Below are 144,179 nucleotides of genomic sequence, written 5' to 3'. Positions count from 1 at the left end.
GCTGGGACCTGTGGGGATTACCCTGGTTCTGTCCTGTTCAACTTTCAGTAACCCCCTTTAGAGAAGTGGGAATGGTGGGGATGTGTACAGCAGGGGTGCTTCCCACTTTATGCTGAATGCATCCCCTAAGGAGTGGCAGACTGTGCCTGCTCTGGAGCAATACTGTGGGCAGCGAGTGTTCGTCTGGGTTGCAAATAAGTCCATCATGGGAAACCCCCACTTCCTGAAAAGAGGAGTCAGCACTGAAGGACTGATTCCCATTCTGCTAAGGTTGTCTGCCAAGGAGATAGGTTGCCACCAACTTTATGTTTCATGGGATGCACCATTCCCACTGGAGAACTGCTTCCTGGCAGAGCTGATAGGACCAAGCTTCTCCCTGCCAGTTTATATAGTGCATCGTTGTGACATTGTCCAGGAGTATTTGTACTGTTTTGTTTTGGATCAGAGAGAGGAAGTGTACACAAGCATTGCAGACTGCTCTAAGCTTGAGCAGGCTGATATGTCATTTGGCTTCCTCCGGGGCCCAAATAGTGAAGTGAGTGTTGTGATTGTTAGTGATTCTGGTGGTTATTGAAAGGGGACACCCTTGTACACATGGTTGTACACAGTCTACCATGTGAGAGAGGCCTTTATCTAGGCGGGCATTGCAAGACGTTTGTTTATATGATGGACGTACAGCCTGTATACCGTATATAACCATGCCTGGAGTGGCCTCACAAGGAGGCAGGCATATGGTACCACAAACATGGCTGCAGCCATGTGTCCTAGAAGTTGGAGACAGTGGTGAGCTGTTATGCGTGGGCTGGCACGTGCTAGAGATATGAGGTCTACAATTGCTGAGATCCTCTGTTCTGGTAGGGAGGCTATTGCAGTCCTGCAGTCTTGGTGCACTCCTATGAATTCTAAACTCTGGGTAGGAGTTAGAGTGCATTTTGGTAGATTTCTCTGGAGCCCCACACTGTCGAATAGGGCTCTAGTGGTTTTGACTGCCTGTCCTGTGTCACGCCCTATGGGACCTTTTAACAGCAGTCATACAAGTTTGGGAATATGGTGATCCCCCTTCAGCGCAGATGGGTTGCCACCACTGCAAGGACCTTTGAGAAGACTCATGGGGCTGTTGAGAGTCCAAAGGGTAGCACTTTGTACTTGAAGTGTAGGTCCCCTATTCATGAATTGCAGAAAGCATCTGCATTGAGATATGAAAATAGGTGTCCTGGGGGTCGAGGGTAGACAGCCAAGCTCCCTTTTCCAAGGCAGGAATGTTAGTGGCGAGGATTGCCATCTTGAATCACTGGGACTGAACAAAGCAGTTGAGTTTGCAGAGGTCTAAGATAGGCCTCCATCCTTCTGTCTTCTTGGTGGTGAGAAAGTAGTGGGAGTAGAACCTCTTGCCCCTGTGCTCAGGTAATACTTTTTCTATGGTCCCCAGTTGAAGAAGGTGTTCTGTCTCTTGTATGAGCACATGTTCGTGAGAGGCGTCCCTGAAGAGGGACAGGCAAGGGAGGGGGTGAGAAGGTGGGATAACTAAAAATGGGATGCAGTAACCAGTTTTGATGATCTCCAGCAGCCACCTGTTGGTGGTGATGGTACACCATGTTGGATAGAACACAGCTAGTCTACTGCCAAATATTGTGAAGGAACACATGCTGCTGTGGAAAAATTGTGGCTATCAGACCCTTGATCAGCATTTCAAAACACCTGTCAGGATGTGGATGGCTGCTGAGCTGTGTCTGCTCAGAGGTCTGTCTGTGCCTACTTTGTTGTGGTTGGCACCTGTTGTCGTATTACCTGGGTTGCTGATTGAAAGGTGTAGGTCTGTACCTTCGCGTGAATTACCTTCCCTGTTTTCTTTTTCTAACAGACATGTGTATGCCGAGTGTCTTCAGTGTGGCACGTGAGTCCTTTAGTGTATGGAGCGAGGCATTGGTGGATTCAGCAAAGAACTTGGTTCCCTCGAAAGGCAAGTCTTCATTTGTGGCCTGGACTTCTCTGGGAAATCCAAAAAGTTGGAGCCACGATGCCCATCTCATGACAACTGCACATACGATGGCATTTGCTGAGGTATCTGCAAAGTCCAGTTTGCAGTTGGGAGATATTGTGGCTGGCATCTGCCAGATGATATTTGCAGGGTCCATGAGAGCTTCATTCATCGGGAGAGCAAGTTTGGCATGTGGAGAGGCATGCAATATATTCGGCAGCTTATGCTGACTTACAAAAACCTCCTGCTGACTGTATTGCTGGGGGAAGGAAGGCAATTGTCTTCTAAGTCACTTCATTGCTGATGGTCTGTCTGCATTGCCTTTTAAACTCTGCAACTCATCGCAATCTTTGTTAAACCTTGCAACTCGCTGTCATCTTTGTAAAACTTTGCAACTTTGTAACTCTCAGCAACTTTGCTTTATAAGTTCAGAAACTTACTGTAAGCTGCAACTCTCAGCCATTTTGCATGTAACTTGCTCTAAACTGCATTCTCCCGAGTGAATGAAGAGAGGTGTGTGTGTGTGTGTGTGTGTGTGTGTGTGTGTTTGAAGTTGCAAGACTGAACACATGGTGATGAGTCATCAGACTGCTGCTCTGCTGGACCAAGGGAAGTCTGGGTATGCTCTCTGGTGACAAAGGAGGATGAGTCACAGGAGCTACATAGACACAATAAAAGGAGAGAGCACAATGCAGATACCCCCTCTTTCTTTCTTTCTTTCTTTTTGAGAAGTAGCCACCAGTTCCCCAGCCATGATGAGCAGGCAGACCCTCCAGAATCTACATGCCTTGTCTCCTTCTGCAATCCATATTTGCCTGTGCAAGTGTGCGAGTGCCTGAGAGAAGGAATGAATGTGTGTGAATGAGCAAATGAATGGAGGTGTGTGTGTGTGGTATGTGTTTGTTTGTGTGTGTGAGAAATAGCTGGTTCCCTCTTTAGTTTAAACCTTTGGTGGCAGCTCTATCTTCTTTAATTTATGAATAAACTCAGGCTAGTGTAACCCTGGGTGGTCTCCAGTGGGAATTTTTTGGGGTAACACATATGATGGTTTCTAGGGGTGTGTCTAGACTATATGGCTCCATCGACGGAGCCATATAAAGTAGTTTACTCAACATAGTCAATGAAGCGGGGATTTAAATAATCCCCACTTCATTAAAATAAAAATGGCCGCCGTGTTGTGCCGACAATCAGCTGATCCAGCACAGCGAGGCAGTCTAGACGCAGATCGGTTGACAAGGAAAGCCTTTGTCAACTGCTCCTGTAAACCTCGTTTCATGAGGCTCAAAGGAGTGGTAGACCGATCCGCGTCTAGACTGCTGTGCTGTGCCGGATCAGCTGATTGTCAGCACAGTGCGGCAGCCATTTTTATTTTAATGACTATGTCCAGTAAACTGTATTTGACACACCCTAATAATAAATGTGATACATAAATTATACATAATGATACATAAAGTTAACACAATAAGATCTCCCAAAGATATTGCAGGAAACTGCCATATCTGTCATACAACATAACACAATGGTGTGCACAGACTGGTGTATATTGCTCAGACAATGAGATAGCAAACATTGCAATCTGCATGTTCAAATATGAAACCTGCAGACACAAATGCAGAGGTCATACTGAGCTCCCTTTGAGTATCTGACTCATAATTACACAGATCTGGGCAGAATTACCAAACCATTATGAAAATATAACTGGTGTTTTCTAGACTGCTCATTAGCCTACACTCTGACTGAACTAGTATGGAGATTGAATTACTTCTCACCAATGGAGAGAATATTCCTCTCTGGTCAAAGTGTCAAGATTCCTGGCAAGGCCCGAGGGGAGATCTCTATGAAGCCTATACAGCACTATATCTAACTGGAGAGTAAACAACAGACTCCTACTGTGCCAACTCTTCACCCTTTGTAAACATAAGCACAGAATGAAAAATAGGAAGAGACTAGAGTATCTTTTGACAATGATACATGCAGCTTTTATTGTTCATGTGCATATACTTTAATAAAATGATCTTTGTCAGGAGCTCAACTGCCACTCTCATTCAAAATTAGGCATTTCTAAATGTATTAGTGCACTGAGAATATTTTGTAAGTAAAAATGCATACAATGGAGAAAATGATTGATGAATATAGTATTCCACACTGCTTTTTTATTTTCTCACTATGCTGTAATATGGTTAATAAATACAATAATAAATAATAAATGAAAATAATAATAATAATAATAATAAAGAAAAGTGACTCAGGGTACGTCTACACTACAGAGTTAGTTCGAACTAACTTAGTTCGAATTAGTTAATTCGAACTAAGCTAATTCGAACTAACGCGTCTAGAACTAAAAACTAGTTCGAATTAGCGTTTTGCTAATTCGAACTAGCAAGTCCACATTGAGTGGACTCTGAACAGGGCTTAAGGATGGCCGGAAGCAGTGCCGGCAGGGCATAAGAGGAGGACTTAGAGCATGGAGATGCTGTCTCAGGCTAGCCGAGGGCTGCGCTTAAAGGGTCCCGACCCCCACCCCGGACACACAGTTCTAAGGGGTGCCCCGCTTGCAAAGAAGTTCTGGCTTGGAGTGCCCGGAGTACCCACACTGGGCACATCACACCACTCGGCCATCAGCCCAGCTGCACTTGCCGCAGGCTGCCATCTGGGGAGAAGGAGTAATTGGGGGGCTGCAGGAGAGCTTCCACCCCCAGAAGCCCGCAGAGCCAGCCCAGTCCTCCCCATCGGGGGCTTGTACCCCATTCCTCCCTCACCTCCTTCCACTTACCCTTCCCTAGCCCCCCTTCTTATTGATGTACAAAATAAAGATAACGTTTCTTCCAACATTGACTCTGTATTTATTGAACAAAACTGGGGGAAGACTGGGAAAAGGAGGTGGGAGAGGGGAAGAGAAAGGCTGGGAGAGGGGAGGGCAACCAACATGATCAGGGGTTGGGAACAGGTCCCAGATGAAGAAAGGCTACAGAGACTGGGACTGTTCAGCTTAGAAAAGAGGAGACGGAGGGGGGACAGGATAGAGGTCTCTAAAAGCAGGGGTTGGGTGGAGACGGTGCATTCAGAAAAGTTCTTCCTGAGTTCCCAAAAAGAAGGACTAGAGGACACCAAAGGAAAGGAATGGGTAGCAGGCTTCAAACTAGTAAGAGAAAGTTGTTCTTCTTCCCAAAGCAAATAGTTAACCTGCGGAACTCCTTGCTGCAGGAGGCTGTGAAGGCTACAACTAGAACAGAGTTTAAAGGGAAGTGAGATCAAGTCATGGAGGTTGGGTCCATGGAGTGGTCTTAGCCAGGGGGTAGGAGTGGTGTCCCTGCCCAAAGTTTGTGGAAGGCTGGAGAGGGATGGCACGAGACAAATGCCTTGGTCACTGTCTTCGGTCCATCCCCTCCAGGGTCCCTAGGGTTGGCCGCTGTCAGCAGACAGGCTACTGGGCTAGATGGACCTTTGGTCTGACCCAGGACGGCCATTGTAAGCTCAGGGCTCAGGGTCGGGGGTCTCAGTGGACCCCCTTGATTTTCATGCACACCTGCTCCTGGGTGGCCAGGCTGGCAGCTATCCTGCCCTAGCCGGCCGCTTTCCTGTGCCTAGTGCGGAGATTGTGGACGAGGTCCACGATGTCCGCACTAGCCCAGGAAGGTGCCCGCCTCTTGCGGTCCAGGGCAAGCTCCCGGGAGCCGCCAGCCTGGTCCCGGCAAGAGGGGGTGGGCTGGGGGGCATCGGGTGGGTGGCTCTGTGCCGTGCCAGGTGCAGGGTCTGCTAGCTGGGTGCTGGCAGGCTTGCACCTGGCATGGGCACCGTAGCCAGCCCGTGCCCCTTTAAGGGGTCCGGGGCCGGGAGGGGGGGCATAGAGTTTCCCTGGTGTTGGCCAGAGTGGCCACCAGGGAAACCTGGGGAGGGCTAGCCTCCCACTAGTTCGACCTAAAGGGCTACACAGCCCTTAGTTCGAACTAGCTAGTTCGAACTAGGCGTTAGTCCTCGTAAAATGAGGTTTACCTAGTTCGAACTAAGCGCTCCGCTAGTTCGATTCAAATTCGAACTAGCGGAGCGCTAGTGTAGCACCTATTAAAGTTAGTTCGAACTAACGTCCGTTAGTTCGAACTAACTTTGTAGTGTAGACATACCCTCACCCCAGAACAAGTCCTCTATATCAAAATGGAGCCATCCTCTTATGGGCTTTGGAATCAGCTCTTTGGAGCTCTCTCTTCAGGCTTAACACTACTTGCTTCTACAATTACCAACTTCCTGCCATGAAGAAGGTTACAAAATATTCAAATTCATGCTCATTCTGGAAAGTTTGTAGCTTGGGGATAGAATTTCAAATGATAATACTGCTCTAATGATAACGGTATCTGAATTAATTCAACTGTGTTTCTTTCCACTGCTGCAATTATTTAAAACAGTTTGGGAAATACAAAACTGATTCAGTAATCTAAAACATTTCATAAACCCTTTTGCATTTTTAGAAGGGACATGAAAAAACTAGGTTACTACAAATATTGGACTTTGTCAATGTGCTCCACTTTCATGTTTGGATTAACTTAAATCTAAGTTCATATGCACCTCCTCTCTTCCCACTTGTATAGCGTGGGCATGATGGCTATGGAAGAATACTCCCATGTATCCAAACCCTACACACTACTGAAATAATCTATCCCTGCTTCATTCCCCACTGCGCCAGATCCCAACTGCTGTGCCTCTGCCTTTGAAATGTAGCAAGAACCCTGCAAAGCAGTCCCCACTTGCCTAGGCTTCCCCATTGCACCTCTGTCCTTTAAATGTAGCAAATTGTCATGATTTAGTCTACAGAATTCAGTACATGTTTTCTCTCTCTAATTGTGTTGGCAGCCTTTACTTTGCTCCTTTCCCTGTGTCCAAAATTGAAACTAGAGGCTGATGATCTATGATCTAAGTAAATGGTTTTTCATATGATATTTGTGATGAATTCGATAACAGGGGTCACCTAAAACTGTTACCCAGTGAATTAGGTATGACAGGGCCCACCTACCTGCCCTGCAGGACACCCCACCATACTATCCTGCTGGGCCTGAAGCCCTGGTTTCCCCCAGACAAGGCACAGACTCGGGGTAACAGCCCCCCACCAAAGCAACGTACACAGGGGCGGCCCGTGGACCTAGGCAAACTAGGCAGTAGCCTAAGGCGCCCAATGATGATGCCATGGCTATTGATGGCCGTGCAGGTGGGGGCGCAGATCGTGCCTTCCACCTAGGGCGCCAGCTGCCGCAGTTGGCCTCAGGCCGCTTGTAACGTCCCGCCCCGTGGGACCGGGGCAATTAGTCACGTTCAGCTGTCACACTTAGGGTATGTCTACATTACCCCGCTAGTTCGAACTAGCGGGGTAATGTAGGCATACCGCAATTGCAAATGAAGCCCGGGATTTGAATTTCCTGGGCTTCATTTGCATAAGCGGGGCACCGCCATTTTTAAATCCCCGCTGGTTCGAACCCCATGCCGCGCGGCTACACGCGGCACGAACTAGGTAGTTCCACGAGGAGTAACGGTAGTTCAAACTAGGAAGCCTAGTTCGAACTACCTAATTCGTGCTGCGTGTAGCCACGCGGCACGGGGTTCGAACCAGCGGGGATTTAAAAATGGCGGGGCCCCGCTTATGCAAATGAAACCCGGGAAATTCAAATCCCGGGCTTCATTTGCAATTGCGGTATGCCTACATTACCCTCCTATTTCAAAATAGGAAGGTAGTGTAGACATACCCTCTGTCTCTAGGGGTATGTCTACACTACCCCACTAGTTCGAACTAGCAGGGGTAATGTAGTCATCCGCAGTTGCAAATGAAGCCCGGGATTTGAATTTCCCGGGCTTCATTTGCATGAAGCCGGCCGGCGCCATTTTTAAATGCCATCTAGTTCGAACCCCGTGCCGCGGGATTAGGAAGCTACTAGTTCGGATTAGGAAGCTACTCCATGCCGCGTGTAGCCACGCGGCACAGGGTTAGAACTAGCCGGCATTTAAAAATGGCGCCAGCCGGCTTCATGCAAATGAAGCCTGGGAAATTCAAATCCCGGGCTTCATTTGCAACTGCGGATGACTACATTACCCCCGCTAGTTCGAACTAGCGGGGTAGTGTAGACATACCCTAGGTTACCGATCGGGGTGGAGGGGGACCTGGGCCCACCCTCTCTCCAGGTCCCAGCCCAGGACCCTAAGGGTGGGCGTCTTAAACGCACCGCCTGACCGGGAGGCTACGGCCGCAACTCACCGGTCCCCGGGGATTTCCGACCCCATCCTGGGCTACTTCCTCCGACCCCTGCGGTCCTGTCCTGCCACGCTTGGTCCGGCGGGGCACCAGGTGGGACTCACCCTCGCCGGCTGCGTCGTTCTCCTGCTGTCAGTCCTGGAGCACCATCCGGTACCACCGCGTCCTCCGCTCTCCGCACCGGCCGCCTCGCCAACTGGGCGGGCTGCCGTCTCTCCCTCTGGGCTCCTGGCTGCCCGGCTTTTGAATTCGGCACCCCTGGCTTGGGACGCAGGCGCATGCACCTCGGGCCGCTTGCAGCTCCTGGGGCTCGGGCGCCGGGGAAGCGCCTGTGCCCACGGCCGCCGCCGAGCAGGCGCGGCATAGCCGCTCCTGCTCTTCGACAGCAGTTCCCCACAGCGCCCAAGTGCGGGGCACGGGGTTGGGGCTTGCGATCCCCGCCACCCCGTCACACCACTCCTGAACATACAGCACAGGACTAGCTCAGTTCGGTGGGCATGCTCAGCTATGAGGCCATTGACAGCACCCAGGAACACAGCCCCAAAGAGGACCAAAACCAAAAATAAATCCATCTTACTCTGTATAAAAGTTTTACACAGAGAAAGCTCATAAGGTCAGCCCCCTTTATCAATGAACCAGAGATATGCACAGTGGTTGCTCTCCCTCCCCCCAGCTAACAATTATTTACACTGGGCTTAATAATAAACATGTGTTTTATTAAGTATAAAAAATAGGATTTAAGTGATTACAAATGAAAAGGCAGATCAAATTAAATTACTAAAGCAAAATAAATAAAACATGCCAGCTAATCCTAATACACTAAGAAAAGTTGTTACAAAACATATTCCTCATATTCTTATCTGAGATGAAATTCTTCACAGGCCAGAGTTGATTTTTCCCCTAGCCTGGGTCTATCAGTTTCTTCTGTATCCTCTTCAGGTGGGAAGGCAGTTTCAAAGGCTAGCTGAAGGCAAAAGCATGATTGCTTTCCATTCATTAAATAGACTTTCCCTGGGGTGGAAATCTTTTGTTCAGTCTTCCTATCCCCATGGAAAAATACATATTCAAGATGGATTCCAATTCCAGGTAGCTTGGTCACATGTCTGTCTAGGACCTACTACAGTTTGGGCTTACAGGAAAAACAGAACCATGTACAGATCGTTACAAGAGTACTGAACCATTATGTTTCTGAAATATCTGTAGGGGCCCACATTAGCACATATGGTATGGTCCTGGTTTATACTAGTACGACCAGCTCAATGCCATCCTGGAGGCTCTCACACAAGAACCCCTCAATCCTTCTCACAAAGTTCCTGGAGAGGCCTGCCTTACTCCGGCCTTCGTAGTGGGACACCTTCCCACAACAAGCCACCACTAACGAGGTCATGGAAACAAACAACAGCACTGCACATATCACAGGGTCATGCCCACACTCAGGCAGCATCCATTCTCTGGCAAGCAGCATTTGCCATTCCCACACACACACACCTCTCCCAACACCAGCAGGCAGGGATTCAAGTCCTCTCTCTGTGGGATGCTGCCAGTGCTGGATTTGGAGTGTGCCGGAGTCATGCTGTCCCCCTTCCCACCCGCAAGCTTCTGGCCTGGCTGGCAGCATCCCATGCCTGCTTGTCCCCGGTCTGTGGATGTAGTGCTGCTCCCCTGGGACTTTTGTGCCCCTGCAACTAAGAGTCCACTGCCTAGGTATCATATGGCCTTGCTTGAAGCATGTTGCCATCATCTGAACTGAGACCTTTGGTGTCGGCTCAGAGATTAGGGCTAGGCTTCATACACAGTGTCTTCTGGGATGACTGTCCTGGTAACTTTTATTCACAGCTGGTCCAGCTGTGAGTGTGGTGCATCCACCACCTCCCATGGCATTTTCCTGACTCTGTGATATCCACCAGAGGAAGAGAACGCAGGAAGACCCGCTGTGTGAGCAGATGGCCTGCCTCCAGTCCCTTGTCCAAGGCTCAGTGAGGAGCTCCGTGGGCAGGCCACTGATCAGGAGGAGTGCCAGGCTGACTGGGAGCAGCAGAAAGCTCCTGGACCCATCCCTGAGATCCACTCCTCCCACCTCTCCCATTCCAGGTTCTTTCCCCAGTCCTTCCTGTATTTGATATCCACCAAATAAACACACTTGTTTTTAAAAGCTTTTTTATTTGCTCTGCAGGGGTGGGGAGAAGGTGGAAAGGGATGGCAGTTGGGTGTCCTGTCACCTGAGAGCAGGGACAAGCCATTTACAGACCTCAAGGAAGTTGACCTTCTGTATGCAGAAGATCTGGAACCACTGCTGGTCATCCCACTGCTCCATGATGATCTGGTCCCACCAGTCCAAACTGGTCTCCCTCCGCCAGAAGTGGAGTTCAACAGTGTCCAGAGGATTGAGGATTATTTACAGCAGCAGGAGTGCCAGGAACTGGGTGAAAAGGTCCTCCAGTTCAGGCTGGTCATCATCATGTTGGAACAGCATGTGGACAGTTTGGATGAACTGCACCATGAGGTGCAGCACAAGGCCCATGAGCCTGGCACCACTTTGCAGCAGCTCTGGTTCCATGTGGTCAGTGCTTTCGTGTTCGCAGAGACAACCAGAGCACACTGCATCCATTTGGTGTCTCACGATGGGGGAGGCAGTAGAGAAATGGCGTATGAGACGCAGCCATAGGGAGAAGCCCCTGAAAGCACGAGCTGCAGCTTGCCTGACCAAGCAACCACAGGAAGTATCCGCCCTTCTGGTGCCCTCCCCAGAGTGCTTCAGGGGGCTTTAAATCTGAGGCAGGCACCAATCAGTGTGAATGCGCTATTTCAAAATAATTCTGAGCAATTTTGATGCTCTCCCAAAGTGTGGGCACTCTATTTCGATTTTGTTATTTTGGGAGTTATTATTTTGAGATTTTACTTATTTTGAAATTAGTTCCTAGTGTAGATATGCCCTTAGAATTATACACAGATCCACACTTCATATTTCTAATCTCACTTTGCCTAAAGCATAATCAAGTTATTTATAAGAAGGTCATGTGAGACTGTATAAAATGCTTTACTAAAGGCTTGGGCTACGTCTACATTGGCATGATTTTGTGCAAATATTTTTAACGCAAGAGTTTTTGCGTTAGAGTATTTGCACAAGAGAGTGTCTATATTAGTCTGGGACTCATCGTAAGAACAATGCGCTTTTGCGCAAAAGAGCATCTACATTGGCGGAACGTTTTTGTGCAAAAGCAGAAGCCCAGAACCATTCTGAAGAAGGCAAAAGGGCAACAGCCCTTTCCGGGGGCGGGGGCTGGAGCTCCTTTGAGACACTTGCTTAAAGGGATCTCTCCGGACAGCTGTTTCTCTCCTACTGCGTACTTTAGGACCTCTTGCAGGGACTGACACAGCCATAGCAGTTCTATTTGTGGTTTCCCTCTGCCTTATTGGACACCACTGCCTTGTGCCTTTAGTGCCTTTGGCTGATTTTTCTATCTCAGCTTGTTTCTTGTGCCATGGAGCCAGCGGTGGCCTCGTGCCTGCTCTGGCCCCTTCCGGCCCTTTTGGAGTGCCTGCGGCTGCTGCTCCAGGCTGCTGCACTCCTCCTCCAGGACCTCGAGGTGCAGGTCACTCTGGACTCCCTCACCAGAGAGGCCATCCCCACCCCACAGTGGAGAGGTCCTTGTGGAGACTGGACACCAGTACCGACTGGTGGGACCGGCTGGTCCTGGGGCAATGGGACGACCAGCAATGGTTCCGGAACTTGCGCATGCGAAAGCAGACATTCCTGGAGCTATGTGCCTGACTCGCACCTGTGCTCCAAAGAACCACCACCCAGCTGCGGGCACCCATCCCAGTCGAGAAGAGGGTCGCCACTATGGAAGCTGGCCACCCTGGACAGCCACCGATCGGTGGGCAGATCGACTGTCAGTGCCATCGTCATGCAGGTAAGTCCCAGGGGGGCGGGGGGGTGCTGCACTCCATGCCCAGGGGCAGGCAAGACTCCAAGCTGGGTCATCCAGGGGTTTGGGCCATCCCTCCCTTGCACAGGTCTGCTGGTGGTGGTGGGGGGACGTGGGGCGAGGGGGCCCTGGTGCATGTGTGTGTGTCTGTGTGAGGACAGAGGGCATCACGGGGGGAGCCCCCCCAAGGGAGCACGCACTCACCCTGCCTTATGTTATGTGTTCCCCTGTGTTTCTCTGCACCTGTCTGCAGGTCATCCGTGTCATCAACAACATCCTGCTCCAGAGAGTCATCCGCCTGCACGACGTGGAGGCTACGGTGGCCGGCTTCGCTACCCTCGGGTTCCCCAACTGCAGGGGAGCCCTGGATGCAACCCATATCCCCGTCTGTGCCCCGGAGCATCGAGCGGCCCATTTCATAAACAGAAAAGGGTATTTCTCCATCGTACTCCAGGCCCTCATGGATCACTGTGGCTGCTTCCTGGACATTTATGCCCTTTTCATATTCTGGAATCTCTCCCATCTTCCATGATTTTTCAAAGATAATAGCCAATGACTCACATATTTCCTCTATTAGCTTCTTCAATATTCTAGGATGCAGTTGACTAGGTCCTGGTGACTTAAAGAGATTTAACTTTTCTCATTTTTAACTTTCATTTTCTCCAGTATGTTTGGCATTCAATCATCACCAACCTTCTTGGTGAAAATCAAAACAAACCATTATGAGTTTGACTCCTGGCATGTTCTACAGAATTTAGAAGTAAAGACAATATAGGTCTTTCAATATAATCTTCCATCACATATGAAATTACTGTTCCTATTCCACAAGGGGACGTGTCACAAGCTAATTTTACAGGCAAAGGTGTGCTATGGTGTAGAAGGACCTTTTCAGATGTTATCACCTTGGCATCATCAAAATGATGGTCCACATACTATACTAACATTCCCATTCATTGTGCAATGCTTTATTTAGAGGTTATGACACTGTTGCCGTTTTAGTCAGGTACCTATGGAAATAACTGTCCATCCACAGAAAGGAAATTAAGTATCATACATTTTGTGGCTGTGATGAGATCACTTCTGTTTTGTCTTATGATTTATACAGATTATCTTTACCAGTGGCAGGTCTCTTCTGGAGGTTTTCAGGATGCTTTTCATCTCTCGCTGCTATGACCAGTACATGTTCAAGCAACAACTGAGTTAAACAAATGCCTGTTTCATGGCTTGCTGCCAGATAATGGGTGAAGATACTACTCCACACACTTAACTTCTTACATTGCAATAACCCCTGATGTGTGTTAATGGTGAGGGTGCATGCCACCAACTGAGAGCCTTAAAATATACTTTGATGCTTTTTCATTCCAGTGATATCTGTAAATTTTACCTTGCAGTAGAAAAAGAGAAGCATATAACCAAAACAACTTTACCTGAATATGCTATTTCCTACCATCCTAATAATCCTAACAACATATTCCTCCTCCCTAAACTCTACTAATGGTGCTCCGTCTTCTATATTGAGAAACCTGCCAGAGCAGCCGTGTACAGAGTACCTGCAGATGAGGGGAGCAGAGTAAGAACAGCTGGCTTCTGCAGTGTTACTGAGCATACTCTGTTCATAAGAACATGGTCAGTAACAAGTTAAGCCACAAATCTGCTGGGGCGCAGAACCCCACATGGACCTCCCGCAGATTACCTCTGGCAGTACATATAAATATAGTTAAGCTTTGCATGTTATATGTAGTTAGTAAACAGTTATTTGAACACCTCTGTGCCTATCTAGGTCTTCCATATTACATTTATCATGTAAAGAGCAAAACAATATGTATGAAATGCTCACATTCAATACCTGCAACAAGTGAAGACATCTTCGAACTTCTTGAGCCTATCATTCCATTCAGAAAAATTCCTCTCATTTTCCTTCTCAACAATTAATGAAAAATTCACCATTTTTACTCTACTCATGCAAATAACTCAACTGATTTCATCCATAAAATAAATAAGATTAAAAGGGAAATATTCAAGGAAAAGAGACATTGAACAATTCTTCATAAATGAGGATGACATGGAATCCAGAATATCAACAAGAAAAAAATGGTATGAGGATGTTGCATTCTTATTCAGGTTGCAATTAAATTCATGTAAACACTTTCTGAGCTCTGAAAGCAATCTGATACACATTTTCCTTTATAGAATATGCTTGAAAAATGTAATTAACTCTTTCTATAGATAGTTTGACTCAGGAAAACTTGCTCAGTAATGTGAATGTTACATAATGTCCTGTTAAAAAAAACAGGCATCCTGGTCTCCAAACTGCAACATCAGATTTTATATAAAATATTATTATGTACTATAACTGTCCAATAGTAGAAATTACTTATGTGAAAAGATATAAGAATAAAAGGAATCAAAACTTATGAAATTAATAGTTTTAATTGATCAGTTTTCTAGACTGAATATAGTAATACATAATAACGTTTACAGAGAATATGGTCTGGATCATCAACTGGGATGAATATATTCAATAGATATATTGTAGTCAATAGCTGGTCTCATGTGTACACACAATGCATCAGTTTTCACACACATATGTGTTTATGTACAGGGAGCATGTGTATATCAAGAGAATCAAACAAACATAAAATGTCTTGAAAACATTTTTATTTACACAGCTGTCCTGTTGAATTTGGACAAACACATGCATTAAAAAAAGAAGATTATAATAGAAAATCTCTTGCTTTTTGAATACTGCTGTGCATCCTGAGCTCTGGGCTCTCAATGGGAAGTAATACAGGGAGATTTTGAAAGTCCCCTTTATTATACTGTGTTAAAGATGCCTGTATGAAGTGAATAGCTCTGAGATTTTGGAACTGTGGGAGAGGTTATTATAATGTTCTCATACCCCACTGCGGGAAGTGAATATGTTCCTGTCTCCAGAGCTCTTATCTGGAGCACTCAGATAGAAACTGAATAGAACAGTGAATTGTTCTAACACTGCTTGCAAGACCAGCATAGAAGACCTACTCTGAGAAAACAGTTTAGTAATTAAAAAGAAATCAAGGGGAAGCTGAAAAGGTCTTCAAACAGCAAGGATTTATTATTGTAAGCTTTGTAGCCACACTAAAAGGGAAAATTTGAAGGTTGGAACCAACTCCATACATCTGAAAAGTGCAATGGGAAAAACTGTCACTTACATCAAGTGTCAGTTCAGAGGGAAATGGTTCGGTAAATTTCACCATTGCAGAGAAAATAAAATGATCTTTCTGGTTCTACTAGAGAATGTTTTATATTCATGTTGGGTTCAGGACTGGGGACATAGAAGCCCAGAGTCTTTCAGGTAATATGAAAACCTTTCAATCTATGCAGCTTAATGTCTGTCTGCTCAGCAAACAGAGTGGTCCCATCTTCTTTGAGATCTTGAATTTATTGCTGAGTTTCCATGGAAAGGAGCAACTGAGATGCCCTACACACGGAGACTGCCATTGTCATGGAATGAGTCTCAGGGTCCGCTGCATCAGACGCTGTCTGGAGCATTGCTCTGGCACCCTCATCAGCGAGAGCTTGGAACTCCTTTTCGGAAGCCTCAGGCAGGGCGGATTCGAATTTGGACATTGCCTGCCATATATTAATCTTGGAGTGGGCTATCAAGGCCTGGTGGTTCGCTATGCAAAATTGGAGGCTGTAAGACGAATAAAGCCTGTAACTGAACAAATCGAGCCTCTTGGAGTTTTTATTCCCTGGGGCAGCACCCAGTTGCTCCTGATGGTTCACTGCCTCCACAACCAGGGAATTAGGAGTGGATAGCACACGGAGTTCAGCACTCCCCTACTTGGAGTATGTGATGAGGAGAAGGGTGGATCACACCTCTCCGTTTGAGGTGCGGCCTTGAAGTTCAATAGGGATGCTTGAGTGCAGTCCAGATTGCCTCCCTGCTAGCCCTTGTTTTTATGTGGACTTGGAAGCCTGCTTCTGCCTGCTTTCTTAGGCCTCATAGCTGGAGCCAAGGATAAAGATTGGTGGCCTCCAGATGGTACTGGGGGTGTGCTGCACATTGAAGCACTGGTGCTTGTCTTGGAGGGAATAGATTATATATATAGTTGGTTATGGGTGCCATTTTTATTGTAACTGCCACCTTGGATTGGCAAAAGGACAACCTGTCTTCCATCTTGGTACCTCTTCTCCTTCTGGCTTTTAGTGTCCTTTTTTCAGTTTGGTACCAAAACAAAGGAAAAGGCAGGAACATAGATTGTCATGTGACAGTAAATCTGGAATGTATACAGGAGAGTGTCTGTCACTGTGACATGGCTCTGTGGTCTCTGGATGCTATGCAAGCAGGTCATCCCAGGAAGGCACAGAGACCCTCCCACAAAGAACCAGCCTTGCTTACATAAGAACATAACATAAGAACATAAGAACGGCCGGATTGGGTCAGACCAAAGGTCCATCTAGCCCAGTAGCCTGTCTGCCAACAGTGGCCAACACCAGGTGCCCCGGAGAGGATGGCCTGAAGACAATGATCATGCGATTTGTCTCATGCCATCCATATTCAGCCTCTGATAAACAGAGGCCAGGGACACCATTCCTACTCCGTGGCTAACAGCCTTTATGGACCTAACCTCCATGAATTTATCTAGCTTATAGATAGAGCCTGAGGAGATAACACCTAGTAAGGCCTCTTTAAACTTACCTTCACTCACAACAGCAGTTAGGTAGTGTCCACATTCCACATGTAGAACAGCAAGTCAAGGATAGAAGACTAAAGACATCAAACCAAAGGAAGTCCACTTATCTGTCTATAGGTTCCTAGAATCAACGTCCTTGCATTCCTATGTCCTCACCTGTGTCCTCCCAGTGGCTATGTCTACACTGCAAGCTTCTTTCAGAAGAAGCTTTTTCGGACGAGATCTTCCAGAAAAAGCACATCAGAAAAGCATTCTGCTTTTTCTATAAATAGCATCCAATCAATGTGGACACTATCTTGCATATAAGGGCACCCGGAACCAGTTAAGGCAGACCATTAAGTCAGCAGTTGCTTCCGAGTGCTGTTGCCTAAGCCTAGATAAGAGATTGCTTAAAGTGACCCCCCCTCTCTGCTTCTCTGCTTCTGCTGCTTGCTTGCCTACCTCTTTGAGGGACAACAAAGCTTTAGTTGCATTTGCTCTGGCTGCCCAACTTTTGGACACCACAGCAGTCTTCTTGCAATGGAGCTGGAGCTGCCCATGGACATGCAATGGCCCCCACTGCCATACTGCAGTTTGTGCAGGCTGCCTTCATGGCCCTGCACAAGCTCGACACAGAACTCATCATTGAGACCCTCTCCCTCTGTGTGGGAGCAAGACCCTTGGAACAGCATCACACAATGGAGAGATGCTTTTGGAAGCTGGACACCAGTTCCGACTGGAGGGACCAACTGATCATGGAGCGGTGGGACGACCAGCGGTAGCTCCAAAACTTCCACATGCAGAAGGCCACCGTTTTGGAGCTGTGTGCTTGGCTTGCCCCGCCTTCCGATGACGCAACACCCACCTATGGCCTGCCATCCCTCTGGAGAAGCGGGTCACCATCGCTGTCTGGAAGCTCGCCACCCCAGACAGTTAGCAGTTGATGGCCACCAGTTCAGCATGGGGAAGTCCACCATCAGGGCCCTCCTCATGGAGGTAAGCCTGCAATGTGTTGAGTGGTCTCAACTTGTACTGGAGTTACTGGGAGCCGAGAGCATTCAACACTCCTCAGGAAGTATGCAGACATCTTGTGGGATTATACCTTAATCACATTACATACCAGATGGTGGCTACGTCTAGATTGGCATGATTTTCCACAAATGCTTTTAATGGAAAAGTTTTTCCATTAAAAGCATTTGTGGAAAAGAGCATCTAGATTGGCATGGATGGTTTTGCACAAAAGCACCTTTTGTGGAAAAGTGTCCGTGCCAATCTAGACACGGTTTTGCACAAGAAAGCCCCGATCGCCATTTTCGCCATCGGGGCTTTTTTTGCGCAAAACAGATTTTAGCTGTCTACACTGGCTCGCTTGGGCTTTTTCCTGAGCGGGAGCAGCATAGTATTTGTGCAAGAACACTGACAATCTTACATGAGATCGTCAGTGTTCTTGCGCAAATTCAAGCGGCCAGTGTAGACAGCTGTCAAGTTTTTCCGCAAAAGCAGGTGGTTTTGCCGAAAAACTTGCCTGTCTAGACGCAGCTGGAGTGTTTAAGATTATAGAATGAATTTAAAAAGTGCAAGTTAGTGGCAAAAAAGGTTTCTATAGTGATTTTAGAGGCTACATGAATCATCATTAGGAAATGGAAATCAAGACATAGATGACTCAGGCCCCTGTTCAGCACTTCTGATTTACTCTTCATGCAAGTAACGCTCCCAGTGAAGACAATCGCATTTGTGCTTAAGTAAAGAGTGGGTCAAGAGTGTTCAACTCCCATTGTCTTCAGTGGGAGCTCTGCCTGCATGTGGAATGAGTCAGGAGCAATGCTGAATGGGGCCCATTCAGAGAGCAGCTGAGTAAGACACCCAATACATCACTATTTTGAAGTTAGCAGTAGGTGGTAGACATAACTGGAAGAAATACAGGCATATTGTGGAGTTAGGTGAAAGACTTGTATAAAGCGGCATTTTAAATGAATTCACTTGTTTGGCTTTATATCAGTCTTTAAATTTTTGTTTTGCAAGGTATCTGGCTATTCATTCTTGAGGTCATTTGAGTTTAACAAATTAATTAAAATGATTACTTGTTCACACTCTGTTTGTAGGCTGACAGAATGTCTCTGTGTTATCTCCTGCTAGTTTACTGAAAATGGGAATTGTTTCAGTTTCAATATGTTCCAAGCATCTTTGATCAACCCAGGGGATTTCCAACTAGCTCCACCATGCCCATTATTTTGCTGTATGAGATGATCTGTGGGGCAAATGGAGTCAGTTACACCCATTGCTAGCTGTGGCTAAGTGATATAAGCAGCAGCAAAACGAGTGTGGCATGCTCATAGCTCAGCATGAGTGGAACATTCAACCTTCTAGCCGGATCATGTTGAGAATAGGTGAAGTGGGTGGTTTGTCATTTAGCTAGAAGGTCTAGTGATCTGGGACTCTGACTCCAGTCTCTGTCAGTTTGTCACAGGGTGGTTAAGTTGGCCAACAGGCTGACTGTCTGGGCCTGTCTCCCCTACTATCAATCTCTAGTGGGGTAGTTCGGGTGCTCAGCAGACCTATTTGCCCTGGGCTTCCAATTGCAGCCTGTTAGTTCAAGCTGTTCTTGCACTCTGGATGAGACCTTAGCTACACTGGCCTTTTTAACCTTTCCTTGGGGCTAAGGCATAGCTCCAGTATGGTAGAAGGACCTGGGTTCTCCACTGCACCAGGTCCCAGTCCTGCACCAAGTCCCAGCCCTGAAATTTGACCAGCCCATTTGCACACCTTAGCCCTGGGCCATTTTCTACCACCACTGCATCTCATCTTACAGCGTGGTCACAGCAAACTTAAGCCATGAGCAACATAAGTTTTGCCAGCATAATTGTTTCTGTGCATGGCACTATGTCAAGACAGACCCTCTCCTGCCGACATAGCTCCTGCCACTCATTTCTTATGTTGATGAGCGAGCGAGCCCCAGCTAGCATTCTACAGCCACATGACCGCTGTGACAGAGGTACAGCTGTGCTGTTGTACGTTTGTGAATGTAGACATGGCTGAGAGTCTACTTCCAAAGCCCACAGTTTAGGGTCAACACTTGAAGCTTTATCAAGCCCTTCTTCATAGTTCTCCCTCCCTCTTAGAGGGTATCTGATTTGGGGATCATGGGGAGACTCACAATCAGATCTCCACAGTAGAAACATCCTTTTCTCTTGCTGCAGAGAAATGCTCCTCCTGGAAATGGCCTCTTATTCTCTCTGGGCCTGGTGGAGCTCCCTTTTACCTGGTCTACTTTCAGGAGGATGCTCAGTACTGCCTTAGGAGCAGAGCCTCTCTGGCCCAGCACTGCTCCAGTTACTGAAAGATGCAAGTTTCTGATAGATTTAACTGGTAGTCCTATTTAAAGAATACATAGGAAATGAGAACAAAAGGTCAGACAAACATCCAGGCCTCGATCCTGTAAATTTTACTCATGCAAACTTGTGTACAACTTCAGAGCAACTATGACAAGGGTTATATGTCAGCAAAAAAGCAAATGGAAGCCACTTATGGATCATATGGCAGAAACAATATCTAATCAGTACATAAAGCAATTTTGAGATTAATACATATAAGTTTGTAGGAGGAACAGCAAACAGTTAAATTTGGGAGGTTTGGTAGATTCTTGTCTGATTTGGAGTAATATTATTGTCTTTTGCTTTTATTCTTGTTTCTACAATTGTGTTTATAACATATTAGTAGTGCTTTATTTTGTAGTGAATGGCTTTAAAATAATGTACAATATGTATAGGTAAAAATGGATGCATAAACAAGATTGTGTACACAATATGAATGTCATACATCATGTTCACTGTTATAGATCATGCTGATATAGTTGCCCACTAAACAAAAGTTTAAATATACAGAACTTTAAAAATGGGTGATTTTTCTAAAATATATCTTGTCTGTTCCATGAAAACTCATGTCACCTCTGACCCATGACATCAATATTGGCAGAAAGAACCCCCTACTACCCAATTGAGCAAACTGAAACCACCTTTCCGGTAAGTGACACATCAGTTCTCCACTAAAAAGAGTTGGGGCTGTGCTATGTAGAACTTCTACCAGCCTAATTTTCCTAGAGGGTCTGAAGACAATTCTCTGACCAACTTTTGACATGCAGAAAAGGTAGTGGGCAGTAAAGGCCTGGCCCAATGCCCTTTTAAATCAATGAAAAGACTCCCACTGTCTTGCATGGGCATTGGATCAGGCCCCAGCAGAGGACAGCTCTCAGAATGAAAAGCTGGGGGAGTGAAAGGGGCAGAGAAAGGGTTAAAAAAAGGATACCTACCACATAGCATGAATGGCAGATGCCAAGGACACTCTGAAGTAGAATAGCATTTTGAGTTCTCTCTCCTGTTTCATATAAAACAGATCAACCAACAAAACATAGTGACTTGAAATCATCTCTGTCGTTATGGATTGATTATATGCACAGACATTAACACAAAAGACTTTCTGCCATTCAGTTTTCTAAACTTGAAATTGCATTTTCCCCTGGATAAAAATTAGCATATTTTCTCAGTGCCCATTTCTTTCTCACAATAAACAATGCATAGTCCTCCTGCCAAAAAGGTCCAAATGCTAAACAGTTTCTATAATTGTCATTATTATAACAGCACTGTGAGCTGTGTTAAATTATAATTATTTTTACAAAAGATTTCTATGCGGTCTTGATTGCTATAATTATGATTCTATAACAGTGAACATGATGTATTAAAAATTTCATATAAACATAATGCTCCACATAAATGAATTTCCTTAACTGAGCTTGATTTAAATGAGGTGTTCTTTGTGTTTGTATTTTATTTGCTACTGTAAAAGCTACCCAAAATTAATTTAGTTTAGACACAATATTTCATTAGAAGTAAAAAACAGATGCATAAACGAGAGTGTGTACACAATATGGCTTCCATGCAGAGATACTGTTGGAATTGAATCCATTTTAGAAATAGTAATTTCTTTAATCATGCTTCTTATTTATCTCTCCTGCTTTTTCTAAGGCAGATGTCTAGAAAACAGGAGTGCAAGAGACAGGAGACTGAGTGACCATGATCATTGTATGGGCCAGATCATAACCTAGTGATATTTCTATTTGTGGAAGAGGAGTCACCTACTACGTCTACTATACCCACCATAAGAACAGAGAAACTAGATCAGACTAAAGGTCCATCTAGCCCAGTATCCTGTCTTCCGACAGTGGCCAATGCCAGATGCCCCAGAGGGAGTGAACAGAACAGGGAATCATCAAGTAATCCCCCCTGTTACCCATTTCCTGGCTTTGATGAACAGAATCTAGGGACACCATTCCTACTCATCCTCACTAATAAGTACTGATGGACCTAACCTCTATGAATTTATCTAGTTCTTTCTTGAACCCTGTTAAAAATCTTAGTCTTCACAACTTTCTCTGGCAAGGAGTTCCACAGGTTTACTGCATGCTGTGTGAAGAAAAACTTCCTTTTGTTTGTTTTAAACTTGCTACTTATTAATTTTATTTGGTGATCCCCTAGTTCTTATGTTATGGGAACAAGTAAATAACTTTTCCTTATTCATTTTCTCCATACTTGTCATGATTTTATAGACCTCTATCATATCCCCCCTTAGTCTCCTCTTTTCTAAGATGAAAAATCTGTCTTTTCACCTCTCTTTGTATGGCAGGCATTCCAAATGCCTAATCATTTTTGTTGCCCTTTTCTGAATCTTTTCCAAAGCCAATATATATTTTTTGAGTGAAACTATACCATGGATTCATATGGTTTTCAGTGAACTATCCACAATGACTCCAAAATCTCTCTCATGAGTGGTTATAGATAAATTAGTCTCCATGATTTTGTATGTATAGGTGGGATTATTTCTTTCCAGTGTGCAATGCTTTGCATTTATCAACATTAAATTCATTTGCCATGTTGTTGGCCAGTCACCTAGTTTTGTGAGATCCTTTTGAGCCTCTTTGCAGTCTGCTTTTTTCTTAACTATCTTGAGCAGTTTGGTATCATCTGCAAATTTTTCCACCTTACTGTATACCCTTTTCTCCAGATCATTTATAAAAATGTTGAATAGGATTGGTCCCAGTACAGACCCTTGGGAGGACACCACTGGTTACATCTCTCCATTCTGAAAAGTGACTACATCATAGGTCTCCTGTCTCTGTATCCCAACGGTAGGGGGATACCCAAAATAGGACCGTGAGCAGCAAGATCCAGGAAATTCACATTATCTGCTACTAATCCTATGAGAAATCTGCAAACAAATGATTAAACAGGTGTTCTCAGGTTGAGAAGTCTAGTCCCTCATGTTTTTGATGAGGCCTGCTATGGTGTACCAAAAGGATTCATGCACTGGATCATGCTGCAGTATCTGAAAGGATCCTTGCTCCCTTATATTAACAAGCGGAACACAATCTAGCCCTGTATGACGACATGAGTGGGAGGAGGAATGCAGGATTTCAAACACATTCATACATTTGGTTAAAGGAGATGCTGTTTGATAACATCATTTTGCACTACTGTTGATAAGCACCCATCAAAAATACCACAAATAGGAATTTGTTATCTTTACTTATACAATAGAGGGAAATATTGAATTTCCTTTACCACATACAACTAAATAATAAGGACAGGAGAGGGTTTGAAACAACTCCTTCAGGAATGGTAATGGTTACACATTCTTTTCCTGGTGTGACAGCAAACTTGTAAAAGCATGGACCTGGCAAAAGCCACAGACAGATGCAGGCATGTCTATTACATGTCAGAATTGGAGCTCTAAAAATCACGTAACATACAACTGACATTAAAGAGTCAGCATTTGCCAACAGTTACCACACAGTGTCATCTGAGCTATAGCTGATAGCTGCAATAACTGTCTGGTAAAAAACTGGCAAATGTCAGTACAGTATTTTTATGACATCCTCTTTATTTAGTAAGTTAAAGCAATCCTTATGTGAAACAAGACTAGCACGTATCCATAACTTAATTCTCTCTGCAATGATGTGTTTTCAATAATAAGACATAGGATAGTTTAGGTAAATTTCATATACTTTTCTCTGTATGTAATTACACCTTGTTAGGGGACACGTCATGTTTTCAAATATGATCATACAGTACCTCCTATCCAGGAAAGAAAACTCAGAATGGTTCTATTGTAAGATTAGTCTTGGGGTTTTTTTCCTGTATGAATTGTATTGCTTGGTTCATTCTTTCCTGGGCAATCTGTAGAAGTAGCACCACTAAAGCATTTGTTTAGAAACAGAATAAATCATTAGAAAGAATTAGGTTGGCTTTGCAAACAGTCTTAAAGGTGTGTGGAGTACATATGAGTAAAGGGCCATCTTCAGGTCTCACGGCTTTTAGTAAGAATTTTGCCATTGGCTATAACTAGATGAGAATTTGGCCCTTAATCACAAGTATGATACATTTTTCACATATGTTCAGCCAAAAATCAGATACATTAGAATCCCTTGTGATAAGCCAAGATGGATGAACTGGTTTGGATGAAAAAAAAATCCCTAATTTTTCCAACCAGATTAAACCTTGAAAAAAATCCTACCCCCTATATTATCTCACCTAGGGTACATCTGCACTATGGGAAACATTGACCCTCTGGAGGGCAATCTTCTAGCATTTGATTTAGCGGGTCTAGTGTAGACCCCCCCAAATCAAATGCTGAGGGAAGCCCCTGCCAGCAGCTGGTACTCCTCATTCTGCGAGCAGTAAGGGAAGCTGACGGAAGCATGTGCTCCCATCAGCATCCCGCAGTGTAGACACTGCAGTGGCTTAGCTTAAGGTAAACTGAATCCAGCTTCACATTTTGCGTAGCTGGATGGCGTACTGTAAGCCGATGTACCTAGTGTAGTGTAGACCTAAGCTTAGAGTGGATATAAAACTGCCAAAATATATAAGGAGAGATTGTTGTCACAACATGGAAGGGAGTGTGATTTAGGGAATGGGGATGAGATCAGAAGCCTGTAGATGAGTGCTAAGCGCGTTGTATCCTACTTTGATGAAAGGAAGGATATATCATATATATGAGAACAAGTTATTGTGATATTTCCATACCAGATTTTTTGAATTTTCTTTACCACATACAACTAAATAATAAGGACAGGAGAGGGTTTGAAACAACTCCTTCAGGAATGGTAATGGTTACACATTCTTTTCCTGGTGTGACAGCAAACTTGTAAAAGCATGGACCTGGCACAAGCCACAGACAGATGCTGGCATGTCTATTACATGTCAGAATTAAGTAACATGTTGATAGGCTATTCATGAGTGTGTCTAAACCACCAGAACTTTTGTGCATTAGCATACAATGTTCATTTGCTTACAGGTAAGAATATGTTCACAGTATATGCTTAAACACATATTTCAGCTGGGATTAATGCACTCATCTGTGTTACATGTATCATCATCCAAACAATGAAACTGGACATATTGAAGTTATTGTTTATTACTTAATTTATACCTGTTACATTTTCTACAGCTGGATTGGCTTGGTTATTGTGTAATAGTTGGATATACAGGCAGTCCCCGACTTACGCGGATCCGACTTATGTCGGATCCGCACTTACGAACGGGGCTTTTCTCACCCCGGAGCTCACGGGCAGCGGGTCGCCACCCGTGTCCTCCGGGGCGAGAAAAGCTTCTCCCGGTCTCCCTGGTCTGCTGAGGGGGTCCAGCAAAGCTGGGCGGCTTTCCTCCTGTCCCCCTGGTCTGCTGGGGGGGGGGTCCAGCAAAGCCACTGGATCCCCCCAGCAGACCAGGGACACCCGAGCAAAGCCGCTGCCTGGGCGGCTTTGCTCCCGGGCAAACGAGCAAAGCCACCCAGGCAGCGGCTTTGCTCTGGTGTCCCTGGTCTGCTGGGGGGGTCCAGCGGCTTTGCTGGAACCCCCCAGCAGACCAGGGGGACAGGAGCAAAGCCGCGGAGCACGCCCGCAGCGGGACAGCCCGAGCGCGCCTGGGCTGTCCCGCTGCGGGCGTGCTCAGCGGCTTTGCTCTCCGTCTCCCTGGTCTGCAGGGAGACGGGGAGCAAAGCCTTGGAGCACACCCCCAGCAGGACAGCCCAGGCGCGCTCGGGCTGTCCCGCTGCGGACGTGCTCCGCGGCTTTGCTCCTGTCCCCCTGGTCTGCTGGGGGGTGGGGGGGTGCAGCTAGTGCCTCCTCCCCAGCAGACCAGGCTTTTCTTGCCTAACTCTGGGGTAGAGCAGCTGGGGGCTGCCGGGTTGGTCCCGCAGCACCGCTCCGGACCAACCCGGCAGCAACCCAGCTGCTCTGCCCGAGGTGTCCTGATTCAGCCGCTGCTGGTCAGTTTCAGCAGTGGCTGAATCAGGACGCCTGGGGCAGAGCAGCTGGGGTGCTGCTGGGTTGCTCCAGTAGCGCCGAGGAGCCGCGCTACTGGAGCAACCCAGCAGCACCCCAGCTGCTCTGCCCCAGGCGTCCCCAAGTCAGCCGCTGCTGAAACTGACCAGCGTCTGACTACAGGAAGCCCGAGGCAGAATTGCTCTGCCCCAGGCTTCCTGGAATCAGCCGCTGATCAGTTTCAGCAGCAGCTGACTTGGGGACGCCTGGGTTTCTTAAGTTGAATATGTATGTAAGTCAGAACTGGCATCCAGATTCAGCCGCGGTTGAAACTGATCAGTTTCAGCAGCAGCTGACGCCAGTTCCGACTTACATACAGAGTCAACTTAAGAACAAACCTACAGTCCCTATTTTGTACGTAACCCGGGGACTGCCTGTATCTATAGAGATATAATAACAAAACACATAGAACCTTCTGTCCAAGCACTTCAAAGTGATTCACAAACTCACTCAGGGTATGTCTACACTACCCCCCTAGTTCGAACTAGGGGGGTAATGTATGCATACCGAACTTCCTAATGAAGCCCGGGATTTGAATTTCCCGGGCTTCATTAGCATAAAGCCGGCGCCGCCATTTTTAAAAGCCGGCTAGTGCGAACCCCGTGCCGCGCGGCTACACGCGGCACGGACTAGATAGTTCGGATTAGGCTTCCTAATCCGAACTATCTGTACACCTGTTCCACGAGGCGTACAGATAGTTCGGATTAGAAGCCTAATCCGAACTATCTAGTCCGTGCCGCGTGTAGTCCGGCTTTTAAAAATGGCGGCGCCGGCTTTATGCTAATGAAGCCCGGGAAATTCAAATCCCGGGCTTCATTAGCAAGTTCAGTATGCATACATTACCCCCCTAGTTCGAACTAGGGGGGTAGTGTAGACATACCCATAGATACTTCAGTGATGGGCACCAGTAAAATCCTACATAGACAAAGAAATAACTATTACTTCTGTTTTAGAGCTAGAGAAATTGAGGCATAAAGAAGTTAATGTAAATTGGTAAAGCTCATGCAGTTAGTTAGCAGCACAGCTAGGTATAGAGATTACAGGTCTTTTAAAATTCACATACCCTACTCTAACCCCAAGATACACTGCCCTCTCTTTCTTATACTCTTTCTTGATTATCTTCAGTTCTAACGTCGTGTTTTAAGTATCTTTCCCAAGAAAGAAGAAAAATTCCAACGCTAATGGAACCATAGGTTGAATTTAAAATGCTAATCTTTGAGACAGCTCGATGTCCATTTTCTCATTAGGTTTCAATACTAAATTCATTTCCTTCCACAAGAAAATACTACATTGTCATAATATCTGTAGGAAACTAAATAAAGAAATACATGAAAATCACTTGATTTAATAACTAATCCTCTCTCACTCAACTCAATGGGAGCTTTACCATTGATTTCAATGAGGGCAGGATCAAGCCCTTATTTGGGAAAATCCACAGAAAGTTTGCTAGCCTTCAAGGGAAAAATCAAACAAGCAGATCACTAAGGCTCACAGGTCATCTAAAAGGTCATATCCCAGTTTCAGGCTACATGTCAAAAGCATTTAAAAACTGCATCATGAAAAATACCATTCTGTTAACTGATGGGATAAATAGGACCCCTTAGGCAGGAATGTAAAGTACAGCAGGTACTGTTAAAGAGAAGAAATTGCTATTAAATATGCAACAATATAAGCTGTCAAAAAGAGCAAGTGATTGTAATTAACATAGTAGGTAAGACAATTTTAATTGAATAAACGATATATGCATTCATCCAATTCATTGGCAGTTCAAAATGAATTCAATTTTTATATTTGTTTTCTTACTCATCAGATTCTTGAGTCTTTACTCAGAATTTGGACCTAAATTGACTGCAGATGTTCTTTAATCCAATATTCTGTGTGTCTAAAAGCAACATTGTTAAGCAGGGTAGACAGCAACTGTACATAGACTCTATCTGGTTTTGATAGAGATCTTTTTAGATAATTTTTTTTAAAGAAAACAGCTGAAATCAGGCAGAGTATACATAGTGAACACAGATTTATTCCCTGGATAAGAAAGCAAAATCATTGTGTGTTTTTTGGCAAATAATTTTAATCCAACCAAATTCAATTTGTTCTCTAAGTTTATCCTAATTATGTCTAGTTTTTATAATGATTGTGATGTGGTAAATTTTTTCTTTTTTACAGAAAGCTTATTAACTCAAAGTCCTGTTCTCTGAAATAGAGCTAGTAATATTAGCACCTAGTACAAAACATATTTCACACTTTTCATCTTATAAATCTCAATAGGGTGTCAAAGCTCAGGAATCTCATAAAAAGATATGCTAAAATGTTAGCCTACAATATTTAAATAACATGATTTATCACCTGTCATATATCTGTGATTCAACCAGCATTTAAACTCAAAATTCATATTCTGAAGAGGTACAAGATGCTTTTCCTTCCTTCCCCCGCCTCCAAATTCTACCAATGGTGCAAACCGTTAAATAAAAAAAAAGACAACTTCTTTTTAGGAAAAAGCTGAATGTTTGGAGCTTTTCCTTTGTTATTCACACACTGTGCTGTTGAGACAATCTTTGCTGAACTGGGCTTACTCTGAAAGAGTTTAAATTACTGAACTACAGACAAGCCTCATCTTGCTTTTTGAGTAACTACAAGAAAACTATCAAGAACTGTATCTCATCATATTTTGATCTATTCTGGATAGTGTTCCAGTTACTCCTGAGAGATGTAAAGCTGTTTCTCTATCCTAGATGCTTCCTTAAATAACTGGCATTAAGGATTAGAAAATACCTTGCAACTGCAAACTAAAACACTTCTTATAGTAGACTAACATCCTCAGATAGCTCATCTTTTCTTTTAAAGGTAATGGAATAATGTTATTTAATTATGTTTCATTTTTACAGACTCCTGGTTTTTGGAATATCTAATCACAAAAACTTCCAGCCTTCTCTGTTGTGTGTCATTCTTCAATGCTTCCTGAATCCTGATTTTGCATTTCTAATGAAGCTGAACTGACAAAGCGTGAAAGTGGTCTAAAGGGGAAAAACAAAGAAAGCAACCCTGTTTTTACTGGCCAAGACTAATCAATATTCCAGAAGCTCAGCTCTCCCCCCTTCAGTTGTGTTTTTTATTTTTTCCCCTGAGTTGGATTAATAGTCTCCTCCCCTTTTCTTAAGTTACAGTGATAGTAAGTTGCTGTATCTAGAGCACATGAATATTGTCAGTCTTCTCCTTCTCTCGCTCACTGAATTTTTCACCTCTATTGTACCTACTGGGAAATTTACCTTATTGGTTGCCTTTTGTGCTTGGATCATTGCAGAATTTGAGAAGGTAAGCTTGTTTATTTTGCTGGCATTTCTCACTTTTCATTCTTTTCCTCTAAAATACTTTTCTAGGTAATTTGATATAATGATTCTTTGGGGGTACACTGAATTGTTTTTTTAACTTAAACTTACTTAATAAAGGGTAGGCTGGGATAATATTTTGGTGGTCCTGGATGGACAAAGAGGTGGAGTGAATCTATAAGCTTGTTATAAAATGTTTCAGACTAAATTTCCAAAGAAAAATTCATTCATATACACAGCAGTCATACTTCCAAAATCAAAAATACTGTACATAATAGTTTAAATATTTAGTTCAGCCTAAGAACTTTTTCCCCACTCTACAGCCAATTAAGAAAAGACTTATTAACTATTATAGCTTTTCCAATTGAAAATACAATTTTTTTAAAAAATAAAGGAAAGAGGTGAGATAGGGGAGGGAGAATAGAAAATGTGTGTGTACATGCAATCTTGTTAAAAACAATATTACAGCATGTTAAAATCCAAGGCGAATGGTATATTAACATACTAGTTTTTAAACCATATATTTAACTCCAAAAGAAGACCAAATCTCATTAAAAATATTCTCTTACCTTTAAATAACATGATAGCCCCTTCAATCATCTGACTTCTAAAACTTGAACTTTCTAAATGCTTTCTGCAAAACTAATTAGATAATAGATGTAGCAAGGCAGATGTAAACGATCTATATAATTGAGAATAGATTTCAGTGCTGCAGCCAGCTATACCCATTCATGAATTTGTGACTCCTCCCCCCAAGAAATGAAAGCTTTTTTTAATCTTAAAGCCAAATCTGTAATGTGATTTTTATCAGAACATATCAATTCTTTGCCAGTCAATACAAATTCACACTACAAGATAATGTTTTGCAACAAACTTAAAATGACAAGCTTAAAATGAATTGCATCTTTTGATGTTTTAGAGATGTGTTCAGAGTAGCATAGTAACATTCATCTTTGAAGTGAGTTTCAAAGATGAAACTCCTTTTGAGTAGTAAGTAAAGAGATAAACTTTTGAGTAGTAAGTAAAGAGATAAACTATTCCTGCTGTCTTTTTCCATGGAACAGGAGAGAAATTAGTGTAGAACAAAGCATTAAAATTTGAAAACATCTGAAATACATAAAATTCTGAATGGTATGACTTTAAAAGATATTATTTATCAGACATTTAATTTGAAAGGTGGGATAAACAGATTCCATTTGAATAAATAAATGCCTGCTAGATAGGTAAAAATGAAGCTTGATCAATAGTTAAAGATATAGAGTATCCGATTCTCCCATGACATCTGTTTTACATGATTGTAACTCCATTGACAGCTGTGAAGTTACACCTCATTTGTAACAGTGTGAAAGAAGAATTAAGACCATTCCCTGCAAATACTGAAAGACAAGTTTGAACAAAATCTGTACTTTCAAATCAAGTTTCTACCAAACATTGCAGCTATTTACCATATATTGCAATCAACTAATTGGATAATCTACATAACCTAAGCCTGATTTTTATATGACTAATATTTGTCTACATGTGCAGATTTGACTGATCATGTCTCTGAAAGTTTAACTCGTAGTAATTATTTGTTATATTTTGTCTTCTAGCTTCCTCCTGCACTTCCCAAGGAAGAGGGTAGGCTGTCTTTCTGGGGAGATTTTAAGAGCCGTAAATTGTAATAGAAGAAATCACTTTTCAAAATATAGATGACTAAAAGTAACGGAGAAGATCCAAGATCTGGAAATAGGATGGAACGCTTTCAGCAGGGAGTCCGGAAACGTACACTCAAGGCAAAAAAGAAAGTGCAGAGCATAACTAAGGATGATGTTAAAAGTTACCTATTGAGGAATGCTTTTGTGCTCTTCACCGTCATTGCTGTCATTGTTGGTGAGTAATTTGATCTCTAGGGATATTGCATTTGACAGCCTTAGAAAATATCACTTGGCCTCAGCAATTAGCAATTTGAAAGAACTCTCAAATTCTTCTCCACTGATAATAACTTGCTGGCTTGGAACATTTTTTTGCTCTGAAAATTGTACATTTAAGTTTTGGAGAAAGTATAATTTTAGTTATACTAGTATTCAAAAAGGTGAATCAGTTTGGTGAAAGACTCCTCTATTTCAGAATCAATCCTACTATATCAGAATCATAAGGACTGAAAAATCAAACAAAATCTGTTTCTGCCAAAAAGCAGTTCCAATATAATGCCCAGGAATGTCACTTTCCACTAACCCATACAATTAATATGTTGAAATGAGAGACAGAAGTCCCAATATTAATTATAAGGTCATTTGCTTCTCCAAGACAAATATCAGAGAATAGAACCCAGATTAGAACTTTTGGGGTTGCCCTTGATGAATATAAAAGAAAATACAAACCTAAAGCCAAGATCACACTTTCTCAGTAACTCTGATTTTTACACTTTCATCTTTAATATGCAACCTGGGAAACACGGAGAGTTCTACCATCTTGAGGACTGCAAGATGGTGCCTGACTGATACTATTTTTATACAGGGTGGAATTCAATAGATCAAACAGCATGCCCAAACTTTTCAGCTTCCACTGATTTCAATGGGAGTGGGTCTGACTTGCAAAATGAGCGATAGACTTAGAATGTGCCAAAATTTTAAAATATTCATTTATATATATATTAGCTATATAAAAGAGATTGTTTTGATGGAAATCATTTTTATATGAAGAAAATTAACTTTTACCACAATATGTTCTATGCAGAAATATTTAATTTTTATTCATAATTATTTCTCTTATCTGGAATTTTGCTATCTAAACAATATCATTTTGCACTGAATGAAACAACTACTATTGTGGAGCAAGTAGATTTTGGTTCTGTAATAATTTGTGTGATCATATTAATTTCAAGCCTAAACATATTAACTTGCTCATCCATTTGCCAAATTTTAAGGTTTAAAAATGAGGCCAAACCTTGCTTGGGTGAGCAGTGACATTAATACTTTGCAGAAGCTGCTGTGACAATGTTTTCTTACATTCATTTGATTGCTTCATCTCCTAAGCTTCCTTAGGAATCAAACATTATTGTTGCTTTTAAAGTTCCTCATATCTGTAGGATTATTTGTAATAATTCCCATTTTATTGGTGGCCTTTTGTTGACAGTCCGTGGGCCAAATAGGGTATGTCTACACAGCAACATTATTTCAAAATAACTTAGGGTATGTCTACACTACTAATGGACGTTAGTTTGAACTAACTTTCCTAGGCGCTACACTAGCGCTCCGTTAGTTCGAACTTAATTCGAACTAACGGAGCGCTTAGTTTGAACTAGGTAAACCTCATTTTACGAGGACTAACGCCTAGTTCGAACTAGCTAGTTCGAACTAAGGGCTGTGTAGCCCTTTAGTTCGAACTAGTGGGAGGCTAGCCCTCCCCAGGTTTCCCTGGTGGCCACTCTGGCCAACACCAGGGAAACTCTATGCCCCCCTCCCGGCCCCGGACCCCTTAAAGGGGCACGGGCTGGCTACGGTGCCCGTGCCAGGTGCAAGCCTGCCAGCACCCAGCCAGCAGACCCTGTACCTGGAACGGCACAGAGCCACCCACCCGATGCCCCCCAGCCCACCCCCTCTTCCCGGGACCAGGCTGGCGGCTCCCGGGAGCTTGCCCTGGACCGCAAGAGGCGGGCACCTTCCTGGGCTAGTGCGGAGATCGTGGACCTTGTCCACGATCTCCGCACTAGGCACAGGAAAGTGGCCGGCTAGGGCAGGAGAGCTGCCAGCCTGGCCACCCAGGAGCAGGTGTGCATGAAAATCAAGGGGGTCCACTGAGACCCCCGACCCTGAGCCCTGAGCTTAGAATGTTCATACTGAGTCAGACCAAAGGTCCATCTAGCCCAGTAGCCTGTCTGCCGACAGCGGCCAACCCTAGGGACCCTGGAGGGGATGGACCGAAGACAGTGACCAAGCCATTTGTCTCGTGCCATCCCTCTCCAGCCTTCCACAAACTTTGGGCAGGGACACCACTCCTACCCCCTGGCTAATAGCACTCCATGGACCCAACCTCCATGACTTGATCTCACGTCCCTTTAAACTCTGTTCCAGTTCTAGCCTTCACAGCCTCCTGCAGCAAGGAGTTCCGCAGGTTAACTATTTGCTTTGTGAAGAACAACTTTCTCTTACTAGTTTGAAGCCTGCTACCCATTCCTTTCCTTTGGTGTCCTCTAGTCCTTCTTTATGGGAACTCAGGAAGAACTTTTCTGAATGCACCCTCTCCACCCAACCCCTGCTTTTAGAGACCTCTATCCTGTCCCCCCTCCGTCTCCTCTTTTCTAAGCTGAACAGTCCCAGTCTCTGTAGCCTTTCTTCATCTGGGACCTGTTCCCAACCCCTGATCATGTTAGTTGCCCTCCCTTCTCCCAGCCTTTCTCTTCCCCTCTCCCACCTCCTTTTCCCAGTCTCCCCCAGTTTTTTTCAATAAAGACAGAGTCAATGTTGGAAGAAACGTTATCTTTATTTTGTACATCAATAAGAAGGGGGGCTAGGGAAGGGTAAGTGGAAGGAGGTGAGGGAGGAATGGGGTACGAGCCCCCGATGGGGAGGACTGGGCTGGCTCTGCGGGCTTCTGGGGGTGGAAGCTCTCCTGCAGCCCCCCAATTACTCCCTCTCCCCAGATGGCAGCCTGCGGCAAGTGCAGCCGGGCTGATGGCCGAGTGGTGTGATGTGCCCAGTGTGGGTACTCCGGGCACTCCAAGCCAGAACTTCTTTGCAAGCAGGGCACCCCTTAGAACTGTGTGTCCGGGGTGGGGGTCGGGACCCTTTAAGCGCAGCCCTCGGCTAGCCTGAGACAGCATCTCCATGCTCTAAGTCCTCCTTTTATGCCCTGCCGGCACTGCTTCCGGCCATCCTTAAGCCCTGTTCAGAGTCCACTCAATGTGGACTTGCTCGTTCGAATTAGCAAAACGCTAATTCAAACTAGTTTTTAGTTCTAGACGCGTTAGTTCGAATTAGCTTAGTTCGAATTAACTAATTCGAACTAAGTTAGTTCGAACTAGTGCTGTAGTGTAGACGTACCCTGTGTCCGCATCTACACAGCAGGCAGTTATTTCGAAATAATCGAAATACTGTCACGCTGGAGGACTTCTTACTCCAACTCCCGTAACCCTCATTGTATGAGGAATAAGGGAAGTCAGAGGAAGAGTGCTCTATTTCGAAATAAGTGCTGTGTAGAAGCACCCGTTCTCTCCCTACTTTATATCCATAACAGAAATAACACCTTTTCACATTTTATCAACAATAATTGGTTAATAGTGTTTTAAGTCCCAAGAATTTGCCACAGTCAACAAAAAATTAATATCAGTAATATACAACACTAACATGTTTTTAATTGATTGTCCACTGAAAAATGTGCATTATGGAATCTGAAATTAAAATACGTTCACTAACACATCCATCATTGCTAGCACTGCTGAAAATTCCCAGTATAGAAAAGTCCATTATAGCATATTCTGCCTACTCATACACTGATCTCTCTAGAACAGGGGTGGAGAACCTAAGGCCCAGGGACAAGATATGATCCCTGGCTTGTCTGGATCCAGCCCCTGGGGCTCAGGGCTCCTCCCCCCACAGCACTGGGGAGCCCAATCTGGCATTCCAGCCCCCATTATCCCCTGCCCATCTGATTTTCTGTGGGTCAGAGGCTCCTCACCCGAAGAAGTCCCTCACCCCTGCTCTAGAATACCTCCAAAGGCTTTAGAAGAGTTACTTTGGATATACTGGTGCAATGGAGAGCAGAATTTGCCTGTGTTTATAAAATGATGTGTAAACTTACACTATATATATGCAAATAAAGGAGAAACATATGTACGGCTCTCAATAAAAGATCAACTTCACTCTTTTGGGGTTTTAAATAAGTAGCACTCCTGTTACTGATATGCTGATGTAGAAATAAAGAGGACTGGAAGACTTAAGAGTATGGGCACCTCTAAATTGTCACTGAATCTAGCTCAGGTTGGTAATTTGGCAATCCACATAAAATCAGAGTGTGGGCTAGTTCTAGTTCCTAGTGGACAGTAGTCCACATCACAAAACTAAATCACAGTTAGCACAAATTGACACCCTTGTTGGCTGTCTCAGTGACAAGACCAGGTTTTAAATGAACATGAAAACTGAACTGTGTTGGCAGGGTTGAAACAACACCAATGGGGAGCATGCAGGGCACATTTAAAGAAGCTTTCATTGCAGACAGCCCAGACTGTATCGGTTAGATAAATAAACCAAGACCTTTAGTTCCCAGGACTGTCAATGTAGCAGCTTTCACATGGACTGAATTCACTAACAGTAAAATCAAAGATTAAAAAAGTAAGAATGTTGGTACACCAATATTTTTCTAGAGGCTTTTTTGTCAAGGGACTAAGGTAAGAAAGCACATTTAATATAGCGCTTCCCATTTCATTTGTTAAGCAGAGCCACTTCTGGTAGAGGTTAAATTGGTAGAATCACAGGCCTTGGCTCCCTACTTCAGGACCATGATTTCAAATAGGCATCACTACAGTAGCATCTCTAACTTCTGGTGCTACTGCAAAGAATGTTGAAGAGAATGAAGAGAAGTGAAGAAAAAAGGAGGGATGTACACATGCTATTACAAAGCATGAAACAAAAGAGAAGACATTGCAAAGGCCAAGTATCTTTGAGGGGAAACAGAATCAATTGCTAGAATACAATTAAAGGCTTTCCTAGCTGTGGCAATAAAAGCAAGTAAAAAATAAAAATACTGGCATGGAGATGTCAGAAGTTTCTCCAGAGTGAAAGCTGAAACTAAATTCTATACCTGCTCTTGGCCCCTTTTCTGAAATTCTCAGGGAAGTTCCTTTGGGCATGAAATTTTTCATGTGTGGTCTGTAGCAAGGAGATAATTTTTATAAAATTGGAGCTGATTTCCAACAAGCTATCATTGAGATATATGACGTGGAAAAAATAGGTCATTCTAAATGCTTTGAAAACTCCTGTAATTTCTTTTTTGTCTGCAAAATGAGTTGTCTAGAAACTTTAAATGAGCTTTTCTGTGAATCTTGGCAAGATCTAAGGTATAGACCTATTTTGAGATAGCATATTTGGCAAGTTGTTTGCTAGTGAATTGAGTATGTCAAAATGACCAGCTGCTTCTCTAAGGTGTGCTGGGAGTCCTTATAGCTTTCAGAAAGTCTGCAGGAGGTCTTACTGACTTTGTATTGTTCACCAAAAACTCTGGCATAATCTCAGTGGCTGTTCCATTCCCCCATGCTTCTCCCCTTGTACAGTCTCTCTCCTGATTCCTGTTGCCTCCTATCCACTTTCCAACACTTCACAGGAGACCAGGTTTTTTCCAGAAGAACTCTGAAACCCCACACAAACTCCAGTGGAGCTTGGCAGCTAGAGAAGGAAAAAGTTCAAGTCACACAGAGTTTATGAGCAGAACTCTTGTGAAGCTGGTCACATAGTGCCTGAGGTATGGAGCTTAAAATTCATTTGACCAAGACACCAGGCTCCAATAGTAAGGTACCACACCAAGATGTGCTCTTAGATGAGCAAGCATGAATGCATTATACATGGCACAAACAGCTTACCGGGAAGCAACCCAAGGAGACAGAGATACATTAGAAGATGGCAGTGATCTATGAAGGATTGAGTTCTACTCCTGCAGAATTCCAAAGCTAGAAAGCAATCTCTGTACAGCTCCAGTGCTCTGCTGAAGAACCTGCACCATTTACAAGCTCCTCACTGACTCCCCTCACTGAGTAATTCCCTACTTTTCAAAAATGTTTCTAGCATATTCCCAGGCAAACACTTAAACTGCACCTTGAATATCACCTTGGGGGAAATGTAAAAGATTGCTTTAATTTTTTTTTTACAACAGAACAAAACCTGTTCCAATGTAAAATGTTGACTTTATCAATTACTTCTTCCTACAATACTACTATTCCTTTAATTTTTCAGTTATTGCATACTCATTTATTGAAACTAAGCAGCATCCAATAATTCAAATGCTTCTATTTTATTAAAGCCACATACAATATAAAGAAATCACATAACTGGACAATTTGGGTATCAAAAATGTACGTATTGGAGAGAGATCAGTCAAGGTACAAGTGCTGTTAGATATATAAATTATATGCACAAACTTCCTATGCTCCAAACTCTGGAACTATCATAGAATAGAATATTGCTGAAAAATATTTTATATTAGTCATAAAATCACTGTGCAGAAATACACATTTATTATACTCTACATATAAATTGTCTAATACCAGAACTTTCTTGAAATAGAAGATGTCTGAGAGCTTCTACAAACGTATTCGAAGTTGTTTAAAGCCGATTTATATAAGACTACTTCTTACAGACTAAAATTGAAGGTTACATTGCATAGAAAGTGAGAGGTTGGCATGAGCATTAAGGATGTTTTTGTGTCTTTATGATTTCAATAAGAAATTCTCTATGTGAAAAGACAGCAGGACAGAGCAAAGATTCTATAAAAAAATATATTACAATAGATATAATGGTTGACCTGATCTTTGCCTGATGGTCATTTTATGGGTTGTATATTTGATTAAAGCCAGGAAATTAAACACACTATTTTAGCAGGAACTATTATAAAAACTATTAAGTTAAGGTTGCCTGACTCTTTCTAATCTATGAGTTAGTTGCATGAATTGTGAGAAAGAATTTTGAAAAGTAAATAAAAGGTTCCTGATGTTAAGGATTATAATGTGAATCGTGAAAAATGAACATGAAAATTGTTAGATTTCTGGGACTATCTGGTACATCTTTAGCCAAATAAGTAGGCTGAGTGACAGCCAGGAATAGCTGTCTAATAATAAAAAGACATCCAAAATAATTGCATTTTGAAGAAAAATTTGTTTTGGGGCAAAAAGAGGTAGTAGTTCTAGGTGAAAAGTACACCTGGAAAGAGGAGCAGAGTTGTGAACAGGAGAGGAGACTGAAGGGAATTAGAGGTAATTCAAACAGTTAACATTAAACCTTCATGTATAGATGGAGGTGCGTTTTCTATATATTTTCTTGGGTTATTTTTATAAATCTGATTGATTTGAACAGAAATCAAATTAGATGGTCTTAGCCTCTTTCTTAATAGATATAGTCATGGTTTCCACATTTCTTTGCAAATTGGCAAAACTGACACAATGTTTGTTCAAGAAAGATGTAAGATTGAATATGAGATGTGTTGTATATCCTGACTGATATGCTTTAAGTGAAATACTGCACACATACCTATTTACATAACTAACTGCCTCTAAGTCACTATACCCATCCCTCAATTTCAAAGGGTATGTCTACACTACAAAGTTAATTCGAACTAACGGATGTTAGTTCGAACTAACTTTCATAGGCGCTACACTAGCACTCCGTTAGTTCGAACTTAATTCAAACTAGCGGAGCGCTTAGTTCGAACTAGGTAATCCTCATTTTACGAGGATTAAGCCTAGTTCGAACTTACTAGTTCGAATTAAGGGCTGTGTAGCCCCTTAATTCGAACTAATGGGAGGCTAGCCCTCCCCAGGTTTCCCTGGTGGCCACTCTGGCCAACACCAGGGAAACTCGTCTGCCCCCCTCCCGGCCCCAGCCCCCTTAAAGGGCACGGGCTGGCTACGGTGCCCGTGCCAGGTGCAAGCCTGCCAGCACCCAGCCAGCAGACCCTGCACCTGGCACGGCTCGAGCCAGCCACCCGATGCCTCCCAGCCCTCCCCCTCTTCCCGGGACCACGCTGGCGGCTCCCGGGAGCATGCCTGGGACCGCAAGAGGCGGGCACCCGCCTGGGCTAGTGCGGACATCGTGGACCTCGTCCACAATCTCCGCACTAGGCACAGGAAAGAGGCTGGCTAGGGCAGGAGAGCTGCCAGCCTGGCCACCAGGGAGCAGGTGTGCATGAAAATCAAGGGGGTCCACTGAGACCCCCGACCCTGAGCCCTGAGCTTAGAATGTTCATACTGGGTCAGACCAAAGGTCCATCTAGCCCAGTAGCCTGTCTGCCGACAGCGGCCAACCCTAGGGACCCTGGAGGGGATGGACCGAAGACAGTGACCAAGCCATTTCTCTCATGCCATCCCTCTCCAGCCTTCCACAAACTTTGGGCAGGGACACCACTCCTACCCCCTGGCTAATAGCACTCCATGGACCCAACCTCCATGACTTGATCTCACTTCCCATTAAACTCTGTTCTAGTTGTAGCCTTCACAGCCTCCTGCAGCAAGGAGTTCCACAGGTTGACTCTTTGCTTTGTGAAGAACAATTTTCTGTTACTAGTTTGAAGCCTGCTACCCATTCCTTTTCTTTGGTGTCCTCTAGTCCTTCTTTATGGGAACTAATGAAGAACTTTTCTGTATGCACCCTCTCCACCCAACTCCTGCTTTTAGAGACCTCTATCCTGTCCCCCCTCCATCTCCTCTTTTCTAAACTGAAAAGTCCCAGTCTCTTTAGCCTCTCTTCATATGGGACCTGTTCCCAACCCCTGATCATTTTAGTTGCCCTCCCCTCTCCCAGCCTCTCTCTTCCCCTCTCCCACCTCCTTTTCCCAGTCTCCCCCAGTTTTGTTCAATAAAGACAGATTCCATTTTTGAACACAATTTCCTTTATTTTGTACATCAAGAAAAGGGGCTAAGGAAGGGTACGTGGAAGAAGGTCTCCCCCAGTTTTTTTCAATAAAGACAGAGTCAATGTTGGAAGAAACGTTATCTTTATTTTGTACATCAATAAGAAGGGGGGCTAGGGAAGGGTAAGTGGAAGGAGGTGAGGGAGGAATGGGGTACGAGCCCCCGATGGGGACAACTGGGCTGGCTCTGCGGGCTTCTGGGGGTGGAAGCTCTCCTGCAGCCCCCCAATTACACCCTCTCCCCAGATGGCAGCCTGCGGCAAGTGCAGCCGGGCTGATGGCCGAGTGGTGTGATGTGCCCAGTGTGGGTACTCCGGGCACTCCAAGCCAGAACTTCTTTGCAAGCGGGGCACCCCTTAGAACTGTGTGTCCAGGGTGGGGGTCAGGACCCTTTAAGCGCAGTCCTTGGCTAGCCTGAGACAGCATCTCCACACTCTAAGTCCTCCTCTGATGCCCTGCCGGCACTGCTTCCGGCCATCCTTAAGCCCGGTTCAGGGTCCACTTAATGTGGACATGCTAGTTCGAATTAGCAAAACGCTAATTTGAACTAGTTTTTAGTTCTAGGCGCGTTAGTTCGAATTAGCTTAGTTTGAATTAACTAATTCAAACTAAGTTAGTTCGAATTAGCGCTGTAGTGTAGACGTACCCATAAGGACCAACTTTACAAACAAACAAACCAAAAAAATGCCAAAAATTATTGGATATCTATGTATGAAGACTCTGCTTAATCAGAGATTATTGGAAATACTGAAGAGGCAGATGACACTATCTAGTGCACAGATTTTGGTGTTTATTACGGTTATTTTCACCTCACCTTTTTGCCATTAGTGTGACCTGTAGGGTGAGTTAAACCTTTTTCAGAAAGGGCTACAACAGATCAGGAGATTTCTCTGTAGATGTCATATCTGTAGGTAATGTAAATATACATTAATTAATCCTGTATGCAACAGGATTTCAGGATCATGATTCATGAACCATCCTTCCTAGAGGTGTGATATTTCAAGGGGTTGAGCAGCAAAGAGAACATTGAGAGACTCTGAGGCTGAAGTGTGAGAGGTGCTGTAACAAATCAATACAATAAATAGACTATACTGTCAGTAGGACTAGACAGTAGTCACCCAAGAATTCTTAAGAAATTTAAGAATGAAGCGACTTAGCAAAATATGCATCTTATTAAAATCAGCTACTATACCAGAGGGCTAGAAGGTTGCAAATGTCTTACAGGAACCTATCTCTCTTTTAATAAGTTGATACAGGTGATCTTCTGAAATATAGGTCTGAAAGCCTTACTTCAATACCAGGAGATATGATTGCAAAGATCATTAAAAATTATATTTAAAATCCCTAAATAACAAGCTATAATAGGAACAAATCATCCTGACTTCTTTGAAGTGAAATCCGGGCTCTAACCTACTCAGATTATTTTTGTGTATCAAGAAATGTTGAATATAAGAAAACTAAAAAATATTTTAACTGGATTTTCAAAAAAATCCTTTGACCATGTCCCTCACAAAAATCTGTATCGCATGAAATGAAACATTTTTACTCTATAGTGTTTACAGGCATAAAATTCTTTTGGCACACACAGAGTTTGATTCCATATTTGTTTAGCACTGTGACAGACACCTCAAAAACACAATTAGACTACCTATGTACTAGATTTCATACATTAATGGATGGTTATTGCAGGAATCAGGAGTCTCTGCAGAGCTAATTCCATGAATTCTGGATGTTCACATTTTATGCAAATGGCAAGAGCAAAGCATCAGGAAGGATTGTGACATGGTGCCTCTGACACTCTCCCAATAGCGTTAGAGGGCCTGAGCAATAGGAGTTAGAGCAGTGGTCACCAACCAGTAGATCGGGATCTATCAGTTGATCTTGGAGCCTCTGACAGGGGATCCTGACTGGTTTGGACAGGAAGCTATCAAATGCTGGCACTTTAATTGCCCCCCTATTCTCCCCTCCCCCCCCACACACACACTGTCATGCTGCCCCTGCCCTCTGCCTTGGAGCTGCCCCCTGGGAGCCTCTTGCTTGCTGTGTAGGGTATGGGAGGGGGGTGCTGATGTCAGGGTGTCCGTCCTCACTCTACTTCAGTACCCTATCTCCACATAGAGAGAAGGGGATGGGTGGAGCTTGGCAATGCAAATCTCGGTCACTCTCACACACTGTGCGTGTCTTTGTCATTCTCAGAAACACGCACTGTCCTTCCCTCTCACCTCTTGACACAACACATACATTGGGTGGTGTTGTTACTTCTTTTCCTGCTTGCAAAGTGTATTATTTTTGGTTTTTGACTGGTCTGTGCATTTCATAATTTTCATTTCTCTCTTATGTTTAAATTAATTCTTTGAGTAGTGAGTTCTAAAATGCCTCACCTGTCATTGCTGGAGTCATTATCCCTGTGATAATTGCTGCTCCTGTCAGTGGCTGGCATGTCCCTGCAGCCCCTGAGAAGGCAGAACAAAGGGTCTCCACACGCTGTCCATGCCTGCAGACTTCACTCCTGCAGCTCCCATTGATCAATAACAGGGAACAGTGGCCAGTAGAAGCTGTGGGCTCAGTGCCTGTATGTGAGGGGCAGCACGTGGAGCCACTGCTGTACATGCCAGCTGTTTTCAGGAGTGGTGCAAGGCCAGGGCAGGAGTAAGCCTGCTTTAACCCCACGGTCCACCACCCCGGAAGCCATCTCAGTTAAACAGTGCCCAGCCAGAGCCTGCTTCCTGGATCCCTGTCCCAGTCTTGAACCCTCTGTTGCATTCAACCTCCTGCCCCAGATGTGCGTCCCCCTGGACCAAAACTCCTTCCCAGAGCTTGCACCCTGAAACTCCTGCTGGACCCCAATCTCCCTCCCTGGGCTAAGCCCGGAGCCCCTCCCATACTCTGAGCCCTTTGGCCCAAGACGAGAGCCTCCACTCCAACCCCTAAAAAATGGTAATATTACTGAAAAGGATCTAGTTATAGTAGGTCACAAATTGAATAGGAGTCAACAATGTCAGCAAAAAAAGGCTAATATGTTTCAGGGATTTGTTGAGAAGTGTCATATGAAAGGGATGGTAGCTAAGTGTCCCACTCTCTTTGGCAGTAGTGAGGCCCTCAGCTGGAGCACTGAGTTCAGTTCTGTGTACCACACTTTCAGAAAACGTAGACAAATTGGAGAGAATCCAGATGAGAACAATCACAATTATAAGAGGTTTAGAAAACATGACCTATGAGTAAAGGTTGAAAAAGATGGGCATGTTTTGTCTTGAGAAAAAATGACTTGAAGAGGGGACTTGATGATAATCTTCAAATATAAGGGGCATTATAAAAAGGACAGAAATTGTTCTCCTTGTCCATTGAAGGCAAGACAAGAAAAAATGGTATTCATCTGTAGTCAGGGAGATTTAAGTTAGGTGTTAGGAAAAGCTTTCTAACTATACGTGCAGTTAGTTAAACTCCAGAATAGGGTTCCACGAGATGTTATAGCATACAGTCACTGGAGGTTTTAAAGAACAGGTTGAACAAATACCTGTGGGGAATGGTGTAGGTTTACTTGGTCCTGCCTCCATGCAAGGTGCTGTGTGGCAAAGCTTCAGCTATTTCCTGTGGGTCTTGTGCTACTGGCAGATAGTGTTAGCCTCAGAGACTAGCTGTGGCCCTCCACATGGCCTTTGTCTCATAACTAGAGGCAGGAGCCACAGCCTACTGAGCCATACTCATCACAGGCTAGTTCATACGTTTGTAGGGTTGCCAGGTGTCCGGTTTTGAACCAGACAGTCCAGTATTTGAGCTTTCTGTTCGGGAAACAAATTGAGAAAATATAAATGAGAAAATATAAATGTTCGGTATTTTCTAAATAAGATGTAATGTAGATTGTGAGGTAATGTCAAGTGTGTCCAGTATTTTTGTTGAAACCATCTGGCAACCCTATACATTTGGGATAAATTCCCCCTCTGGAGTCCTGATCTCCCTTCTCGAGGCAGAGGTTGTGAGGACGTGAGGGGGAACCCAGGCCCACCCACTACTCCGGGTCCCAGCCCAGGGACCCTAAGGCAGCGGCAACAGGCAGGGTTACTACCACTCACAATCTGGGAGCTTCCCCCTGGACCACTTCCCCCAAACAGTCCCTCCCAGTACCTTTCCTTTGGTACCTGCCCATCAGCTCATCACCCACACAGCTCCTGCACACAGCATTTCCTCCTTCCTGTCCTTCACTCTTTTCCTTCCCCCTACCTAGCCCAAGGGAACACTTTTAAAATGGCACCACAGGCCTTAATTGGCTGCAGGTGTTTAATTTGCCTCTGGCCTCTACCAAGTTCTAAATGATCCCAGGTGCCGGCCTAAGTATGCTGAATTTAGGCTTTGGCCTTTTTTTTACTCAGGGAAGAGAAAGCTGTTTAACCAAGCTCCAGCATGTATTCCAGGGGTAGCCAACACATGGCTCGCGAGCCGCATGTGGCTTTTCACCGCAGAAAGTGTGGCTCGCGATGTGTACCTCGCAGCTCACAAAGTCACCCCTGTGCCCCTACAAAGGGCACCCGGCCCCCCGGTTCCCTGTGCTCACTGGGTGCAGAGGAGCCGTCCTGTGCAGCAAAGCAAAATGGCATCGGCAAGATGGCGCCGGCCAACGGGAGCCAAAAAGCCAAACTGGAGTTTTCATTTAAAGGGGCAGCGTCTTTTTTTTGTTTGTTTTGGTTTTGTTTTTGCTCGACAACTTTTTTCCCTCGCTCTTTGTGCTATATCCACCACTATTTTGGCTCTTTGCCTGTAACGGGTTGGCCACCCCGATGTATTCCTTCAACCAGTGAATGGCCGCTAAAGCCAAGATGGCAGTTTACAAGACCAGGGAGCAGAGGCTGGCTGAGGGGTGGGGCCTATTTCTGCTCCTGTATTCGTTCACACATCCGGGCAGAGTTTCACTAGGTGGTGTCCACTGGCTCTCTTGAGGCCTTCAAGGGACAGTGGGCACTGTCTAGGGTTCTCTGCTTGGTGTCCCTGTCTGGCTCACTTATATTAGCCCTTTGACCTCCACACCTGTCCCTGTTTTCTCTTCATTTGTTCCTCATAATCACTTGGCATTCTAGGCTCTGTGGACCCTCCCCATAGGCTGGGGGAGTTCCTTTAGTTGTGAGAGGGCTTACTTATGCTTGCCCACCTTCTGGACTCCAATAGGACCAGTGAATGACAGATGGCTATTACAGCTGGATTTGGTGACTTCTCAAGGTGTCTTCTAGTCCTACATTTCTATGATTCTATGGAAGTGGACATTTTCCACAAAGCATGGTGCACAACTGTACATCTAAGAAGTAAAAGTGAAGGTGCAATATTAAGTAAACAGGTATAAGACAGAAACAAACAATGTGTATCTGTGACTCCCCGCCGCCATCTCGCGGCGGTACCCCCAAGTTTCTCCCGTGAGGTGTCCCTGCACCAGTGTTCCGAGTCCTCCTGTCCACCCTTTTTGTCCACCTTTGTCTTCGGTTTCCTTCTCCCGAGTAAGGCGGGAGGGGAAGGGGGGCCCAGGCCCACCCACTCTCACGGGCCCCGGCCCAGGGCCCTAAGGGTGCGGGTTCGGCTCGACCCGCCCCGGCTGACGGGGTGTGCACCCTTAACGCGCCAGCCCACCAGTCACTCCTGACTCTGCCCTGGGCCACTTCCTTCCCCCTGCGCCGGCGGCAGACTCACCGTCCCCGCTCGGGGTTTGCTCCGGGGAACTGCCGGGGGTGGGTCCGCTGACTCCTTGGCGGGCCGTCCGCTCGCCTCCGTCCCGGTGCGCTTCTCCCCCCCCCCCCCCCCCGCTCCCAGGGTTGGCATTTTAAACCTGGCACCGGCGTCAGTGCGTCTCGGCGGCCCCCCCCCGCTCCGCCCGGATGTCAGCACGTTGCCCCGGCAACGCGACTGATGCCGCGGCGCGCCTCGCATGACGTCACCTTCCCCCTCCGCGCTGAAGCTGGGGGCGGCGCGCGCAGCTGCCGAGCAGCTCGGGCAAAGCCAGTGGCTGCCTGGCCTCCCGCTCCACAACGCCTCCCGAGGGGCTGCCCCCGCCTGGTGTGGGCTTGCCCCGTCACAGTATCATTTAGACAAAATATCATGGGATATTTTAATACCAATATAAGGAATTATAAAATCTTACAAAAGACTCTTAAATTAGATCATAAACGTTTTAGGGAAAGTACAAGGTGTGCTCTTGGGAGTTTGGACAATGCCTAGCTCTACAAGACTTAGGGTACGTCTATACTAGCCCCCTAGTTCAAACTAGGGAGGCTAATGAGGGTGACCAAAATTGCTAATGAAGCATAGGATTTAAATATCCCGCACTTGATTAGCATAATCCCATCCGGTTGCCATTTTGGAAACTGACTAGCCTGAAGTAACTGCCCGTGTCTACATGTGACAGAGAAGTGGGATTCCGAGATAAACCCCTTAATTCGAATTAACTGTTATTCCTCGTGGTAACAGGAGATTTAACAGTTAATTCGAACTAAGGTGTTCATCTCGGAATCCCTCTTCTCTGCCGCATGTAGACGCGGGCAGTTACTTCGGGCTAGTCAGTTTCCAAAATGGCGACCGGCTGGGATTATGCTAATCAAGCGTGGGATATTTAAATCCCACGCTTCATTGGTAATTTTGGTCGCCCTTATTAGCCTCCTGAGTTCGAACTAGGGGGCTAAGGTAGACATACCCCCAGATTCTAACTGTAGCCTTTTGGATGCCTCACCAATATAAAGGAAAGACTATAACAGATGTTGATATTTTGAAACTTTTCCATAATAAATGAGAAAGAATCATAAGCTATTAGAAAGTATGTCAACTTCCAATCCAGGGAGAACTGGAAAAGAAAGAAATGGGTGAGAAAAATTAATAAAGAAACTGTGTAAACTGGCCAGTATGTTAAAGTCTATATACCACTCTGCTTAAGAGAGATGTTGTTTTTTAAGTTTATCCTGTACAGACTAACTCAGCTACCCCCTGAAGCTTTTACTTATCAATTGAGAGCTGTTATTTTAGGGACAAAAAATCTGAGCATTTGTCAAGAAGGTGCAGCAGGCGTAAATCTCCAGACAGAAAGGTATTATTATAATTTTTATAACGTGACTAACAGCACCTTAATTGTACATAAAACTTTGTAATTATAATGGGATATAATTTATGAGCCAGATTATGATCTTGCTTACACTAATACTGATCTGGGATAATTCTAGTGACTTCAGTAGTGGAGAAATTGGAAAGGGTGCAGAGAAGAGCGACAAGAATGATTAAAGGTTTAGAGAACATGACCTATGAAGCCAGGCTTCATGAACTGGGCTTGTTTAGTTTGGAAAAAAGAAGATTAAGGGGGGACATGATAGCAGTTTTCAAATATCTAAAAGGGTGTCACAAGGAGGAAGGATAAAATTTGTTCCTCTTGGTTTCTGAGGACAGGACAAGGAGTAATGGGCTTAAAGTGCAGCAGGGGAGGTTTAGATTGGACATTAGGAAAAAATTCCTAACTGTCAGGGTGGTCAAATATTGGAATAAATTGCCAAGGGAGGTGGTGGAATCTCCCTCTCTGGAGATATTTAAGAACAGGTTGGATAGACATCTGTCAGGGATGGTGTAGACAGAGCTTGGTCCTGCCTTGAGGGCGGGGGGCTGGACTCGATGACCTTTCGAGGTCCCTTCCAGTCCTATTATTCTATGATTCTATGATTTAGGATTTATATCAGCAGAACTAATATTAAAAACTATCCCTATACTTCTAAACAGAGTTTAAAAATAGGACAGTACTATTCTTCACTTCTAAATATCTCCCATCTGAGGATCTCAATGCATGTTAATGAACTATGTTTCATAGAAGTCCTGTGAGTACAGCTGGTCAGAAAAATTCAGACAAATAGTTCTGTCAGAATTATTCAATTCATCAAAATCAAAACATCCTGTATAGATTATTCAATTTCAACAAAGTTCCAGTGGAACTCTATCTGCCAGGCAACTTTTAAAACATGTCTGGTTTCTTGCCAGCTTGCTTCACAGTTCCAGGACTTCCAGAGTGCACAGCTTAGGGGCACCCAGACAGAAATCACATCCCAGGATCTGTGGCACAGGAAGCCAGACAAGTGAACTGAGCCTGAGTCAAGGATCCCAGGTTTTCTAGGGACTGAAGTTCTGAGGAAGGAATCTGGGTGGACAGTTCTGGAGATACAGGTTCCAGGGCTTTCTTTTAAACAGAGATTTTAAAAAAAAATTCATTCCTAATCAGAACAAATTCAAATTTCAAATAATTGAAAACCTCTGTGAAATGGAATTATCTTTCTCCACACAAATCTTCTGGCAAGGTACAGTAGTTACAACATTATTGTCCCTATTTTGCAGATGAGGAAATTGAGATGCAAAGAAGTCACGTGACTCACAATATCATAAAAGAATTACTGAAGCCTAAAAGTAAAGAGAGCAAGGTGGAGGAGAGATCTGAGGACAAAGCAAATGTACCACACAACTTAGCAGATAAGGAACATCTGAAGACAGCAAATAGTTTACTACAGTGATTATTTTTTAAAAGTTTACAATTATGGTTTGCAAGTAAGGGTGCACCTTAAAGTTGAAATAAATATAGCACCTTAAACTTGAAATAAGATATGCAATTTGCGCTATGCAAATTGCATATCTTATTTCAAATGTATTTTGAAATAGCTTATTTTTAAATTTTGCGTGTCTACACAGTGCCAAATTTCAAAATAACGTGCTATTTTGAGCCATCTCTTAACCCTTGTGCAACGAGGTTTACCAGGATGGCAAAATAGCGCGCTCGTTATTTTGAAAAATATTTCAAAATAACAAGCGGCTTGTATAGACATGGGGTCGCTATTTTGGGATACCTCCGATGTAGTGTAGATGTAGCCGTATAATGGCACTTGCAATACTTCCCAATTTAGTATACAAATAGAATTGTCAAAACATGAGAGTTCAGGTTCATAGGGATTTTTTCTATTTTAACATCTCCCATAAACCAAAATTCCAAAAATATTTTGCTTCTGAAACAGCAAGACATGGTATTTCTGAAATCTAATTTGCTCCCAAGGACCCTTACAGCTGTTCAGTGAAATTGATATCCTTGACAGTTTCATTCAGCAGCTGCCTGGAATTCCCAGGGTCTGTCTGTGGTTCTGAGACAACCTTGACATCTGGGTTGCTCCAGACCAAAGACACTAGGGCTTCCATACTCCGAGGACAGTTGGCAGCTTGAATCACCAGCAAGCCTGAGGGTCTGACAGTCCACATAGCACGACTGCCTCAGAGCCAGATACTCTGGCAGTTGGTAGCACATTTCTGGACTCCCAGCTCTGTGCAGGGAGGTCCACACAGCGAGGCTGCCCCAGAGCTACAGATGAAAAAAATACAATTTTGATAATTTGAGATCACTCGTTTGATATTAGGGAAGATTTCAAACATGTGTATGTTATAAGGAAGCATCCAGGTAATTCTGAGGGTATATAAGTTTTAAAAAAGTACACAAAAGTACACAGAAATACAGGATATCAAACAGTATTTAGAGGAGAAGTGGGTTTTTTGGGGGAGAAGGGGGAGGTTGTTTGTGTTTATTTACTGTGGGGAAATTCTTCAATTAAATCAGGAATTAAAGGTCATATAGCTGATGTCCCACCAGACTGTTTCATTTTTTAGCACGTGAAATGCTAATGATTTTTACACCCTCATTATGGAGGAATTTGCAAACAATGAGGTTGATCTCAGATGAGACATGCTCATATGTAGGGTTAGTAAAGGGGAATGAACAGATAAAGGAAGTAAGGATGTCACACAATGAGTAACCAACCAATCCCACACCAATAAATATTAAATGCCCACAAACTAAGTAAAAATAACAAAAATGCCCCCATAGTCTCCTCGCAGGTCATTGTTGGAATTGAAGATCAAGAAGAACTAAAAGGCTTGGTCATCCCTGCTTTCTTGTGCAGGGGGGAAACCTACCAGGCTTGGGTGGCATAGACACAGTGGAGTGAGATGGTTCAGTCTCCTTCCTGGAACTGTGGTCTTTGGGTCACTCAGGTTCTCTGTCTGAGAGACAAAACGGAATCTTACTTTCTGCTGCCCTGAGCAGCCCTTGGGTTGCTTCTTGTCTGGCCACTGTAATCTGTTGTTTTGCAGACAGGTCTGTCTCCATAAACTGTCCCTGCTTGTGCTCAGTTCACAGGGAGGGCAGTCTTTGCCATATGCAGACTATCTGGGGCCTGCAACTGGGTGCCTTATTTACCCATAGGGCAGCTGGTCTGGCCCATAAGCTATTGCTGTCTCTCAAGCAGAGGAGAGAGGCAAGCAGTCCCTGTTTCAATTCCTCCAGTTTCTGTTCTATGCTGCTAACTGTAAGAGGTTCCAGGACTGCTTCTATCACACCCCCAACAGGTAAGAGCCTGTACCCAAATACATTAATTAGGGATTGTACTATCAAGAAAAATATATTGGATGATATTGTGCGCTGCATCTTTAAAATAATCAAAACCACAGCTCTCAGCCTAAGAGAAGAGAGATTAAAGTGTCCTTAAGCTATCTTGGCACCTTACAAATTTGGAGCTACTTCAGGGACTGACATAGCCCCTAATACAACTTAGCCTTGAGGCCATGTGTGAATTACTGCAGCAGATCCCTGGCTGTCAAGAATCACTATGTGCTGCAGCCCCACCCTAACAATTACTCCTACTCCTAGCCCATCCCTGGCATGCCTCATACTCCAGAGCTTCCAGAAGACAGCTTGTAGGAAGAAGCCAGCATTTTCCTGCACCAAGGGAATTGTCTTTTGTGTGGAAGGAGGACTTTTGGAGCCTGTTTCAGCTGCTCCATCCCTTTTATCTGACATGAAGGCTACGTCTACACTACATGCTTCTTTCGAAGGAGAGCGTCCACACCTCAAAACCGGATTGAAAAAGTAATCTGCTTTTTCGAAAGAGAGAGTCCAGACTGCATGGACTCTCTCTCAAAAGAAAGCCCTGATTGCTAGTCACAGAATGGCCAACAGGTCAACTGCCTCTTCTTTCAAAAAATGTCCCTGTTCTGCATCCACACATGCCTTTTTTCAAAAGAGCGCTTCAAAAAAGGTGTTCTGCCTCATAATTTGAGGTTTACCAATGTAAAAAAAAAAACCCTGCATTCTTTCGATTTAGTTTTGAAAGAAAGTGATTGCAATGTGGACTCAGGAGAAGTTTTTTCGGAAAAAGGGCAGTTTCTCAAAAAAAAATGTAGTCTAGACATACGCCTGAGGATGGGGTTAGAATCTCCCCCACTGAGCACACAATATTACGGGAGACTGAAGAAGCATAATAAAGCAGTTATAATGAATGACTTCATACACACATATAAAGTGGTCATGTGATACAGTGTAACAAGGCTTAGAGAAGCCACTTCTCAATAATTTAAATGGAACAATTAGTTCTCATGCACACAAGAGGGAAGACTACTCTCAACTGAGTCCTAAGTATAACTAGAGTTGGTGTAAGAAGTAACTACAGTTGAACCATTGAGAAATGTTGACAATAATATGATCAGGTTCATCTGCATGAAAGAATCATAGAATCATAGAACCGGAAGAGACCTCAGAAGGGCATCAAGTCCAGCCCCCTGCTCTAGGCAGGACCAATCCCAACTAAATCAACCCAGCCAGGGCTTTGTCAAGCCGAGACTTAAAAATCTCTAGGGATGGAGACTCCACTACTTCCCTAGGTAACCCATTCCAGTGCTTCACCACCCTCCTAGTGAAATAGTTTTTCCTAATATCCAGCCTGGACCTCTCCCACTGCAACTTGAGACCATTGCTCCTTGTTCTGCCATCTGTCACTACTGAGAACAGCCTTTCTCCAGCCCCTTTGGAACCTCCCTTCAGGAACTTGAAGGCTGCTATGAAACCCTCCCTCATTCTTCACTTCTGCAGACTAAACAGACCCAACTCCCTCAGCCTCTCCTCGTAGGTCATATGCTCCAGCCCTCTAATCATTTTCGTTGCCCTCTGCTGGACCCTCTCCAATGCGTCCACATCCTTTTTGTAGTGGGGGGCCCAGAACTGGACACAATACTCCAGATGTGGCCTCACAAGAGCTGGATAAAGTAAAAGAGACCCTAAAGTAAAGGGTATATTATGAATCTCAGTGCATACCTTTAAAAGCTGTTAAAGATGTGGCTCTATCAAAGGTGGAAGAAAGAACTGATGTCAACATCAATATGAAGACTGTTTGCAGATGCTAAATTTTTGTGGAAAAGCTCTTTTGTCCTGCAATGTGAGAGAGATTCAGGGATCAAAAGCAAATGCAAAATCTGAAAAATAATATCATATGACAAGTGCTACTTCTTTAAGTGGTGAGTTGCTGGTTGCAGTGACTTCAACACCTGTGAGTATGAAAGTAAGCAAGTAGAGAACAAGACTGCCATTTTGTCAGAAAGCCTTATATACAAGTGCTTGAATGAAAGGCAGGCTTCCAACACATACATAACTTTGCAGCTTATGTGTAGTTTCCCCTTACAAATAAATGTTAGTTTAACAGTTGGTTGCAAAACCCATGGCAAATTCCTCATGCAGCTTCTGCACAGCATTGGCTTCTCCAAAAAATGAGGAAGAACGGCTCTTGCTCAAGAGGGGGTTTTGCGCAAAAAGGAGCCATCTACACTGCTCTTTTTTGCGCAAAAGCCGCTTGTGCAAAAATGGCTACTCATTAATTATCCAAATGAAGCATAGCGATATTCCATGCCGAGCTTCATTTGCATAAGCTTTTCACAAGAAGGCTACAGTGCAGATGTAGCCTGTAAGGGAGGTTCAAGTCAATAACTCACCTGGCTGAATCCTCACCAGATAAATTGCTCAACTTTGCCTGGGGATGCAACTATGTCCACTAATCATGCCTGGATTTGCATTCTGGGACTGAGGGTATAAAAGAAACCACAGGGGGCTCATGCTTGGCCATTTTCCTGCTCCCACCTATGCTGCAAGCAACAAGGACACTGAGGAGAAGACTAAAGACTCCAGCAGAGGGGACTGGTCCAGGTTTCAAAGATGAAATCTGTATACTATGAACTGCAATATCAACAGGCATGAGAAAAACGGCTTAATCTAGATGTTGCTTAGTCTAATAGGGCTGAGAGTTTTGACTATGTTTATATTTTATTTTTGGTAACTAATTCTGACTTTTTACCTGTATCTATAGTCACTTTAAATCTATCATTTGTAATCAATAAACTTGTTTAACTGTTTATCTTTACCAGTGAGTTTGTCTGGTAGTGTTTGGTAAGAGTACTTGCTTAGGTTTGCAAAAGGCTGGTGTGTGTCTACTTTCTATTGATAAAGAGATGAACTAATTAAAAAAATGGACATTATTTTCTTGAGGTACAGTACTGGAAGCTGGTGGGATTTGGCTGGTGCCTCTCTCTCTGTGATTCACAAGTGGTGCTGGCAGTATTCATGCAGTCTAGCTTAGTATGGGGTTCCACATGCTATTTGGCTGAGTGGTCACAGCTTCTGGAGGAGTTTGATGCTTTTCACTAACAAAGCATTGTGAGGGAGAGACCAGGCTGGGCAGTTTAGGGGACCCAGCAGTCCTATAGTCCCTTACTGCATTCAGGGGATCCCATCACAGAAATGACCTAGAGTTGATTGTGGCTAGCTAATGTGAAAGCTTTGCTCAGATCACAGAAATTGTAAAATAAATCAATAAGAGGGAATATCCTAGAAGTATATAAAATAATGAATGGTATAGGGAAATTAATCAAATGCTTCTAATGGCATTGAGATGGTAAATCAAGTGCTCCTATTTGCCTTCTTGTAACACAAGAACAAGGCAGTCTTCAACAAAATGAAAAGTATATTACAGGCAGTCCCCGGGTTATGTACAAGATAGGGACTGTAGGTTTGTTCTTAAGTTGAATTTGTATGAAAGTCAGAACTGGTACATATAGTAGGGGAAACTCTAGCCAAACATTTCTCCAAAGCTCAGTTTTATTCTCCCACACCTCACTTCCCTCAGTCCTTCTCAAGCTGAGGTGTCTGCTGAGAAAAGCCGCTCCGCATCTCCCTGGTCTGCTGTGGGGGGGCGCTAGCTTCGCGTCTCCCTGGTATGCTGTGGGGGGGCGCTAGCTTTGCGCCTCCCTGGTTTGCTGGGGGGAAGCAGCTAGTGCGGGGTTGCCTCACCCCGTTTGTAAGTAGGGATCTGATGTAAGTTGGATCCATGTAACCCGGGGACTGCCTGTATTAATCAATACACTTTTTTTTAATAAAATAACAATCAGTTTTCAGAGCTCACCATCACAAGATATCATTAGATCCATGAGGTAAGTGGGATTTTTAAAAGGATTACATGTTTATATGGATTATGGAAACATTCTCAGTAATAAACAAGATATAAACTACAAACTTATGAGAGTGAGAAATAAGCTTATTACATTCCATATATGTCTCTAATTGAGAACTTGTTACCATCCTCAGAAGCAATTGTTTTGTCATTGCGAAAAACTAAGTATGGGACAAGTGCAGAAATCTGATCTGGCACATTCTATTACTATGTAAATAAATCAGTGAAATGCAGTTACTGATTATATCTTATTTATTTAAAACAGAATATTAGTACCAGGACTGGTGCTGAATTAGCATTAACAGTGACTTTAGCTGGTGCGTTATTTTACCTAGTGGAAGAGTAAGAACTTCTCTCTCAATTAAGTGACAGGTTTTGATGTCTTCTGTTTGGATTGGAATGCATCAGTAAGGAAAATTCAGATATTGTACCATGAGTTGGAAGCACTACCTAATATTTTTCTTGTAGAACACGTCAAAAATAAATATAATTTATTTTTATATATTTTGTACTTAAATATTCTGCAAAGAAAGTTTATATACACTATAAATAATTCTATAGATCTTTATGTCCATAACTGCATGCTTCTGAAATAGAGAAATAGGATAGGGATTCAAAACACCCTACTATTTATGTTAAAAACTGGAAACAATGATTTTACAAAACAGAGTTCCTATTACTACTCCCTTCAAGATTGTATGTCTTTTTATCTTTGAGAATTTCTGTGCTAATTCACTATTTCAAGGGAAGAAATCTGCTGAAGTTATGAGACTTAGTGAAAGATCCTGCTACAAAGGTCACATAGTAAGGTGATGAGTTCGGGGGGGAATCAGCATTAGAGAGCAGATTAGATTTAAATTTCCCTAGAGGTCAGAGCTACTTGATTCTGAGTTAGGGTCCACTTCTAATTTTCTAACTATGACCAGATGGTTCTATTGATGTAGAAACTAAATCCTCTTTGAAGGTGTGTGGCCTGCCATCCATCACATATACATAACAAATGGGCCAGGGCCTGAAATGTTTCAAAACCAAGCCCTCATTGTAGCACAGACAGGAGTATAAGAAGTTTATTTATCAGCTCGATAAGGGGATTTTTATGTTCATATTAATTTCAAGAAAATTATACATAATATTTGATCTATCAAAATAAATTGCTAGTGCTTAAATTCTTCTGGTAGATTCTCCGAAGATTCCTTTTGTTATGCCCACATATAACAGAAAAATACTTTATTTTTATTCAGTTTTACTCAAAAGAAAAAAATCTTCATAAATAAAAGTATTTCTCAAAAATGCTTTCATAAAAATGTATTAATTTTGGTCTTCCGAAGTTTAATTGTAGGTCACTAAATTACTCTCTACCTTAAGTGTTTATACCTTTTGGATAATTATAGATAATTATCATGTTTCCTAGTTAGTAGAAGAAAAGGAGTAGTTTCTAATATATGAATGGGGGGAAAGGACACATTACATTTGTTACATCTTAGTGTGAAAGTACCTGGAATTGATGCAACATTCCAGATTTAACTTCACCATAGTCATGCTTTTCCCTGTCCTAGGATATCATTGTCCCCCCTCCACACCTTATAGAGTCCTTATACAACTAGATTGTATTTCCCCAGTTTATTTATAAGATGGTAATGTGAGACCACATCATATGCTTTAACTAAAGCCTGGGTATATCAAATCTGCTGTTTCTTCCTTACCCACAAGGCTTATTATCCTATCAAAGAAAGCTGTCAAGTTGGTTTGACATGATTTGTTCTTTACAAAACAAAGCTAACTGTTACTTATCACTTTATTATCTTCCAGAGGTTTGCAAATAGATTTCTTAATTATTTGCTCCAGTATCTTTCCTGGCACAGAAGTTAAACTGACTGATCTGTAATTTCCTGGGATGTCCTTATTTATATTTGCCCTTTTCCAGTCTTCTGGAATCTTCCCATCTTCCATTACTTTTCAAAGGTGGTAACTAATGGCTCTTCAATCAGCTCCTTGAGTATTCTAGGATGCAGTTCATCAGGCCCTGGTAACTTGAAGACATCTAACTTTTCTTAGTAATTTTTAACTTGTTCTTTTCCTATTTTAGCTTATGAACTTATTTCATTTTTTCTAGCATTCGCCACCATCTTCTTGGTGAAAATGGAAACAATGAAGTCATTAAGCACCTCTGCCATTTCCACATTTTCTGTTATTGTTTTTCCCTCTTCATTCAGTAACAGTCCTACTCTGTCCTTGGTCTTCCTCTTGCTTTTAATATATTTGCAGAATGCTTTCTTATCACCCTTCATGTCTCTAGCTAGTTTGAGCTCATTTTGGCCAGATCTACACTAAAGGGGAAAGTCAACTTAAGATACACAACTTCAGCTACATTAGTTACATACCTTAAATCTCATTTTCACATCATCCACATAGTGGGAGGTCGACAGGAGCAAGCACTCCCATTGGCTTCCCTTACTCATGAGGAGCAGGGCTACCTGCACGAACGGGGGTGCCCTCTCATTTGAATTAGCACGTCTTCACTAGAACCACGGAAGATTAACTGTGGCAGTGCTGATCTTCCACATAGTGTATACGTAGTATATACGTTACCTTTGTGCCTTCACCTATCTAATTTTTCTTCTACGTGCTAGTGCTATTTTTTTATATTCTTCCTTTGTAATTTGACTTCCACTTTTTGTAGGACTCCTTTTTGATGTTTAGATAATTCAAGTCCTCCTGGTTAAGCCATGGTGGTCTCTTGCTATACTTCCAATATTTTCTATTCAGCGGAATAGTTTGCTCTTGCATCCTTCATAATGTCTCTTTGAAAACTGTCAACTGTCTTCAGTTGTTTTTCCTATTCGTCTTGTTCCCATGGGACCCTATCTACCAATTCCTTGAGTCTGCTTAATTCTCTTTATTTTGCTGTTCTTCAGACTATCATTCTTTAGAGGTATCCATGGTGAGGTGGTCTATCTGGCTACAGGTGCAGGTGGAGGAGACAGGAGAAGTATTGTCACAGGTCATGCATCCCTTCCTAACTATCCTGGTTGTACTAGGATGGACTCCCTCTTACAAACTCTCTCTCAAGCTCCCCTGTTTGTGGTCCTCTGTTTGCTTGCTCCCCCCGTCACTTGGCCTCTGGCCTTTTACAGCTTTCTTTCCTAGTTCAGCTCTTCATTCAAACATTCCAGCCACTAATCAAATCAAGGAAGAAGTTCTAGCAGCTGGGTGTTTTTTCATGGTTGGCCAATAGATCTCATACCATCCTCCACACTTTTAGCACTCTATTTTTTTGTATTTGCCCACATCTAAAGAATGCTCCCCCAGCCTACAGAGAGGATACAAAAGGCCCTAGCTCCAACTATTCCAATAGACAAATAAAGAGAAAACACAGATGGATGTGGAGGTCAAAGGGCTAAAACGAGGGAACTGGATGGGGACAACAAGCAAAGGGTCCCAGACAGTACCCACTGCCCCTCAAAGGCCTAGAAAGAGCCAGTGGACACCACCCAGTGCAACTCTACCAGGGTGCATGAACAGCTACAGGAGCAAAAATAGGCCCCACAGTCACAGGCCCCTCATTTAGGCATCCTCTGCTCCCTGGTCTTGTAGATTGCCATCTTAGCCATAGCCAGGAGGAGGTTGACGAGGAGGTCCCATGACTTTGTGGAGCCACAGATGGAGTGTGCACAAATTAAAAAGTGAGAGGAAAAGTGCAGCCAGAACCTCAGCAAGAGGTCCTGGAGGAGCCCAAAGAGGGGCTGTAATCTGGCACACTCAAGATAAACATACACCAGAGTGTCCCTCACACCACAGAAGGGGCAGGTGTCGGGAACAGGGGTGAACCGTGACAAATACACGCTTGTGCTCACAAAACCCAGAATGAAATGATTTTTGACCCTCTTCCCGGACAAAGGTAAACATGGTGTCCTCATCCAGGTGGTGGTCGCACCAGACATCCACCAAGGAGTGTTAATCTGTTATCTCCCTGAGGATATCCATGGCAGCCTGGCACTGCTTGGTCCCTGTGTGGTCCTGTTTCTCGAGGGTGCAATTGAAATCCTTGCCCAGGACCAGGCAGGCACTTATGAGGATCCATGGAGCTGAGAAGGCAGACACCTGCTGGAAGAAGCAGAGCCTCTCTGGGCCAGACGTCAGGACATAGATGTTAAGGAGGTGTAATGTCAGCCCCTCCATCCAAACCTGGAGGTACAGCAGATGACCCTGCATGACCTTGGTGGTTCCCAGCACCTCGGGTTGAACATTCGGGGAGAACAGGTTTGCCACCCTGGCTTAATAGCTAAACAAGTGGCTAAAAAAGACCCTGATCCCCCACTGCAGCCACCAACTAGCCTCGGCAGCCAGAACGGTGTGTGTCTCCTGCAGGAATACAATGGAGTACCCCCCTTCCTGAAGGACAGAGAGCATCCGACAGCTGTGGAGATGTAGCCTACAGCCCCGGGTGTTCAGAGTGGCAAAGATTAGCAGTGACCTTGGGAGGGCTGGGGAAGATCCTTGCAGGCAGGAGTGCTGGCAGCCTGCATCGGACCCCGCAGCAAACTGTGACCAAACCCAAATGTGAGCAAGGTATCGTGGAAGCAGCACATCCGCTGGTAAGCCACAGCCTCCCTCCATCCCTTTGCCCTCCCCTAAAATGGCCCTGACAGTCCGGAGAACAATATGGAAGTCTCCCCAGCACTGAAGGGCAAGAGCCACCTTGTTCTTGGAGCCCAAATATCCTCCAAGAAACTGCGTGCCTCAGCCTTCAGTGCATTGCGTGTCAGGGCCTCAGGCTCCTGAACATCCTCAAGCCAAACCCTCCTATGGGTCCTGTGGGGCAAGATTGACACCAGGAGGCAACAGACCCCGGCCTCATGATCAGGGTGGGAAAGGGGCCACAGCTGCTGAGGATGGAATTCCGAGAGGCAGCCGGAGAAGATTGGGAGGCAGCAAGAAGGGGTGGTGGCTACCTGAACGAACCCCCTGGGGGCCAGGATACCATCGCTCCCAGAGCTGGTGAAGGGAACAGGGGAGCAGGAGAAAGTGGAAGCTGCAGCTGACATCAGTGCTGCAGCAGGGGAGTGAGTCACTGCCACGGGAGGTTTTACCTTCCTGGTGGGGCTCTTGCACTTCTTTGTTCCCTAGCCCTTTCTGTTCTCCAGGGGGCCTTCTTAATGGTGACAGTGGCAGAAGGTGCTGCTGCAGCAGTGGGGGGGGTCCCAGAGTTCTCACCCGTGTCTACTGCCACGGTTTGTGTGGCAGGCAACCTGGCAGCCTCAGAGGGGCCAACATTGGTAAGGGTGGACATGAGGGGAAAGGGCAGCAGGGACATCACACAACAGCTCCTCCATTGAGATAGTTGTCATGGGCAGAGAGAGAAGGACAAGAACAACAATTGAGAAAGGAAGAAAGTGTCAGGGAAAGATCAAGGGGAGGAAGGAAGAAGGTTCATCTCTTCTCCTCCTCCTCCCCACCCCTCTCCGCTAGACTAGAAGTGGGGTGGAAGGGCAGCCATACAGAAGGGAAAGCAGTTAGTAAAATGTCAATCAATGTACAAAAGACTGCAAAGATTTCACCGCTGGGACTGTCACACAAGCTGGGAGTCTTCCAGGAATTCAGTTGCATCTGTGACTGGTACATCCTAACACCAATCTCTGAAAACACCTAACTTCAGTTCTTTTTGCTTACAAGAAGGTCTGGTTTTTTTGCAGTACTATATTTACCCCGTAAAATTCTACTCCATGACTTTAACAAAGAGTATTGTTTTTTGTCCTGAAGCAGCCTGAAAGATTCTGTTACAAAATGGTTCTCCACTACAATGCTGATGGGATACACCATTTTACCATTCAGAAAGTTGAGCTTCTGGTATCATAGAAGGCTTGCACTTTACTTGTACAAAAGGAAGAGGAAAAACCTGTGCAACAGGTTATGGGAACATTTTATGTGAGGTTTTGTTTCATTACTATGTTCAGATAGAATCCGAAACCTGAAACTCTTACTGAAAAAGGCAAGCTCGAGCATTCAGCTTCTTCAAGCCTGTTCCTGCAGAATACTAGCCACTTCAGAGAGGTGTTAAACACCCTGCTTCACAGTAACATTAGATTAGTTCCTGATTTGATTTTGTTAGATAGCCTTATCCCTTTACTTAATCTTAAAAGGTCTATTACATCAATAGGCTGCTTTGTCTTATTTAAGACTTTTAAAAGCTAGTGTTAAAAACCTAATTAAAACAAGTTAAGAAAATTTGCTCTAGCTTTTTAAGTTACAACTCATTAGTCACTTAAAAACCACACAGTCAGTATGTTCCATAGCTATCCGGTGTTTAAATATTTTAAAATCACTACTAAAGTCACATTAAGTATATTAGTTATTTTTATAGATGTTAAGGTCAAGCAGGATTATTTATATCATCTTGGCCTGATCTTCTGCATGGTACAGACCATAAAATTTCACCTAGTGGCTCCGGCCACTGGAGGGAATTATTTTTTTAAATCCTTTTCTGCACTGCTAATAACAATATATCAGCATAATTAATCCTCAATACATACTTGTAAAACAGATACATTATGAATCACTATTCCAGTATTACAAGTGGGGAAACTGAGCTACAGAGAGGTTAAATGACATGCCCACAACCATAGAAGATGTCATTGGAAAAGAAAGATTAGGGCTCACCTCCTAGCTTCCAGGCCTGGCTCAGCCCCCTGGACTACAGTGCCAGGATATCCATTAAAGATTCCCCGCATCTCAGAAGTTCTGTTTCATTCCACTATGTAATGCTGGACAACCATTATTATACTGCATATAGTCATTTACTGAAAAGCGTATTAAGCAATACAAAAAAAGCTGTAGAATTCTTCGTCTCTCAAGTTTCAGGACGTGAAACAAGCTGCAGTAACTTGCTTTCACATTCAGCTAATATTCATAGAACTATGCCGGAAGGCGAGTGACAGTAGCCTCATCAGCACTCCAGAAAACCCCTCCAAGAGGGTCTTCTGTGACTGCACCCTGTCATACTAATATTTAGTGTATTGGTTTTTTTCTTTGAAATTGAATACTTAAATATTGTAAAGGGACCTGGCCATTAAGTGGGCATGTAATGTTTGAATAATCTTTTCTATAAATCCAATAAATAAAATTATAGTGCAAACAATGAGCCACCTTCTGATATTCTTAGTCATGTTCAGAAGCAATTTCCATTGACCTCAAATTGGCCTACTCATGAAGTAAGGTGACATTCAATATAAGTAAGGAGTAGGGCTGCCAGTGCTCTGGGATAACATAGTTTAAGAAAATTACATCATTTGGGGGATAAAAAAATCTCCTGGAATAGTGCTAGTCAGAGTTGGCAATCCTAGTAAAGATATGAAAATCTGGTCCATAATAAACACTCTGTTCTACTGAGACTTCTAAATGGCAACTACTGTACAAACATTTATGTTTTTATTATGTAATTAGTGGTTAACCTTGAAGAGTGACTCATGCTTTTTGTTTCCCTCAGGCATAATCCTTGGATTTTGTCTTCGACCATACCAAATGAGCTACCGGGAAGTCAAGTACTTTTCCTTTCCAGGAGAACTACTGATGAGAATGTTGCAGATGCTGGTCCTACCACTCATCGTATCCAGTTTAGTTACAGGTACAAAAGCCTAATCAATTTTTTAAAAATTTGCTCTATTCTCCATGAATTTGTTAAAGATAATAGCACCAACTCATAAAACAATATGCACTCTATGATCTATAGTAGACAGACATGGCATTGCAAAGATATACAACAAAATAATACTAACCTGCAACATGAGTCATTTACAGATAGTGTCACAAAAAGTAGATCCACACTTCAAAAAACAGCGAAAGGATCCAAAAGCTGGGGTTTTCAAATGCCAAAGTCATTGTAACTACACAAGAGCACACATTTACTATAACACTGCAGTTGGCTGAACTCCTCCTTGTCCTGAGACATGTGATTCTGTCTACAGCTGCATCTCACACTCCACTCGTCCACTGCCTACCCCCTCGTAAGACACCAAACTCACGCCCTGGGCTCTGGTTGCCCGTATGGACACCAGGGAACTGACATTATAGAGCTAGAGCTGCTGAAAAGCAGTGCCAGGCTCATGGGCCTCATGCTGTGCTTCATGGTGCAGTTCATCCAAACCGCCCATGTGCTGCTTCAGCACAATAACAACCAGCCCAAACCACAGGACCTTTTCACCTAGACCTCCTGCAATGAGGTTTACCAGCTAATTCAAATTAGGAGTTTTAAATCAGAATCTCGTTTCACTGCTGCGTGTAGACACGGGCAGTTACTTCGGGCTAGTCAATTTCTAAAATGGTGACCGGCTGGGAACATGCAAATAGAGCACGGGATATTTAAATATTATTGATTTGCAATTCCGGTTGCCCTCATTAGCCTCCCGAGATTGATGTAGGGGGCTAGTGTAGACGTACCCTAAGACATAAATGAAGTTTATTTTCTGAAGGTAACAATTCTAGAGTCTTCAAAACTTCCACATACTTTGGTTTTGCTCCAAATCCTGCTGAGGACAATGGAAAGACTATCGTTGACATCAGTGAGCTTTAGATCAAGCTTTTATAGTACTGCAGACCTTAACTGGAATCAGAAATCAAAATAATCTCCCTTGTCTGCTGCAGCACCTCCAGGACTCCTATAGAACCAGCAGGCTCAGCAAACATACAGGATGGTGGCTAACACCAGACAACACAGTTATTTCATGATCATAACAGTGTGCTCAGCAGTGTACAAACATTCTTACGGTTGACCTGAACAAGTACTCCTAAGAAAACTCAGATTACCAACACCACTGCAATTTGCCATTAATGAGCCACATAGAGTTTCCTATAATTGCATAGAAGGTCTTTTCTAACAAGCATTTCCAAATTCTGAATTATGATGGCTATTCCTCACTCTCTTTCACATTAATAGCTATGAATGGGACACATCCAGCTCAGCTTCATTAACACAAGTCCTACAATTAACCGGTAACTGCTTTTGCTGAGATTATATATATAATATCTTGACTATATTATTTCCACTCCAGCTCATCTGATGAAGTGGGGTTTTACCCATGTTAGCTCTCGATTCTATATATTTTTGTTAGTGTCCAAGGTGCCACAGGACTACTCATTTTTAAAGTTACAGACTAACACAACCACCCCTCAGACTTTTCACTCTCCCAAGACACTTATTGTATCCACTTTTCTACTGCCCCACAAAATTATAGCATAGGGAATGAATTAGACAGAATGAGAATGTACGAACTTTGTTTTTCCTTTCTCTGACTGTTAAAGAACATTCAACCTGAAGCAGCCAGGACAAGCCTGATTATGATTCTGTCTGTTTGATAACTACATGGCAAGTTCATAAGTAGTATTTTGGGGAACTGGTCCTCCATTGCTATGGGCTTGCTTTAACTCAGACAGTCAAAGGATATCTGTTATGTTTTGTGTGTGCATGTGTTAATATCATGCATTCTTTTCATAGGTATCCCTTTCTTCCCATGCTAAAATATCCTATCATTGCCAGGTGACAATGAATGTGCCCAGATTACAAGGTGACATGCAACACCAATGTCTAAAGAAGGAATGACACATTTAGCTATAAACAGCATGTCTAACTCTTGGCAATATTTCACTGACATGTAATATTATTTATTATATTTATTATAGTAGAATTTAGGCGTCCAAACCAAAACTTAATCCTCATTGTGCTAGACATTGTAAAAACAAAAACTGAGGGACAGTCCTGCCCCCCAAAGAACTTATAATCTAAATAAATAAGACAGACAAAAGGTGGAGTGGTAAAAAGAGGTACAAGAAGTGAAATACTTAAAAAACAACAATTTGCTTTGGAATTTTGGAACAGCTAAAGTAATCAGGTAAAGTAATCTAATAGCACTTTAAAGACTAACAAAACATGTAGATGGTATCATGAGCTTTCGTGGGCACAACCTACTTCTTCAGATGACAGGAGTGTTGGAAGTCCAGATCCAAGAATAAGTAAACATTGACTTCCTGACATTAAACAGCAGATCAAAGGCAAAACTGAAAATAGAACCACATCCTCCAGACTCCTCATCTGGATGCACTCTCCTCTCGAAATGCTGGCAAATTCTCTTAACCCAAAGATACTTATGTCACAATACAATGTAGAAGGTTGGGTATGGAAACGGTACCTCACATAAGTAAAACAATACAATGCCTAATCTTTACTTAGTCTAGAAAATTAAAAGAGGAAAAACACAAGCAACCAGGCAAACAATCATCCTGATTACTTTAGCTGTTCCAAAATTCCAAAGCAAATTGACTGCATGAACAAAAGCGATGGGCAAACAGACAGGTTTGGAACATAAGATCATATATGTTCATATTATTCAAGTAAATAAAGGGAGCATTCATCTGTCACTCTGACAAATAGAGAGCAATTCCTATATTAGTATGTGGTGTAGTTTTCATTTTGTAGTTTATTGTATGATTTTAATGGTGCTTGGTCTTTGCTCAGAACCAGCACTAGAATGAGTTCTGTGCTCATTTCTCATTTACGCAAATTGGCTAGAGTTGAAGAGCTATTTTCTGTGCTGGCACAAACAAACAAAACCGTTTACATCCTAATCAATGGACATAAATCAGATATACATAAAGGAAACATACTGAAACCTATTGGGGAACACTTCACATCAATGGAATTATATCTATGATAGAATTTGTCCTGGTCTGTCTTAGTACCAATTCTGTTGCTCTCTGTCCAAATTGGTTTATATTACTAATTCCATTCAATCACACATAAGTATTAATTTAGTTTTTGATACCATTACCTTTGGCAAGAGGCAATAGATATGCCTATAAGGTGAAATGGTATGAAATTCCACTCCAGTAGTTCCTTTTGATGACACCAAATCAAAATGTCATTTGACTGCACATCCAGAAATTCGATCTGTGCCGTCAAATGCCAGCAGTACCCCACTGCGATATATATTGGACAAACTAGACAGTCTCTACAGGAAAGAATCAATGGACATAAATCAGATTTACATAAAGGAAACATACAGAAACCTATTGGGGAACACTTCAATCTTCCAAATCACTCTTTAAAAGATCTTCAGGTCTTGTCACAAACCAGTTCTACAAACCAGATCAACAGGGAAGCATTGGAATTAGAGTTCATCCGCAAATTCAATTCACGTGCTAATGGACTCAATCGTGATGAAAGTTGGTTGGGATACTACCAACTTAACAGCCATTGAAAGTACAAACAGCTCTTTGTGTGGACTCCCATGTCAGGAAGGATACTATCCATTGACTTTGATTCTTATCTGCTTCATTTTAACTACCCAATCTTCAGATATTTACTGATTCCCACTAGCTCTCTGTCTCCAAGACCCCTTCCTTTTTTCCCTTCCACCCTCCCGTTCCCCTCTGCTATTTATTTTGGGTGTGCACATCTTAAACTCACACTTTCGGTCATCTGAAGAAGTGGGCTGTGCCCACCAAAGCTCATGATAGCATCTACATGTTTTGTTAGTCTATAAATTGCTACCAGACCATTTGTTGTTTTTTTCTGTAACAGACTAACTTGGCTACCCCCTGAAGCACATGTCCTTGTGACAGGGCACTATCAGCAGCACCCTAATCACTGACATTGCCTGAAGATGGCTTCAGGCCCAGCAGGAGGCAAATAAATAGCTTCTGGGAATCCTTCGTGCTCCCAGCTGGTGAGGGGTAGGGGCAAAGGGATATGTGATGCAAGCTGCGTACTTTCCCCTCTCTGCTTGATCCTGAGAGGAAGGGGGAAAAGAGCAAGAAGCATCTTGGTATGCATGACTGCAGCTCCCCCTACCCTCTCAAAATGGCACCCTGGAGTAACAGAGACGCCCCGTCACAGTCCTCTAGTAAAGGTCTATCATTCAGATTGTCATAAATATCCTAACACATGGATACGAGTGTTAGTAGAAAATGTAAAGGAACATACTCCCCTTCCTAAGTAATAACATTCTTGAGTGCTAGAGGAGGCAAAAAACTCCATGATGTTCACCTTGTGGAGTTTACTAGGCATCATTCCCTCTAACACGGAAAGCAGGGAACCTCATTCCCCAGATCTATAGAGTCAGAAATCATACTGCATGAATTTCAACGCTTCAATGTAGCTCTGAGGGTTTGCTCTCCACCTGGCAACAAGTTTCCTTGAAGAAATCATACTACCATTTTCTAAGGACTCCTGTGTCTGTTTAATATCAGCCACAACAATTAAGACTGCTTTAAAACAGATTTTTTAACTTCCTCCTTGGTTTCCATATATAAAGCCACAGATCAAACAGAGAATAGTACCTGCACCATAACTCCATAAATAACCAGACCCAGGGACACGAGTGGAATGGCATCCACAGAGTCCCAGGGAAAGAGATCCAGGACCATGCAGCCAATATTGCTCCTGTTTCCTGAAGGAAAGAAGGTGTGCACTGCAATAAAACACCATCTATGCATATTTGTGGAGATGATTGGATCTAAATACTTCATGCACAATTGTATGAGTATTGAGGTCAAAGGGGAAGCTAAACATTTTGAAACACCTGTCTGTCCTGAATTTCTATATCTCAGGTTAAGACAAGCTAACATTCCTGCTCCAACACATGCAGTACATATATGAAAACTAAGAAACACCTGAGTAATATTTTGCCCTATACAGTAGGTCACAAGAAAGATATTTGTTTCACTGACTTCTCTAGTATTTCTTTTGTAGGCTCTAAAAAAACTCCTAAAACCTGAGTGCAGAATCAACTAAGAAGTAAAATACATGGGAGAGAAATCCAATTGTCTCCTTATCAAAATAATATGGAGTTGTTTATTTTTGCTTCTGCTGCAGTATGTGGAATGTTTGCCAGTTATACTGAAAATAATAATCTTTGAAATTAATATAGTTAAGATCCATGTACTAGTCCCCACTAGGAAGAGGAAAGACAAAAATCTCATAATTTAGAACCTTCTAGAACTTCATTGGTTTTAGAATTTAAAATGTTCTGGCCCCCAGCTAAGGTCATTTTTATTGTACTGCTCCTGTGAAAGATTGGCTTAATCATCCAGCAGAAAATTTACCAGAATGTAGGAATATCAGAGTTGTATAGAATCTTCCCCAACACTGACACCTATCAACAGAGGGTCAGAAAATATTCTGGGTATCTGAATCTTGGTGATAATCAAATCATTTTCAAATCATTTAATTTCTTGCATGTGACATCAGAGAATACAATACATAATTTTCTCTCCTACGGAAATGAGGAGTCTTATGGCACCTGAAAGATTAATGGACTTATTTGGGCAGAAGTTGTCATGAGTAAAAACCATGTTTTTACCCATGAAAGATTATGCCCAAATAAACTGGTTAGTCTTTAAGGTGCTACAGGATTCTTCCTTGTTTCAGCGGATACAGACCAACACAGCTACCCCTCTGAGACTTGTCTCCTACAAAGTCCTTCAAAATTCTACCTCTGCCCACATCTCTGCTTTCAATTATCAGCCACTCCAGCTGCAAAACTACAGGTTGGACGTCTTTCAACCCGGTCTCCCTGGTACGGCAACATCAAGAGAGACCTGGAGGGTCAAAGTCAGGAGCCCTGTGGGGGCCAGGAAGGGTCAGAGGCAGGAGCCCTGTGGGGGCGAGGAACCCAGCCGGGCTGGCTGCAGGGAGGCCAACGGCTGTGAACCCTGCTGCAGGAGTCCAGCTGAGCCTACGGCAGGACAGCCAGAATGCCAGCAGGCTCCGGCGGGGCAGCAGTCTGCTTTGGTTGGCCAGAAGCCTTGGTGGCAGGATCACGGTGCTGCCATGGCAGAGATGGCAGGGTCAGGAGCCCCAGAAGTTGCCCAGTGCTGCCCTGGTAGGGCTGACTGGGTCAGGAACCCCAGTGGCTGAGCAGCAGTCTGTTACAGGAGGTGGGGAGGGGTGGAAGTCCATGTGTTGGATCTGTGGGCTGGTGGGGCCCCAGTGCTGCCACGGCAGGGCTGGTGGGACTGGAAGCACCAGCGGCAGGGCAGTGGTTTGCCACAATGAAGCTGAGAGCCCCAACAGCGGGCCTGTGGGCTGTGGTGGCAGGACAGCAGAGCTGGTTGTACATGGGGAGCCCACCAGGAGGCCAGGCAAGAAGCAGAGCTGGGCTGGGGGGGGGGGGCAGTAGAAGGGGGCAAAAATGACCTCCCCATGTTCAGCAAAATCCCTTGTTCAAGACAACTCAGTCCTGAGGGTGCTGGACCAGGGAGGTCCATCCTGTACTGTCTCAGGGTATGTCTACACTACAAAGTTAATTCGAACTAACAGACGTTAGCGCGAATTAACTTTGATAGGCGCTACACTAGCACTCCACTAGTTCGAACTTAATTCGAACTAGCGGAGCACTTAGTTCGAACTAGGTAAACCTCATTTTACGAGGACTAAGCCTAGTTCGAACTTACTAGTTCGAATTAAGGGGTGTGTAGCCCCTTAATTCAAACTAGTGGGAGGCTAGCCCTCCCCAGCTTTCCCTGGTGGCCACTCTGACCAACACCAGGGAAATTCGTATGCCCCCCTCCCGGCCCTGGACCACTTAAAGGGGCACGGGCTGGCTACAGTGCCCATGCCAGGTGCAAGCCTGCCAGCACCCAGCTAGCAGACCCTGCACCTGGCACGGCTCGAGCCAGCCACCCGATGCCCCCCAGCCCTCCCCCTCTTCCCAGGACCAGGCTGGCAGCTCCCGGGAGCTTGCCCGGGACCGCAAGAGGCGGGCACCCGCCTGGGCTAGCGCGGACATCGTGGAACTCGTCCACGACCTCTGCACTAGGCACAGGAAAGTGGCCATCTAGGGCAGGAGAGCTGCCAGCCTGGCCACCCAGGAGCAGGTTTGCATGAAAATCAAGGTGGTCCACTGAGACCCCCGACCCTGAGCTCTGAGCTTACAATGGCCGTACTGGGTCAGACCAAAGGTCCACCTAGCCCAGTAGCCTGTCTGCCGACAGCGGCCAACCCTAGGGACCCTGGAGGGGATGGACCGAAGACAGTGACCAAGCCATTTGTCTCGTGCCATCCCTCTCCAGCCTTCCACAAACTTTGGGCAGGGACACCACTCCAACCGCCTGGCTAATACCACTCCATGGACCCAACCTCCATCACTTTATCTCACTTCTCTTTAAACTCTGTTCCAGTTCTAGCCTTCACAGCCTCCTGCAGCAAGGAGTTCCACAGGTTGACTCTTTGCTTTGTGAAGAACAACTTTCTGTTACTAGTTTGAAGCCTGCTACCCATTCTTTTCCTTTGGTGTACTCTAGTCCTTCTATTATGGGAACTAATGAAGAACTTTTCTTTATACACCCTCTCCACCCCACTCATGCTTTTATAGACCTCTATCCTATCCCCCCTCAGTCTCCTCTTTTCTAAACTGAAAAGTCCCAGTCTCTTTAGCCTCTCTTCATATGGGACCTGTTCCAAACCTCTGATCATTTTAGTTGCCCTCCCCTCTCCCACCCTCTCTCTTCCCCTCTCCCACCTCCTTTTCCCAGTCTCCCCCAGTTTTGTTCAATAAAGAGAGATTCTATTTTTGAACACAATTGTCCTTTATTTTGTACATCAGGAAGGGGGGCTAGGGAAGGGTAAGTGGAAGGAGGTGAGGGAGGAATGGGGTATGAGCCCCCGATGGGGAGGACTGGGCTGGCTCTGCAGGCTTCTGGGGGTGGAAGCTCTCCTGCAGCCCCCCAATTGCCCTCTCTCCCCAGATGGCAGCCTGCGGCAAGTGCAGCCGGTCTGATGGCCGAGTGCTGTGATGTGCCCAGTGTGGGTACTCCGGGTAATCCAAGCCAGGACTGCTTTGCAAGCAGGGCACCCCTGAGAACTGTCTGTCCGGGGTGGGGGTCGGGTCCCTTTAAGCATAGCCCTTGGCTAGCCTGAGACAGCAGCTCCATGCTCTAAGTCCTCATCTGATGCCCTGCCGGCACTGCTTCCGGCCATCCTTAACCCCGGTTCAGGATCCACTTAATGTGGACATGCTAGTTCGAATTAGCAAAACGCTAATTCGAACTAGTTTTTTAGTCTGGATGCGTTAATTCGAACTAAGCTAATACGAACTAACTAATTCGAACTAAGTTATTTCAAATTAGCGCTGTAGTGTAGACATCAACACCATTCAAAGTCTGCCTCTTATGAACCTACCTGATGATGAATCAACTGTTTAAGAGCTTAGTCATGCCATAGATGTTCTCTCTAATGGAAAGGCCCCTGGAAAAGATTGCAAACTGTCACGTTATAAAATGCAAAAAAAAATCCTATCCTACAACAACACTATCATAGGTTTCTCTACCTGTGCTAGAAAGAATGTGAAGTATGAAAAAATGGGAAACAACAACATCATCACTCTCTATAAAAACAAGGGTGATAGGAATGATTTTTAACAACTATCATGGCATATCCTTTCTTAGTATCATGGAGAAATCTTTTACCTAAGTCATCCTGAACAGATTTCAGACCCTTGTATACAGAATCTATCCTGAATCACAATGTGATTGAAAAGAACATAAGTACAGCCATACTGGGTCAAACCAAAGGTCCATCTAGCCCAGTATTCTGTCTTCTGACAGTGACCAGTGCCAGATGCTCCAGAGGGAGTGAACAGAACAGGGAATCATCAAGCAATCCCTCATCAGTCACCCAGTCCCAGCCTCTGACAGAGGCTAGGGACACCTTTCCTATCCATCCTTGCTTATAGCCGTTGATGGACCTAACCTCCATGAATTTATCTAGTTTTTTCTTGAACCCTGTTAATGTCCTGGTCTTCACAACCTCCTCTGGAATGGAGTTCCACAGGTTTACTGCACGCTGCGTGAAGAAAAACTTCCTTTTGTTTGTTTTAAACCTGCTACCTATTAATTTCATTTGGTGACTCCTAGTTCTTATGTTATGGAAAGAAGTACATAACTTTTCCTCATTCATTTTTGCCACACCATCATGATTTTATAGATCTCTATCATATCCCTCCTTAGTCTCCTCTTTACTAAGCTGAAAAATGCCAGTTTTTTAAATCTCTCTTCATATGGGACCTGTTCCAAACCCCTAATCATTTTTGTTGCCCTTTTCTGAACCTTTTCCAATTCCAATATATCTTTTTTGAGATGAGACGACCACATCTGTACGCAATATTCAAGATGCGGTGGGTGTACCATGTTTTTATACAGAGGCAATAATATATTCTTTGTCTTATTCTCTATCCCTTTTTAAATGATTCCTAACATTCGGTTTACTTTTTTGAGTGCTGCTGCACATTGTGTGGATGTTTTCAGAGAACTATCCACAAGCACTTTCCAGATTCATAGTGTGGATCCTCTTCTTGCTATTGAAACAAGCTTTTGGTTTCTCAACTCTAGGAATTTACTTGAACACAAGATCTGATGGAAAGCTGCTCAGCTTTGCAAGACTCAGATCTAAAACCAAGGCTCAGCGGTTCCTCCTCCAAGATGTCTCTGCTGTCAACTCAGCAGTGACAACCCACAAAGACAACTATTTCCAAAACCTCATGCAGAGTTTTTCCAATGCCTGCCAAGACTTTGGGCTTATCACAAGCTTAAAAAAAAGTCTAAGCTAATATGCCAAGAAGTTGAAAAGCACCCTTCATCAGGATCAACACCTATTAATCTGAAGTGGTGAGTGAGTTCATGTACCTGGAGTCCACTATCACAATCAACCTCTCACTTAAAATGGAACTCAACAACCAAAAATCAGTAAAGCTGCCATAGCAATATTTAGACCTAGCCAGAGGGTAGGGCAAACACCAGACTGACAGAACATACAAAGATCTGTGCATGTGCATGTATTGGGCATGTGTTATTAGCGCAATTCAGTACAAGACTGAGGCATACACCTTATAATCTTATCAGGAAAAGAGGCTCAACAGCTTTTGTAAGTGTTGCCTTTGTTGAATCTTTGGAGTTTCATGGAGGGACAGAGTTACTAACAATGAGGTACTCAAAGAAGCCAGCATACCCCACATGGAAACACTCCTCAAACAAAACCACCTCTCCTGACTTGGGCATTTGTGTCAAATGAATGATGGATGCATCCCAGAGGACATCTTCTACATCAAATTGGCATCTGGAAAAAGACCCAAAGGATGCCCAAAGTTGTGTTTCGAGGATGTGTGCAAGCAAGACCTCAAAGAAGTGGACATGAATGTGGATAACTGGGAAGATCACTCTCAGGACCACAACCTTTGGAAACAAGAGCTTAAGAAAGATCTGTGGAGTTACAAGAGTCTACCTTAGCTGAGAAGAGAAGAGTTTGCAGAAGGTAGAGCCCAAAGGGTCAAAATACCACACTTAAATGTGACTGATGCAACAGAGATTGTTTTTCTCGAGTCGGTTGCTTCAGCCACAGCCAGTGCTGCCATAATGCATATCCACATGCTCTCAAAACTGAATGGTATCTACTACTATTACTACTAGGGTAGCTCAACTGGCGGCAATGATGTTGGGAAACCTAGTGCAGACAAGTCACTATCATTTTAACTATCATGACCTCCAGAAAAACTGAATGTGTGATATATTCTCCTCTTTCATTATGGACCTGTCCCAATGCTCACTGAAGTTAATTGAAAGATTCTGTTAAAGCTGCTATCTGAGGTGCCCAATGTAAGGCCCAATATAGATACTATTAATTTCGGAATATGTTAGAGTTCACCAAGTATACTCTAGGGCTACGTCTACACTGCCGGGTTTTTGCGGAAGAAGTCTTTTGTGGATGCACTTTTGCACAACAGAGCGTCCACACTGTATGACCACTCTTTCACAAGGATGCTCTGATGGCCATTCTGTGAATGACCATCAGAGCATCTGTGCTTTTTCAGATAGACTCTGTTTGCACAAAAAACCCCTACAGAGCATCCATACATGCCTTTTTGCGCAACAGCTGAGGCACAAAAAGGAGTTATGCCTCATAGAAGGAGGTTTACCTACACCGCAAAAAGCCCTCTGTGCTGCCATTTTACTGTTGATTTACTTGCGCAAAATCATAGAATCATAGAATAATAGGACTGGAAGGGACCTCAAGAGGTCATCGAGTCCAGCCCCCCGCCCTCAAGGCAGGACCAAGCTCCACCTACACCATCCCTGACAGATGTCTATCTAACCTGTTCTTAAATATCTCCAGAGAGGGAGATTCCACCACCTCCCTTGGCAATTTATTCCAATATTTGACCACCCTGACAGTTAGGAATTTTTTCCTAATGTCCAATCTAAACCTCCCCTGCTGCACTTTAAGCCCATTACTCCTTGTCCTGTCCTCAGAAACCAAGAGGAACAAATTTTCTCCTTCCTCCTTGTGACACCCTTTTAGATATTTGAAAACCGCTATCACGTCCCCCCTTAATCTTCTTTTTTCCAAACTAAACAAGCCCAGTTCATGAAGCCTGGCTTCATAGGTCATGTTCTCTAGACCTTTAGACCAAAAGCACGCTTGAGGTGTGGACGCACCACAGGTTTTTGCACTACAAAGACTTTGTAGTGTAGATGTAGCCAAAATGCATGTCACATTATGTGATTTCATCACAAGTTTCCAATCAGATATTATACATTCTATTCATAGACTGTCATGCTTCATATGTACAGAATAGCTTTGAAGGATCAGGGTCTTAATTTACCAGAATCCAGAGCAAAGTCTTAATAGATTAAATCTAATACCTTGAACTACATTTATAAACCAACGTATCCTGTAGTTCATAGGTAGAATATGCTAAACACAGCTGGACAAGCAAGTTGTCTGCATCTCTATGAACAGTAATATCTTGCCAGAATATTTGCGACAATAATGTACAGAATAAGGGGAAGGCAATATTTTTCATTTAGTTAGTTTTCATACTTTAGATATTTGTTGCATTACTGTGACATTTATTTGCCTTCTAACTAGAAACTCTGTAGATTTCAAATTATGTGATTTTGCTATGCTTTGCCAGTTACTACTATGAACTTACTTCTAATTAAAGTGAAGTAATTTATCATGTTACATCACGCTTATTTAACATGAGTAGAGCCAACCAATTTCAGTTGGCAAGCCTTTTTCTTAAGCAAATATTTTCTGGTTTTGTTTTGGGGTTTTTTGCCATTGTTCTTGTGAATGGGAAGCTTTAAACCTAGGAGGAAAATCACATTTCTAGGAGAACTTAATAGGCTTGACCTGAACATAAAAGGATTTCTTTTTTAGAACTGCACTGCACAGGTAGCTGCAGTGTTTTGTTACCAACAAAAATTTTGAGCAGCTATTTTCTGTGTTCCTGGGTTTCTGATTCTTGGCACTGGGACAGTCAGTCCTTTGTACTCTGCTATTACAATGAAGTAACCAAAGCAAAAAAGAGTCTTGGTCTGAGATTGTCAGCTGTTACTAATCACTGCTTCATGGCTTGCTGTGAATCTCCACTTGCTTCTCCCTCCTGCTCTGCTTAGCACGCATAAAGAAGATAAATTACTCCCTAGTTTCTCTTCAAAAAACATATTGTTTTGGCACATTCCAAAACTGTGAGCAAAGGATGGAATAATGTGAAGAGTTAAATGGGTATCTAAACAGCCCCACAGCAGGGCCCTGCTCTGGCAGATGTGGGCTTCAGGAAATGCACTTTAGCATTTGGTTATCCAAAAGTTTCTTGTTACCTTGCAGCACTTCAAACTAAATCATTTGTGGTTTGCAGAACACTACAGTATATTCCTGCAACAATAGTTGCACTGCAGTTTCCTGCAGTAACAGGATCGATTACATACAATGCAATACAACATTTGAGAGCTCTTAATATACAGTATACCTGTCATTTAACTATGAAGGATAATAGTCTAGTTTCAGATTACTTAGTAATACCGGTCATTACCCTGGAGAGGTTTATCTAACTTTCCCCTGCTTTCGTTAATAGACTCTGTCTGATGAAGTTGCAATATTCAAATTGAAACCATTTTCAAGCAAATCGTGTACTACTGCAATTGTAAATCACTACATTACATGATAAATTGGCAGTTTTAATGTGTTTGCACCAAACATGGTGAGGTTTACACTGTAAAAAGAAAGGAATAATAATGATGTTAAATATCAGTGTTCAACAACAAAAATAAAAATACTTTTCTAGCATTTAGTTTTGGTGTGGTATAAAGTATCAAAAGACATAACAGAGTAAAACTATTTGAGAACACATGCACTCTATTTACTGACTTTCTGCCAATATTTTAAGAGGCTTCTGTAAAAATATACCTTCCTGTGATAAAATTCTGTGTACCAAGAGTACATGGCTGTGTCTAGACTGGCCAGTTTTTCCGGAAAATCAGCCGCTTTTCCGGAAAAACTTGCCAGCTGTCTACACTGGCCGCTTGAATTTCCGCAAAAGCACTGACTTCCTACTGTAAGAAATCAGTGCTTCTTGCGGAAATACTATGCTGCTCCCATTCAGGCAAAAGTCCTTTTGCGCAACAGGGCCAGTGTAGACAGCTCAGATTTGTTTTCCGCAAAAAAGCCCCAATTGCGAAGGTGGCGATCGGGGCTTTTTTGCGGAAAAGCGCGTCTAGATTGGCACGGACGCTTTTCCACAAAAAGTGCTTTTGCAGAAAAGCGTCTGTGCCAATCTAGACACTCTTTTCCAAAAATGCTTTTAACGGAAAACTTTGCCGTTAATAGCATTTGCGGAAAATCATGCCAGGACTAGGAAATCTATTCAGTTAATCATCTATTTAAACATCAATTCATCTATTGTTCAACTAGTTAAACATTTTCTGTTTAAACAGAGCTGTCCCATCCATAGGATGGTTTGAGGCAGTCACCCCAGACAGCACACTTCTGGGGGTCCCATGGCAGCCACCCAAACCATTCATAGGATGGGAACCATGGGATTACCCGATGCCGAGGGACTGGCACAGCAGCAGAAGGTATCTACCGCAGTCACTGTCGCAGCAGGAGCTAGACTAGCTCAGAAGCCTATTCTGCTCCACTCCGCCACCCTCTCCCCGCCCACTGCAGCACGCAGTGTCTCAATGGTGGTGGGAAGCAGAGCACCCCAACCCCAGGGCACTCTGCTTCCCGCCACAGTGGATAAGTGGAGCGCAGCAAGTTGAGAGGGCGGCACACTGGGGTTGAGTGGAGCAGGCTACGAGGCCTTCCTGCCACCTTAGTGCATGGAGGGGATGACCCTTGCTGCCACCACACCAGGCCCCCATAATTCCCCAGGCTACATTGCAAGGGGGCAGAACAGGGGCAGGGCTAGGGAAGGGGAATAGGACAGGGCCTGCAGTAGAGGGGACTGACCTGGGCTGGGGCAGGGGAGGGTTGCTCAGGACCCTCCTTAGATGGTCCTGCATAGCCATAACTAAGGAGGGATGGATGAAACACCCCTTGGCAAACAATACTATATTAGGCAGACTTGCTATTGTAGCAAGTCTTTTGCTTTCTCACAAAAATACTGAACCTATTGATAGCAGAATTCTTCCTAGTTGTGTCATGTGAAATGAGTGTGACTACAGAAACATCCAGAGATGTCCATTGCTGGCAAAAAATACCTGGCATTTAGTACAAACTGGTCCATTTAGAAGGATATATTCAAAAGTATAAGCACCAGGAATCAGTCATCTCTGATTCAGCAGTCTCCAGGAAGTGGCAGGGGGGAGGGTGTCACGCCATCATATGCAGAGAATCATCGCAATGATCCTTTTAGTTTTGTTAACAAAAGGTTAACAAAGGGTCTGTGAGAATCCCTTGCATCACATCACTCTATTCCGCTGCTCATTTGGGCTTTTGGGGGCTTTTCCATGCCCTGTCAACTCCCATGTTTTAATTATGGTCTCTACTTTCTATGATTGGCTCAAGAAGTGGGATTTTCACTGGAAAACTCTGCACACAGTTATTAGGTAGATAGTCTCACAGCCATATAAGTGTGTCTTTAATATAATTACATTCTTTAATACTGCATTTTCTCATGAGGGTTTTTTTTCATGCCGTGTTTGAATAAAGCAAACAAAACATATTAACATGTATAATCTGATTATTACAACTTCTAGCTAAGTAAAGATAAGTGGAATTGAGAAATGTAAGGGTCCTGTCAACATCTTTGACCATGAAGCAGATCTTCACAGCAAAACATTACACAATGCTGCATTTTAGGCACATTTTTAATGGGCATTCAGGTTGTCATTAATTGTAATAATTTTAGCACTGGTGAGTTAACATACATAGATGAAGCTGTAGTATTAAGTATCTGTAAACATTAACAATGTTGTACTTCTTTGCAATTTCATTATTTCTTCTATGTTGATTGATTAACTTTAAATCAGAAGTTCTGTCTACTTTGGTATTAATTTAGGACCTGGTCCAGAGAGGCACTCAATATCCTCCACTTCCATTGGCTTCAGTGGATCTGGAGTGTGGTCAGTACCTCCCAAAAGACACACTGAGCCCAAACAATGTTGGCCATAGTCAGACAAAAATTACCACTTATGGCTTTTTCTTTAGAAACATTCCAGTCAGATAATTTTTCTGATCTTGTTATTCCACATATCGTACCATCACCCACAGTGGGAATCATTCTTACAATCTCCAGATGTCATCTCACGCATCCTCCAGTGTTCGGAAAGATGTAGGTGATAGGGATCGGTCCTTGAAAGGCCTGGATCACATGTAAAATGTAGACTGACACAGCTATAATGTTTAGGAGCACAAAAAACCCACACCCCTTACTGCTCAACCTATGCCAAACTAACCACCCAGCATAAAGGCAAAGGCATCTAGATCAACATAAGAAGTGTTTCTGTCAACCTATCCTCTATCACTCAAGAAGTTGTGTTCCTTCAGCAACAGAAAATTCACGTCAGATTGACAATATTTTTTAAAAACCCCAAACAAACCTTATACAATTAAGATAATCATTACTGAACTGAATTAAACCTCACTGAATAAGCATTAATACCTTTAGGCTAAACCATATTAAATGTGCAATTGTGTGTGTTATCATTGAATGTATGTATGCACCTTCTGTAACAGACTGACTAATGCATTTTCTGTGAGGCATTATGAACTTCAAAAAAAAATTTTTGCAACAATACCTGTGAAGTGGATTTCCTAGGAAGTACCTCAGTAATGTATATGACATACTTTCAATCCAGAATTCTGAAGCTAAGCTCTGGGAAGGAAATATATTGTCTTCTAATGGCTTGCTCTTGGAAACTGCAGATACCCACCGCCCCCCAAATATATAAAGGGAAAACTAAGCCTGTTTTTAGGATGCCATGGTGAACTTTTAACCATAAGGAATCCTCTAGGGTGAAGATTTAAAGGTCTGATCCTGCCAGAATCCATGTTAGAACAGGGGATGAAGGGTAACTCAGTTAAGCTTATTAGCATGTGTGTACATCCTTTTATTATGTTTTCTTTGTTAACATTTAGTGTGTTTTCTCTTTTTACCTTAAGACTAAAGTAGGCTTGCTCAGAAAGATATGTGTGGTAACTCTAACTGTGGGTAGTCACACAATTATCCATTACTGAAAAGCAAGCAAGGTGTCCTTTTGCAACCTGTCTGCGCTGGGAATAACACTTTGAAGGCAAGAAAATGTGCAGCCTGGAGAGAGAAGGGAGAGAGATGCATGTCTCCATCAGAAAAGCAATGTCTAGGGAGCTGGAAGCCAGTGAGTGGATGCCCTTGCTAAACAATTAAGAGGAAATATGGGAGCTGTTGCCTTGAAGTGTGACAAATACCTTCTGTCAATACATTGGGTGTTATGCCAGCATAGCTATGGCACCACATCTTTGCTGATAAAGTTCCTGCACTGTAGACATGATCGAAGACTGTTTCTTTAGGGAGTGAAAGACAATTTTTTAAAAATTGAGCCACTGTTGCAGGGCAGTCCTTCCTTCACCTCACTGGTGGGTAGGGTCCTGTGCAACCAGGGTATCTGACCTTGTAGCATGTCCCACATAACTGGTAAATCACTGCTAGTCTGGCCCCTCCCCTTGGAGCTGAATGGCCTGATCGCCAGAGGCAGTTAAACAAAGTCTACTTTAAGGCAGGGCTGGATGGAGCAATAGCCAAAGTCAGTATTAGAGTCAATCACTGGCCCTTAAAGTCAGGGCTGGACGGCCCGATGAGCCTAGTCACGGGGGTAGGAGTTGTACCCCAGCAGGGGGACCCAGGCCCATACTACTCCACCGGGTCCCGGCCCAGGGCCCTGTGAGTGGCAGGACGGCCTACAACTCCCTTGACAGGGAATCCTACTGAAATACGCTGAGGATCTCTGGGCGGGAGAGTCCATTTCTTCACACACACACCCCCCCCCGGGCCACTTCCTACCTGGTCCAAAAGGCCGACTTCCCACGTGGTGGCTGGGTCTTTTGACTCCTCAGGAGCCGTGCTTTCCCGGAGGTCCACGGTGGTCACGTCCCAACTGGCATTGGCGCCTCCACAGCTCTCCTGTTGAGTGGCCAGCTGCTGCTCAGGAGCTCCCACCTGAGGCCCTTCACCTCCACCTGCCAGTCCAGACTGAGCCTCCCTCTAGGCTTTTATACCTGGGCTACAGTCTGAGCATGCCCAGCAGGATTGCGGGGGAAGGGCTTTTTCAGCCAGGTGGACCTGATTAGGCTCAGCTTTCACAGTGCGGGGCTGGTACATCCCGTCACAGCCACATTTAAGAATCAACAGTTGTCTTTATTACTATTCTATCATTATGGACTTTTCCAAGCAACTACTAAAGCCTCATAATAAAGCCTCTGTAAAAGGATAATTAGTAGGGCTGTCAATTAACATGTGTTAATGCCTGCGATTAATGCAGGCATTAAAAAAATTAACACACATTAATCTAGGGCTACCATACATCTGTTTTTTCCCTGGACATGTCCTCATTTTCACTTGTTAAAGATTCATCCGGCCGGCTTTTTTAAATGGCAAAAAATGTCGAGGATTTTGCCCTGCAAAGGGGATCGGGGAGGAGGCAGCGGCGGCATGTGACTGTCAAATGGAACATATGGAGCTGCGTGCCTGGACAGTTCATGGCCACTCTGTGCACGCACCCCAGCACCTGGAGGGAAAAGTGCATGGCAACAGCAGCAGAGGCTCCAGTAAGGCCCAGGGCAGGTCCAATGTGGGGGGTTGGCTCCTCCCACGGAGTCACCGTGTTACCTGCTGCCCTGCTTGGTTATGTCCCCGGTTCTGCGGGAGAGGTGGGGCATTGGATTAGAGCAGGGGGGCTGGGGTACCTGGCTCTGCAGGAGGGGTGAGGGCATAGGGTTGGAGCGAGGGAGCTGGGGGTACCTGGTTCTGGGGGAGGGGTGGGTGCACTGGATTAGAGCAGCGGAGTGGGGGACTGGCTGGTTCAGAGGGTGGGCAGGGGCACTCAGTTAGAGCAGGGGAGCTGAGGTGTGGCTAGTTCCGGAGGCGGGCAGGAGCTCTGGGTTAAAGCGGAGGGGCTGGGAGGGCCTGGCTCTGTGGGAGGGGTAAGGGCATTGGGTCAGAGTGGGCGGGATGTATTATTATTACAGTATTATTATTGTTTAACAGTACGATTAATTGCAAGTCGTTTTTTTAATCGCTTGACAATCCTAATAATCAGGTAAATAATTAATAACAAAAACATTATCTTTTCAATGATTAATTTTGAAAAAACTGAGACTAAAACTTTCAGGGAAATGTATGTTAAAAAGAATATTTTGGAAAGAGCGTGTTGCCAATTTTGTTCCAAAATGTCGACCTAGTATTAATTTAAATTAGTTTTAAGATGTCACTTTCTATTTATCTGCCATATTAAATATTAAAGAAAAACCTAAATCACTTTGCTTTATAACAACTCGCCATATATTAAAACTATGCTGTCACAACAGCTTTATTTTATTAAAGAAGGTTAAAAAGGGTTGGGGAAAAATCTTTGCTATGTTTTGTCTCGGATAATATTTAGTTAGGAGAGCAAAGAAGTACATCTGTGTGAAAAAGTACTTTTTTTATTTTTGTTTTAAACCTGATGCCTATTAATTTCATCAGATGACCTCTGGTTCTTGAATTACGGGAAAGGGCAAACACCACCTCCTGGTTCACTTTCTCCATAACATTCATTATTTTATAGACATCTTATATCCCCTCAAGGTGTCCCTTACTCATCTCTTTTCCAGCTTAATTGTTGGAGTCTTTTTAACCTCTACTCATATGGAAGCTGTTCCTTAACCTTAATAATTGTTGTTGCCCTTTGCTGTACCTTTTCTGTTTCTAATATATATTTTTAAGATGGGATGAGCAGAATTGCATGCAGTATTCGTGGATTTAAAACAGAGGCATTAAGATATTTTCTGTGTTCTTGGCTTTCCCTTTACTAATGGTTCCTAACATTCTGATAGCTTTTTGACTGCTGCTACACATTGACCAGATGTTTTCAGAGATCTAGCTACAATTACCACTTCAGAAAGAGACCTTGGAGTAACAGCTAATTTAGACTGCATCATTTTATATGTATATTTTGGATTATAATTTTCCAATGTGTATTGCTTTTTATTTGTCAACTCTGAATTTTATTTTTCATTTTGTTGCCTAGTTATCTAGTTTTATGAGATCCCTAACTCTCTGTATTCTGCTTTGGAGTTAACTATTTTGAATAATTTAATGTCATCTGCAGCCATCATACTGTTTACCTTTTTTTCCAGGTTATTTATGAACAGTTCTTGTCCCAATAGAAATCTCTGGGGGACCCCACTATTTGGCTCTCTCCATCCTGAAATCTGACCATTTATTCCTAACCTTTATTTCCTGTTTTTTGACCAATTACTAAACCACAAGGGGACCTTCCCTCTTATTCCATAACTGTTCTGAGCCTCAAAAAGGGATCTTATCAAAGGCTTTCTGCAAGTCCAGGTATAATACATCAACAGGATCACCTTTCTCTACCTGCCTGTTGACTCCCTCAGAAAATTCTAATAGGTTGTTGGGGCATGATTTCCCTTCAGTCAAGTTGCGTTGACTCTTCCCCAAAAATCACATGCATCTATGGGTCTAATAATTCTGTTCTTTAATATAGTTTTAACCTATTTTGCTGGAGGTTAGGCTTCTCAGACATAATTGATAGGTGAAACAAAATACGGGACTATGTAGCACTTTAAAGCTCATCATCTAATAAACCATCTTGTTAGTCTTTAAAGTGCTACAGAGTCCTGTATTTTGTTTCAGCTACACCAGACTAACACGGCTACATTTCTATCACTATAATTGATAGGGTTTCCTCTGGAGTAATTTTTTTAAAAATTGGCCTCATATTAGCTATCCTCTAGCTATCTGGTAGGGAAGCTGATTTAAGTGATTTATAAGTTATACAATACACTTAATAGTTCTGTAATTTCATATTTGATTGCCTCAAAAACTCCTCTACTGTCAGTCTAGGACTATTCTTCAGGTTTGTCACCTAAAAAGAAGGGCTCAAGTGTGGCTCTCTCCCTCACATCCTTTGTGTGAAGACCAAAGCAAATAATTCATTTAATTTCCCTGTAATGGCCTTATTTTCTTTCAGTGCTCTTTGAGCACCTCCATCATCAAGTAGCCCCAATAATTGTTTGACAGGCTTCTTGCTTCTGATGTACTTGAAAAAATTCTATTAGTTTTTGAGTCTTTTGCTCAAAATAAATCTTCATATTCTTTTTTGCTCTACCAAATTATATACTTTTACATTGACTTGCCAGTGTTTATGCTTCTTTCAAATTTCCATGGTAGGACTTGACTTCCAATTTATAAAGGAGGAACTTTTTGCATCTAACCACATTGTTTACTCTGTAGTTTAGCCATGGTGGCATTTTTTTCAGTCCCCTCCCTATTCTTTTTAATTTGGAATGTACCTCTATTATGATGGTTTAAAAAAAAAAAAGTTTCCATAAAGCTTGCAGGCACTTCATTTTTGTGTCATTTCCTATTATTTTTGTGTAGTTCACTTTTCTGAAGTTAAATGCTACTATGGTGGACTTCTTTAGTATTTTCCCACCCAAATGAATGTTAATTTCATTACATTATGATTGCTATTACCAAGTGGCTCAATTATATTCATCTCTTGGACCAGACCTTGCTTCGCTTAGGACTAAATCAAGAATTCCCTCTCCTCTCATGGTTTCCAGGACTCGTTGCTCCTAAAAGTAATCATTAATGCTGCCTAGAACTTTATTTCTGCATTCTGTCCTGAGGTGACAGGTACCCAGTCAATATGGGGATAATTGAAATCCTCCATTATTACTGAGTTTTCTATAAAAGAATTCAAAAAAGAACTAGATCAATTCATGGAAGATATGTCCATCAATAGTTATTTATTACCCAGGATGGGCAATAATAGTGTCTCTTGATGATAACCTGTTGTGTTCATTCTCTCTGAATCACCTGGCATTGGACATTACAGAAAGACAGATGAATCTTTGGTCTGATCCAATATGATCATTCTTATGTCATTATGCTATTTTTATAGCTTCTCTAACCTCCCTGTGCATTTCACAATCACCATCATCCTCCTGAACAGGTGTTCAGTAATATATTCTTACTGTTATGTTCTAATCAGTCAAGCATGGAATTTCTATTCATAGCAATTCTATGGTACAGTTTGATTAATTTAAGATTACTATATTTGACTCTATACTTTCTTTAGTATATCGTGCCATACCCCCACCTGCATGACTCTATTCTGTCATTCCTATATATCTTGTACCCTTATATTCCAATGTCCCATTTATTGTCATCACTCCACTAAGATTCTGTGATACCTACCATGTCAATATACTCACTTAATATCAAGCACTCAAGTCCACTCCGTCTTAGTATTTAGACTTCTAGCATAAGTGTATGAGCACTTATTTTTTCACATTTTAGTTCTCTGCTTTCTTATAATGTAACTTAAATACACTCTGTCATTTCACTGTTTATCTTCAGTTCCTAACTGTACTTTATTAACTTCTATCCTTTCCTCTTTACTAGAATTTAGAAACTAACCTATGTGATGTCTGCTGCTAAACTCCTCTGCATCTGTCAACTTTCCTCCAGCCCTTAATGTTAAAACTCCTTTAAGTCTTTTTTAAATTTTCAATGCCAGCAATCTTGTTTCATTTTGATTTAGGTGGAGCGCATCCATCTTGCATAGACTTCTATTTTTCCAAATAGTTCTCTAGCTCCTAATAACCCTAAGATCCTCCTTCTCTACACCATCACTTCATCCACACATGCAGTTTTGCCTATATAACTCACTCTGCCTATGGAACTGGAAGCATTTCAGAGAATGCTGTCTTGAAGTCCTAGACCTTATTCCCTTATCTAGCAGCATGAATTAGGCCTCCAGAACATCTCTCCTTCCTTTTCCTATGTCATTGTTACTTATATATACCATGACTACCTCCTCCCCAGCATCATCTAGCTGTCTCAAGGGATTTGCAATCTACACACCTAGCAGTCAATTCACCATGTGGATCTCCCACTCATCACAAACCCAACTATCTGTATTTTTAATTCTCAAAACCTTCATTACTATTACCTGTCAAGTCCTAATAAGAGGTTTCCCTCCCCCGGAGAGGAATCCACTCCACTGCTGTAAGATTATTTTCTTGACAAACATTTTCATCCTCAACAGCAGACCTCAACAGCACTGAGGCTGTCAGACTGAGGGTAGGTCTCATATATGTACCTTTCTGTCTCCTTAGCTGCTCCTGGTCAACCATTCCATTCTCAAGAGCCCATACTCAGTTGCTGAGAGCCATGAGCACCTTGCACAAAAGCAACATATATGTCACCTGCTCACAAGGCGAGTAATCATACATGCTGCATTTGGTGCAATAAACTGAATAACCCCAATTCTTCTGCTGGACTTCTGCCAGCATTTCTTTTTACTCCTGTAGCTTTTTTATGTTGTTGTTCTTGTTGTTTCTGTTGTGGCTTTTCTGGGGGGCGAGGGGTTATTGACCTAAGTTTAGAGAATGGTAGGTGTATCTAGCTCTCTCAATCCCTCATAGAATCACAGAATACCAGAATTGGAAGGGACCTCAAAAGGTCATCAAGTCCAGTTCCCTGCCCTCACCAAGCACCATTTAGATCATCCCTGATAGATGTCTATCCAACTTGCTCTCAAAAATCTACAGTGATGGAGATTCCACAACCCCCCAAGGCAATCCATTCCATTGTTTAACCACCCTCACAGTTAGGAATGTTTTCCTAGGCTATGTCTAGATTACATCCCTCTTTCAACAGAGGGATGTAAATTAGGCACTTTGAAACTTCAGATGAAGCTGGGATTTGAATTTCCCGTGCTTCATTTGCATAATCACATAATGGCTCTCTTTCAAAAAAGTGCTATTTCGAAAGTAAAACCGCAGTTTAGACATCGTTCTTTCGAAAAGGGAAGGCTTTTTCAAAAGATCCTGTAAACCTCAAAAAATGAGGTTTTTTATTTGCTTTTATTCATCATTTGTAATTTGACTTAGTTTCCACTTTTTATGTGACTCTTTTTTGATTTTTAGATCATGTAAGATCTCCTTGTTAAGCCAAGGTGGTCTCTTACCATAATTTCTATCTTTCCTACACATAGGAATAGTTTGCTTCCGGGCTCTTAATAATGTCCCTTTGAAAAATGCCAGATCTCTTCAGTTGTTTTTCCTCTTAGTCTTGCTTCCCATGGAACCTTATCTATCAGCTCTCTGAGTTTACTAAAATCTGCTTTCCTGAAATTCATTGTCTCTATTTTGCTGCTCTCCCTTCTACCATTCTTTAGAATCATGAACTCTATGATTCCATGATCACTTTCACCCTAGCTGCCTTCCACTTTCAAATTTTCAACCAGTTCTTCCCTACTAGTTAAAATCAAATCTAGAATAGCTTCCCTCCCCGTCCCCCAAGTAACTTTCTCAACTTTCTGAAATAAAAAGTTGTCTCCAATGCAGTCCAAGAACTAATGGATAATCTGTGCCCTGTGTAGTTTCCCCACATATGTCTGGATAGTTGAAATCTCCCATCACCACCAAATCCTGTGTTTTGGATGATTTTGTTAGTTGTTTAAAAGAAATCTCAACCACCTCTTCTGCCTGGGTAGGTGGTCTGTAGTAGATCCCTAGCATGACATCACCCTTGTTTTTTAGCCCTTTTAACCTAATCCAGAGACTCTCAACAAGTCTGTCTTCTATGACCATCTTCACCTCAGTCCAAGTGTATACATATTTAATATATAAGGCAACACCTCCTTCCTTTTTTCCCTGCTTGTCCTATCTGAGCAAGCTGTACTCTTCTATACCAATATTCCAGTCGTGTATATTTTCCCACCAAGTTTCTGTGATACCAACTCTCTTGTAAACCTCCCATTTGCTACTCCTGGTTGCTAGCTGCTGATCACTGTGTGCTATTATCTTTGTACTCTTTTCTATTCAGCTGTTCCATCAAATTCTGCTCATGTGTAAAAATGCTAAAAGGTCAAAAGGTCAAGTGTGTGTGTGTGTGTGTGTGTGTGTGTGTGGACTATGATAAACTGTATATGAAAGGTTGTCCCTTTACGTTATCACAACACAAAACTACAAATTAGCTTATATCCATCTCAGAGCAACTTTATAGAGCTCAGTCTGCAATGATTAAGAAAAATATAAATAATAATCATAATCATAATCATAATTAATAATAATCCACCTGGGCTCAAGGAAGTCACCATAATACAACCTTAGGTTAATTTGTATGACTGATCTGGCTGGGTAAGGAATAGAATAGTGGCTGGTAGTCAACCATTTTTTGTAAAAGTTGCAGTCTGTAATTATATATGCCCATAATTGATGACAGCTCTTTCCACACTCTCTATTACCATGCTTGTTGCTACCTTTCCTAATTCTCAAAACATTTTGTTCAATTTCCTCTCTAGCACCTTTGTTAGGGAATGCTGTACTGTGTTGCCCTTTGTCCTAAGCACTCTGGAGAACTGTTTGTTATGTCTTTATTTCCGCCTCAGTATGACTGATTCACACTCATTTCAGCAGAAGAGAGGCAGAGAGTATGTGAAGGGGGGAGGATAATTTGGGTTTGTTTTGAATTTGAGAGACCTCTTTTCCCCAAAACATGATTCCCATTCAGCCTGTGTGTGTATGAATACAAAGATTACAGGCACTCTGCTCACAGTTGCCTTGACAACAGCAAGGCATTCTTGTTTATGGTGACCAGTGGGCCAGCAAGTTTCCCAGGCCCATGGGCAGGGTGGGGAGGGGAGAGCACACGAAGAAGATGAAGCAGAGATGAATGAGATGGCAGAGTTGTTGAGAGCCAGCAGCCATGTGGGAGAGCAAACTGTGGCCAGGATTAAAGGGGCACATACATCTCCACAGAACAATGGGAGCTTTTGCAGGCTTTCTGTAAAAGAAAAGAATATGTACACAATGGCCTGTGACACATAAAAGCTTTAGAGCTAACTCTATTGCTTCTCCATTAAGAACCTTGCCAGAGACCCATTTAGCCCTAAGAAGCCTCATCAACCCTTACAATAATTAAGAAAATAACACATTTTATTCTTTCATGTTTTAAAAACATCTGGATTTTTTGGATAATATTTTTTATGTTGACACGACAAAAGCTATTGAAAGCAATGAGATCAATCTGGCGAGGTGAGAACAGCTTCTTGTGAAGCACTGCATGCCCTCTGCTCCCAATGACTTCAGTAGGAGGTGAGGATGTTCAGCACCTGCTAGGAGCCATCTTTGTGTGGTAGAAATTTGTCTTCTCATATAGCAAAATCTGAGACTTCATTAATATTTGGGTTTCTATGTTCCATCTTGAACATTTACTTCAGCAGGCTCCACAAACATTAAAGGTGAAGAACTGGGACAGAGCAGTCAGCCCCTCCCTGTCTCAAACTAGAAAATCCTTTGTCTGAAGAGGAAAAGAAGGAATAAGGAATAAGGACTAGAGGTGCAAACAACAGCAGTGATGTTGTGGTTGGTGTCTACTTCAGGCCACCGAATCAGGTAGATGAGGTAGATGAGGCTTTCTTCGGACAATTGAGAGAAGCTTCCAGATTGCAGGCTCTGGTTCTCATGTGGGACTTTAATCACCCTGACATCTGTTGGGAAACCAAGACAGCAGTACACAGGCAATCCAGGAAGTTTTTGGAGAATGTTGGGGATAACTTCTTGATACAAGTGCTGAAGGATCCGACCAGGGGCCGTGTGCAGCTTGACCTTCTACTCACAAACAGGGAGGAACTAATAGGAGAAGTAGAGGTGGGTGACAACCTGGGAAGCAGTGATCATGAGATGATAGATTTCAGGATCCTGACCAAAGGAAGAAAAGAGAGTAGTAAAATACACACCTTGGACTTCAAAAAAGCAGATTTTGACTCCCTCAGAGACCGGATGGGCAGAATCCCCTGGGATGCTAACATGAAGGGGAAAGGAGTCCAGGACAGCTGGTAGTATTTTAAAGCCTTATTGAAGGCACGGAAAGAAACCATCCCGATGCGTAGCAAGAGAGGCAAACATGGTAGGAGACTGGATTAGCTTACAGAGGAAATCCTTGGTAAATGTAAGCATAAAAAGAAAGCTTACAAAAAGTGGAAACTTAGACAAATGACCAGGGAGGGGTTTAAATGTATAGCTCGAGAATGCCAGGGGGTTATCAGGAAGGCGAAAGCGCAAATGGGATTTCAACTGGCTAAGGATGTGAAGGATAACAAGAAAGGTTTCTACAGGCATGTTAGCAAGAAGAAGGTGATCAGAGAGGGTGTGCGGCCCCTACTGGATGAAGGAGGTAACCTAATGACAGATGATGTGGGGAAAGCTGAACTACTCAATGCTTTCTTTGCCTCTGTATTCACGGACAAGGTGGGATCCCGGACTAATGCGCTAAGTGACTCAAGATGGGATGAAGATCGACAGCCCTTGGTGGGTAAAGAACAGGCTAGGAACTATTTAGAAAAGCTAAACGTACATAAATCCATGGGTCCAGACTTAATGCATCTGAGGGTACTGAGGGAGTTGGCAAATGTCATTGAGGAGCCTTTGGCCATTATTTTTTAAAAGTCGTGGAGATCGGGAGAGATCCCAGATGATTGGAAAAAGGCAAATGTAGTGCCCATCTTCAAAAAAGGCAAGAAGGAAGATCCAGGGAACTATAGGCCAGTCAGTCTTACCTCGGTTCCTGGAAAAATCATAGAAGGGATACTTAAGGAATCCATTTTGAGGCACTTGGAGGAGAGGAAAGTGATTAGGAATAGTCAGCATGGATTCACAAAGGGAAAGTCGTGCCTGACCAATCTGATTAGCTTCTATGATGAGGTAACTGGCTCGGTGGACATGGGAAAGTCAGTGGATATGATATACCTTGACTTTAGCAAGGCTTTTGATACGGTCTCCCACAATATTCTTGCCAGCAGGTTAAGGGAATGTGGACTGGATAAATGGATGGTAAGATAGATAGAAAGCTGGCTAGAAGGCCGGGCCCAACAGTGGTGGTTCGTTTCTAGCAGAGTGCCCCAAGGTTTGGTTCTAGGACCAGTTTTGTTCAATATCTTTATTAATGACCTGGATGAGGGGATGGATTGCACCCTCAGCAAGTTTGCAGATGACACTAAGCTAGGGGGAGAGATAGTTAAGCTGGAGGGCAGGGATAGAGTCCAGAGTGACTTAGACAAAATGGAGGATTGGGCCACAAGAAATCTGATGAGGTTCAACAAGGACAAGTGCAGAGTCCTGCACTTGGGACAGAAGAATCCCAAGGATTGCTACAGGCTGGGAACCAACCAGCGAAGTAGTAGTTCTGCAGAAAAGGACCCGGGGGTTACAGTGGATAAGAAGCTGGATATGAGTCAACAGTGTGCCCTTGTAGCCAAGAAGGCTAATGGCATATTAGGTTGCATTAAGAGGAGCATTGCCAACAGATCCAGAGATGTCATTATACCCCTTTATTCGGCTCTGGCAAGGCCACATCTGGAGTATTGTGTCCAGTTCTGACCCCCCCCCCCCCCCACTACAAAAAGGATGTGGACGCATTGGAGAGGGTCCAGCGGAAGTCAACGAAAATGATTAGGGGGCTGAAGCATATGACCTATGAGGAGAGGCTGAGGGAGTTGGGTCTGTTTAGTATGCAGAAGCGAAGAGTGAGTGGGGATTTGATAGTAGCCTTCAACTTCCTGAAGGGAGGTTCCTGGAGAAAGGCTGTTCTCAGTAGTGACAGATGGCAGAACAAGGAGCAATGGTCTCAAGTTGTGGTGGGAGAGGTCCAGGCTGGATATTAGGAAAAACTATTTTTCTAGGAGAGTGGTGAAGCACTGGAATGGGTTACCTAGGGAAGTAGTGGAGTCTCTATCCCTAGAGGTGTTTAAGTCTCGGTTTGACAACGCCTTGGCTGGGTTGATCTACTTGGGATTGTTCCTGCCTAGAGCAGGGGACTGGAATTGATGACCTTCTGAGGTCTCTTTCAGCTCTATGGTTCTATGATTCTATGAAGACCAGCACAATTGAAATACAAGGCAACATCGCAGCATGATCGCAAAATAGCAAGCCAAGTTGGAAAGCAGCTCAGTAAGAAAAGAGTATGGCTCCTGGTACCTACGGAAGGTCTCATCCAAAACCCACTGAAGCCAATGGAAAAAAAACTCTGACTAATTTCACTGGGCTCTGGATTAGCCTCGAGGGGTATGTCTATACTAAAAGACCTGGGATTGACCTAGGTCAATGCTTGGGCTGCAGGGCTATAAAACTGCAGTGTAAACATTCAAGCTTGAGCTGGAGTCTGGGCTCCGAGTTCCTGCAAAGGGAGGGTTCCACAACTCAACTCCAACCCAAGCCCGAACATCTACACTGCAATTTTATAGCCCAGGAACCAAGGCCAGATTAACTCTCCTGGGGCTACTAGATGTTGTGGGACTCCCTATAATCTGAGGTGGAGCCAGAAATGAGGGATCCAGTCTATAGGAGGAGGCTGTGAATTGAAGCAGGAAGGTGGGTGTGAGAGGGAGGGAGGGAAGGAGAGCTCCAGCTGGGGATGTGGGCTCTGGGATGGGGCTGGAGATGAGGTGTTTGGGATGCAGGGAACTCCCAGCTGTGCTCAAAGGATTTGTAGTGTAGGAGGTAGTGCGGGGGGATGGGACGTAGGATATCGGGTCTGGGAGAGAGCTAGGGTATGGGAGGGGGACTATGGCAGGGGGATGAGGAACGGGTGCTTACCTGGGGCAGCTCATGTTTGGTGGGGTGAACAAGTGGCTGTGTGCAACCATCACTCACTTCTGGGAATTGTAGCCAATGAGAACTGCAGGGGGTAGAGCCTGCAGGCAAGGCAGGGCTGGGACAGAGCTTCTCAGTGCCATGCTCATCATGCAAATGCAGTGCCAGGAGGGTGAGGGAGAGGAGGAAGTGCAGCATGCAGACCTGCCACTCCCAATCCCCCAATCAAGGCAGAGCTGGCCCAGAATACAGTCCATGGGGGCTTTAATGGCTACAGCCCAGGGCCTGAGCTAAGCTAAATGCAGAGGGGAAAAAATAAAAAGTTTATAGCTACTTGTTTAGCAATATGTGCAAGTGGAATAAGAACATATAGTCATTTAAACTCAAAATACATAAGCAAAGTTTTGAACAAATTGTTCTCACAATTTTCAATATCACATTTTCTTTCTGTCATTGTTAATTATACATTTTATTTTTATATGTATACATTTAACTAAAAATAACAATCCTAACAAATCTCATCAGGTATAAAAATTGCATATATTCTTTACAGAACCAGAAAGGACCAATAATTACTAAAACTTGTGTTTACATATATTAGTAAAGCTAGCTTTGGTGGAAACTTTTTAAAAAAAGCACTCCCCATTCCTAGATTAAAGGGTTTTATAATTTACTTCGTGTTTTAAACAATACTACTACTTTGCACTCATTAGTATAGAACATACAAAGATCTCAAAGCACATAAAGATGGAATTAGGCTTCACTGTATCACAGTGGATGTGTCTGCACTGCGGAGTTTTTCCGGAAAAACAGCTGTTTGCGCAAACTAGGCAAAAATGATTAAATAAAATTCCACACTGAACACCTTGGTATGCATAATAAATCAGAATTTCACTAAGATCAGCAAAATATTAGGACTGATGTTTCAAACATTTGGGATGCTTCCAAAACACTACACATGTTTATTCAGAAAATAGCAAGGATTTCCTTACTAAATGTATTTGAATCTCTCATGGCCTGGGCCAAAGATAAACTCAGATCATTGTATTAAACATTTTTATAAGGTACTCCACACACACACACACACACACACACACACACACACACACACACACACACACACGTCTATAAACACATCAGATAGGCAGTCAATCGCGTGTCAAGGTGCTCTGTGATTTCCTTCCTGCCATTCCAGATTAAGTGCAGCAGATTTCTATGAAGTATTTGTGATTTATGCTTAATCTGTTAACCAAAACTCCAGGTATTATCTCAGTGGTACAAAGGTAAAGCCATATCAGAACAGACCAATGGTCTGTCTATTTCCATATCCTGATTCCAGATATCAGTTGCTAACACTAGATAATTCCAGTTTCCTAACACCAGATAATTCAGTGGAAAATTAAATTCGCATAACAAGTAATTTTGTAATAACAAGTTTGGGAGGTGGGAGCATAAACAATGGCAGTACTACCAATGTAACTAAAGTAGTTCTAAATGTACTGGTTATCAGAACTCCTCCCACAAAGCCACACTCAAGTCACTGAGTTTAGTGTCTTTACTCACAGTTTTATGAAGTGAATATTTTTGTGCTTAAATTTATTAGGAACGGCTGCCCTGGATAATAAAGCATCAGGAAAGATGGGAATGCGAGCAATAGTCTACTACATGAGTACTACAATCATTGCTGTAATGATTGGTATAATCATTGTGGTCATCATCCACCCTGGGAAAGGTACAAAGGAAAATATGCACAGGGAAGGCAAAATTATGCAAGTGACAGCAGCAGATGCTTTTCTTGATTTGATCAGGTACGGCTATTATATTGTACATATTTCAACATCAATGGCAACAATGGTAATATCTAAAAGTACATCTCAGGGAAAATTAACATAGAACATGTAGGACAGTGACTAGCTACACTAGCCACATTTCATTTCAAACTGGTAATACCAACAGTGTCTGCAGTTGACTGCAGCTGAACAAAGTGGCAAGGAAAGAAACTGCTTTGAAAATTCAAAATAAGGTTGTGTTCAGAGACCTGCTTTACTGCCCGCTGCATTCTCTCTCCCTCCACATACTACAACTTCTAACACCAAGTTACTCTCCTCTACCTTACCCTCTACTTCAATAGAGTCTCACTTCACTGAAACCCATTAATTTAGTCATTTATCTTAATTTTACATTTCAGCCCCTACTTTGGGGCCATATTTTTGCTCAATTTGAATGGAGAAGAAACAAAAACAGGGAAAAGTAGATAAAATACATGGAAGAATGGAGCAGAAGCAAAGCAGTCTGTTTCATTCAAGCTCAAAGAAACTGTGCAGTGCATTTCTTTCCAACCAGTGTTTCACATGGGCTATGCAAGGATAGTGTGAACCCAAACAAGCCAATAATGTGAACCCAATGGTTTTACCACCAAGCAATCCAGAAGACAATCTTGTTTGTTAAATCTGTTGGTGAGGGTCACAGAGCACAGACATGGAGGGAAACCTCCAAGAACCATGATGCCAGGAAGGAGGTGTCCAGAATGGAACAGAAGATTCACCAAGATTCTTCAAGATCAGCCAGGTGAAGACTGGCATGTATTCCCTGTGAAATTTCAGCATTGTGGAAAAAACATTTGCAATACATATAAAATTATTCTAAAACGCTTTAGGGCATGTTGTATGTTCTTTAAACAATATAAAGAGAGCTGTGTAAACAGAATTTTCAGTCTGTTGGCAATTTCAAAAAATAATAAAATACACTTTTTAGGTCAAACCAAATTTTTTTTTCCAAAATTTTAGGCAAACTGAAAAGTAAAAATATTCTTTGAATTAAAGAAAGTGAAACATTTCTGTTCAATTTTAAGCATTCGTATTTGTTAATTTAAAAGGTAAAATTAAAGGAACTTTCAAAACAAAGTAATTTCAAATAAAAAAATCAAAACATTTTGTTCTAATATCTCAAAACAAAATGTTTCAGAATTTTTAGGGAATTATTTTCAGGGTTTTTTTTTTTTACTGAAACAATTTGGCAAAAAATTGGCATGGATGTGTGAAATGTTTAAGTGTCACTGAATATGCATTATTTCCTGAAAAAATGTTTTGATTGAAATATTTCCTTCATCTCTAATTAGGAATACTTATTGACTATTCCTTTTTAGTAATCACAATAAAATATACTAAATTGTGTTACTGTCAAAATGTCAAGAGCTTTCATTTGAAAAGTGGAATGACATTACAGATTGAGCAAATTTAATCTGTATCCAGATCATTTTAATAAACAGTATTACCAACATATAATACCAATACCAAAAAGAAGGCATCTAATCATATGCATTTGAATAAGCCACCAACATTCTGTTTCATAGTCATGCCTGTTATGTAGGTTTTGAAACACAGTACTGGCTGGCCCTCCGATATTTCGTCCTGAAAAACTAATAAGGCTAATAATATAACTGAGACCCTATTCACTATAACATATACACATGGGTTTTTTTCATCTTAGTTATCCTTCAGGAATCAGTTTATCTACAGCAGCTGAGCTACTGATTAACATGTTGTTGGATCCTGATTAATATTTCTCACATTCTCTTATCTTCTTTTTACAGAAACATGTTCCCTCCAAACTTGGTGGAAGCCTGCTTTAAACAGGTAAAAATATGCTGTTAAATCCAACTGAAATTCCAATACGCTATCTTTCATATCATAATTTAGAGATCCATTACAGAAATCATGGATCTTACATGCACTGTTACTTTTCAGCTAAAGGAAATGAACTAAAATGGGGGTTTTGTTTTCAGTCATTTATACAGTGGTACTTGCTGTGAGAACTTGGGAAAACCCACCTGGCCACCAAGCTCAAAAATTTAAAAAGTTTTCCAGGTTTGTATAAGGCAAGCTTAATTAAAATCAATGGATATTTTTCTTTATAATGACAATATTGTGGACAAGGAAAAGAGAAGGGGAAAGTACTATTGGTACAAAGGTGGGAACAAATCCAGGAAGTTTGCGAAGAATATAGGTTGGAAGTAGAGAAGCCTACTGCACACTTCAAAAGCAAAGCAAATAGGTCAAACTGATATGAAGCTTTGCTATTACTTGTTTCTTATTGCCTGATAAGGCAGGAATGCCAAAAATATTGTCACTTAATTGTTATGTCTTGTGTTTCTCCACCAGCAGTGTAGCCCTAACCAACATTCCTGTTAGAAGGGGAAAAAATATACTAATGAGAATTTAAATTTCTCCTTCAAAAGCTTTGCAGTGCAATTCATGAATATAGTGAGCCTTCTACATAAATGTATGTTACCAAGAATAGGATTACTTCTTCCTGACACCAGTCTCACCTTGCATTCACTGACATTATACACCATTCATTAGCTTCTGTATCAGAAACTTTGCTTGGAGCCATAGCTGTATCTTTATAGTATCTTTAAAACATATCACTTATGTACTCAGGGAGTTTAGTCTTATTAAATAGTGTCACCCCAAGCTATCATGGAGAAGAGTTCTGACCTCTGAATGAAGGCAGTTTAAATGACTGACTGCAGTGAACAGCAAAGTAGTTCATACTAGTTGTTTTAAACCCAATATATGCAAAGAGATTTTACCTTATATTGTGAAAGTTGCATTTTTACTTAAGTGCACAATTTCCACTCTATAAAATGCAAGAACTGTTATGCAAATAAATATGTTCTGTGGTTTTGTTGACAAATGTACCATGTTCTTCAATTTACCTTACAGTATAGAAGAATTGCCAGAAGTAGCTGAATAAACGGGAGATATTTAAGAACAATTATTTCCATCTGGTCCCTTTCATCATTAGAGTATGCTTACTTGGAAAGCATCCACCATTTCACGAGGCACACCAGAGCGGTCGACAAAGGCTTCCCTTGTTGACCACGCCATGTCTAGACTGCCGTGCTGTGCCGGATCAGCTGCTTGTCGGCACAGTGCGGCGGCCATTTTTATTTTAATGAAGCAGGGATTATTTAAATCCCCGCTTCATTGACTATGTAAAGTAAACTACTTTAAATGGCTCCGTCGATGGAGCCATGTAGTCTAGTCATGCCCTACGGGTGCGCCTACACAGCACCCTAAACTCGAAATAAGATATGCAATTTGTGCTACGCCCATTGCACACATAACCCCTACAGTACATGAGCCTATGGGATGGTTGGCATTTTGGCAGTTTTCACTTAAAAAGGAGTTGAACCTGAAACATATTGAAATATACCGTAGAGTAATTTGTGGCACCTAATGATGGAAATCAAGACGGTCTGACATAAGAGAATGGCAAGGTTCATCGTGCTTACTATATTTCTTCTGAACTTGTTCACCCATTTATTATTACTCTTTCTTGCAAGTCCTTGCACAAGGGAAGAGAATATAAGAATGTCTATACTGGGTCAGACCAAAGGTCTATTTAGCTCAGTATCCTGTCTTCTGACAATGGCCAATACAAAGTGCTTCAGAGGAAGTGAACAGAACAGTTAATCAGCAAATAATCCATTCTCTGTCACCCATTACCAGTGTAACCTTTCCACCAGGTGGAGCCAGCAGCAGCCAGGGTTGGATTCAATATCTAGGAGTTCCTTTCCATTGATACAACACAAAACCAATGCTTGAGTCCCTACCCAGTAACATGGAACAATTACATATCACCCGTGGGCATTCTGAGAGGCCATGCTTGCTCATTTACATGCACTGAGTCTGAGTATAGAAAATAAACTTTTATTAAATGGAGGGAAGTAACTTGGCATTATTTTGGGATAACACCACAAACAGGGTTCATATACATAAACTATGAGCAACAGACCCACCCTGAAGGATCCTCAGGTTCTTAAGTCCAGCAATCCCCACATAACCAATCCTTTTCTGCATCCTTCTCACAGTTGCTGACTCAGAGTTCAGAGATGCATCTGCAAAGTTCGCTTCCCACCCAGTGGGGGGCACAAAGGCATGTTACTCTCTCTGGTGCTCGAGCACTTCCTCACCACCACTTTCTGCCAGCCACCCTGTTGGCCACCTGCTGTAACCTCTCCACCTGCTGCCCTGCTGGTGACACAATGCACCTCTCCACCTCACCACTCATTGACCAGCCAATTGTCAGTCAATTTCTGCTGCCACCTATCACTCTGTTGAGGCATCTGCACATTAGTCTCTTAGTAATTTTCAGAACATTGCAGGATGAGCAGAAACTCTCCCCCCTCTCAAGTGATTTAATCTTTCAGTGATTTTTTAGCTCTTAGCAGGCAGAGCAGAAATGCAGTTCTACCAGCACTGATTTCAGCTTTGACTGAGCATTTAACATAGGAGACTCCTAATGAAGCCTATTCAGCTCTTTCTTTGAACAGTGCGGGTGTGTGTGTGGGGGGGGGGGGGGAGGCAGCTTAAACCACTTCCTTCTTGCCAGTGGATGGCATGGAAGCCAGATTATAATAGGGTTTAAAATGTTAATGTTAAATATTCTGAAAAGTAAAAATTTTGGAGCAGACTGTATTTACATAAGACACTTCCTCTGCTTAGATATGTAGCTGATAGAATGGTATTGCTCAAAATGAATAAACTTTGAATTTTTAGAACATTGTCCAGCCTTCAAGGTTATGAAAATTAAACCTGCTGCCTATTAATTTCATTTGATGACTCCTAGTTCTTGAGTTATAAGAATGTGTAAATAATACCTCCTTATTTACTTTCTCTACACCAGTCATGATTCTATAGACCTCTATCATATCCCTGCATAGTCATCTCTTTTATAAGCTGAAAGGTCCCTGTTTTATTAATCTCTCCTCATATGGCAGCGGCTCTGTTTTTGTTGACCTTTTCTATATCTTTCCCAATTCCAATATATCCAATATTTTTGAGCTGGGGCAACCAAACCTGCATGCAGTATTCAGTATGTGGGTATACTATGGATTTATAAAGTAGTAATATTATATTGTCTCTTATTATCTATTCCTTTCTTAATTTCCAACATCCTATTAACTTTTTTGACTGCCACTATACATTGAGTAGATGTTTTCAGAAAACCATGACTCCCTCTAAGATCTCTTTCTTGAGCAGTAACAACTAATTTAGACCCCCATCATTTTATGTATATATTTGGTATTATATTTTCAAATGCACATCATTTTGCATTTATCAACATGGAATGTCATCTGTCATTTTGTTACCCAGTTACCCAGTTTTGTGTTATCTTTCACAGTCTGCTTGAGACTGAAGTGTTAAACTTACGAGACACATGAAGTATAATCACTAGAATACTAGCTATTGCCTGTAATTATCATAGCCAGTTGAGATAGATCACAGCTACTGTTGAGATGCCGGATTCATATATGCTTCTATAAATAATTCAGCATGAAATTAAGGGAAATGCTGAATCAAGAATCTGAGATACCATTTTTCTTATGTTTTTCAAGTTTGCCGATATAATATATATCACATTGGCAGTGACAGGTTGGGAGGTATGAACTGACCTGTGTAATCAAAAGTTAAACCACAGTAGGAGAGTCACTACATCTACATAATATTGTTATAGCATTCTCTTACATACCATGGTGTTATTTCTTTTCGTATATACTGAATATTAATAATTACCATTTTATGTTACTATCCTTTTTGCAAGTTAACTACTAAAGTGTTTGACTGCATTAGTATGAGGTTTCTGATGTAAATGTCTTGCATAAAATTCAAATACAATTGTGTTCAATGGTTTGTATCACCAAATACAGTGACATGGATGATAGAAATTTAAACAAGTTATTCATTTTAGTATGAAAGACAACTGATACTGTTTATATTCACACTCTGATAATTTAATTAAAATTCATCTTGAAATGTATTATTCATTATTGAAATAATGCCATAGCTTGCAAAAGTCCAATAATGCCACTATTTATAAGTCTATCAAGGAAAAAAAAGTCTCTATCTTCAAACAAATGGGGCCTTATCCACAGCTAGTATAAAGGGGTATGTCTACACTACCCTCCTAGTTCGAACTAGGAGAGTAATGTAGGCATACCGCACTTGCAAATGAAGCCTGGGATTTGAATTTCCCGGGCTTCATTTGCATAAGCGGGGAGCCGCCATTTTTAAAACCCCGCTGGTTTGAACCCCGTGCAGCGTGGCTACACGGGGCTCGAACTAGGTAGTTCGAACTAGGCTTCCTATTCTGAACTACCGGTACACCTTGTGGAATGAGGTGTACCGGTAGTTCAGAATAGGAAGCCTAGTTCGAACTACCTAGTTCGAGTCCCGTGTAGCCACGCTGCACGGGGTTCAAACCAGCAGGGTTTTAATAATGGCGGCTCCCCGCTTATGCAAATGAAGCCCGGGAAATTCAAATCCCGGGCTTCATTTGCAAGTGCGGTATGCCTACATTACCCCGCTAGTTCGAACTAGCGGGGTAGTGTAGGCATACCCAAGCAGCATAACTTCATTGGCTGTTTTTCCTGAAATGTCTTTCTTAAGAGAATAACCTAAATTCTCATAAATAGTCCCATTAAAGAAACAGTCAAAAGAATAAAAAGACTCGCAGCGTAAGGAAATGAGATATTAAAATGTCACTTTGATCTAACTGCATTCTACTAGAGTTCAGTTTAGTACTGTAATCTATGGAAACATCGTCACACAGCCCACAGGATATAGTTTGTGCCTCTCCCTTCAGACAAAGGCCCACACAAATAACCTAGCTCTCCTCTCATTGAGATGTGGTATCTGCCTACTTAAAAGTGACCGTCTTTTGGATGGATAACTTAGACTGATAAGGGCTAGGATGTATTAATAGTCCAGGCATTGCATTTCAATTAAGGAGACTGTTTCCATGTATAAATCGAACAGGAATTAAAGGGTTAAGGAGCATCTCAGGGCCTAGGTGACCCTAGCTAACCCCGCCTAAAAGCATATGCTGGCCAGAGATAGAGCAGAAGGGTCCTGACAGCTCTCTCTCCCTGCCCTATCTTGAGAGCTCCTGAAGATGGGTGCTGCAGAAACATTTTCCTGGAGGGAAAGAGCATGTGTGCTGAGCCCAGAGAGGCTGAAGGTTGAATATTCTCTTCTGTCACTACTTTCAGGCACACTACAGTACAAGACTTTGGTGAGAGAGCAGATAGTAGGAAGTGGCCTGAGGAGACAGATATAAGACATTCCAGAATGCTGGACGTTGTTGCCTCTTTGAGGGTATTGGGCCACAGTCTGGAGGGGGAGGAAGGAGTCCCGTCACTAATCCCCTTTGTTAAGAAGGGCATGAAAATCCTTACTTCCAGATGCTGTCAGGGAAGGAAGCAAAGGCTAAAGACCTTTAGAATACTACAGCAGGGATTAGACATCCAAAAGGATTAATAAATGCTGATACTCAGATTTAGGCTTGGGAGTCTAGATGGGCCAAATGTCGGAAAAGCCTCTTCTGACAAAAGAATCGAAAAAAGGTACGCAAAATGCGCAGCACATTTTGCATACCTTTTTCTGACAAAAACTTGTAGTCTACTCATACCCTCAGATTGAAGGATTAGTGGTTTCTTTATACATTTGATTTAAAGCCCTGGAACAGGAGTGGGGAACATTTTTTGGGTCGGGGCTGCTGATCCCCAGGCTAGTAGATTTTGTGTGCTCCAGCCCCACAGTGAGATAGTGGGGAAGGAGGGCCAGCGTATACTCCCCAATGCTGGGGTGGGAGCCCCAAGCCTTGGGGTCTAGATCCAAGCAAGCCAGGGGCCACAGGTGCCCCACCCGTGCCCTAAAATATCTGGCATTCTTGAAGGTTAATTGAAAGGATCCTCATTTTCAGTGAATAGGTATAATGGAGTAAAATTATCAACATCACCTAAGAAAATTAAACATCTAAATACCATTGGGTGTAATGAGATAAATGTTCCTAAGTTACTTAGGTGATTTTAAATTTTTTTACTCAGAGAGATATAAAAGTTGGCTTTGTATAAGTGAGACTTAGGTTCCTTGTGTAGGCAGGATAGGGCTGTGATTTGTTTTCTGGTATAGATATAAATATTCTGAACATGAAATTATCATGAGAAAAATATAAATGCTGTTTTCAAAGTAAATATTTGGAGAATGCTCAGAATTTGAATCTGATTTGTTCACAGTGGTGGTCAGTGGTCACAGGAGACAGAATTCTTTTGTAAATGTAGAGCTAAATCAATCACAGATTATTAGAAAGAGTGAAATGCAATGCTTTTCCATGGCAAAAATATGTAAAATTCCTAATTTCAGTTTTTGAAAAAAGGAAAGTCATGGTGCATGATATTTATATTATCCTTACATTGATCTTTCCAGTAGAAATGTATGAAATATCTATAATCAATAGTTAAAAAAGCATAGAAAAAGCTAAAAAGTCCAATTTATGGAAAAATCTTGCTAAGTAGTATGCAAACAGTGAAAAAATCATAACTTATTATAAAAGTACAATCCAAAAGTCACAATTTTGTTACAAAAATTGTAGTTCTGGCTAATGTACAGCCTTGATCACTTGAAAAATAAGGGTGAAATGCTTGCCTCATTGAAGTCAATGCAAGAATTTCCATTTACTTCAGGGGATCCAGATTTTCATCCTAAAACTTTATTTTACCTCTAAATATAAAACAAACAAGTAGGGTTGCCAATTTTGGTTGGATGGACTCTTAGGCTATGTCTACATAGCAGCATTATTTCAGAATAACGGACATTATTCCGAAACAACATAGTCCGCGTCTACATAATGTTGAAATATTGTTGAGCTGAAGGACTGCTTACTCCAACTCCAGTAACCCTCATTGTACAAGGAATAAGGGAAGTTGGAGGAAGAGTGCTCTATTTTGAAATAAATGCTGTGTAGACATTCCCAAATTCAAAATAAGCTATTTCAACTTAAGCTACGCACTTAGTGTAGCTCAAGTTGCGTAGTTTATTTCTAATTTAACTCTGCTGTGTAGACATACCCCGTAGAGATTTCATGACAACACATAATCTTTAATTAAAGATTAATCTTTAATTCTTGGCAACTCCAAACTAATCCTATAGGGTTGCCAACCCTACAAATTAATAACTCAAAAAAGACATATAAAAATCAGAACTAATACTGCTAATATCACATGATAGTGATAAATGCTGAGTGTACTTGTCTGTTCATGCAGTAAGTCACTCTGTTTTCTGTCTTTTCTTCTTTTTTTAAGTTTAAAACGAATTATGAGAAGAGAAAGTTTAGAGTAGCAATTCTTCCCAATGAAACATCTGTTGTGGCTTCCGTAATAAACAATGTATCAGAGGCAATGGACACCCTAACTCGAATGAAAGAGGAGGTGATCCCTGTTCCAGGTGGCGTAAATGGAGTGAATGCCCTGGGACTGGTGGTCTTCTCAATAAGTTTCGGATTGGTGATTGGGAACATGAAGGAGCAAGGGATGCCATTAAGAAACTTCTTTGATAGCCTTAATGAAGCTATCATGAAATTGGTAGCTCTGATCATGTGGTAAGTGCTTCTGTTAAATGCTTTGTTAAATTATGTCAGAATGTTTTGGATACTGAGGATCTGTGTTTTGTAGGTGGTCAGATTAGAAGTTCATTGTTCAACTATAGTGGAAGGAGGACAGGAGAGATGGGCGGAGGTTTAATTAGGCCACAACTTTATTCCTAAATGTCAGTGAGCACCTGGCAAATACAAGTGTATAATGCAGGTAATTCCGCAATCACTTATATATCCCCAAGAGAGCAGCGGAGCTGTTAACAGCCCTCCCCCTTTACACATCCTGGACCCTGCCAACCAGCTGCTGAAACCTCACCACCTCCCTCCTCAAATGTAGATGTGGGGGGGGGGGAACGATGACAATAAAAGAATTGGCTCCAAGCCTGAATCTCCCTTGCTATTCAATTAAAGAATAATCTCTTTTAAATCCTTTGCCAATCCATTTTATCACTGTAACCATCCCCTAAGGAGTACCTGCACTAGACATCCACCCTACCTTGATATAATGAAGCACAACATCTTAGCCTAACCGTTGTTTTATGTTTGCCCTACCAAGTTCCCCAACTAAGCATTGTAGGGAAGATGAAAAAATTACTTTGGCCAATATGGTGGCATGGAAAAGAATTCCTTCCCATACCCCTGAGAAAGAAGTAACTGGTGTGATCCCTACACCAATAAGGATCATGAAAAACCTGGTTAATTATTTCTTGTGGGTGGGAGGACTGGTGCTGGTCCATCTGATTCGGGTAAAAAAAAAGAGGGTTTTCCCAGCACCAGCATGGACCTAAATAGTCTCCTTTCTCTTCCAGTCACCAGGGGAGCAGGGGATGGGTCAGCATCCCCACACTGATGTGGTTGAAACTGCTGCAGCAAGTCTCTCTCACAATCAGCAATCTTTTGGGGCGGAGGGAAGGGGTACAGCCTTTCCAACCTAAAAAGGGTCATGCACATTTTTCCTTCAAGCCAGACAATGGCCCCACAGCTTAATGCACTGTGAGGTCTTCATGGTCTCCTCTGCCCTTAAAAATCTGTGAATCTAAGAATCTTCTTTGACTGGAAATCGGTAGAGCTCCATTGACTTCACTAGACCTACTCCATTTAACTGCTGTGGAGGAGCCAATCCTGAAGGGTAATACCTGTTTAGCTATTTATAACTAAACATGATTTTTAAAGAAAATTAATTCTGCATACTGATAGATTAAACTGAAGAGGATCTAAATATTTTAGTGTATAATCACCTCTTGATGCATGTGAATAATTCCTACTATCATGATTAAGAGGTAAATACACTCTTTAGAGTCTGCAACAGAGTTTGCTTTGCATATCCTTCTTATCATACCCTAACTTCTATCACTCTTTGCCTCTAAGGGTATGTCTACAAAGCAGTGTTATTTTGGAATAACTGACGTTATTTTGAAATAACAAAATGCGTATCTACACAGCAAGCCTTATTTCGAAATAATGTTGAGATGGAGGACTTCTTACTCCTTCTCCTGTAACCCTCATTTCACGAGGAGTAAGGGAAGTTGAAGGAAGAGTGCTCTTCCTTCGACTTCCTGCTGTTTAGACAGTGCAAAAAGCCAAATTAAGCTATTTCAACTTCAGCTATGCAATTGACATAGTTGTAGTTGTGTATCTTAATTCGACTTTTGCCCTGATGTGTAGATGTACCCTAACTCTACAGAGAAAAAAAGATATCACAATACCATCATCAACAATATGCCCATTATTTTCATTAGTTCAGAACACTGCTTTTGTAATTGCATAACATATTAATATGTCACTGCTATTCACAAATGTTCGTTCTCCTTTGAATTATTATTCATTTTTATTTGTAGAATAACACAAAAACTAAATCCCCACTCAGAAGATTTACTATGAAATCTTTACAAAAGTCTAACATGCAACATTTCTGAGTCAGGGGCCAAAGAAAACAATGCATTCGTGAAATGATATGTTGCCTTATTTGCTACAGCAGATCATCTTACAAACACATATACACCTCCAGTGTTATGGATACAAAAACAAATCCTGCAGTAATGTTATAAAGAAATTTATTTTTTCTAATAATTTCTAATTTTTTTCAAACATTTTGTCCCTCATTATCACATTCCTAAATATGTGTATTATAGTAATTATTATAATATTAGAAATATTAGATAATTTAAAATATGAGGTGAGAATTATTGCATTTGGAAAACTTCAAGGTGGGTTTGATGGCTGCAAAGTCTAATGCAATATCAAGTTATGTAATTTTACAAAAGTATAGCAAAATGCCGAGCAGCGACTTTTTAAATATGACCCCATGAAAAGTCCAGCTGCAATTAAGATAATCTTTTATATGCCTTAACTTAGCAGGTAGACATGCTGAGGGCTAGATCCTCAGCTCTGGCTGAGTAGTATATGGCACAGCTGAGGAAAATGGTTTAAACTTCTTTTGGAAAGCCTCAACTCTGTGCGTCATAAAAGTAGCCTCAAGATGGCCTTTCTTATATTATTCCCAGCTACCTATAATCTGAAGTAGGTTTGCTGATGCCAGGCTAACAGCTTCCTGACTGTACCCCTTTCCCCAACCATACTCATCACTGGGAACCAGGAGGCACGTAGCCTCCACTGCCCAGTGGACTTGCCACTAATCAGGATCTTGAATTGGGTCCAGGATGTTTATGGTCATTATATCAGTATAACTTTGTACACAAACTTTGTTCAGCACAAATTGATTTGCTTACTTACTTGTAGGTATGCTCCACTTGGTATCCTGTTCTTGATTGCTGGGAAAATTGTTGAGATGGAAGATATGGGGGTGATTGGTGGACAGCTTGCCATGTACACTGTAACAGTTATTATTGGCTTGCTCATTCATGCTATTATTGTCCTACCACTGCTCTACTTCCTGGTTGTTCGTAAGAACCCTTGGGTATTTATTGGAGGACTCCTGCAGGCACTGATCACAGCTTTGGGAACATCTTCAAGGTACGGTAAGAAATTTTAAGGCCCAATTATAAATAAAATCTGACCAAAATGTTTCCAATCCCGCCGTCCATAAACAAATCTCCCTTAGATGTCAGTGAAAGGGGTTTAGTCTACCCAAATGCCATGATGCATTAGAAAAGGTCGTTTTCTGCTATGAAGACATTAACAAATATCATTGGAAGTATTGCTATAATTACTCTAGTATCAATGTTAAAACAATATCTAAGCCTGAGAAATCTATGCTATAGTATTATTGGTATGATAAACAATACAGGTTGATATAACTAAATAAATTAATTGTCATTCATTTGTTCTGTTTTTGGACACTATTTCAGACTTAATGCTCTCTAGTATAGAAGATTATTATATATTGTGTGTATCTATATTGTCTTTTTCTCGTTTTAGTTCTGCCACCCTACCTATAACATTTAAATGTCTAGAAGAGAATAATGGAGTGGATAAGCGTATTACAAGATTTGTGCTCCCAGTGGGTGCTACTATTAACATGGATGGGACTGCTTTATATGAGGCTTTGGCTGCAATTTTCATTGCACAGGTTAACAACTTTGAACTGAATTTTGGGCAGATTATCACAATCAGGTACAAAAGCCATTGTGTGTGTGTGTGTGTGTGTGTGTGTGTGTGTGTGTGTGTGTGTGTGTGTGTGTGTGTACATTTTGATTCAACTTACCTTTAACAATGGTATGAACAACAGACTACTATATTTAAGAGAATCAGCAAAAGCCAGCATTTAAAAATATATTACTTTAGATAGCTTAAGTATCTATGCAGCATGTAGGAGCTGTAGATTTACATTCTTGCACCTTGTATTACAGGAAGATATTACTATGAAAAATGCTATGAGCAGAAATGGTATTATTGATGTCTAGTGTGTGAAAAAAAATTGTGAAGTAGTCTAATTGTTTGTGTGATTCATCTGCATGTGCACCATAAACAATCAGCACAGTAACATGCTACAATACTAGTGCTGAGTGAATATAAATTACTTGGAGAAATCTCAGATTTTGTTTATTATTAACTTTGTGCCATAAAAAGCTTTCTAGTTTTAAATACTGTTACTCTACTTCAATATTCAATCAACACAAGGGAAAATTCTTTCAGACCCTCATGACTCATTTTTATTTTGGATTTCTGCTCTCCAGTACATATATGAAATTTACCATGGATTATATGGATACCGTCTTTTAGATTCCCCAGTTGTCCAGTATTACATAGGCAGGGGAAGATAAGGATTTTGCGGGGCCCAGGGCAGCACAATTTCGCGGGGCCCCCGCTTTGACACAGCACATGCGCGGTGGTGCCACGGCGCATGCGCGGAGCTTCTTGAAGCACAGGGCCCGAGGCAGCCGCCCCGCTCACCCTGCCCTATATCCGCCCCTGTACATAGGGATGATAATGTGTTATCATTAGACCTGTGCTTTAAATCTTGATTCTTCTATAAGATTAGATACAGATTATTTATCAAACAAAGATGAGATGAAACCTAGAAAATTCAGAGCCAAATTTCTCTAAAGACCAAAAGGTGCTTGGATCCAAGATTTCAGTTTGACCTATTATTAAGATAAGGGCTAACTATGAAGTTTGGGTCCAAATACAAATTTTCACAAAGTTTCTTTGTGTTCAGATGGGGAGTTTAGTTCAAACCGATCTCTAAAATGGGCATTTCTATTTAAATAATCCTTAAGCCTCTACATTGTATTTTTCTCCAACAATATGAAATTGTATGGAAAAAAAACAGAAAGAGAAATACCTACTCAAATGCCTTGTCTTAATATTCTTTTTCTAGAGCCTTGTATACAATTGGGACAATTGTCTTTTCCTTCTGTATTTCTACAATGCCTTTCTACAGTGCCTTTCTGTATTTCTACAGTGCGGCTCCATCCCTGGGGCTGTTAGTTGCTATCAGAATAACATGTATTCATCCTAAAAACAGTCATTTTTTCATATTTTAAATGTTTGCAAAATAGTAAGAATTCTTTTTGGATGCTGACTTATTTTCTCTCTGTTATCTCTCTGCATAGCATCACAGCTACAGCTGCCAGTATTGGGGCTGCAGGAATTCCTCAGGCTGGACTCGTCACCATGGTCATTGTGTTGACATCTGTTGGTTTGCCTACAGAGGACATCACTCTTATCATTGCAGTGGACTGGTTCTTGTGAGTATTTCTTAGAGTTCTTAAAGGGCTACAACATATTCTAAAATACACTGGACATTGCAAGTCATGTGATCATTTTACTTATTCCTTTATTGAAAATAGTTAGAAAATGTGGTTATTTTGAAGAACACATTTTTACCCTATTATGAAGGAGGCTCAAAGTCTGGACATTCAGTGGTTCAGTTCAGAGTTGATTTATCCCAACACTTCAGGCTGTTCAGAGCAGTGAAGGTTTGTGTGCTTTCTCTAAGAACGGGTGAATAGATTAGTGTTCTAAATAATATGCATATTAGCCTTATCAGACATCTGAATATGTCCAGACATTTGTTTCCCCACTTCTGTGTCTGCTGAAGCAGGGGTTCAACATTTTCTTTCTGAGGTCCCCCCCAACATGCTATAAAAACTCCAGGGCAAGCACAAAGAAAGTGAAGGGCTGACTTAGGGCTCCAGGATGCAGCTACCATAGATGACACCACCACCCCCAGTTAGAACAATGGTACTAGAGGAGGAGAATTCCTATATCTGTATGGACTTGTGGAATCCCCTTAGGCCCAGCTGCATCTCTCTGTGCAGGGTTATAGGAATAGAACAGCATCACTGTCAGCATAGAAGCCAGGAATCTTTCCATGTTTGCCACTGCAAATAAGGGTGGTAGACAAGCTGCTCCACTTTCCAGGGCATGTCTTTGCGGGGGTAGGGTAAGTGAAGAGGTAAGCATTCCGCCACTCCATCTCAAGGTCTGTCAGGGAAGGATAGCAGCCATTGCTCCCTTTTTCTTAATCCCAGCTCTTCAGAGAGTATTTGTTTGAATCACTTGATGATTCCCTCTTGGGCTCTGAGCATTGGATACTGGGCTACACAGATAGATCTTTAGTCTGACCCAGTATGGCCAATCTTATGTTCTTGTGTTATGTCCATTTCTTATCTGGGTAGGGTAATGGGGAATTCAACTACAAATGAGAAGTTAGGGCAGAGATGAAATGGCTGTTGTTTTCCTATGGAAGACATTCATACTGGGAAGAGTTCATCTAACTGTAAACTCCCACCATACTTCCTGGCGACAGTTCAAAGTAAGCGTAAGAGAAGCATTTGAGCCCACTGAAAGGGAATACAGAGGAATTCAGATGACATATATGGGGGTTTGAACAGTTCTCTGATACTGGAATCATTTGCCCCTCCCTATGCTTTACACTATTCTTCATAGCATTGCCTATGGATGATGCTACACATAGGGTTGACTATACAGCAGCACCATGGCTCATGTTGGGATTTAATGAGTACCAGAGAGAAAAATGAACTTTACCCCAACATTTGAGTTACTTATGGCAACAATGCTCAATTTGAAATTCTCATCATGTACATAGATCCCAAACATTTAAGATCTAGGCAGGTGGATGTGATGAGAATGTGAAATCTACTTCCAGCCTGGCTCCAGGATTCCTCCTCCTCTCCAGCTGTTATTCTAGCCTAAGGGCTGTGTGGGGAGTAACTGTACACAATCATGTCTCAGTAGCTCCTTAGTGGACCTTCCTCCACCCCTTTACCATTGGGGCCTTTCACAAAATGTAGGGGGTATATTTTTACCCCTACAGATATGGGTAAGCTGCTGGGCTGTCTACCAGCCCAAGAAGAAGTAATGCCACAGCAGAACATTGGTTGAAAAAAAGTATAACCAAAAAAATTTCATTAAGTATTTCCTGTTCTCACTATGGTCTACAGATCCCAGGCACTTTTCTTTCATACCTCATCAACTCCAAATCTTTCCCTTAACACAGGGACTCATACAGGAGCATTCCTGACATCTTCCAGCTCAACTGATTTCTTGCTGGTCTTTATATGGACCAGCACCTAGCTCCTCAAAAGTACTTAGGGGCCTAATTCCCTTTGAAATCACTCAAAACCTCAACAGCCACAGGCAACCATTTTGGGGCCTTACGTGATACAAAGGCCCTTGCTTTGGCCACTCATGATTCTCACCTTAGATTATTTACAATAGTTTATTTTCATTTTGGGAATGACAGCTAAGGCAGAAACATTCAATCAGTTCAGGTATTAGAGATTATTACACCTGCCTTATTGTAACATACAAGCCCTCAAACATGAACTATCAAAGCTCACTCTGCCCATATCACTACATATCACTGGAGCCATGTCCTCCAGTGAAATGGCTGGCACCATTATGTTTCAGGTTACTGCATTGGACTTAGAATTCTAACATATTTGTTAATTTCCACAAAGATGGAGTAATTCCATTAATATTTCAGATAAATTAATAAATAATCATTGAAGTGTTGGATCATTTTATGGTTATTTTCAAAAGCTACTTTAACACAGACTCTGAATGTTTCTCTTAAGCAAGTGGGAAAAAACAAGACTAACTCAAATATTTTCCAGGGACCGTCTCCGTACCACTACAAATGTCTTGGGTGACTCCATTGGAGCAGGAATTGTTGAACATTTGTCACGACATGAGCTGAAGAACAAGGATGCTGAGATGGGTAATTCTGTGATAGAGGAGAATGAAATGAAAAAACCCTACCAACTGATCTCACAGGAAAAGGAAAATGAAAGACCATTAGACAGTGAAACCAAGATGTAGGATAGACCAGGGAATGATTCCAACACTGGAAGCGTGGGGAATATATTTTCTACAACTATTCATATCTTGTTTTCAAGAAGCCCATTTATATCTCGATTTCCCCCATAAGATAGCATTGGAACTGAGTTGTTAAAAAATGTTCTGAATTAGCAGTGGCCAAAGTATGTGTTTGCATCCCCCTTTTAAAAATTAACACGTTATCATGCTGGCCCTGCTAGAGATGTGCTAATTGTGCGGGGTGGGGAGAGGAAGAGGGAGAGTGTTTATTAAATCATTTAGAAACATACCAGTCATACCAGCGTATATGTTACTCAGTCCTGTAAATGTGACCTTTGTTATAAGCTGGAAAGTCAAAACAGATAATACAACCTGAAAAGGTTTTTATTTTTTTAAATACCTATTACCCATTTGTTAACATCAGTAAGCACACAAATCAACATTTTTAACTTGGCAACTGCACCTAAATAAGCAAATTAACAGGATTGTTCCCCTCCCCCCGAAATGTTACATCTTTTTCCTGTTACAAGCAAGACAACAAAGGGAGGACTTTTACATTTAAAAAGCAAAGAAAAACAAAAAGAGTATATATTCAGGTTAACAAAATACCCACGATCAGCTCTTTTACCAGCTGAACTGAAACGTCATTTCTGATAAAGTGATTTCTTGTTAGTAGGACACTTTAGTGTCAATGGTGACCAGTTCTTAACAAGTGTTTAACACTTCAGCTCCCACTGACCAGTACACTTATGCATGTGTGTATCTTCACTCACTTGATTAGTCCCCTTAATTTTAATGCCACTGCTCTGATGAGCAATGTTACACATATGAGGGATCAGGGCCCTAGATTATATGCTCTTTAGCACAGGAAGTGTACTTCATTTGTGCTTCATTCATAGCACACTGTGGATACATTCACAATCTATAATACATAATACAAATAGCAGAGAGGGCCAGCACTTTGCAAGAGGGTACTTCATACCTGGCACAAAGTGTTCAGAACCTAACTGAATGGGGCTCTAAATCTGTATTTATATTGCTGAAATTGCATTGCTAGAAGTCCTGTGACCAAGAGGTCACTTTCTAAAAGTGGAAATCTATCTGGTGTCATTCTGTGAACAAATAGTAAAATTATTAGCCAAATACACCTTGTTTTATACTGGGGAGAAAACTCCCCACTCCCATTGTGAGGTTCCCATATCTTTGAGGGTTTACCAGCAGCATCTCACATATAAAGAATAATCTTTTAGAAAGTAAAACTAATGGGTGCTCTATTACTTACTAGGAATATATATATATATATATATATATATATATATATATATATATATATATAATCTGCAGAATAGTAAATACATTTAATAAATGTTTAAAATATAATAAGAAAAAGTTTAAGAGTAATATTGTAGAACTCCTTCAGTACACAAAGAAGGAAAGAAAAAAGGGAGGGGGAATAGAATACTCTGTCTATTTTTTTGTTGTTGTTAGAGTTTATTCCCAGATTAAACCCTTTTATGAAAAATATTAATTGTATATATTTTCCTTTTCCACTCCTTGTATTACCATAGGAGTTAAAATGGAAAGATTTATGATGCAGTTAGATATAAGTGAGTGAGGAACATGAATCCACAAGCACAAAACTGACTGAGTGGTCTGTTTTATTTGAAAATATTTGGTTTTGTTTTGAACTAAAAAGAGAGAGCGACACACACACAAAACTGAGACACTCATGTCATACCACAATTGCCACTTGCCAAATATTCAAGAACATCTGTAACTTTTGTCTTCAGAAGGCCATAAGGACTGTTGTGTAAACGTCAATGTAATTGTGGTGAAAATGTAAGTGCGATAACTGAAGGCAGTTTTTTCCAATTTTTAAAGCAACAGGGCAAGTTTTTTTCTCCCCCCAGGGTGACAAACCCTGCTCATTTTTAACAACCCAGTCAACTTGAGGAGGAACAACTTGTAAGTGAAGTGAGCAGAATTTAGCGGAGAGTATACAGCAGTCAGTGCTTTAATCACCTCAAAAGCTCTAGATGAATCTCTGACTGAAAGTGATGATGTGTGAACTTTTCTTGCTAACAGAATGAAAACCTAGCAGACATCTTCAGATATGTAATTAGAGATATTTTTATATAGATCCTGTATTCAATGTGTGTTTATAAAAGTTAACTTTAGAATGTATGGAGTAACAATTTAATTTTTGTGGAGACTCAATTTGGAAATACCCTGCAAAGATTTAATAGAAAGACAGCCATTTACATGACATAAGAAGAGAAAAATGAGTTGTGTCACAAAGTCTGTGATTATTTTTTTTTTACTAACTTTGTTTCTTATGGAAATCAGTTACTATAGAAAGATTCCATTTCCCATATCTGATTGGCTCTGCATTTGGATGCACCCAATATAGCTAGAGAAACATTACTTTGTAGATGTATTTTCAATAAAAATAGTTTTACGGAATTCTGGTATTGTGTGATTTCTTTCAAATCCTCTTTAAAGAGAAATCTTCAAATACAATCCAAGTATTTGAACTCAGAGGGTTTTAGGAAATCCTGTACTTTCTACTCAGCAGGATCTAATTAATACATGATTACTTCTCTATAATTCAAATTCCCATTTCTTAAAGTCTCCCATGACGAAAATGTTTAACTTCCATAGATAGAAGGATGCAAAAGGAGATTAAAGGAAGAAAAATGTGACAGAGGAAAAAGTTATATAAAAAAAAGAGAAAAATATTAATGTAAGTTAAGTTTATTTTAGTGCAAATAGATGTGTAGCTCCTTGAACATACAATATAAAGAGCTTTCATATGACTTGTAAATTACATAGGTCAATGCTGAGATATTATTTATAAAATGTAATTCTATCACCACAGCCCACAGATTTAATCAGCATATCATCACAACTGAGCAAACAAAAGCAAAATTTGAAAAATAAAGTATGATGTAACAGCTAGAACTCCGTTTAGCCTTACAATCCTATAAAATTCCAACACAATTAAATGGTTTCATTACATTAACAGTGATGGGTAAATTAGCTTTTTTTCCCAAAACAATTCTATTATCTAATAATTAAGTTTTGTTTTCATGCCCTAAAATATTTCTTTTGGTGGATCACTGTAGGATTTTTCTAGATGAATTGCCACATGTTTTATCATTAGAACTATAAAGAAACATGTTCCATACACAAGTCAAGTTAATTAGATTACCTCTAATTTTCAGATTTTGAAGACATTTTCTTAATGGGAGAATTCATCACAGTCAAGGAGCTTCCATTATCCAGTTTTGTAACTTGTCACTGTTCAGAGTAGAATGGAAACTCTCTAACTTCTTATATATTGATTGAAATATGACCAGATGCCATGTTTAGGCTACTTATTTGCAGAGCTGTAAAATGGGCTTATTTGCAGAGCTGTAAAATGGATTTGAAATTTTAATTAAAATTTTAATTTCTGGGTGTGCTTCTGGGGGAAGACAATTTCAGTGAAAAGTAACATGGTATCTGATGGTATTAACTGTACACTATCTATTAGACAAGACTATAGACCAATAGCCTCACATGCTTTTAACAGTCACATGGTGACCTCTTGCATGTGAACTTGAAAAACTGTTTCAGACATTTCAAACACTGATGCCTAGTTTATAGTGGTAATAAATGCGGTGGCTTGGATCACCTCCTGTGTCCACTGGGTACAGAGGAGGAGGTGGGGACAATTAAGTAGCTTTCCGATTCTCCTGGTGCTCATGCGCTGGCCTCACCACAGGTTAGAGCAGCACTGAGGCTGCTCCAACTACCCCAACACAAAACCATGCCAGAGGGCAGGGGGAAACTGCACTAATTCAAACCACGTTCTACACCAGAGGTGAGCAATAATTTTTGATTTTGGAAAGTAGCCAACGGCCGCACTCTTCCATAATGTTAATGGAGGAGGTGCGGGGTCTTGGATGGAGGTTGGGATGCAAGAGGGAGTGTGGGGACTGGGAGGGATTTTGGGTGAAGGAGGCAGTTGTGACCTGGGGCACTGGACTGGAGTGCAGGAGGGGGTGCAGGGGTTTGGGTTGTGACCAAGGACAGGATGGGGTTGTGACTTAAGACAGGGATTTGGGGTGCAGAATCTGAGATGGGGGTATGGATTCAGGAGGGGCAGAGGGCTTGGGTTATAGGGGCAGGGAGCAAAAGTTTGGGGGGAGGGAAGGCTGAAGTGCCAGAGGCAGGTTCTAACTGGGACACTTACCTGGGTGAGTCCCAGCCAGCAGCCCAGCATGTTTCTCAGGCAACCTCCCTAATTGCCTTGCCCCTGCACAGGCTGCAGGAGCCATGTCATCTGTGACTAAGAGCCAGAGGGGAGGAGGGACTCGTGCTTTGCACGATGCCTGTTCTTCAGACAGGCAGCTCCCACTGGCCAGAAACTGGCCAATGAGATAGTGCAGGGGACAGGGGCAACATGTGAAGCCTTAACCTATGGAACTCCTTGCTGCAGGAGGCTGTGAAGGCTAGAACTGGAACAGAGTTTAAAGACAAGTGAGATAAAGTCATGGAGGTTGGGTCTATGGAGTGGTATTAGCCAGGGGGTAGGAGTGGTGTCCCTGCCCAAAGTTTGTGGAAGGCTGGAGAGGGATGGCACGACACAAATGGCTTGGTCACTGTCCTCGGTCCATCCCCTCCAGGGTCCCTAGGGTTGGCCGCTGTCGGCAGACAGGCTACTGGGCTAGATGGACCTTTGGTCTGACCCAGGACGGCCATTGTAAGCTCAGGGCTCAGGGTCGGGGGTCTCAGTGGACCACCTTGATTCTCTTGCACACCTGCTCCTGGGTGGCTAGGCTGGCAGCTATCCTGCCCAAGCCGGCCACTTTCCTGTGCCTAGTGCAGAGATCGTGGACGAGGTCCACGATGTCCGCACTAGACCAGGTGGGTGCCCGCCTCTTGTGGTCCCGGGCAAGCTCCCGGGAGCCGCCAGCCTGGTCCCGGGAAGAGGGGAAGGGCTGGGGGGCATCGGGTGGGTGGCTCGATCTGTGCCAGGTGCAGGGTCTGCTGGCTGGGTGCTGGCAGGCTTGCACCTGGCACGGGCACCGTAGCCAGCCCGTGCCCCTTTAAGGGGTCCGGGTCCGTAAGGGGGCCAGTTGAGTTTCCCTGGTGTTGGCCAGAGTGGCCACCAGGGAAACCTGGGGAGGGCTAGCCTCCCACTAGTTCGAATTAAGGGGCTACACAGCCCTTAATTCGAACTAGTTAGTTCGAACTAGGCTTAATCCTCGTGGAATGAGGATTACCTAGTTCGAACTAAGCGCTCCGCTAGTTCGAATTAAATTCGAACTAACAGAGCGCTAGTGTAGCGCCTATGAAAGTTAGTTCGAACTAACGTTTGTTAGTTCGAACTAACTTTGTAGTGTAGACATACCCGAGGACTCCCTTGAGGATTGCATGCCTGAATCCCAAAAGAATGGGGAAACAGAGTTTTTTCTACCTAACACTGTTAGGGTATGTCTAGACTACATGGCTCCATCGACGGAGCAATGTCAATTAGTTTATTCGGCATCAGCTGATCGTTGGCACAGCGCAGCGGCCATGTTTATTTTAATGAAGTGGGGATTATTTAAATCCCCGCTTCTTTGACTATGCCGAATAAACTAATTGACATGGCTCCGTCGACGGAGCCATGTAGTCTAGACACACCCTAATTGTGCCTCTCCTTTTTTGCTGAGAACTTTTTCTGTTAGTGAAGGAATCATATACACACAGATATTCTGGCTGTGGGTCGAGAGTGAGGGACACTGGAAGGGCTGTGGGTCAGGAGTGAGGGGCACTGGCAGGGCTGGGCTGGGCTAGCTGTGGGTTAGGGAGTGAGGGTTTCCGGCAGCTGGTGGGGGGAGCCCATGGCTGGCCTGGCCGTAGGGGCTGTGGGTCAGGAGTGAGGGGCACTGGCTGGTCGGGGGGGCAGGGCTGAGCTGGCTGTGGGTCAGGGTGGGGGGTGCTTGTCCATAGGGAGGGGCTGGACAGAGCAGGGAAAAGGCTGTTGTGATCCAGCAGCAAGTGAAAGGGGAGAGGGAGTTTACTTGAAGCACCTTTGCCTTTATGGAAAAAAATAATTAAAATTATATTTGTATGATGAATTAATAGCTTTATCTGAGCTAATACATCCTAAAACTTCTCCTCTAAAAGTATTAGAATTTATAGCAAGAAATGATTTTTTTCACTCCAAACACTGCTATGGCATTACTCATTCTTTTAACATTACCAGTATCAGTGGCTTCTGGTGAGCGCAATTTCTCAAAACTGAAATTACTAAAAAATTATTTGAGGTCTACCAAGTCTGAAAATCATTTGTCAGGACTCACATTAATTTCAGTTGAAAGTACCATTGCAAAAAATTTAGATTTTACTGAATTATTAAAAGGCTACGCAAGTATAAAAACTAGAAAAATTCAGTTCATATAGATTCTTTTAATTTATGAGAAACTGGGCGCACTGGAAAACACTAATATTTTTCATTACAGTGTATAGTTGAACCCACATTGTTTGTAATTATGATTTTGTTAAAATTAAATGAGTACACTAGTAGGAAATTGGTTTTTTTTCACTAACTACATATTTTCTGTTTTCATTTTTTTTTATTTTAAACAGTCATTCTCCCCCCCCCCCCCCCCAAAAAAAAACCCATTGCAAAGTGCAAACATGTAAAAGCCAACAAAAAAAGGGGGGATGGAGTGGCCAAAAATTTTTGTGCTTGGTGCTGCAAAAAACCTAGAGCCGGCCCTGGCTGTTGGGATGCTATTAGAAGAGCGATTGAGAGTCTGCAATAGTGCAGTTTCTATTCCCAGCCCTGTCATTTACTCATTGCATGACATTGGCCAACCCACTTACTCTCTCTGTACTTACTGAAGTTTAAACATCAGTAAAATGGGTAGCATTAATCATAATAAATAATAATTACCTCATGGGAGGATTGTAGAACTTATTTTGTCTGCAAAATACATTCATTTTTGCTGAAACATGTTAGGAAGTGCAAAATGTTTTGTATGAAATTTTGCAGAGCAATCATGTACATAAACTGAACCAGTGAGACTTCTCCCACTTTATGTAATAAACCATTATATTCATGCTTAAAGTTTGATTAAAGAGCCTATTATTTCTGGAATTATTACCATCATTGGCACAGCTGAAGACAAAGGTTTAGTTTATCATCTGGCTATTCTACGCACACAATTGCTCTACCTGTTAAACAGTGCCCCTTCCACCAGATAAAGGGCCCTGACATGCTACAGTTTCTCAATAGCTCCTTTATTTGGGAATTGGGGTACATAATGAACACCCTATTCAGACACAAGAGTTTGTGTGTGTGTAACAGCATGTGGGCAGCATGAAGGAAAATTATCATTCATGTAGAAAATCAATTATGGGCTTCTGTCTCCTTATTTGAAGTACTGTACTCACACAAATTCCACTGTGAAGTTTGTAGTCCATTATGAGAAATGCCATTTTGTTCAACTAATACCATACCACATCCTTGATAAAACAGTAAATTACACTGTTCCTAGTGCCAATCATCTATTCAGCAATTCACTTTACTTCCACTGTAATCAAACTGCACTGTTTCCCAGAATAAAATAAATGAGAGCTGGGTAGCTAAGCCCCATGCAGCTCTTAATGGCATCACTGTGAAAGATTAGTATAAATCACAGGTATGGAGTAACAAATGGAGAGAAAGAGAAAGCAAGAGACATGGTGTGTACATCAGAAACAGATTTACAACAAAAAACATGATATCAGCAAAGGCAGCAAGATTCACAGCCCTAACAGAGAAAACATTAGCCCTAATACATATAGTCAGTGTTCTGAGTCCTTATAAAGAAATCTCTCAAGTTCAAGGAGTGGGTGAAGCTTCCAAAACACACTGCGGGAACATTTGTCTCTGAAAACAGAGTTTATGGTTCAATACACAAGCTCTATGTATTTCTGATTTCTCTCCATAACTACTATTTCTCATTTCCTTTTTCTGCGTTAACTGGGTTTTTTTCAGTAATTTCTCAAGACTTCTTTAAGAAATGGTAATAAATAATTTCCTGTTTTCCTGATATTCTCCCAGTTTCAACCAACTCTTACTTATATGGCTACAAGAATGTATGTCTATTCCTCTATCATTTCCTTCTTCTTAATCCCTCCGGGTATGTCTACACTACAAAGTTAATTTGAACTAACGGACGTTAGTTCGAATTAACTTTCATAGGCGCTACACTAGCGCTCCACTAGTTCGAACTTAATTCGAACTAGCGGAGCGCTTAGTTCAAACTAGGTAAACCTCATTCTACGAGGACTAAGCCTAGTTCGAACTTACTAGTTCGAATTAAGGGGTGTGTAGCCCCTTAATTCGAACTAGTGGGAGGCTAGCCCTCCCCAGCTTTCCCTGATAGCCACTCTGGCCAACACCAGTGAAACTCTACTGCCCCCATCCCGGCCCCGGACCACTTAAAGGGGCACAGGCTGGCTACGGTGTCCGTGCCAGGTGCAAGCCTGCCAGCACCCAGCCAGCAGACCCTAAACCTGGCACGGATCGAGCCACCCACCCGATGCCCCCCAGCCATCCCCCTCTTCCTAGACCAGGCTGGCGGCTCCCGGGAGCTTGCCCGGAAACGCAAGAGGCAGGCACCCACCTGGTCTAGAGCGGACATCGTGGACCTCATCCACGACCTCCGCACTAGGCACAGGAAAGCGGCTGTCTAGGGCAGGAGAGCTGCCAGCCTGGCCACCCAGGAGCAGGTGTGCATGAAAATCAAGGTGGTCCACTGAGACCCCCGACCCTGAGCCCTGAGCTTACAATGGCCGAACTGGGTCAGACCAAAGGCCCATCTAGTCCAGTATCCTGTCTGCCGACAGCGGCCAACCCTAGGGACTCTGGAGGGGATGGACCGAAGACAGTGACCAAGCCATTTGTCTCGTGCCATCCCTCTCCAGCCTTCCACAAACTTTGGGCAGGGACACCACTCCTACCCCCTGGCTAATACCACTCCATGGACCCAACCTCCATCACTTTATCTCACTTCTCTTTAAACTCTGTTCTAGTTCTAGCCTTCACAGCCTCCTGCAGCAAGGAGTTCCATAGGTTGACTCTCTGCTTTGTGAAGAACAACTTTCTGTTACTAGTTTGAAGCCTGCTACCCATTCCTTTTCTTTGGTGTCCTCTAGTCCTTCTATTATGGGAACTAATGAAGAACTTTTCTTGATTCACCCTCTCCACCCCATTCATGCTTGTATAGACCTCTATCCTGTCCCCCCTCCGTCTCCTCTTTTCTAAACTGAAAAGTCCCAGTCTCTTTAGCCTCTCTTCATGTGGGACCTGTTCCAAACCTCTGATCATTTTAGTTGTCCTCCCCTCTCCTACCCTCTCTCTTCCCCTCTCCCCCCTCCTTTTCCTAGTCTCCCCGAGTTTTGTTCAATAAAGAGAGATTCTATTTTTGACCGCATGTTTTCTTTATTTTGTACATCAGGAAGGGGGGCTAGGGAAGGGTAACAAGTGCAGCCGGGCTGATGGCCGAGTGCTGTGATGTGCCCAGTGTGGGCACTCAGGGCACTCCAAGCCAGGACTGTTTTGCAAGCGGGGAACCCCTGAGAACTATCTGTCCGGGGTGGGGGTCGGGTCCCTTTAAGCACAGCCCTCGGCTAGCCTGAGGCAGCAGCTCCACGCTCTAAGTCCTCAGCTGATGCCCTGCCGGCACTGCTTCTAGCCATTCTTAAGCCCGGTTCAGGGTCCACTTAATGTGGACATGCTAGTTCGAATTAGCAAAATGCTAATTCGAACTAGTTTTTTAGTCTGGATGCGTTAGTTTGAATTAGCTTAGTTCGAATTAACTAATTTGAACTAAGTTAGTTCGAATTAACGTTGTAGTGTAGACATACCCTCTTTTATTTTCCATGCCTCTCCGTTACCCATATTCCCCCATTCTTTTCCTGTTATTCCAAAATAATGCAAGCATCTACACAGAAATTGTTGTTTTGAAATAAATTTGAAATAACGGATGTCTTATTCCAACTTCTGTAAACCTTATTCCATGAGGAATAGAGCCTATTCTGAAATAGCTATTTCAGAATAGAAATAGTGTGGATGCGCCAGTGCTGCTATTTTGAAATAGCTCCTTCCCAGGGCCATTCAAACTAATTATTCACCAGTGCCTGCTGGGGCTCTAAATCAAGGTAGCACATCCACATTAGGGAAACCTGCTTCGGACTAGTTTTCAGGCTTCCTTGTAGTGTAGACGCGCTATTTCAAAATAAGCTATTTCAGACTATTTTTTCCAGAATAGCTTATTTCAAAATAAACATGCAGTGTAGACATGCCCTAATACTTTGTTTCCCATCCCAATTTATTTTGTCCCTTAATTCCCGTAATTCCTCTGATACCCAAAATAAATGAAGTTATTCTGGATCTATTTCTGATTGGAGAAACATAAGTAATACAGTTCTTTTTTTTTTTAAAGATATGAGCTTTCATACATACAAAGAACCTGTAAAATGTGCATGTGTTCTCTTACACTTGTAACTTAACTCTCTTCGGGAATGAGAGATTGTTCAGCTGATTTATAGCTGTTGGGAGAGAGAAATAACAGTCCAAGACAAAAGCAAAGTCAGATGGAAAAAAGAAGAAGCGTACTGTTGCTGGAGAGCATTAATGTAGCACATTCTAGAGTACATGTATAATATTTTATACATACAATACATGATGGAGTGTTACATGTAACTTTTTAATGACATACATTATTGTAATTAATGTCCTGGATTGAGAAGCCAAAAGTTCATTTGGACATGGAGGTATGATGCTCCACAGGTAATGGCACTTGACTGCGACTTGGTAAACCCATGTTTCAATTCTCTTCACCACAAATTACCTGTGTGACCTTGGTCAAGTCACTTAGCTCCTCTTTGCCTCTGTGTCTGATCTTTAAAATGAAGGTAATAGTACTTCCTTGCCTCCCAGAAGTGTTGGGGGAATAATACACTACAAATTATGCGGTACTCAGATACTATGCTATTGGAATTGATATAAATACCTATACAGAGGTTTGACTACACAATAAAACCTAAACAGAAGTGCTGCCTCCAGTGCCTGACCTGCCCTCGCCTGTATTATAGGTGTTCTATGTATAAGCAGTTAAACTACATTCACTTTAAAATAAATGTTAAAAATAATTTGTTCCTTGCTACTATGTATGAAAACAAAGCTAAATCCTGCATTCCTTACTGAGATAAAACTCACATTCATGTCAAATGAAATGACAACAACGTGAAGATCATTTGACTTGGCTCACAGAAGATAAACCAAAATGAAAGTGTTTTTAAAATTGAGAGTGAACTTATTATGGATAACAGGGTGCCTATCATTAGCTCAGTGTAAGCAGGAGCTAGACAAGTTTCCTCATCCTGTTGTACCAGTTCACCTTGCTCTTGACCTGTGGCACCCCAGCTATTCTCGTCCCATTCCTCTCCCAAGCAGAGACCACCAGTCATGCCAAATTGTGCGGCAGATTTTGTGATGTGCACACATGGGAATTGGGATGAGACCACCCAACTTGCTTTTATTTATGAGCTAAGCCAGGATGTAAGCCCTGGTCTCCAGAAGAAAAAGACTATGGCACTAACCCACTGTGCCACTTAGCCCCCACAATGAGAAAAAGCTATTCACATGCTGCCAGTGCTTCATTTTTTGATGTACCGTGGCTCTTTAACAATCAGCTTGCTAAAAGCTATAAATGTTTCCCAGCAATGACAGCCAAATGTTGTCAGGGTAGATTTTTCTGCCACCATGTGGCAAAGATTATTTTTACAGCAAACATCTTCCCCCAAAATATGCATAACTCAACAATTAAAAGAACAACTTTGCATACTATTTAGTGTGCTGGCTTCAAATGTAGCAAAAAATCAAGGAGGGGCACTTAACTAGTATTAATATTACTCATTAATTCTGAGGTAGTTCTCAGATTTGATCAGGATGTGTTGTGATACACTTTGTGGAAACACATTCTGATTTTGTTGAGACAGAAGCAAAAACTTTTGCTTTGTATACGCAGGTGTCAATTTTCCCTTGTTTCCTTTGAGCTGCTCTCAGAAGTGAATAAGGCCTCCTGGTGACAAACAGAGTCAGATACTCTGAAGGATGATTGAATAAAGGGAGGATCGCTTTATGGAACAGCATTGAAAGCCAACAATGTAGCTGAGCATCCAGGGGCGCTGGAACAATTTGTATAGTGGGGCTGCTGAGAGCCATTGAACCAAACAGCAAACCCTCTACATAATGGAAATTGATTCAAGCTAGGAGATGTGACAGCACCTATGTAAGCATCAAAATCTCTCCCTGCGTTGTCTCAGTTTTACTTTACAATGACCAAACATGCTTGCTTGTCTCAGACAGTTGTTACTGAACAGGCTGAAAGAGACTGATAATTTTGGCACTGGAAATTTTCTGCATTTGGGAGCCTGGTGTTTTAGATACTGACCCCAATCTTATTCCTATAGAAGGCAAAAGCTACCATATGATTTGCATTCACAAACAAGAGTTTCTATATACGTTCAGACAAAACAAACTTTATTTGAACAAGGTAAGTGTGTACAAGGGAGCTGTCTCCATTAGCAATCATGCCGTGTATCTTTCTTCCAGAACAGGTTGAAATACACAAAACAGAAGCTTGCTGTTGGCAGAGGCAGGCAGCATGGTTCTTACTGATGAAAAAGTGCAGAACACAAAAAACAAGGTGTGGCAATTACACACTTCTGCCACAAGGAGCAGGAGCAAGAAGCAGAGGTTCATGCTTGACCAACTATAAAGATTTCACAGAAATCCTCCCATTACAAATGAATCAATAGACTAAAGATTCAAGTCTTTATAGGAGGTCAAGGAACACTTAGTGCATCTGAAGAAGAGAGGCACAGAGGCATTGCCCCAAGCTTAGACCCCAATGCATAAAGTTATCTGAAAAAAAATGAAGTTAAAAAAAATGCCAATGGAAACATCACCATGTCTGTTGTGCCCTTCACCCTCTGTTCTCTTCTCTCTCTTCCTGGGTGGAGTGTTGCTTGCTCGCAGGAGAGGAGGGAGCAGGGCTGCTCTGCTCTGCTGGGCTCTTTAACTTCCAAAGCCAGGCCTCCCCCCTGTAAGAGTAGTTCTCCTGAGGGAAGGGGTGGGAACACTGCCTGCTTGGCTGCATATAACCACAAAAAGGCAGGGAAAATGGAAGCACCCAATCAGAGGGTCTGAAACCAGCCCCCCTCACGTACCTGTCTTCAGCTAGTCTGGAGACACTGCTCAGTCTTTGACTTTGTGCAGCCAGTTTTAACACTGCCTGAGGCTGGTCTGTGCCAGGTCAGATGCCAAACACAGCTTCTCTAGCTTCCACAAGTTGCTTAGCATCCTGAAGGCAGTCCAGGGCTTACAGAAGTGGTGGGTCAAATAAAAGTAAGTGCTGCACTAAGATCTATAAATAACCTTTGACAAAACCATCTCCAGCAAGGTGATGAGTGCTCTGCACAACCATCTATTTCACTGGAACTTGAATGCTACATTGCAAATTAGGCCTATAAATCGGATTTAAAATGTGTGTGTTTGTGGGGCGGGGGCAGGGGCAGGAATACATGAAGACAGTAGAGATAGTGAGCAACAAAGCCTTGGATATTTACAGGGTGCTCTATTTAGTATTAGGCAGTACCACCTCCTGGCTGTTTTGGGAATTAGCTCTGCCAGATCACCACCCCTCCTTGCAGTTGCTGTGTCATTCGCCCTTTTCTCACTCCAGAACCTGAAGCTTCTTCATGACTCAGCCCTCTGGCAAGGCACTGATAGGCTATAGAGTGTCACTGGAGTTAATAACCAGGCAATGCCACTTTATCAGTGGCTGGTAGGGGAAACCAGGCCCACATACTCTTCTGGGTTTCAGACCCAGAAACCCTACAAAGTGCAGCCACAGTCTGCTCAGTTCCCAACCTTGCTGATCTTCCCTGGGCTGCTTCTTACTTGCCTCCCCACAAGCTCTCTTTTCCACCCTTGCGTCTCACAAAATAACACTTAAAATGTTGACCTCAATGAATTCTATCTAATTTCACAGTAGAAAGGGAAGGAGGGAGCCTAGGAAAAGCATAGGCCCCCTGTAAACGTCCCCATTTGCGGGTGCGGTCATCCTTGCTGCCTCCCCCCCTAATCCCATGCACCTGTCACCCCATAGTCCGTTTCTCCATGTCTTAATCACCTGTACTTTCGGCTTGCCAGCCTCTTTCGCGTAGGAGGTCGGCTTGTCTCCCACGATGGGGAGAGGGGGGTCCGGGCCCGCCCCCTCTCACGGACCCCAGCCCAGGGCCCTAAGGACTCAGACAGCAAGGTTGTCTGGTCCGGCTGGCGGGGCGTCTGCCTTAACTCGCCAGCCCGCAGGCCTAGATACGTCACCTCTTGCTCTCCGAAGTGGCACTTATTGGGGTTCGCTGTTAGCCCCACCTCTTGCAAGGTCCTTCGGACAGCCTGCAGTCTTTTCAGGTGCTCTTCCCAGGTTTCGCTGTATATAACGATATCGTTGATGTATGCCGCGGCGTAGGGCTGGTGGGCTTTTAATACTTTGTCCATCAGCCCCTGGAACGTGGCGGCTGCTCCGTGTAACCCGAACGGCATACACGCGAATTGGTAGAGTCCGAATGGTGTTGAGAAGGCCGTTTTTTCCCTCGAAGCGGCAGTGAGGGGGATCTGCCAATAACCCTTGCTCAGGTCTATCGTTGACAAGTAGCGAGCGTAGCCCAGACGATCCAGCAGTTCGTCCACCCTCGGCATCGGATATGCGTCGAATTGGGAGATGCTATTAACTTTTCGAAAATCAATGCAGAAGCGTATTGAGCCATCGGGTTTCGGTACTAATACAATCGGGCTGCGCCAGTCACTATGGGATTCTTCAATCACCCCCCAGCAGAGCATTTTTTGGACCTCCTCCTTCACCGTTTCCCAGGCTTTCCTTGGTAGTGGCCGTACGGGCTCTCTCACCGTCTTCCCCGACTTGGTGTTCACGTGGTGGTAGGCTCGGGTCATATTCCCTGGCTTGTCAGTCAACACATCTCTGTATCCTTGGGGCAGACGTTCCAGTTCCTCTCTCTGTTTTGGGGTTAGTTCAGAGTTCAGCCTGGGCTTCCGGGGCGTGGTGTGAGTCATATCTCCGGGTCCCAGGTCTATATCAGACTCCGCCAGGTCCCCTATTAATCCCTCCTGATTCCTCCAGGCCTTTAAGAGATTGACGTGGTAAATCTTCGTCTCCCTGCGGGCCCTATCTAATCGCACCTCGTAGTCTACCTCCCCCACACGCCTAACCACTTCAAATGGCCCCTGCCACCTGGCTAACAGTTTAGAGTCTTGTGTGGGCAGCAGGAGCAGGACTTGATCTCCTGGCCCGAAAGTTCTTAGGCGGGCCCCTATATTATAATGGGCTGCCTGCCGGGCCTGTGCCTCCCGCTGCTGCTCCTGGGCGAAGTCCCCAAGGGTTTTTAGCTTTTGCCTCAGTTCTAGGATGTATGGGACTGAACCCTTCACCCGTGTCTCCTGGGCCTCCCAGCTTTCCCTTACAATATCTAGTATCCCCCGGGGTTGCCTCCCATAGAGGAGTTCAAAGGGGGAGAATCCCATTGATGCTTGGGGGACCTCCCTTACTGTGAACATTAGGGCGGGTAATAAGCGGTCCCAGGCGCGGGGGTCCTGTTCTGCAAGCTTCCTCAACATGCTCTTCAGGGTCCTATTGAACCGCTCCACAAGGCCATCCATTTGGGGGTGATATATGGAAGTCCGTAAGGTATGTATCCACAACAGTCTACACAGCTCTGCCAGGAGTCGAGACATAAAGTTTGTCCCTTGGTCTGTGAGTATTTCTTTGGGCACTCCCACCCGGGCAAAGATCTTCACTAACTCAATTGCTAACACCTTTGCTGTCGTCGTCCTCAGAGGGACGGCTTCGGGGTATCGTGTGGCGTAATCCATAACTACCAGGATGTATTGACACCCGGTGGTTGTCTTTTCTAATGGACCTACCAGGTCCATGGCCACCCTCCCAAAGGGAACACCTATAACCGGTAGGGGAACGAGGGGGGCCTTGGGGACTCCCCTGGGGCTCACGAGTTGGCACTCCGGGCAGGATAGACAAAAGTCTTTAACCTCCCGGTACATGCCTGGCCAATAAAACCGTTGGAGTATCCTACGTACCATCTTTTCATAGCCCAGGTGCCCAGCCCAGGGGTTGGCATCGGCCAGCCCCATCAGTGGGCGACGGTACCAGACGGGAATCAACAGTTGTCTAAGAGTCCCGTGCTCTTCCACCCCCTCCGTGACCCTGTACAGCCGATCGCGACATACCTCGAAGAATGGGCCGCCGTGGCGAGTTGCTCGCGCCTCCTCCGCACCATCTTCCTCTCTGACTGCCACCCAGGCGTGCTGTAGGGTGGGGTCGTCCCTCTGTTCCTGGAGGAAGTCGCCGTCCCAGGATTCTAGGGGTGCCTCGGTAACCTGGGGTTCCATCCTTCCCTGAGGGTCCGCCAGCCTGCTCCCGGCGCCATCCGGGCGGTCAGCGCGTTCCCCACTTTCCCCCAGCATGCCCTCTACGTCTTCCCGGTTCTTTTGGTTCCCCCATTCGTCCATCACGCGCCGGAACCCTTCCCAGTCACGTCCGAGGAGGGCCGGGTAAACTAGCTTCGGGGCCACTACCACGAAAGCCCAACTTTTGTGAGCTCCGTCGACAATCTGGGCCCATGCCGTTGCGTACCAGTGTACGTCCCTTTGGACACACTGGACCAATACCGGTGGTCCCCGAGTGCCCTGTGTTCCCACCAGGTCCTCCCGGACAATTGTTTGGCTACAGCCCGAGTCTATCAGAGCTTCCACCACCCAGCCTTCAATCCTCACCTGTCGCGTGACTCGCGCCTTCGCCCCTCCTTCCTGCGTCTGATCCCCGGCCAAGGCCTGTGTATAGGTGCAATCCATGTAGGGGCATTCCCGTTGGAAGTGCCCCTCCTCCCCGCACCGGAAACATGCCCCTTTGGATGGGCCGGTTTCCCCTGAGGCTGATTCTCCGGCGATGGGAGGTTGTGGAGGTCCCGGTGGAGGTCTTCTCTCCAGGATCGTCCAGGCCGGCGCTAGCCTTCGGGTCTCTGGCTTCCCAGCCCTCTGGGTCCGGGTCTCTTTGGGAACCCCCCGTGGCTTGGCCACCTTCAGGGCCTCTCCCCTCGGAGTCGAAGGGGGCCGGTCTCCTCTCCCTACTCCTTCGGCGGTCTCGGCGGCCTCGTAGTCCGTCATGAGGGTTACGGCCTCCTCTAACGTTGACGGGTGCTGCCTCCTCACCCAATGTTGGCCCCCCGATGGCAGGATGTTCAAAAATTGCTCGAGGACCACCTTTTCTGCGACTTGGACCCCTGTCTGCTGTTCTGGCTCTAGCCACCGCCAGGCCGCCTCTCATAATCTCTGAGCTATAGCCCTTGGCCGCTCTCCCGTTATGTATCGTTCCCTTAGGAACTTCTGTCTGTACGTCTCAGGAGTAATGCCGAGCTGGTCCAGCACGGCTTCTTTCACTTTGTAATAGTGTAACGTGTCGCGTATGCCCAGGCTCCTATAAGCCATCTGGGCTGGTCCCGTCAGATACGGCGCTAATATGGTAGCCCACTGGTCTTCAGGCCATCTCGCAGCGGACACGACCCATTCAAATGTGGTTAAGAATGCCTCCGGGTCATCGTCAGACCCCATCTTGGCTAGCCGAATGGGGGCCATCACTGGACCACCTTCCTCTCCTTCCCCTGCCGAGGGTCCCGGGGTCACCATCCGCGCCAGCCCGTACTGCTCCCTCCACCGGTCCTGCTGATTTTCAAACCGCTCCTCCAGCTCGTGTACCAGCTGCTTCTATTGCTCTAAGTGCTGGGTGGAGAGTTGCTATATGAGCACGGTCTGTTGCTGCTGGTGTTGCCTTTGATGCTCCATCAACCAGTCGAGTACTTTCGCCAGATCCATTTTGGTGCCTTTGGACCTTAAGTGAGGCAAGGGGATAAAAAAACCTCACTGCTCCCTCCGCTCGGGGCTTAAAGTACCCACATTCTCCACCACCTGTAAACGTCCCCGTTTGCGGGTGCAGTCATCCTTGCCGCCTCCCCCCTAATCCCATGCACCTGTGACCCCATAGTCCATTTCTCCGTGTCTTAGCCACCTGTACTTTCGGCTTGCCAGCCTCTTTCACGTAGGAGGTCGGCTTGTCTCCCATGATGGGGAGAGGGGGGTCCGGGCCCGTCCCCCCTCTCACGGACCCCAGCTCAGGGCCCTAAGGACTCAGACAGCAAGGTTGTCCTGTCCGGCTGGCTGGGCGTCTGCCTTAACTCACCAGCCTGCAGGCTCCCTTTGCCCGCCCTGGGCTGCTTCCTCTCCCCACCTGGGTTTGGCCCGCCGAGTCGGGGCTTACCACCTTGGCTTGGGGCCCATCCGTTGTCCTCTCTCAGGGGATGACGCTCTCGGCACTCCCCCCCTGCCACGGTGCCATCCGGGGTTTAAATACCCGCGCCGCTGTTCGCCGGCGGGGCCCCGCCCGGCCCAGCATGGGTCCACTTCCGGCCTGGCATTGTGGCTGCGTGGTGCTGTCATGCGCCCCGTGACGTCACCAGGCTTCCCCAGTTTGCCCAGGCGTCTTGTGGCCGCGGCCGCCTGGGAACACCTGGCGCACCGCCGCGCGGTCTGTGTTGGGGCCGCCCCTGCGGCTGGCCATGGAGTGCCCGACTCGGCGGCTCCCGTCTCCGGCCGGAGAGCCGCCAGGCATACAGCTCCCGGGTGCGTCGGAGTGCAGGGCGCTTCTGCCCCGTCACATCCCCTAACACCCTGACTCTAAGGGGCCTATTCTTTTCCTTGGAGTATTCTTTTTCCTCAGGGCCAGGCTAATAAGGACATATTCTTTTCCTAGTCTCCCTCTGTCTCTCTCTAAGGCAGTGTTTCTCCAAGTGGTCCATGAAGTCACTTTCAGAAACCTGCTAACTGGCCATTCCAGTATGTTTATTTACCGGCTCCATGGCCATGGAGCCTCATGGCTCCCATTGGCTCCAGTTTGCTGTTTGCTGCTTAGGAGAGCAGCAGGAAATCGGCCTGGGCCAGGCCACCACTTTGTGTCCTTCGCCTTCGTTGCAAATAGTGAACCGGAGCCAATAGGAGCTGTGAGGCTCTGCAGGCAGGGCGCTGGTAAGTAAACATACTGGCGCGACCAGTTAACAGGTTTCTCAGAGTGGTTTCATGGACCACTTTGAGGAACACTGCTCTAAAGATACGTCTACACTATGAAATTAGGTGGAAATGATTGAGGTCAACATCTAGCATCTGATTTTATAAAGTCAAAGATGCATGTCCTTACTAAGCATATTCTGTTGACAGAGTGCGTTCCCCACTACCGTAGCGACCATCGACTCACACAGTGACACACTGTGGGGAGCCATCCCACAGTTCCTGCAGCCCATTTGAATTCTGGGTTAGGTTCCCAGTGCCGGATGGGACAAAAGAATTGTTGTGGGTGGTTCTGCATGCATGTTGTCAGACTCCTGTGATGCACTTACACAGGGGCGGATGAGAGTGCTGCGGGGCCCCGGGCAGCGAAATTTCGCAGGGCCCTCCCTTTTGACACAGTGCATGCACCGTGGTGCCACGGCACATGCGCGTGGCCTCAGGAAGCGCAGGGCCTGGGGCAGCTGCCCCGCTCGCCCTGCCCTAAATCCGCCGCTGCACTTACATCCTCCTTCCTTGAAAGCAATGGCAAACAGTGGCTACTGAGGTGCTTTAGCATAGATCTTTCTATCACTGTAGGAATTGATTTCTCCATCACTATAGGAACAATACTTCTCCGAGTAGGGTTGCCAGGTGTCCGGTTTTGAACCAGTATTTGAGCTTTCTGTTAGTGAAACAATTTGACAAAATATAAATGAGAAAATATAAATGTCCGGTATTTTCTAAATAAGATATAATGTAGATTGCGATGTAATGTCAAGTGTGTCTGGTATTTTGTTGAAACCATCTGGCAACCCTATCCGCAAGTAATGAGAGGTAGCTCATTCTTCCATCTATTTAACTGTGTCTACACCAAGAATTGGGTCAGCACACCTCTGAGCACTAGAACGATAATCAACCTAATTTTTAAGTGTAGACCAGGCCCGTATCTCCCACTTTTTACTTAATATGGTCCAAAGGCCTTTCACCAGTCTAAAAAAAAAAAATAATCTTAAGAATGAGTAGTCCTGTAGCACCTCAGAGACTAACAAAAAATTTTATGTAGGATTATGAGCTTTCATAGGCACAACCCACTTCTTTAGAGAAGTGGAAAAAGAGGCACAGAGAGGTACAGAAAACCCAAAATATAAAGCAGAAAAAGAGGGGAGAAGAGGAGAAGAAAGGGGAAAAAAGTGAAAGCTCATGATATTATATAAATGTTTTTTGTTAGTCTCTAAGGGTATGTCTACACTACCCCGCTAGTTCGAACTAGCGGGGTAATGTAGGCATACCGCACTTGCAAATGAAGCCCAGGATTTGAATTTCCCGGGCTTCATTTGCATAAGCGGGGAGCCGCCATTTTTAAAACCCCACTGGTTCGAACCCGGTGAAATGAGGAGTAACGGTAGTTCGAAGTAGGAAGCCTAGTTCGAACTACCTAGTTCGTGCCCCGTGTAGCCGCGCTGCATGGGGTTCAAGCCAGCGGGGTTTTAAAAATGGCGGCTCCCCGCTTATGCAAATGAAGCCCGGGAAATTCAAATCCCGGGCTTCATTTGCAAGTGCGGTATGCCTACATTACCCTCCTAGTTAGAACTAGGAGGGTAGTGTACCTTAAGGGTATATCTCGACTGCATCCCTCTGTCAGCAGAGGTATGCAGATTAGGCAGGTCGACATTGCAAATGAGGTAGGGATTTAAATATCCTGTGTCTAATTTGCATAAAAATGGCCACCACATTTTGCAGACTCAGCACTTTGTCCACAAAAAGCGGCAGTCTAAAGAGGGATCTGTCGAAAAAGGCTTTTTTTTCCCCTCGACAGATCCTTCTCTAGACTACCGCTTTTTGCCGACAAAGTGCTAAGTCGGCAAAACACGGTGGCCATTTTTTTGCAAGTTAGGCACCGGATATTTAAATCCCTGCCTCATTTGCTATGTCGACCTGCCTAATCTGTATCCCTCTGCCAACAGAAGGATGTAGTCTAGACATACCCTAAGGTGCTCCAGAACCACTCATTTGTAAGGGTTTTTTTTTTTTTAATTACAGACTAACACAGACTACCCCTCTGAGATTTTCACCAATCTAGTATATAGAAGGGATTAAACTCACAATAACTAATGAAGTGCTAATTCTTTGTTTACACTGACATCTAGTGGTAAAAACAAAAATAATTTGATTTGTTTAAAACAGCCAAGTTTTACCCATTTCTAAAAGTACAGAGTTTTGTCATAGTAAAGTTTCCTACTAATTTCATTAAACTGTACATAGGGATTGACCAAGTGAGAAAATTCAGTGATGTGGTGAATAGATGCATGTCTGTGCAAAGCCTACATAATGAAACTTAGAAATCATGAGACATTGGGCTTGCTTCAATTTACACATGAACCTGTGATGCTTTAAAGTTTTTGTCTTTAACTACGTGCAACCTAGAGGCAAAAATGTGGAACTCCACCAAGTCAGACAAATATCTTTTATTTTATTTTTCTGAATGTCACTAAAATTGAAAGGCAGCCAAAACTTTGACTGAAACTCAGGGGAATATAAATCCATGCAAAGCAGAAACACATGGTAAACATGCACAAATCCTGTGACTAGAAACCAATGCAGCTCTGGATACATGAAAAGTGAAATAAAATATCTATATCACACTATTGTGACAAAGTTAGACCTGAGAGCTCTGGAGGGGTAGTTGAAACCCATATATCAGTCTTAGAATGGATAATGCTCTTTTTTCCTATGAACTGAAAAAGGCTACTTCAGGTTAACAGTGCACACTGGTGTATAATCAAGGGAAAGCTGTAACCTTTAAAATCTTCAGTAAAGTGAAAAGAGAGAAGAAGCAAGTGTAGAAGAGTTGTGTGCAGTGAGGAAAAATGCTGCTTCTAGGTAAAGAGCTGTTTGCCCCTTGTATGGAGAAATATTGTGTTTGTTACTGTTTGAGGAAAGGCCCAGCATCGCTTAAAGACAATGGCTCGGCCTGGCTGCTGCTAGTAGCCAGCATAAGAAGAGGTACTATTCCAGTGAGAATTAGGAAATGTAATATTTTGTTTTAAAAAATCCTCATGCCGTCCCTATGGTTTACCCTTTAAATAAGCCAACATGAAATACTAAACCTCTGGTGTGGGACTGATTTATCCCAGATTTACCTCCTCAATAACCACAGGAGAAAATCTGAGCCCTGATATGATGAAAGAGATGCATTGTCACAGTATCTGTATTTAAAAACAAATCAGAATGCAGATTTTCTTGTATAACAATATTGTCTTATACCATTTTAACACACATAAAATATAAAACCTTTTATCTTAGCATTTCCTGGCTTTTATATATCTGTGCAACTTAACTTTCTTAAAGACATTGTAACACACCTCAAAAAAGATACAGAGGCACCATTGTGGATGCTAAAAATCATTGCTGAATGATTTTCCATTGTTCCAAAAAACAAACAAACAAACACACACCACCTGGTCTACATACATAAAAAATGAATAGCAGAGAAAATAGTGAAAAGTTGTTACATAGCTAAATGGTACCCCATCACTGCAATATTGTGTTTGTGCTTACTCACCCCACGTCAAAAAGAGACACAACAAAATAATTAGATGCATGAAAAGAGATTGAAAAGATAAGACTGCTTAGGAAGGAAATAAATAAGAAATGCAACAGAGGTATACAGCAGACAATGAATGGTAAGGAGAAGGTACATGGGCATTCCTATTTACCCCCCTCACAATAGGGAGCATACAATGAAATGGAAGGTATCACATTTCCATCATGTATAATTAGCCTGTGGAAATCATTGCCACAGTCTCATTGAGTTCTGCTGATTTAAAAACAAAGATTGGATGATAATAAAATATAATATATGGATAAAATTATATGGATAATAAAAAGATCAATAGGTACCTTAGATAGACTTATTTACAAAAAGGGTTTGGAAAAGGTATAAATCCTCATGTCACAGAGCATAAGCCAATCTAAGCAGGCTGGAAGAAACCTTCCTTTTGGGTAGTGTTCTTCCTTGACCACCTACTTCAGGATTCTTGTGTCTTCCTCAATAGGGTTGCCAAATGTCCGGTTTAACCAGACAGTCCAGTATTTTAGCTTTCTGTTCAGGAAGCAAATTGAGAAAATAGAAATGTCCGGTATTTTCTAAATAAGAGGTAATGTAGATTGTGATGTAATGTCAAGCGTGTCCAGTATTTTTGTTGAAACCATCTGGCAACACTATTCCTAAAGTACCTTGTACTGGCCAGAGATGGGATCACTGATCTTATCCACTCTGGCAATTCCGATGTTCCTAATTTCCCCAGCTGAATATAAAAGAGTACAGTAAAACTCCATTGGTCCAACATCCAATGCTCCGGCACTCCTGATGGTCCGGCACCATCGGGAACCCGGAAGTGCTCCGCGCAGCTGGACAATTGGAGCCGCTCTGCTCCAGGCTTCCCCAATTCAGCCGCTGCTGAAACTGACCAGCAGCTGAATCGGGGAAGCCGGGGGCAGAGCAGCTGGGATGCGCCGGGTTGGTCCCGTAGCACTGCCCCTCGGGGCTGTGAAACCAACCCGGCAGCACCCCAGCTGCTCTTGGGGATGCCTGGGGCAGAGCAGCTGGAGTGCTGCCAGGTTGGTCCCGCAGTGTCGAGGGGCTGCACTACAGGACCAACCCGGCAGCATCCCAGCTGCTCTGCCCCAGGCGTCCCCGATTCAGCCGCTGCTGAAACTGACCAGCAGCTGATTCCAGGAAGCCCGGGGCAGAGCAGCTGGGGTGCTGCCGGGTTGGTCTTGCAGAGCCGAGGGGTGGCGCTACGGGACCAACTCGGTAGCACCCCAGCTGCTCTGCCGCAGGCGTCCCAATTCAGCCACTGCTGAAACTGACCAGCAGTGGTTGAATCGGGGATGCCTGGGGCAGAGCCGGACTATCGAAAGGGCGAGCTATGAGGGGTCTGAGCTCGCATCCCACCCCAGACCTTCCAGAGCCTCCCCTTCTGATAGTCCGGCATATTTGATAATCTGGCACCCCCTGGGTCCTAAAGGTGCTAGATTATCAGAAGTTTACTGTAATAAGAAACAGAAAATATAAATGAACCAAACATTCATCTCAAACGTTCATGTGCAATTGTTACAGAATAACAGAATCATAGAATACTAGGACTGGAAGGGACCTCGAGAGGTCATTGAGTCCAGTCCCCTGTCCTCCTGGCAGGACCAAATACTGTCTAGACCATCTCTGATAGACATTTATCTAACCTACTCATATATCTCCAGAGATGGGGATTCCACAACCTCCCTGGGCAATTAATTCCAGTGTTTGACTACCCTGACAGTTAGGAACTTTTCCCCAATGTCCAACCTAAACCTCCCTTGCTGCAGTTTAAGCCCATTGCTTCTTGTTCTATCCCCAGAGGCCAAGATGAATAAGTTTTCTCCCTCCTCCTTATGACACCCTTTTAGATACATGAAAACCGCTATCATGTCCCACCTCAGTCTTCTCTTTTCTAAACTAAACAAACCCAATTCTTTCAGCCTTCCTTCATAGGTGATGTTCTCTAGACCTTTAATCATTCTTGTTGCTCTTCTCTGGACCCTCTCCAATTTCTCCATATCTTTCTTGAAATGCAGTGCCCAGAACTAGACACAATACTCCAACTGAGGCCTAAGCAGCGCAGAGTAGAGCAGAAGAATAACTTCTCGTGTCTTGTCACAACACACCTGTTAATGCATCCTAGAATCATGTTTGCTTTTTTTTGCAACAGCATCACACTGCTGACTCATATTCAGCTGGTGGTCCACTATAACCCCTAGATCCCTTTCTGCCGTACTCCTTCCTAGACAGTCGCTTCCCATTCTGTATGTGTAAAACTGATTGTTCCTTCCTAAGTGGAGCACTTTGCATTTGTCTTTATTAAACTTCATCCTGTTTACCTCAGACCATTTCTCCAATTTGTTCAGATCAGTTTGAATTATGACCCTATCCTTCAGAGCAGTCGCAACCCCTCCCAGCTTGGTATCATCTGCAAACTTAATAAGTGTATTTTCTATGCCAATATCTAAATCCTTGATGAAGATATTGAACAGAGCCGGTCCCAAAACAGATCCCTGCGGAACCCCACTTGTTATACCTTTCCAGCAGGATTGAGAATCATTAATAACTACTCTCTGAGGGTATGTCTACACTACCCTCCTAGTTCGAACTAGGAGGGTAATGTAGGCATACCGCACTTGCAAATGAAGCCCGGGATTTGAATTTCCCGGGCTTCATTTGCATAAGCGGGGAGCCGCCATTTTTAAAACCCTGCTGGTTCGAACCCCGTGCAGCGCAGCTACACAGGGCACGAACTAGGTAGTTCGAACTAGGCTTCCTAGTTCGAACTACCGTTACTCCTCGTGAAATGAGGAGTAACGGTAGTTCGAACTAGGAAGCCTAGTTCGAACTACCTAGTTCGTGCCCGGTGTAGCCGCACTGCATGGGGTTCAAACCAGCGGGGTTTTAAAAATGGCGGCTCCCCGCTTATGCAAATGAAGCCCGGGAAATTCAAATCCCGGGCTTCATTTGCAAGTGCGGTATGCCTACATTACCCCGCTAGTTCGAACTAGCAGGGTAGTGTAGACATACCCTGAGTATGGTTATCCAGCCAGTTATGCACCCACCTTATAGTACCCCCATCTAAGTTGTATTTGCCTAGTTTATTGATAAGAATATCATGAGACCATATCAAACGCCTTACTAAAGTCTAGATATACCACATCAACCGCTTCTCCCTTATCCACAAGATTCGTTATCCTATCAAAGAAAGCTATCAGATTGGTTTGACAGGATTTGTTCTTTACAAATCCATGCTGGCTGTTCCCTATCACCTTGCCACCTTCCAAGTGTTTACAGATGATTTCCTTAATTACTTGCTCCATTATCTTCCCTGGCACAGAAGTTAAACTAACTTGTCTGTAGTTTCCTGGGTTGTTCTTATTTCCCTTTTTATAAATGGGCACTGTATTTGCCCTTTTCCAGTCTTCTGGAATCTCTCTGGTCTCCCATGATTTTCCAAAGATGATAGCTCCTCTATCAGCTCCTTGAGTATTTTAGGATGCATTTCATCAGGCCCTGGTAACTTGCAGGCATCTAACTTTTCTAGGTGATTTTTAACTTGTTCTTTTTTCATTTTATCTTCTAAACCTACCCCCTTCCCAGTAGCATTCACTATGGTTGTGTCTAGACTACATGCCTCTGTTGTCAGAGGCATGTAGATTAGACACATAGGCAAAGGTAAATGAAGCCGCGATTTAAATGATCGCAGCTTCATTTACATTTACATGGCTGCCGCGCTGAGCCGACAAACAGCTGATCAGCTGTTTGTCCGCTCAGCGCGCTAGTCTGGACGCTCCCCTGCCGACATCAAAGCCCTTTGTCGGCAGCCCCATTATTCCTCGTGGGATGAGGTTTACCGGGGCTGCTGACAAAGGGCTTTGATGTCGGCAGGGGAGCGTCCAGACTAGTGCGCTGAGCAGACAAACAGCTAATCAGCTGTTTGTCGGCTCAGCGCGGCAGCCATGTAAATGTAAATGAAGCCGCGATCATTTAAATCACAGCTTCATTTACCTTTGCCAAAACAACAAATCTACATGGCTCCGTCGATGGAGCCATGTAGTTTAGACGTACCCTAAGTTAGGCATTCCTACAGACTTCTCGGTAAAGACTGAAACAAAGAAGTCATTGAGCATCTCTGCCATTTCCAAGTTTCCTGTTACCATTTCTCCCTCTTCACTGACTAGTGGGCCTACCCTCTCCTTGGTCTTCCTCTTGCTTCTAATGTATTTATAAAACATCTTCTTGTTTCCCTTTATTCCCGTACCTAGTTTGAGCTCATTTTGTGCCTTTCTCTTTCTTATCTTGCTCCTGCATTCCTGTGTTGTTTGCCTATATTCATCCTTTGTAATTTGTCCTACTTTCCATTTTTTATATGACTCCTTTTTTATTTTTAGATCATGCAAGATCTCGTGGTTAAGCCAAGGCGGTCTTTTGCCGTATTTTCTATCTTTCCGACGCAGTGGAATAGCTGCTTTTGGGCCCTTAGCAATGTCCCTTTGAAAAACTGCCAACTCTCCTCAGTTGTTTTTCCCCCTCAGTCTTGATTCCCATGGGACCTTACCTATCAGCTCTCTGAGCTTACCAAAATCCACCTTTCTGAAATCCATTGTCTCAATTTTGTGTTCTCCCATCTACCCTTCCTTAGGATCGTGAACTCTATGATTTCATGCTTACAAACGGCAAATGGCCGTATTGGCTCCCTCATGGCAGCCCAGCTGAGCAGCACAGGACAGAAGGCGAAGGGGGGCAGGGCGATGATTTACATGGCTGGGCCCTGCCCCCTGGCTGTGTACGTCACTGCCCAGCCCCCCTTCCCTTCCCGCCATGGTGCTCAGCTGACTTCTGCGCCACTCAGTCAGGCTGCCGTGGAGGAGCAGCGGCGCAAGCTGCCGTTTGGGGTCAGCGCTCCTGTGCAGCACTCCGCAACAGTGCCCCCAGAGGCAAGACTGTAACGCTACAGTGTTATAGAGGCACAGACATTACGCTTCTATTTATATGATTATTTACAGAGTACTGAGTCCTGTCATTCCTGTTCCAAGCATAAATAATGCCATGATACCCAATATAGCCATTGTATTATTAAGCAATACACACATTCTGCCTACCTAAGATATTTATAATGTTCATGTCACCTTAGTATCTAAAGCTCAGATCTTATTGAGCCTATGAACTACTTTACTCACAAAAGTAAACTATTTGAATTCATTGGGACCACTCATTTGAATAAAAATTACCCACATGCATAAATCTATATTGGAAAAAGTACTATATAGAGCTGGCCAAATCATTAAGTAAATTTAGCATTTTATCCTCTCATACATTTATATATGAACAGGCTGTAATTTTTACCAACATATTGGCTATTTAGAATTTTTCAGTGAATGTGTATGTGAAAAAAATACCAGCCAATAAACTGTGCTTAACTGTTAATTGCAAGGTTTGGCATTTTTGACGTTTGTTTTTGTTTTTTGGGGGTTTTGAGTATTCAGTATTCATCAAGTATTCCTTTCCAGCTCTGATTGGTCACCCAAGTCACCATAGTATTGTTCCTCTGCTCTTATTGAATGAACTTTATATGTTACTGCTGCTACTGCCAACTAAATTTGTCACAACATGACTTTTGTTTTCTACTTAACTGAATATTGGTCAAATGGACCAAGAATTCACTTCCTGTGAACAAGACATTACTAATATTAATTGGGGTAAAGTAAAATGAATAAAAAGTGAGGTCATGATGAAATTCTGTGTTGGTATCACAAAGCATGTATGTGAATAATAGTTCTGACTGGACAACCAACCACAATCAATCACCCCTCTGTAAATCCCAGACTACAGAATGTCCCATTAGGCTGGATAATTTCACACTGACTGGAATTTGAGAGTATGTACAATTTCAATGGGACTGTGCTCACTTTGTTCAGCAGTAAGTATCTGCCTGTTCATTTGGTTGCATATTGACAACACTGCCATAACTTTATGCACAAAAACCCATCAAGTCAAAGTAAAATGCCCTCAACATTTGTTTAAAACTTTTAGTAATTTAGAGCAGGCTGCTGCTTTCACTGAAGTCAATGGGAATTTTATCACTAGCTTCAATGGAATCTAGAACATTCTTTTGTTGGGAATTTTCCCCAAACCTTCCCATCTATCTAGGGTACGTCTACACAGCAGCATTATTTTGGAATAACTGATGTTATTTTGAAATAACGTAGTGCAAGTGTATACTACAAGCCTTTATTTCAAAATAACGTAGAGCTGGAGGACTTCTTACTCTGACTCCTGGTAACTTCATTTCATGAGGAGTAAGGGAAGTTGAACAGAGAGTGTTCTCCCTTCGACTTCCTGCTGTATAGACAGTGCCAAAAGCCGAGTTAATCTATTTCGACTTAAGCTACGAAATAGCTGGAGTTACATAGCTTAATTTGACTTTAGCCCTGCTGTACCCCTAGAGAGTTATATTGTGTCGATCACTGGTGTATCTTACACCTCTCAAAAGGAATTTACAGATAGATAGTTTTCACCTACAGAGTCAATGCAAACAGTATGGGCCAAATTCTGCTCTCATTTATAGGAAATAAAGGAAACTACACAAAAGTCATAAGACATGGCTTAGTTTATCACACAATGATTAGATGGCGGTTTTTATGCCCCTGTTTTGTACAGGAGTGATATGGAGTGATATGGAAATGTAGTGCTGAGATTGTGCTGCTGGCAGGCATAGTGTCTCCTACCACTTCTCCATACATTAGGATGGACCACATAACCCTGGCAGTGTTGCCCCAGTTCATGAGCCAGGAGAGGGAGGAGGAAGTTTTACCCTCTTTAACCTTCTTCATCCTCCTTTTTGGAACCTTTCTCCCTGCGACAGCAAAGCATTGAGCTTTCCTTGTAATCTTCATAGTGAAGAGATTGCTACTGTGGTATGCTACTGTGGAAAGCCCTTGCTCAGCTGTTGAAGAGGAGAGAAGACTTTGTACATATGCACACACACAACAGTTGATATTTTTCCTACATTGATATAAGAATGGGCCAGATTAAAGGTCCAAGTATCCTGTCTTCAGACAGTGGCCAATGTCAGATGTTTCAAAGGGAATGGACAGAACAAGGCAGGTAACAAGCGATTCATCCCTTGTCATCCAGTCCCGACATCTGTCAGACAGAGGGTTAAAGGACTCCCATAGCAGAGGATTGCATCTTTGACCATCTTGGCTAAGACCTATGATGACCCTGTCCTCCACCAAAGTATTTAATTCTTTTTTTAACCTAGTTTTGACTTTCACTCCACCCCCTTGCTATGAGTTCCACAGGTTGACAGCGAGTTGAATGAAGATATACTTAAGTTTGTTTCAAAACCTGCTGCGTATTAATTGGATTGGGTGATCTTTGCTTCTTGTGTTATGAGAAAGTGTAAACAATATTCCTTATTCACTTTTTCCACCCATTCATTTATAGACCTCTATCATATTCCCCCTTAGTCAGGCCCACTAATGGTGGGAGAGGGTAAGAAAGGGGTCAGATGCCCCAGGGTCCAGTGGTTCAAAATGGGGTTCCCAGCTGCCACCATTACAGCAGCAGTGGAGGTGGCAAGAGCCCAGGACTTTTAAAATCACCATAGAGCCCAAAGTAATGTGCTGTGGAGTGCTGAACGGCTGGTGGAGAGGGGCTGGAGTCCCACCCTGCCCCTCCTGATGAGGCTCCAACCCTTCCAGGAGCCCCACATCCTTAGTCATCTGAACAGCCCCAATCTACTTGATCTCTCTTCATGTAGAAGCTATTCCATACTATTTCCACATCGCTTTCTTGCAGTGGAGTGATCAGAACTGCACACAGTATTCCAGGTGTATTCATACCATGGATTTATATAGTGACATTAGGATATTTACTCTTATCTATCCCTTTCCTAATGGTCCTTATATTGTTAGGTTTGGGGGTTTTTTTTAACATACCATTAACTTATAAATATATATATAGATATAGATATATATATAGTTCCAGCTCCCAGTTTTAAGTGAGAATCTCAGATTTCATTTAAAAAGGAAGTTTTTAGATCTCACGGATGCAAATAGAAGATTGAAAATGTAACCTGGGTACCTAAGTTGCAGAAAGCCAATAAAAAGAACCCCACTATTTTGATTTTTTAAAAATCTCATGATTTCTTAGACCAATCCCATGATTTATATATGCTTAGGAATTGGTCATATTGTCCTTTGATTAATATTTCAAAATAAACTTTTTCATTTACTATCTTCTCAAATGCCAATGGGGAAGTGGTTGCAGTACAAAAGGCACCAAATAGCCCTTAAATACAGTAAAGGTGGCCTCACTCCAGACACTAGAACAACTCCTTTTCTTAGGGAAAGGACAATAGCTTCTGAGGAGTTGCACAGATGTCAGCAAAAGCAGAGTGTGAGCAGGTCACTTCTGACCTCAAGATAAACCACCACCAGGTCCCCATTTGGGTTTCAGAAAAAGAGATATTTTAAGTAGCTATTGGCCCCTTATCACCTACAGCACATTTACTCAGCAGGAATGGCTAGGTCACTGGTAACAAATCAAGCTGTAATGCCACTCAGTTTTACCTTTCCTTAGGAAAGCTCTGGAAGTCAGCAGTCTCTCAAGCTGTTCCTAGTCACAACCAGGCTTCCCTCACAAGAGAGGGTTAAATATAGGTTATTTTCTCCCTCCTTCCCCCGCCCCAGTCAGCCCCAATGTAGCTAGGCTCTCTCTTTGTAAAAATCATCCCTCCAAGCCTGATACCAACTTCAGCATCAGCAGGCTGATTGAGCTCACATTGGCTCATTAACACTTTCCTGGCTAGTGTGAGGTTTGCATACTCCATCCCTCTCCAGACAGTACCCAAGGTACTATAATCAACTGTCAACTCTCCCCTCCTTCCTAAGAAAAGAAGTCTTGTTTGTGGTGTGATTTGCCCATATGGTGTTGTACTTTCAGTATGGTTGGAGGAATGAGACATCAGACTCCATGTATGGACAAGCTCAGCACAGGTGATTAGCAGGTGGTGGATGAGAACAGAGATGGGACCAGTGTTTTTGACTGATCTTTCCCCAGGAGGCAAACCTCACTCTCATCCCTGAGAGCTTTGGGGCCTTTTGACGGTAGCAGATTTATGCCTCAGGTTTGGTTGCTGAGATATGTTTCCCTGCTGGTCTTCCCTTTAACTTGATCTGGCCCCTTGGTCTCAAGCAGGCTCTCTCTAATCATGGTGGTTCTGACATTTTTCCAAAAGTAACCAGAGTTGTGAGTAGTGATAGAAATGTAGCCGTGTTAGTCTGGTGTAGCTGAAACAAAATACAGGACTATGTAGCACTTTAAAGACTAACAAGATGGTTTATTAGATGATGAGCTTTCGTGGACCAGACCCACTTCCTCAGATCAAATTGTGGAAGAAAATAGTCACAACCATATATACCAAAGGATACAATTAAAAAAAATGAACACATATGAAAAGGACAAATCACATTTCAGAACAGAACGGGGGGGGGGGGGGGGGGGAGTTGTGAGGCACCTTGCCCTTTGCATGAGAAAGTCTTGCCTGTGCCTCCTGTGGATTAGCTCCCTGATTCCACCAGCCTCTAGTAACACATGATACCTTCCATGCCTCTACAGGTCTCACACCCTCTATGTAGGTAAGTGATAGGCATACACCAAACTTCAAGACCTCCAAACACTCACAGACCCCTCGGATTCACTACTCCCAAAGGAATATTACACACCAGCTTATCTGAGTCACCTCAGAAACAAACACAAGTACTTAGATACCTATTGTGACAAGAAGAACAAGTTTATTATCAAGGAACAGAGATTCAAGTAAGAGAAACTAAGAATATTGGAAACAATTGATTAACTATAAAACAAAATTACATGTTTCTAGAGAGTAACTTAACTCACAAGTCATTCCCCTATCTCCTACAAGATAGTGTACCCCAAGTCCTTTTCCCAGCACCTTCAACCAGATATTCAGAGGGTAGAAATACACATAGATATTTCTAAATATACAATTCCATTAAAACTTATGGGAGCTTATGCTCTCTTCCTATATCTAACTTATTTAACTAAAGACCCATGAATAGGCTTTTCCCCATATAGATACTTTAATAAAGTAGCCAGACTTTTTACTCATTTCACTCATTGTGTTACTTATTATAAAGCTCAATTGGTATATCATTTTGACTGCAGACATCTGCAAAACTCTGCTGCTTTCTCTCACATTTACTTTGAAGTATTAGCTGATTTAGGAGATCTGCTTCTTCGTTTTTTTTATTTCAGAGTTTAAAGGATATTTTGTTTATAAATTTTCCTTTCAGTCCTTTCTGTCACAGAGGTGACTAACTCCCTTGCTATCAGTTCCATGGGTACTATTGCAGTTTACAAGTTTGGATTCCAGTGTCATTGTCAGAATAGTGATGAAACAGCCTGAGTATCTGATGCAAGAGCTTGGTTCTCTAGTGGCTGATCAGGTGGATTCACTGTGTCTGAGTGTGAACCCGTCTGAATGACTGTAGCAGAGGATGCTACAGACACTTCATTTTGAGTTTGGCACTGTTAATTTCAGTGAGGCTACATCTATACTGTGAGTTTTCTAGGCAAAAAATATGCTAATGAGGGGCTCATTTGCATGAGCCATGATCTGATTTGCATGTTTTCTGCAGATCC

General features: G+C 43.1%; 1 protein-coding gene and 3 long non-coding RNA genes across 4 annotated transcripts in view; 2 read left to right on the top strand and 2 right to left on the bottom strand.

Moving 5' to 3' along the window:
* Positions 1–2,958, top strand: part of LOC112544747 (uncharacterized) — a 7,807-nt gene extending 4,849 nt beyond the window's left edge. The window contains exon 3 of the long non-coding RNA XR_003088081.2: positions 1,862–2,958. This is a non-coding gene — a long non-coding RNA (uncharacterized LOC112544747). The remainder of the gene's footprint in view (positions 1–1,861) is intronic.
* A 26,342-nt stretch (positions 2,959–29,300) lies between these two features.
* Positions 29,301–113,169, top strand: SLC1A3 (solute carrier family 1 member 3). Its single transcript, XM_075932532.1, has 10 exons — positions 29,301–29,479; positions 31,086–31,365; positions 61,876–62,013; positions 93,128–93,332; positions 95,117–95,159; positions 102,671–102,966; positions 105,700–105,933; positions 106,339–106,533; positions 107,976–108,110; positions 110,505–113,169. Exons 2-10 carry the CDS (start codon positions 31,185–31,187, stop codon positions 110,707–110,709), a joined length of 1,632 nt encoding a protein of 543 aa, XP_075788647.1. The 5' UTR covers positions 29,301–29,479; positions 31,086–31,184; the 3' UTR covers positions 110,710–113,169.
* Positions 42,132–66,924, bottom strand: LOC142829970 (uncharacterized). The gene is made up of 3 exons (XR_012904950.1): positions 66,720–66,924; positions 43,601–43,865; positions 42,132–42,539 (listed from the first exon to the last, which is right to left on the bottom strand). It is a non-coding gene; the product is annotated as an uncharacterized LOC142829970 (long non-coding RNA).
* Positions 77,511–79,876, bottom strand: LOC142829969 (uncharacterized). Its single transcript, XR_012904949.1, has 2 exons — positions 79,700–79,876; positions 77,511–78,022 (listed from the first exon to the last, which is right to left on the bottom strand). It is a non-coding gene; the product is annotated as an uncharacterized LOC142829969 (long non-coding RNA).
* Positions 113,170–144,179: the final 31,010 nt, after the last annotated feature.

The sequence above is a fragment of the Pelodiscus sinensis genome, chromosome 6, assembly GCF_049634645.1.
Source record: "Pelodiscus sinensis isolate JC-2024 chromosome 6, ASM4963464v1, whole genome shotgun sequence".
Taxonomy (NCBI): Eukaryota; Metazoa; Chordata; order Testudines; family Trionychidae; genus Pelodiscus; species Pelodiscus sinensis.
Note: the sequence above shows the minus strand (reverse complement) of the source record. Positions and strands in the feature narration are given on the sequence as shown.

What these genes read in the sequence shown, in the direction of transcription:
- SLC1A3 (XM_075932532.1), top strand. Translation starts at nt 31,185, where the DNA reads ATGACTAAAAGTAACGGAGAAGATCCAAGATCTGGAAATAGGATGGAA. An exon ending in CGTATCCAGTTTAGTTACAG is followed by an intron (nt 62,014 to 93,127) that starts GTACAAAAGCCT and finishes TAAATTTATTAG; the next exon opens with GAACGGCTGCCCTGGATAAT. An exon ending in TTGGTAGCTCTGATCATGTG is followed by an intron (nt 102,967 to 105,699) that starts GTAAGTGCTTCT and finishes ACTTACTTGTAG; the next exon opens with GTATGCTCCACTTGGTATCC.